Source organism: Anopheles coustani, chromosome 3 (genome assembly GCF_943734705.1).
Source record: "Anopheles coustani chromosome 3, idAnoCousDA_361_x.2, whole genome shotgun sequence".
Classification (NCBI taxonomy): domain Eukaryota; kingdom Metazoa; phylum Arthropoda; class Insecta; order Diptera; family Culicidae; genus Anopheles; species Anopheles coustani.
In genome coordinates, this window is record NC_071288.1 from 58,441,924 (window position 1) to 58,578,347 (window position 136,424).

The 136,424-nt window shown below is 39.4% G+C and overlaps 4 protein-coding genes across 4 annotated transcripts in view; 2 read left to right on the top strand and 2 right to left on the bottom strand.

Moving 5' to 3' along the window:
* The first annotated feature begins 59,708 nt into the window (after positions 1-59,708).
* LOC131263704 (uncharacterized) lies at positions 59,709-112,310 on the top strand. The gene is made up of 7 exons (XM_058265953.1): positions 59,709-60,264; positions 63,985-64,540; positions 73,982-74,084; positions 74,832-75,051; positions 103,280-103,457; positions 105,781-105,917; positions 112,183-112,310. Exons 1-7 carry the CDS (start codon positions 59,709-59,711, stop codon positions 112,308-112,310), a joined length of 1,878 nt encoding a protein of 625 aa, XP_058121936.1.
* On the bottom strand, positions 89,350-90,102 carry LOC131259182 (uncharacterized). Its single transcript, XM_058260620.1, has one exon. It carries the CDS (start codon positions 90,100-90,102, stop codon positions 89,350-89,352), a length of 753 nt encoding a protein of 250 aa, XP_058116603.1.
* Positions 112,311-120,216: 7,906 nt separating the features above from the next.
* LOC131263712 (uncharacterized) lies at positions 120,217-121,644 on the bottom strand. Its single transcript, XM_058265966.1, has 4 exons — positions 121,514-121,644; positions 121,006-121,397; positions 120,591-120,930; positions 120,217-120,304 (listed from the first exon to the last, which is right to left on the bottom strand). The coding sequence occupies exons 1-4, from the start codon at positions 121,642-121,644 to the stop codon at positions 120,217-120,219; spliced, it is 951 nt and encodes a 316-aa protein (XP_058121949.1).
* A 14,693-nt stretch (positions 121,645-136,337) lies between these two features.
* The window catches only part of LOC131258913 (serine/threonine-protein kinase meng-po), a 2,248-nt gene continuing 2,161 nt past the window's right edge, over positions 136,338-136,424 (top strand). Inside the window, exon 1 of the mRNA XM_058260308.1 lies at positions 136,338-136,424. This exon is cut by the window's right edge and continues 238 nt beyond it. Within this exon, the coding sequence (XP_058116291.1) occupies positions 136,338-136,424 (87 nt within the window).

Below are 136,424 nucleotides of genomic sequence, written 5' to 3' on the forward strand. Positions count from 1 at the left end.
CGTTGATACATGGTCCCCATTTCAGAACAATGACCATTCAACCATGATAACGGGCACTCAATCTACGACAAATATTGTCTGACGAAAATAGCCTCCAATAGCCGACAGCAGGCCTTTGCCACTGAGATGGTGTTGGTTGATCAAAGATTTATCGGCCTCACTATATCAATATCAACTATGGCGTGAAATATGACGATTTCCCATCGATTGAGAACTCGAGCACCCCGAAAGGGACGGGTAGTTCCCGGGTAACTGTTGTCGATTTTCCTTTCGATCGGGCATCCGGCTGGTCCGTTTTGGGCATTGCCGCTGTGAATTATCAGAAATTGAAAAGGTGTCATGTCCCGCGGTGGGGAAAATCGATTGATTCCCCGTTGCGGCCGTATTAGCGGGTAGCCTCTTTGAAAGCCATTAGTTTTTGTCTGTCAAATTTCGATGAAATTCGGGTCCCAGTTCTGCCGCGGCACAAATGAGAAAGAACATTAAAAACGATTTTTCAGTGATTTCCTGCAGCCGGATGCTGCATGTTTGGTCTACATTATGCAGCAGCACGTGGCGTGCCGATCGAGTTCGATTCGCTTTCGGTTTTTACTTTTTTCAGTGCGTTGTGAATAGCTTTGGAGTACTGCAATAGCCAGCACGGCTATTTAACGATATTATATATAGTTCAAATTCGGTTATTATTTTAGAGCTTCACTAACAATACTAACATCGCATGGTTGGATGTTAACTTGCAGGTTGTGGTCGCACCTCCTAATATATTTATTTATTTATTTTATTTATTTATATCGCATCAAGCTAAATTTACCAGGTCGATCAATACCATTTGGATGAATGGTGGCTATTTTTCTATGGATAAGTTTTTTTAAACTTCGTCTGTTGATACCTTCCCACCTCCCTACCACAGCCGACAAGATTTTCACAAAAATTGGTATACATATCATTTTCATAGGGACTAGCGTGGATTAAAATTTAATTTATCTAGGGTAAGGGAAAAGCGGGGCTCTCACTTTAAACCATTCCTCAAAAATGATAAAAATGTAATATAGGTATCAATTTCGCACACACTTAATGTTCAATCATAGCCCAATCTTCCTCTACCCTTCTCCTTTACAGCAAAGCAACCGCAATGCTCAGAACGAAATCGTTGATTCTTATCCTATGTATGCAACAGTTTTACGCAAAATCTAAGCCTAAGCCCTAATTTTCCAAGTGTGACAGTTTCGAGCTTCTTCTTATCACTCATCTCTCATCTCTCATCTCTGTATCCTTTCCGAATATCAACCCCTTCAAAAACGGAAGAAAATATAACTCAACAATAACGGATTAACTTTTCATTAGAATTGATACACATACTAGTATAATAAGTGCATATCATTTGGTAAACTTCTGTTTTCTTAGGGCAAGGGTTAAATGTTTTCCGTGTTACCATCTTCCGGAACCATGGAAATAAAAAAAAAAAAAAATGCTGCAAAATGCTCTTACACCGTTTTCGAGCCCAGGTAAGCATCGTTCAACTGCTTCTGTATCACTGTTCAACCGTAAGTTAACATTTGACGTCCAAGTAAAATACTGTTGCCTATCTGTGCATGGTCCAAACGTAAATGAATAAAGTTCAATCGCAACGAAACATTTGATGCATCCAAGCGGATACGTTTACATGGTAAAGGTTTAACTTCGTTTTGTTGATTTCATTTGCAAAGACCATTAGAATAAAAATAATTATAATTTACAATGTATAATTCAGTCATATTAAAATTTTATGATAATCTGCATTCGGCGTAAACAATTCTTGATTTTAGTAAGAAGTCGTTTTACAGTTGTTGTAAGTTTTCGTGGATTTCGGGATGGTATTTCTTCATTATTTTCGTCTGTATGTTCGTCAATAACTCACTTGAACGATTAAAACAGCTCTTTGTGCTCCGCAGCTAATAATTTACCATAAGTTTCCCCACTCACTGATTGTTTTCCAACGATTGTAAAAAGCGATAATAGAACAAAAAACAAATCCGGGCAAAATAAACTTACATTGACATCGGAAGCATCAAATGTTTCGTTGCGATTGAACTTTATTCATTTACGTTTGGATCATGCACAGATAGGCAACAGTATTTTACTTGGACGTCAAATGTTAACTTACGGTTGAACAGTGATACAGAAGCAGTTGAACGATGCTTACCTGGGCTCGAAAACGGTGTAATGTACATACACTGGGCCCAAAGTTAATCCGGACGCTCAAAAAATGAGCATGCTTCCGACTTTGTGGTCGATTTTAGAGTACTTAGAATTGATAACAATGATTTTTGTTCACTGCATCTTCTTGGTGCACCTTCCTACGAAGTACGTGCAAGAAGAACGGTGAAAAAAATCGTTCCCAAGCGGCGCAATAAACAATGGAGTGGAAAAAGTCAGAATTTTGACGGCCAATCGCAAAGTCGGACAGTTATATTTCATCGTATTTTTGTTAGCTAAAGTGGTGTGTAAGTTAGTTTCGACACATGATATTTGTTATTATCGATGCAGACGACTCTTGGGCATCGTTAGAAGCACTCGGATGATTCGGTTTATTATATTATTGAAGTTTTTATTGAAATATGCGTCACACTACTTTGTTGGAGCGAAACGTCATCATTTATCCATCATAACGATGGAAAAAGATTTCAAAACATATGAAATTAGACTTACATTAGCAAACTAACACATTCAGACATCATTAAAAAGTATAACACTTCAAAAAGTATCGTAAAATCACCAAAGAACAGCTCTTTGCAGCACAACCAATGCACAACCAACCAATAAGACAACCTTGGTTTCTGTGGTTTTCAATGAATATGTTGGAAAACTAGCTCGCAAATACAAATACAATTATATAAGTGAAGCAAATTGTATTTAAAATTGATATGCTGTCGAATTAAGGTAATGCAGAAAAATTGTAATTCGTTGATTTCAATAATGGAAAGTTTTAAGAGATTTTGTATGTTACAGATAGTAAGCACACAAGAAACCGAATGGTTACACTCGAGATAGTGAATGACAATACTCTTTACTAAATACTCGAATTAAACTGAACATGATTTCTCCCAGGATGAAATCGGATAGGTCAGCTAGTTACCTATGTCAGCTAGTAATGTTTAACAAAAATGTTAGTTGTTTGATATTTTCCATTTCATTCACAGCATCGAAAATATATATTATAAAATGTATAGCTTCAGCTGGAAAGATCAACCTTACTTAAGAGATATTTCTTCCTTAGTTGACAAACCTACTTGCAGGGGAATGGAGTAACCATCAATAGCTGAAAGTACGAGAACCGAGCGATGGGAGTTGAACCGGAACCAGGACAAGTTTGACAAGTCGTCCATGGAGAAATGCTGTCCATTTTTGGAACATCACAATGAAGCGAAACGGAGCGCGGCGATGCTGAACATCCACGAAGGCGTCACTGCTACTCGCCCCCGGGAGGGATGGTTCAATAACCGTAATTTCTGCGCGTGTGATAACAACCGGTTATCGAGGCCAGGTGAGAGCACGGGCGAAAAATGGTGTCATGTTTTTAGGAAGTAAATGTATCTTTCAAGATTACAGGAGGACAACAAAGATAAAAGCGCCGTAGTTTTCCTACACATAGTCGTTAGTAGGTCACCGACCTGTACGATGAGCTCGAAAAGATAATGTCTCCATGCAGGAGGATGGCTTAGAAAAAACAATACAACAAAACAACAAAAATAACCATGACAATCAACGACCAAGAGCATCTCAAATATGAAAATAAAAAAAAACCCAAAAGTATCTATCCCAGAATTTTTAGCCAAAACTTTTATGAACATTTCAAATAAACGAAAATAAAACCTTAATTTATTACGTGTATATTTAAATGTTTAAGACCGGTTCTTTTCTGTTGAGAAAGGCGTTAGAAGAGAAAAGAGTTCCTTATGGTGTTGGTCTAAATTCAGAAATCATTTCTGTTGCCATTTTATTTGAAGAAACAAACGCAAGTTTGTCAGCAAGGTTGCTTCGTGCAAAATCAAACATTCACTATCTCCAATCGACATAATAATCAAAATAGTCATTCAAGATAGGTAGTCCACTCTACAGGTGGTGTATATTTAGCAGGTACGTCTGCAGTTGGAATCAGGCTTTTTCCCAGCATTAAAACGTGACGACAAAAATGTTGTTCTTGGTGGTGCGAAGGTTCGGCGAATATGTAAGCTTTGGTAAAATAAACCTTTTCCCTTTGTCTTTGGCTGCGTCTACCTGCTTTGTTTTGAATCGGTCCCTTCTGCATCGCAACTGATGCTGAAGACGATGGGTTTGGTCCGAAGCACTGAGCAGATCGCTCTGTGGAAACGAACTCGACCCTGAGCCTCCATAAATTATGTCAAAAAGGATGGCGCACTTTGTTATTACAAGCTGGGCTTAGTTCACACATCCTTAAGGAATTGGCCGGACGTACATTAGCAACGGGCACGAATACGAACAAGATAAAATAAAAGAAACGCGAAAGAACTTGAGAAACAGGTACACGTTTGATTTGCGAAGTGAAATTTGTGTCGGAAGTGGAAAGCTTCCATACAAGCAGAGGTAAAATCGCCTATGAACGCTTGTTTAAAGAGAATGACAGAATCTCATTTGAGTACCTACGTCTCTGAAATTGTATCTCTCGTATAGACAATCGAAAGGCAGTGCACTTCCGCGAAAATAAAAATAAAGAAATACGTGGACAGCAAACATCCCAGCAAATTGCACAGTTGAAGAAACAAAAACACATACACATATGATGCATTAATGGGATGCACGGAATTTTTACAATCCAACCACAACACAGATTTACACACTCATCCTCTTGACAGCATGTATTTCGGAAAGCCGGTAAGTCCTGAAGCCAACGTCCTCGCTAAAAAGCAAAAGCAAGCATCCAACATTTACAGCGTCACGGGATTGATCGCATGAGGCCCACATTCCATGCCATTGGATTGAGTAAATTTATTGAAGCCCTCCGGGAGATGGTTTGCAGGCGGATAGAAAGGATTCAGTCCATCTCTGAAAAAAAAACACCGATCCGTCCTCGATGTATATGGCGGTGCAATAAAGTTCAACCGAGCCCGGCGAGAATAGGGTTTGGTGCGGTAGAGAAGCACACGTTTTCCGTATTTAAAGTATGGTGTTCGTTTCACAGATTTATAAAGAATCATATTGATTAAGGCCGATATTGGAAACGATATAAACCGGATTACAACTTGTTTTTAGTATCATTTTTTTAAACTCACAAGTCACAAGTAGATAAACAAAAAACAATGGTTAAAACCGTTCTTTTGAGAAATTTAGTAATTTTCCACATGCTATATCATAAACTAAGTGTCGCATTTTAAATTATAATCATATAAACCATTCACATCGCCTTCTACCTACTTTATCACCCGAAGATGAATATATGGATGTGTTGGTTTGATGCCAGGAACGATGGGATGCCAAAAGGAGAAACACGATCCAGCAAAATAATGCAAATGCACTTAAGTGCATTCGGGAAGCTAAACTATGCAAAAGGCATCTCCCATAGTTTGCATCCTCCTCCTGGCTGCAGGCTGAGCTGCGAGGTATGCCAAATCCCATACTTTAGCTGACGTGTGATGAGTATCCGCGCCACTTGAAGGAGTCGATCGAAGGTCTCACCAAGGACCAACCGCAAGCATAACAAGCAAGCACGGGAATAGTTTCCAGCGGAAAATGTAAAAGATAAAAAAAATACCCTTTCGTAGCACTTATCGAACGATGCATACTTGCACGGAAAGCTATGCTGGTATTGATCTGCCGAAACGCCAACATTTTTCCGGAGAGCTTGAAGGGTTTGAGCTCATTTCGCCACGCTTACCACTTCTGATGTCTATAATAAATTATTCAATTTAGCACTGCAGGATTGCGAGTAGCTTTCTCATGGCGCAAGTTCTTCTTGGTACCCGGCAATATACTGTTGAATGTTGTGTTTAGAAAAGCATGAAAATAATAAAATCATTTAAAAAGCGTTTCTCAGTTTGTTATCTTGGAAATTATCAAGCTTGCCCTAACCCAAACACAGTCTTTATACTCTATACATAACTGTCTTTACTTTCGACCGAACTGAAGAAGTTTCAAAGTCTAGTTGACTGCTTGTTATTTCACAAAAAGCCATCGTTTTCGTGAGAAAGAGTCAAACACCCCTTGGTTTGTGGGATTTTTTTCTACGACAACGACAACGATAATTGTGAATGAAACGAAATTGCAGTGGGAAGGTTCGCTACTGGATACGGAGGAAATATGATGGTTTGCAGGTTTACCCGCTCAGGTTGCCCATGTTGTCGTTGCATTTCCGTTCCACATGATGCTCTCAACCCACTTTCAACTGAAACCGGATAGAATGGCATTTAATGACAATATTCGTCGCACGACCCAACATATTTTTTAAGTAGAGTTTTACTGCTATTGTCGTCGATTATAAACCATTCTTACACCGCGCAGAGTAAATCGAGGTTACGCTGCAAAGGTTGAAAACTTATTGATGATGTTTCAGTACGCTTGTGTATCTCACGCAATTATGCTGTCTGCACGACAAAAAAAAAGTAACAAAAAAAGATGTGGGCCTCCATGCTCATGAATCAACTGTTTCTTATTGTAGCCTCGGGTTAGTTTATTTTTCACCTGGGCGTTGCAATACGTGCGTGGGAACAAGATTCCATTCGTACGAATCCTCCTATATCTGCCATCCGATATTTCTGCTGTTTCACGTGGGAGGATGACTTTCACGACTGGTTCAATCGTATATGTGAGTGTTAAACGAACGACGGTCCACAGCACCAAAGCACTCGGAATATGCATTACATGTTTTAGTCGAATTTAATTTTACTCGGTTTAATGTTGCACATAATATTTTCGTTAACTTATCAAACTTGTTCATGTTTTGAGAGCTACGGATTTTGATTAACTCGAAATCATACAGTCGAAGTACAATAGTCCGAAAACTAAAATTTAACGCTCTACAGTTCATTTTTATGACCTAGCTGCATTCGATAACAGGGAATTAAGTTTGTATGTAAAACGATACAAATTAAGTAAGCAAGTTTAACCTCAGATTATTGGACGCAAATGTAACATCTGGTTTACGCCCCATTACTTATGATCTTTCAGACGAGTCACCAACCAGTGGAGAAGTCGGTCTCGGTGGAGGTTCAATCAGTACGGAAATGAGCCACTTAGCCATACTTTGAATATTTGTTATTCGAACAGTAGCTAAAATGTTATAATTTTAATGGATACTGAATATAAAGTGTTAATACTGCAATATAAATAATGCAGTAAAAATAATAATAATAATAATAATACTGTATTAGATGTTCTTAGAATAGAGTCATACAAAGTATTTTATTTACTGTTTGCTTACCTCGAATTGAGAAAATTACAGAATAAGCTGGTTGTAACCAAAATTTCCGCTTTTCGAACAAAATATTTTCGTATTCTCAGGCAATTGATTTTCGCGTACTCAAAATTAAATGAAATACTAACACACGATTCTGTGAATAAAAAACGATAGGACACTCTTTGGTGATTATCTTTTTACTGGAAGTAGCAAACATCCTCATTGTGGATTCGAAATTTGTATTTTCACCTTTGCGAATCGATAGTTATGCATAAATAAATACCACAATCTGCACATTTTTATGCTGCTTTGCAATTATTTTCACTTCTTGTCACTGCATTTCACAAATGCATTCACTGCTATTATTTTCTGACTCAATGGATGTTAATATATTACATACGATTGCAATTAAATGAGCCATCGTCTCATTGGTGAAAGGGTTCACAATTTGCTTTGATCAATCCTATCAACGGTGAATCAACTTTAATTATAACCAATAGTCAAATTTGCAATTAAATCTTTTTTTCACTTTTTTTAGACAGATTTTTAAACAGAACAGTTTTTAAATTTTTATTGGTTTTAACATGTTATAAACGAGGATAGTTTTTAATCGATTTTGTGGCAAACGTGGTCTTGGCAGAACTTTTCCTGTTTTCTTCACTTCTTGACACAGTTAATGAATTTAGATTTCATTTCTAATTTCACACGAACTCAAAATTTTAGAATCAAAAATACTCCAAACTCTTAATCTTGATTTTAACATCCGAAAAAAATGCACACAATAATTGAAAACTACTAAACATGCTCAGAAGCAACCATCTTGATAAGAAATCCCCTCAAATGACAACCCTCAGTCAAAAGACAATCCCATTTCAGCAGTTACCAAGTTGAAAAGTTTTACGGTACTATTCATTAGTTCGATTTCACAAGAAAAAAAAACAAGTTTTAGACAAGATAACCCTAACAAATGAAGATCATCTTTGACTTGGCCTTAGCTTTACATTACTAATCTTGAATCGTAATCTAATGAATAACAAAATAGAATCTAACATCATGAGGGTGCAGGGTTCATAACATTCCAGTTTTTTAAAAGTAATATTATGTTTTTCATTAGCATGGTTTGGATATCTGTATGATAAGTAATAAGAGTTTAGATAAGATAATAACAAAACATTAGGATTTTTGTCTTGGCCTTGACTACAGATTACTATTCTTGAATCAAAAGAAAACGACAAACAACCATAAATTAAATATTTATTATTCAAAATTGTTGAACGTAAACCACTTCAATTCCATCGATTTATACATCGCAACTGTTAGACAGCCGCTATGCAGTTATTTCATTTGTTACGACGGAAAAAACACATGACGCCATCTCCAACAAAATACAGGTTACCGGTAAGATCTTGAACGGTGGGGTTGAACAAAAAAAAAATCTCCCCATTCAGGGTATATTCCATTTACACACACGCACACAACGACCCTCATTCTGGCGCCCGCGACTGGTGATAATGAATCGGCGCAGAGATGGACGTTTCATATATTTTTGCTGTTTTCTTTCTGCGTTCTCGTTTCCTTGTGGCACACACCTTTATATCATCTTTACATAGACACTGTCAAACTAACACTTGTCGATCACGGATCCTACGGCAACAGTTGGTATTGTCGTCAAGGTAAACTTCGAATACCGCACCAAACAGCCTGCCCAAAATAAAAACACCAATAACATCTACGTTTTCGATGGAACCTACGTCTGTAAACAACTTCGTCGATCGACGATCGTGGATCACGCACCACCTTTCCCGACCTCTGTTCATTTACGACTGACTTCTTTTTGTTCACAGCACCTCTCTCAGAGAGAAAATCTCGAATCGGGAAAACTTAACATTGAATGCCCCTGGAATTATATGAAAATGTTTTTTTGAATGTCAAATTTGGCCCTCGAAACGGTAGTTGCTGTATTACTCTCTTGCTCTTCTAAACATTTTCTCTCAAGATCGATTTGCAAGCAATTTTTGAGCATTTTATGCAAGTTACAGGAACGCAATTTAATTGCATGCAACTGTTGAATGATCCAAGTTGATCGCCATTGAAAGCAAATCGAGCAATGCAACACTTTGAGCTTTTTTATGAAGCTTAATAGAGTCGACCCGGAATAGAGCGAAGGGGGGCAAAATTTTCAAAACACAAAAAAAGGCTACAACCGCGGTCTAGCAATTTTGACTTTTCTTTCATTGGAAGGAAATTAATCATAACGATATTTAGTTTTGAATGAGAAACAAAAATTTCTGTTTGTCACGAAAGGAAACAAGGTAGGGTTGACACTGCTGACATTCGTCAACATGCCGGCGCAAACTACGGTGTAGTTACGCCAATTACACCGATTAAGGATTACGCCGACCCAAGGTTGCAGTATAAAAGCGAGAGAATTGTAAAGGAAGGGCACCATTCAAGTTGTAAATCGATTGAATAAAGTTACTAAATTTGTGGCGCATCCACAAGCGACCAAAATTAACTCTTTTTCTTGAAACGAGTTGCAACACTGTTCATTGCATTTAATTTTGTCATTTCTTCTGTAGATGAGCTAGCACTAGGATAGAAACGGCAAAAAAAACAATGACAAAACTTAAAAAATTGTCGTTAAAATTCACCTAAGGGCTAGGACTTTTTCTCTTTGTGTACGTGGATAGTCAGTCAATCCCCTCTCGTACAGAGGAGGTCCCGGACTCGGTTGGGATTCAAACCCACACCGTCGACGTGGTGAGCCCCAACGTTCATGGGCAGATTTTCTAACCGGCGTAGTAGTAGTGCTAATAAATAATCTGTGTCGCATCTTAAATAGAAGAACAGAAAATTTATTATTTAATCACATAAGGCACATAAATTTGTGAATGTTTTATGGCAGAAGATGGATTTTTTTTACAGTTTACTTTGTTCGTCAGGAGCTTAAATTAATTCATTTTTTTTAATTTGAACTCGAGAGAATAGGTTTATAGACATCACTTGTAACATAACTCATGGGTTTGTTTTTTTTCTAAAAAAAGTTACTAGACCTAGAGGAATTAATAAAAAAGTGAATCTTGGAAATATGTTCGGTCTACTCATATGGCAAATGCCGTAACGCATTGTGCGTATTCCGTAGTGCACTTTAATCGCCACTTAAAACGTTAAAAGAACCGACAGCAAAGTACCAAAATGACACTTTAAGAACAAACCGTTTTTCATGCTCACGCAGCATGGTGCCAAAATACGAAGCTCGAGGCAGCAGAAGGAAAACTTTTCAGATTAATGGCAAAACTTTCACTCACCGTAGAAGGTGTAGAGGTTTTCTGCCCTGGTAGAAACCTTATTGAAGTCGGTATCTTGGTCTATTTGACTTTCGCGAAAACTGCCTCACCACTTACGACGCCTTTGGCAATTTTAACAGGACATTGAAAAGTTAAGAGGCTGTGTTATCGATTCGTTTACCATCCTTCCCTTTAGACACATCATTCAAACACACATGAGGTTGCGGTAGAGCATAGGGAAGGGGGTAGCTAGCATGAGAAGCTAGCCTTATTTATTCTATCGCAAAAGTGTTCAAGTGGACCACAGCTTTCACTTGTCCCCTTCCTATAAATCGGAATAGTCCCAGAAGCTTAAAACATGCTGTTTCTCCTGTTCTGAGAATGTGAGCAGCGAAGTGTGAACAAAAAACGGGCGAATGAATAAGATTTAAGAATTTGCGAAAAAGGGGATAACTCAACGCCTGTTTAGGTGTGAACATTACTGCATCATTGAATTTATGTTGTAGACGAAATTTTATCTTTTGACCAGACTAGGGATTTTCTTTAGAAAGATAAACGTGTTGGGTTTAAAAATTGTAAAATGAAGTTTCATATCACTGGGTTTGAAGGTTTGTGATTGCCTATTTTATTGATAATGTTGTACTTGGTTCGTGGTACAGTAATAAGACGTATATATGATGACTCAGTAAAGCAGTCATAAGCTATTAAAACTGTAATTGTTTGGTTTACATATTTAAAAACTTAAGAATAATTCAAATCCAATATAATGCTTGTTGCTTATAAAGCAGTTAACAATTTTCACAATACATACCAAGTAAAATAAGCAACAATGGTTGTAGGAGAAGCTCGACATTTCAATGTCGGTAGTTACAAAAATTAAATTAAAATTTAAAATGATAATTTGGGACTTGAGACTATAATCAAAATTCGACTTTAATCATGGAAGGAAATTACACAATAATTCTGTTACATCACAACTCTTTAACGGCACGACTTTAAAGACCTAGTCAAGTATATTAAGTTGGACAGTCCTTGCCAGCAAATAACACAAATTAATAAACGCTATAAGATCAACACACAGAGTGGTGGCTTTTCCACCATTTGGTTTTAGAGCATTAGCTCAAGACCAAATATGTTTTTAATCAAAACAGTGGTACGCAACGTCATAATTTGTGCTCATTTGATTTGTATGAGCGGAGTAGAGTTGAAAATGGATCCTTATTTTGGGTTTGTTTCCACATCGAGGTTTTTCGGGTTTTTCTTCATGTTCCATGAGTCGAGTCATGCACTTCGCTTGCAGCGTTGTTTCCGAGTTTCTCTTTTCCTATGGTGCACTGTTTAATCTTGAACAAGAACGCCATCACGCAGAAAATTCACGGTGAGAAATTAATGTATTGCACAGAAGGCTGCTTGAGAAGTTGGGCAGATAATGTAACACATTTATGTTATGATGATCAGTGGCGTCTCGTGAGAAAATGAGATGGTTGTGCACCTTCAAAAAAAGTCATACCTTCTAAGGTAACCATATAACGTGGTTTATTAGAACCAGTACGACACAACACACGAGGAAGAATTTGGTCAGGATGTTCAGTGATCAGGATGTTCTGCAATCTTTAATTGCTACTAATTGAATCTACCTGAAAAACGAGTTGCTGATGAAACGAGAGAGATGAAACAGCTCATCTACGATGTCCTGCTCAATGTTTATGTATACATTGACTGGTAATTTCACGCTAAATAGAACAATTGCATGAAAAATCTTTCGATTGAAATTGTGTGCACCAGCAGTATTGCCCAGTACAGCATGCCTGCTTAGACATTTTTCAATTAGCTTTAAATTGTTGGCTATATTTGCGTGTTTGTTTCTTCGATTTTATTCCAAAGTTTTATTTTCTTCCAAATTTACTTCACGAACGTCAATATCTACTCGATAAATATATCCGCGGTTAGGCAATGTCTGTGAAGAAAATTCTTATTTGGCAAGTCACACTCACCTCGGGTCCGGCCTGGGTACAATCTAATGTGCACAGGAAAGGTACCTATTCATTGACAATTTCACATGGACGCATTCAACACATGCACGAGAGAACTAATGTGTACATATACGATTGGCTAGTGCACTGGCAGAAGTGCCCACCCGTAAACAAAACTGATCGACTTTCCAACTGGATTTGTCTCTTGCTAATAAGAAAACTAGCGCTTCTTCACCGTTCGTAATGAGAATGGAATTATGAGACTGTGGTTAAGAGAACTGCTCTTATTTGATTAAAGATGCTCGTTTGTAGCAGCGGTGCACCAGCAGAAGTGCCCAGCGCAGCGTTGTAAAGCGTTAAGTAGATATTGAACGCAACTATTGCGGGTGGAAATTACAATACCATAACTAAACAAATAATTTTGTGATTCTTTTTATAAATTCATGACTGTGCAGTGCACAGGTTGCTCAGGTGGACGATACGCCACTGATGATGATAGATTGTCAACTAGACAAGGCTGGATTTCAAAATTTTGTGAATTTTTGATAAAAGCAGAATAAAAAAGTGAATTTTTGATCGAATAAGCTCGAAATATAAAAAACACATTCTTGAAGATATTCAAAAAATTATTGTTTATTTTTATGTTTGGTTCGTTAGCTTTCAAAATATTTTTAATACACGCTTACATTGTACAGTGTTTCTGCATTTAATATTCCTACCTGATGTGGAAATGAAGGTTTTCATTTATGTGATTACAAAGGATAGTTTGAACTATTCAAGAACACAGGGTAAATATTTACCGGTTGATTTGCAATGAAGTCAAAACATATTTCTTCATTGACGTTATACACATTGCACTCCTAGTAAAGCATGTTTATCTTAGCCGTATCAATCTGTTGACTCAGGCACTACATGGACTTAGATAATTCACAGCAACGACGAATAATGTCAAAACTGATGACTTATCAACAGTCTATGGAATAGTTAAGTTTTACGACATGCCTTCATTGCAATATTACAACAAACTGGACAGTGCCCCAACATCATTTTATGGATGTATACTTTAAGAACACATCGATTGATCGATTGGGTTCAACCATGTATGTGAATCCGATGCAGTGCCTCTGGCAATAATGTTGACAAGCAGTAAAATCATAATAACCAAAGCTAAGGGATTTGTCAGACCATTCGTTGATCTCAACGCAATTTTGGATTTTCTTGGACGCACCAAACATTTGCTTCGTCAGATTAGTTTACAACCTCGAGAGGTGAGACAACTCTAGTGTGGTAAGAATTTCTTATTTCGTACAAAGTGGTTTGTAACTTTATTGACAATCTGTAACGTTTATCAAGATATGTATATTACCATTACAGGCTATGATGATTACCATCGTATCTAAATAGCTACAGAAAAAAAGATTCATCTGTGATACGCTTCTTATACCATTAGGCAAGAAACTGTCATAAAACCATTTATAGCTGAGTCGATGTATTCGAAGCAGGGATTAAGCATCGTAGAACATCTCTTCAATGGAGACTCTTAAAACATTTGAATAAGATATTTTATGTTCTCTGTATAACGTTTTGTTCATTAATTATTCTGTATTGCGTTTCATTTTATAAAGCAAAATATAAAACATAAATATTATATCGTTCAATTTATGTAGATACAATGGAAATTATTTGATTTCGTATTTAACGCAAATGGTAGTTATTGTTATACCATCTGGTAAAAAAAACCATGTTTTTTTTTTCGTTCAAAATCAATACCAAATAAACACATTCAGCCTTAAAGGCTTTATTGTGATGACAAAAGTCCTGTTTCAAAGTAGAGGAGTTAGACAATATCTCCCATATATTTTTTATGCACGTCGTTATCGTAAAAAGATCCGAGATTCTTAACTTTACCATGTACTGTATTAGATGTGGTTGAGACTAGAAGATTGAAACTGGTTCGTATTGAAATAACATCAAGACATTGACTGGTTTTGGAAACAAATAAGTTACAAAATCGATTACTTGTTCAAAAAAACACTTCTTTAACTTTGTTTTGAACAGAATCGTTCGAACAAAATTTTCAGCTAACTTCTTTAAATGTTTACTTAGTAAACTGGTTTTCAAAGCGCAGAACAGTATTGACGGACCAAGAATTATCTAACAGGGTCGAATGTTACATAAATCTGTAAATCCTTGTGACTGAACATGGTAATATTTCTCGCATACGTCTTTCTCGTCTGCCGAACAGAAAACGAAATTTAACATGTTAAAAAGATTCAGCTCTTGGAGCCTTTTTTCAATTTTGACTCCTGCAGAACCTCTGCAATTTTACGACATGTCGTCATTTTGTGAAGTATCTCCTCGTGTACACAGTCAGTCGCAAACGGTAACAAACGCCAATCCCTCGTTGCTATTTAGTACCTTGAAAATGGGTTCCTGCGTTTTGAAGGGGGCTTGACGGTTTTACGCACTTACTTCACTTTTCTTTTGGGAAGTTTTCCAAAGTCTCGAGAAAGACTCTCGAGGATAACATTGTCGGAGGAATGGTTGTAAGTAAAATTCCTACGGTACCCTGCTAGAGGTAGTGCTGTGTATGGGACCTTCCCCTTCACCGTATAGCGTAGTGTATTTTTCCTTCCCTGGCCAATCGTTAACCTTTTCCTTGCCAGTTTTACGGTTACTATATAATTTATGATTTTCTCCATTTCCTGGCGAGTTGAAATTTTTTTATGTGTTTGGTAGCAATTTCAGCAGCGTAGAATTATGTGGGCATAAATGAACATGTTAAACTTACTAATAAGCCAAATTTCTCTCCTGAGGCGTGAATAATTAGCTTCGTTCGATGGCAATCGTATTGCTAGGGTATATTTAAAAAAAGTGCTGTAGCGAGAAAAACTATGGTTTGTAGCGAACGGACAATGATTTTGTATCAAAATTAAACTTTCGCTATCATAATACTTAGTATACTTCCTTAATAATACTTAAAAAAATGTCCTACAGTATTTTTCAAATTAAAATGAGTGTGTTATTAATTGTGAATAATTAGAAGCAAGTTCTTTTTTCATTGCAAACTTTTTGTTAATGAGTTGTTGATGGAATAAATCAGACCTGTAACTAGTAAATCAATAACAGTTTAAACTAATTCAGCCATGCCAAGTAAAGTATTTTGGTTTCAAGATGCCAACTTCTGAATAAATCGGTTGAATTACATCCTGCGAACATGCACTTTTGACTCATGTTGCAAAAGCCGATAAACATCCAACTAACCCTCTACCGAAGCACTTTTATTTACATTGCTCGAGTGTTCACATTTGATCATGGGTATGAAGACGCTCGCTTGTTTTATATTTGCTTATGCCGTGCAAATGCTTGTCTCGTGTTTGGAATGATAACATGAAGTGGCGCAAAGCCAACTCCTACTCAGCTAAGCCATTCTAACGGGATTGGAGCCAACTTGTTCGCAGAAGCAGTCTCCCTGCACTCTCTTGAGTTATGGATTGAAAATCTTCCCGGAATCTATTTCAGTTGCATTTAACTTTCATGGCAGAGTTCCAATTCAGCGAGCTTTCCATAACAATTGGTTACGTATTGCAGTTTTTTTTGCTTTCTCGAATGACAATGCGCAAGTGTAACAAGGTCAACGTACAACTGTACGAAAGTGTTCATGTAATTATGTGGCAGCGAAAAAATTTCAGTTCCCACTAATCATTAGGATTGAAGCATTAATCATATCTTATGTTTCCGTCAAGAACAACATAAACGTAGATTTTTCTTTGTAAATCGTTCTGTAACCGTAACGATTCATCTTCGAAAACCAGTATGTCATATAATGTTTGACAGTTTTGACAAACTTATAATATTTGAAGAAGAAATACAAATATGTTCAAAAACGGGGAAATAAGGAAGGCGATTGGAAACCATTGTATGTTTTAAGATAAGAACAGTTATTGTAGAATAATGGTATACCCAAAAAACTTCTTTGCTTCACGAAGCGAACAAATACTAGCGGCTATTTGTTTGTTGGCCCTGTTCATCAATCAAGACACAATCCGCTGGTTTTGTCGACTATGTTTAGCGTACCCGAGGAATCTCGTGATTTATACATGGATTAAGGGCTGCGCTGAATAAATCGGTCGAAGCCAACATATTATTCTTCACTCTCCAGTATCCAGGCATAAAAACAATGTTTGCATTAAAAGTGTAGATCATTTCTTGGTAGGAACATTTTATTTTCAGTTGACTAGATTATTTCAGTAAAATGCTCCATTCAAACCAAAATAGAGAGTATGTATGTTGGTCTGCCCATACAAATAACACTTAAGCATTTTCAATTTTAAGCTTTTTTCACATTTCCACAGATATACTTAGTAGCCATTTGGTTAGAACAGTAATTATTTCAAATAGTGCAAATCAAGTTGTACATTGAAGTGCCATGCATATTAATTTGTTATGCAATTTATACTGTAGGACATCAATGAGAGAAAAATTTACTTGGTTTGGTATCGGTAAATACATTCTCCTATCTACTTTCGGCACAAAAAAAGCTGATCTTGAAAACTCTTCATGTCTTCATCATGATCAATGTAAAGAAAAAAAACACCGCAAAGCACAATCGACGGTACGACTGTAGTAAAGTATTTTCATTTTACAGTTTTTATTTGTTTTGCTTGCAATGCTGCTCCACGTGCTCCATCTGAGAAACTCTCTCCCAATGATTGGAAACAATTTACCGGTTTACAACAAATCTGATTTATATTCAGCGCAACATCTCTTCGTGCGATGAGGGTCGCCTTAACCATTTGCTAGGAAAAGCCTGCTTGCAGTATCCAAGGGTGACCCGGTAAGCAGTCTTTGGTATGTTTATTTTACTCCCTATGAATACTGCCTACGCACCACCTACTAGGAAAAATGATAAGTAGACTCAAACAGTTAGAAATTCATCTTTTACGTTAAATACTCCATGGGTTTCGGTGGGTTGTGCATCACCCCTGTGTAGTCTTCGCCCTAAAAGCCCATCACATTTCCTGAGCAATCTTTTGAAGTTTGGCACTTTGCTTGCTACTCGTTTTAGCGTTGTTAGACGGTGATGATTTATGAGCCCAAAAGTGAAAGGGCTCCTACATTGTTAGCTACTACCTCCATAGCATGATTGTTGTCGCAAAAATCCTGTGTATTTTCATCCGCATTAGGAAAACATAATTAATAGCAGTCGATGTTCGGCTCAGCTGCTGGGATGCGAAAAGCGCCTTTCTAGAGAGGGCAAACTGCCAAAGCTTTGCGTTTGTACACCGACAAGGAGTGGTCGGTTTCGGCCTCCGTCGTAAAACGAGCGACATGTTTTGAATCAAACCTTTTCCCACGTTGGAACTAAAGCGTGTTGATGCTTTGGTTGCGCTTTTGACGACTGTGTTGCTTTGCGCCAGGAGCGGTAATTTATTCGAACAAGTAAGCAACACAAAAGAAAGCTAAAGGGAGCTCGGTCGAAAACGGGGTGCCCTGAGGGTTCGAAGGTAGGTCAGCGGACGAAGTTTTTCCGTTAATCATTATCGTCGGCCTACGCTTGGCTGAGTTTTTATAAGAAGAGCTGGATGGACCTCATTTACATTTTCACTTTTTCGTCCGTGTCTCACCTTGGAACGTAAAAATTTGTGGTAGCCAAAGGAACGACTGAAGGAATAGAGTTATAGTGAAGCTATCACAATACTCACTTGAAGATAGAATTAGTTTTAGCTTTTACTAGTATGAACTTAATCAACCTTTTTTATCAAATGTCCTCACAATCATTGGAGACGTTGAACATGTACTGATTGACAGCCAATCATACCATGTTGGAGTAAAGTAAAGTTATGTAAACAGACACACTTTGTTTTGGTTTCCACGCGTTTGTATTGAAAATTTTAAATTTTAATCATTTCTTGCGTTTATTCACTACATTAGATAAGTATCATAAGTGGGGTTTGTTATCTAGGTCGCTAACGGGAAAGGAAATATACTATGAAAAAACAGCACGCTATTTGACTGCACAAAAGATGCAGTAGGAGATCGATGTAAAAATTGGGAATAGCTTGAACGACAAGGTGTAAAGGCATCACTGTTTATCAGATAAAAAATATGGGATAGAAGGGAGAAACAATAGGTTAGCAGTAATATTCATTTGAATTTGTCATAAAATTTATAAACTATTTCTATTTTGTTTGTTTTCTGAAAAGTAATAAGTTGTGGTTATGAAGGATACATTATTACCATACATATGTTAGGGTAAGTGCACCCGTAGTGGAGCTAGTACCAATAGTGGTTATAGTGGAATAAAATCCTAGCTCTACGCCGATATATATACAATGAAGTTATTTGTTCTTCTATGAAATGTTCTTTGATCTTCTGTGATCTTTTAACACTCAAAAGATGAACCATCTCATTCCGTAATATATAAGCTCCGAAATTCATATTTTCTAAACAGGTTGTCCCAACATGCTGCATTCCTTAAGAATCTATAACGGATATCATGATTTTCTTAAGGCTAGAAATCACTACAAAATCATTAAAACCATATGATTTCCCTATTTACATACTCCAATATAATTGATTTATACGAAATTAGTGCATTTTAGCATAATTTTATTATATTTTTATAGTTTTAACTATAGTGCCACTATAGGCACAAAAACGCAAGTTGTTCCTATAGTAGCCATGGATTTTTTCACAAGTATATTTTAGTTTTATTCCGATTTTGATCAATATAATCAGGAAAATTTAGTGATTTTATTCTGTTTCTACAAAATAAACAAAGCGGAACTGGAGAGAAGGCTCAGCAGAAGAAGCAGAGGAAAGGAAAAAGAAAGCGGGCGAAGGATACGCTATAAAGCATATACTATAGTTTTAGCTGTAATATTCAGAGCATTTTTTATGAACTAAAATTGGACATATTTCGGTAAAACAATACAGTCTTTTCAATAACAACGCATTGGTCAAGGAGTATTTTACCGTTTTGTTTGAAATATACTTCAAAAATAAGTTATAGTCCAAATATATTCAAGTTTTTCGTACTACCACCACTATAGGAACACGATACCACAACTATATTTGTTTATTTGTTTATTTGTTACGGTGAAAATAGATGTTTTTCAGAAGAAAAGTCATGTTTCGATCATAATTGACTCAAATATGTAGAATATTGTGTTCTTAACACTCATAAATTACACCTATTTGGTATTTACAGTACTAAGTGCACCACTATTGGTACAGTTACCCTACATTGGGCAACATTATGACCAATTTAGTAGGATTATGCGCTGTTATTAACGAGTAAGTAAGTTTTTGTTTGAATTAACTGAAAATTTTGTTCCGGTTTTTATAATTGGATACAATGATTTTACATTTTATATGGTATATTATTTGTATTATTGTTAACTATAGCAAACATCAACTTTTCAAATAAGAAATAAACATATAATACTCGAATTATTACGGTCCACACCAAACAACTGAAACTAGCTTCGTACCTTTTGAGGATTGCATGTACCTTTTGCATTCTGCCGACACCATCCAACATTACTGGTCCAAAATCACGGAGCAGGAAAAACGGATCACGTATTTCACACACTTCTACACCTTCAAAGCACTCTCTGGTGTTAACCAACCTCGTAAGTGAAGATTTTTGGTCCCTAGTTCTCAATCAATGTCTGTTATACAAACGTTCATGGAACGCTAGGTGCTGGTGCACGATGCATGTCATGTTTACCTCGAGATGATCTAATTTATCAAAATCAACTTTACGAAACTAGCTGCTATTTTCACGCTGTAATATGGCTGTATATTTTTATTATGATATACGAAAAAGCAACGATGCCGTGGCCCTTAAAGCTTCTAGCTCAAGTGTGTTATTGTGTCGACCGCATTTTGTGTGCCATGTGTCGTATTTGAGCAATCTAAGCGAAGAAATTCTCCTTCGCCAAATTTAATTTGTTTGCCAGTATAACTGCATTTGTTAGTCATGATGCAGGCTGTTTGTAGTAAAAACATAATGTAATGTTGTATTGCGAAATGCTTTTACGACTGTAGAAAAAAGTTGCGATAATAAATCATAAATTATAAAAAGTTCTAAGAACAGTTGTAACGTTTGTAACTTTTCTTAGAGAATAACTTATTTTTTGCTGATTATTGTATTAAAAGCATTTTATTGTAAGATATAAAAGAATCGAAATAAAGTAAAGACTTTTATATGAAACTATTTGAGATTTACATCTTGTCAGGATATCAAAATAAAAAAAATGTACTGATTGTAATAATGAAAAAAGGCGCACTATTTTTCAGTTCTTAAGATTATTTATGGTTATGAATTTGATATTACTCGAACGAAAGCCTCTCCTTCTAAACAGTCAACTATTCCATGGCATGTATTTTGTGAATATTATACTCAAGTGAATAAATCTGAATTTTTGGGCATAAAACGTTGGATTTTTATAATCGAAAGTTACAACTGAACAACAAAAATAGCCTCGTTCCAGTTAAATCCCTAAAAAATACACAGAGAAAAAGTAAAGCTTTTTAAAGGTTTAAAGAAAACGAAATTTTAATCAAGTCAATTCATAGAGTGCGGAGCTGATTAGGCTGTGCCTCGTTTCTGTTTCGAAAATCGATTAAAGTATTCGTTGTTTGTAGCAAAGCCATCATATTAGATCGCTCAAACTCAATATCCACTCCTAGCAAAATATTTGAACTTGATTGCCTAAGCTCTTCTGAAGGTCTGATCTTCAGAAATGAAAAGTTAACATTTGCATTGCAAGCTAAGTAAGACCGCCTGAGAAATTATTTGTTTTGCTAACCAAAACGTATTAGTTTGTAAATTTTGTAATTTGGTATGCCAAAAGAAGTTTAACAAAGCAAATGTATTCAAATCAATAGGACAGCTTTTTTATAACATTTGTTTACTACTGATAATTTAATAGATAAACTTTAAGCTAATTTCCTGTTTGGGATATAGATTCCTTTCTACGAACGAAAGAAGCGATGCAAAGCAGTATTTTATGTGCATAAGAGATATAAGCTATCGATGATATCATGGCATTGCCATTTCTTTCAGTATGGGGATGAAATTCTTCGCCTCGATCCATCCCTTAGCAGTACTGATATCATCAGAAAATAGGGTGCGAGGGAAATTGCTTTATTTTCTAAAACCTATCAGAAAATGCAGATCAACACTTCTAGACGATTTTGAGCTTATTATCTTCTCCTAAATACACAAATACAAATACTAAATGATGATGTTACTAGTAGTTTAAAAGACAATAATGAGGAATTTCTAAAAGTAAACGCAATTTTACTTTTATCAAAACTATTTCTCAGAGGCCAGAAAAGGGGTGTACTAGTTGTTGGCGACACTTTATTGCCATGTTGTTAAGCTATTGTGCCAACAAATCATCGTTACAAACCACTCGCTCAGTTGTTACTTCTTTTGGTTCATCATGTATGTTGAACTATGTACCTTAACGCTTAGATATACATATAATTTACAATTTTTACATCGCTCAACTGCTGCAGGTTTTGCTCTGTTCAATCCGCAAGTTCCAGTTTTTTTTATTCGTGCTATCTTTCTTTTCCCATTCATCAAATTGGTCGATTAAGCCCACTTATGATACTTACATAATGTACTGATAAAACACAACAATTCATAAAAATGTGATCCTAGCGATAAGAACGTGTTGCAGCTAAAATAAACTGTGTATGTTCCCATCCATTATATAGCTGTCATCATTCCAAAATGGTGCGGTCGTCTGGAATTCGATACGGGTTTGGTGGACTTAAAAATTTTAAGAAACAGGGAAGAATGAACATTATGTCGGAAACGAGTTATTCAAAACTGATCAACCTTTAATGTGTCCCTATGAAAAAGGTGGGAAACCGAATATGAGCCTTGGTCATTTGAGCTTAGCTTGGCTTAGGGCATCTAAATCATTCCTCTTTGTTTCTTAATGTGGTTCATAGATTTTTCAAATCTGGTAATAATCTGGACGCCCTTTGGCGTATATATTCATATTCACGAAGTGAACAATTTTTAAGAACATGTTTAGGAATATTATCAAGAAGTTATTTTTGGCTCAAGAACTAAATCAATGGCATTTTAATATTGTCTGCTAATCGCAAATTCTTTAGGCGAAATTATTTTCCAGACGAAATTCAAAACTCAAAATTACCCGATACGAATATTATGTTCATAAACATCAAACAAACCGTTCATATCGCTGGCAATATGCAAACAATGCGCGTCAAACTCTTTGTGTCGCGCCAGATTTACAAACTCTAGTCATTTAATTAATCAATCATTGGCATATTGCAGAAGCCACGATGCAGCGGAGCTGAAATGAATATTCATGAGCGAAAAGTGCATTATGAGACGATTGCCATTTTCGATCACCCTGCAATAGTAGAAACAGAAAGCGAAGGAAAACTATCCGCAGGGTACGGTTAATTGGTGGGGCTACTTTATGAAGCGGTTCTGAACACAATTTCTACATAAAATTTCCTTCGAGTTTGCTAATTAGTAATATCAATCGTAAACCAAGCTTATTTTCCCATCATTCGCCTGCATCTCCACGAACTAATTAAATTACGAAGCACGTGATATAAAACTGGACTTCTTGAATTTACGTAAGTGTCCATCGATTACTCTCACTGCGCGTGAAGAACGGATTTAGGTGAAGGCAAGCTAAATGTTAGGAACAGTCACGTATAAACCGTTTGTCAAAATTTATGCATAATCGTCTCCAACAAGCACACCGAAATGTTCGGTATATTTTTGTATCTGGTCACTTCTCTTTCAGAACCAGTCGTGATGAAGTTTTAATTAGCTTAAAACCCTTGTGCTTTTGCAAGTTCTTATTAAGGTGACAGAAAGCATCTTCTTTTGCGTTGAACGTTTTTTGCATCCGAACTATTCTGGATTTTGAGACTTTGCTATGCCGTTTACTTGCTGAAGGAGTTTGCCACAAATCTCGAGCAAACGCTTTGTGAAGTAGATTAGATCTGAAATCTATTTACAGAGATAAGAACGAAGCTTGTGGATGAACAATGCACGTTGTTAATAAGATTAAGTTTAAGTAAATTCAATTTGATTTATCTCACCATGTTACGGTTTCATGCCTGAATCTACGAATGATTTTGAAATGTTGAATAAATTCAACATATTTGAAAGTTGTAGAAATAAAAAATGTAATCTCTGAGATTGTGAACAGTGCTATGTCAACTTAACTAGTGCACTATTTTTCTTCGTTCAATTCCTCTCTTATTAGCTCAAGATGAAGATTCAAAGGCAGTCGTAGGCAACCATTCGCACAACGTTTGGTTTTTGCGTGCAGATAACCATACGGATCCATAAAGAATAACATAAGTAGCGCATGAAAAAACCATGTTGGCACTACCAGTAATCAATAAGCAATACTTTTGTCTTCCAGGGAAGGATACTGTTGTAGTGATGAGAAGGAAGGAAGGTAATGGAAGATATAAACTCTCTGGCAGTGTCTGCTGTGCGTCAGTGCTGCATGAACTGGTTCTGTGTTATGCTGCTCGAGATGGCGCACCCACATGATAATGTACAGTAACCGTTAAGAACAATCTTTTATCAACCCAAAAATCCCACAGTACTCGACCGGTATTGCCCTCTGAATTAATCCGCCTACCTGTTACGTGTCTTGTGGAAATTCTGGGGAACAACAAAAACACAATCTTGCTTCTGGCTTTTTTTTATAAACCATGCCACTGTTTGCTCACTCACCGACGATTGTATTCCTGCTTTACGTCTGCAACCAACGGTTTCTTATTATAACGGAGTTCGGGAGTCCTCGTTCCGCCGTACGGTTGTGTCTGTTTTGCTTCCGTTTTGGAGGAATTTGAGCAGCGAGCATGTTTTGCTGACGAAACAAATAATGCAGATCATCATTATGTTCTTCCACGATTTCTACAACCAACGCATCACATGCTGTCTATCTGCGAAAGGACGTATTCCGAAAACATCCCAAATTCGCTTCCGTAATGCCAACACTACGATTACTTGTAGAAGACAGCCCAGTACTTATTTCTAACCATTAGCACTAAAATTCAAACAATGGTAGCTATTTTTTCATTTATTCTTCAATACTACAGTTCAGCTGAGTCTACTTGTGTCTGTCTGCCTCTCTTTCTCTCTCTTGATTTTCTTAACGGCCACTCAAGTATGTTTCGCTGTCGCATAAGCCTGACTGAAGACTTAATATAGTGTAACGGGTTACATCCACGCACATTCCGACGTTTCCAGTTGGTGTAGACGAAGCCACCTGCCATGCTAGTGCGGAAAACATCAGGCGTAAATTGAAGGCAGGAGGCTCATCCATATTTGATATTACTTCGCACTAATTAAAACTCGCGAAATGACTTCTGAGTTGTTGTTTCGGTGGCCTCACGCGCGGTGGGAGTTGTGTTTATTGTTCCGTCGAGCGCTTACAGACTACGCTTCCCGCACAGCGCTACGCCGCCGTCGTTTTTGTAGTTCCAGGCATTTCGCAGCCCTGTGTGTCCTTTGACAGATCGACCAAAACCCGTTCTGGTGATAGTCTTGGCATCGTCGCGCTAGAACGATGGGCAGGAAATTTTCTCTTTTCATCTGGCTCAGACCGTATTTCCGTGCGATGATGGATGTAAAATTACGCTGGTGCGACGCGGGCATCGTGACGTCCATCGACACTCTGCCGGGCCGGCAGTGATGCTAAAAACATAATCCTGTGATACGATCTCCCACGGGGACCAAATGTGGTAGCAAAATAAAGCGTCTAGATGGTGGTAAAAGAGGAAAAAACCTGTACTTCAAGACGAGCAAGATAACTCTGTAGTCGAACGCGGTAAGATGAGGTGTTCAAGAGGCACTACTCACCAACATCCAGTACGCAATCGGTTAAAACGGAAGTATTTATATTCTACCTTTGTTCCCAAGTTTCTGTTATACATATGGCATGGTGTGTGGTACTCTTAAAAACAAAAAAAAATTAAATGCATTTTCAATTTTTTTAACAAGACTATTTTAAGTGAATTGATACAATATAAAGTTACGCCTATTTATTAGAAAAAAAAAATGCTTTCTTTCTTGGGTTTCAAGTCAAGCTAAGTCAAGTCAGTACTCGAGTATCACAAAAAGTTCGCTAAATCTGATTTTAATTTACCAAAATCAGTTTAGCATGAATTTCAAAGTTGTAAGTTTTGATATTATATCACATAACATGGAAGTTTGTTACGAAGATAAAATAATTATGTTGTTATTCTAGAATGATTACTAGCATTGACCAGTAAAAAAATGGTAGTTTTCTAAAATTATAAATTGGCAAGGGGCTTGACCAATGTTGAAAATGATTCACAAAAATTAGGAAGAAAAATCCCAAAACATGTTGCAAAACGTACCAAAATCTTCCAGTTTAATTGAAACTGATTCCAAGAGCAAACACCCCAACGTCGATTCGAAATTCTTGTGAGTCCTTGTAAGTGGGGCGGAATTGTGCATGAAGGCCAATGTGTGTTACAAAATTTCGAACTTCGAAAATTTACCCCGAAGATAAGTGCATGCGCAGTTGTAGCCTACGATGAACAGTATGCGAATTATTTGAGCAGATGAACGCCGACGCGGTGGCTTTATGGATAGCTTGAATTGTGTCCATATAAGAATTTATATGCCGACTAGTACGATTGTACTTTCTCTCCGAACTTTGACAGCCGCACGTTTGTTAGCTTCTCTATTGACCGTCAACCGGGGTTCATGAGTGAATGGTACCGGCGTTTGCAATCCATTCGTGCGTTAACATCGGGCCAAATGGTCTTTATGCTTCTCAGTGGGTTGTTGGGAACCGCTCTCCACAATTTTTCGAGGGCAAAATACGCCAGTTCCGCGATAGCAGCTGATCGAGTTGCACTGTAGATCTCGAGTGCGTGTGTAGTCTATGGTAAAGTTCTTGTGATATGGTTGACGGTCAATTGAAGCATCTCCGTGATATTTGCAAATTGTGCATCATACTTGTTCAACGAGCGATATAGCGTGTTCCTCTGTGACAAGTAGCATCCATTTTGTGAAGTTACAATTTACAATCGTTTTGAAAATTATTCACCATATCATCGCTCGTGTAGTGCGGGGATGTCTTGAATGTTTATTCATCAAATATGGTATAATGATGAATAAAATTGCAAATAACCATGGATCGCAATTTCACCTTCGTCTGCTTACATATACATTAGCACGAGTTTAATGACTAGTTACACGACACGTCACGCACCAGCACCAACTTATTACCATGTCGAAACTGACCCAGACCTCAGAAGAATCGAGCTCATAAATTATTCAGCCTCTTTCGCTAACGACAAGAAGTGTCCACTGATCCATTTCATCGTCTTTGTGCCGTAAACTGAGGCAATCCTTAAAGTGTTCCCTTTTTTCGGAGAAGTGGAAAGGAAAAAGAACCCCTGCTTGTAAAAGGGTGAGCGCTTCTTACAATTCTTGCGCTGGAGATTTTCTCCATCGGCTTTAAGTGGCGCGTGAAGTTTGGTACACGAGGAGCCTGCAGTTATTCGGGTAGTGAAAGGCAGCAAAATGTGATTGAATGAAGATACTTCGTGAAGTACGGAAAAAGTGGAGTCCACGTTGGGACGAATTTCGTTTTAATTAAAAAGTTTTGCAAATACTAGAATTATTCAACGAACGTAACAGCTGCCAGCAGCAGAGAATTGCTAATGCATTCGAAAGGGCATTAAAATCTATACCACCAGCAACAGTTACTATCCAAAGATACAAGAAACTTTTTTTGTCTTGAAATACTCACTCAAACTTAATTTTTCCAGTGTGTCGGATGAATATCGAACCGTTTTGATTGGGCATGGCATTGATACTCGTGTCGGAGGAATAAATAAATAAAGAAATATAAAAGGCCAAACCAAAGGATGATTGAAATTGAAGTATCCGTGTTCAGCGGTTTTCTGTTTCGACCCAACAAAGGTCCCTGTTACCGTTGCGGAACGCCGGAGGGATGAGCGTCTTCCGATTCCTTCTTACCAGCTGAGAAGGCACTCAATGTGAAGTGTTTACTAGTTAACGTGTCCGCTGGTAAAGTTTCGGTTCTCTTTCTCAACAACTTCCTTGGCAAGCTACATTGCCGATACGTTGCCGAACCGTGTTGGTGTACGGGTATGTTAGTGTACGGAACAGTGAAGAAAATGAATACTCGAAAATTTCTACGGAAGGGAAGTGCGATTGGAACCCATCCTATTGTATTGTGTCAATAAAATGTTTCGAACGTATCATGCTAGCGGGTGCTGATACATTTCCACCTCGGGCTGTGTTAATCTAAGAAGAATCATAATAAAATAAAAATATAAAGGAGACCACCTGATCCTGTCGTGGTACTTGCGTCGAGAGAGTATTCATACGACAGAAAAGTGGCGGAGTAAGAAGATTCTGTTACGTTGTTTGTTTTTGTGGCATATCCTCAGTTTTTACAATTTGTCAGTGGGTGGTGCTTGTTGTTATTACATTGTTTAGTCGGGAAGTGATCGGAAGCATGGAGACGCCTGGTGGCTTGTAACCGGATGGCAGAGAAAGACGATTCGTTGTGCGACCCTTTGCTTCGGTGGGCGTGTGTTTATACGTGTTGACGTGTGTTCTTAAGTGCGCCCGGTGATGTTTAGAAAGTTAATGGATGGGAAGCCATTAGGCTTCGATGTCGTAATTGTAGCGGAATCAATGCCACGGTACCAACGGTTTATTACACTCATGGTGAAATGTGGTGCAGCTCTGGAAAGTGCTCAGTTCGTCTAAACGCTGGCTTCGGCTACACAAATATAATATGAAACATACGATCCAACGGCATTAGGTAAAGCCCCATGTGTCAACTGGTTGGTGACTAAGATAAATTAGCATTATAATACGCAACACACGCCGTCATTCGGATTTCGTTGGATTGGACCTTTGCTTTTCACGAATGATGGTCCTTTTTTCGGAACAGCCGACAAACTAAGGATCAAATATTGGAGCGTGTGGAGGCATCAGACTAACCCCAGGATGTTCTAGTAAAACATGTGTGTGATTCCGTGGAACCAAATTTATCAACGAATGGATTTAGATAATGAAAAAGTGAACTAATAAAAAAATAACTAACATTTTTAGGTAAGTTAAATGAAATCTCTAAAATGTGTATCTCATTTTGCAATATCCTCTTTTTCTAAACACATGCATTTATTTACATTAAATAAGTTTTACTCATTGAAGATGTACATACTTTAGTTTAACAAAATGTAAAATTTGAATAAAATGGCATCGTATTGGATTTGTTTGCTGAAACTCTCATTAGGCTTAAACATGTAAACACTATAACGTGGACCCATTTTCCCAATTTCGCTAGGCATCGCCTCCAACATACATTTAAGGTTATACTTAAGTGTTAAATTAGATGTTATAAACTGTGTTCTATGCATGAACAGTATTTTTGTTTCTCATTTATGACATTGCGTTGTAGTACAAATGTATTCAAAAGTATTTCCTTGCAAATCATCAGCACTCTTATTGGTCGTATGGAAGCGGATTATGGTAGCGAGCATTAGCGGATTTATACTCATAGGGGTCCTAAGCTTTAAAACGAATGGGCAATACACAATACCGTAAAAAAACTATACATTTTCGTCATGTTTATATTTTTTTCAACAAAACCAATGATTCGTATTACTTTTACCCAACAATCCATCAGATTTCAGACGAACTCCTCTTAGTTGGGTTTTGTCAATATTATCTAACAATTTTTATACAATAAATAGAGTAGCAAAATTATATATATCTACTTATCTACTTCCCCCATTAACACTAAAATCCGTCATTTTACTGGTCCGGTACTTTTTCAATCACATTGATTTTTTAAGGTTAAACAATTCTACCAAATGTTAATGCATGGGTTGCACACATCCAATGGAATGTTAATTTTTATGTATTCAAAAACAAAATTTTTCTTTTTAATATTGAACATAAATCGCGGTAAAGTTTCGCGGTAGTTCTAGTGTTAAGATCCGTACAAATATTCGTTTGAAGGTGTTTAAGACAGAATGACTCGTTTTAGACGGATTGTCGATTTTTAATCAAAATGGTTTGGATCTTTTTAAATGTATTGCATCAGGATATGTCAAACACGCAATGATCATTATCAGTAAGATGTAACTGCTTAAGTTTTTCAACGCATTATATTAGTCCTATGCTTGATATATTCCATAATCATGTTCTTTTGATGCAAGTACTTCGAAACTGTAAAACATTTTTCTTCTGTTACTCTCCAACTCTGATTATATACCGAACCATCCTTTCATTATTTCGTTTTGGTTCGTAGCATACATTTTTAAAGGATACAGTAAAATTTTCCATTATTGTTCAGTTCCAATTTATTACTTGTCTATCATTAAAGAAAATTTATTAATTCTTTATAATATTTGTTTAATCTTACGAACTTGGCCCTTGAAGGTTCGGGACCCATTGGGAACTCGCCCCCCCCCCCCCTCCCCCCTACAGTCAGCGTACGGTTAAATATGCCACTGATAACGACCAACTCAATTCTCGTTACTTATCTCCGCGCCTCAATATAACCTTGTTATTTAGCTACTAAATCCATAACCATTTTCAGTAAGAGCTTCACTTATAGCTCTTAAAATATTTTTGGTGTTGATTAGTTGTTGCGTAACAAAAACTACTAACAGGGAACTTATTACAAACATGTTGTTCTAAATATGGTATCCATTTCGGTAACATTTATAAGCAACTGTTTAACTGTAGCTTAACCATTATATTTTAACGCATTTGAGCTGCTCATTCTTCATCATTGGTCATTGAAAACGATTTCAACATTTGATTGTTGTACATAAACTCTACAGTTGTGGGATTGTGACGACAAAAGTACACATGGTTTGACACCATAGCAAAGAACTAAATTTTCAAGGAACGTTTCCACTCTTTGAAAGACGAATCGCGAAAAAAAACTTTAAACGAACCAAGAGAAGTCCCACTAGCAGTATATCATCAACTAGACAAAGAAACACGGATTCCTTTTTAGCAAAATTGGAATCCGTATGCAATTGTTTGTTCAAGGTGCAGTGAATCTACCGGTCGTTTCAACCTAGATAATCTGAGTGCATCAATGTGACGAATAACGAAAAGTAAAACCTAGTGTTTAACTATCAAAACAAAAAACGAACCAGATGTACGTTTCAAGTTTGGCAACCAGATGTTCCATCGTAAGTTGGATATGGCTGGAAGTAATAAGCAAAAATGTAAGTTTTTTTTATACAACAGTCCAGTCAATCCCGCAATATCGCATTGTTAAAAACACGGCTTCAAGCGCATTTTCCTCTTTGTTTCATGGATTATATGACAGCTGGTTTGTTTTTAAAGTTACATTAAAGATTTCTTGAAGTTTTATTCTGTTTCTGCGAATCAGAAGGCTTCCCTTTGTAATTGCGCAATTGATTGATACTGCAAATATAGTCCCAACACAGTTTTCCGGGATGTGGTGGCCAATAGAACACTACTGGTTGAATTGGTATGAATGAATGAAATGGTTTGTAGAAAAAATACTATTACTTATGTAGAATTTTATTAACAAAGAATGAAATGAAATCGGTCTTATACTCTACACTAGACCCTTCTGAGAAAACGACTTATTATTATCATTTATCACTAAAAAACACTTATGTTAAATGCGTCTGCTAATTTAAATGTATCAAACATGTTTAATTATGCAATCCCTCTTGGTGAATAAACTTAAAATGATAATTATTCCCGGACAGTTGAGAAAATTTTGGCTATCTTTTTCTAATAGTATTTCAAATCCACCTTACAAATGTGTAAATTCTTTTGTAATACAATAATCAATTGCACGTGACTTTGTAATACATTAATTAAAATTATTTTGTAATACATTGCAAAATATCAATAGTACTTTTTCTGTTGATTTTCAAATAAAATTTCCATATTAATTTTTTTGAATTTTTGTATTGTTTTCAAAATGCATAGGCTAAGCCGGAAATTGTCTAAAAAGTAACTGTGAATTTCAACATTCTCTCTCAATGATTTACGCCTGTTTTCGCGAAACGAAAAATTAGATCGTGGGTTGTCACAATACAACAATACATTTGCCAAAATGTCACAATTGACAACCAACAATAAATGAAATACTATTTGCGTGAATTGAGGATAGTTTTATCTTCATTTTGAAAGATAAGTGGAATATTTCGAGAAATTGAACATGTATTTTGTGTGTTAGAGTTTTTGGAGAGATAGTGATACGATAGCATTAATTTAAAACATATAATACTGCTGTATATAGCTATATTTAAAGTGCCATGCATTTCTAATTTTAAAATCATTAGTTACAATTTATTCTTGCTTGGTTACGATGGATTAATAAACAGCAATATGTAGTCTTGTGCGAGAAAAAAATAATGAAAAAACTTAACCATCTGTATCGAATTAAAGACTGAGTTGGTGTGTGAAATAAATTAATTAAAATTAATTTGACTATTCAATCTCAATCCTTGCTTAAGTAACGTCAGCAGCATAAAGATACCACTTAAAGCCTATAAATAAAGATGTTCAACGAGGGTTTTCTTCGCGCTGCAGCCAGCGAGGCGCGAAGGACACGAAGCAGTGTAGGGCTCCTATCAGAGGTTAACAGAGCTTATCAGTGGCAGTCTGGCTGCCAACCGCTCAACCGTAACCTCACAATATCTTCCATATCCTGGAAAACTCATTAGAAGTCGACATAACAGCACCGATGTAGTAAAGCTCGACAACCCTACGAGGCACGCAGATTGTCGAAACTTGGCACCGGCGGTGATTCACCCTCTATAAAATCGCACACTTGCATGCATGTATTTGCTCCACGTATGTACCCAGCAGTTGGTTGCGTGTGCGGCTGGCTAGCCGAAGAAGTGTTGCCTGCGGCCCTTCTGTGTGCGAGTAGAATGGATATTTGTCCAAGAAGATGGAAGATGTTTCGAAGAGCAGAAAGGCCGGGAGCAAGTTGTGGCCGAGGAAAAGCGATAAATTGTGTTATCTAATTTGAAATTGCTGCTACATCTCGGTGAGGCGCAAACGTATTCGAACGCAACTGCGTACGTGCGCTTGTACTGTGACTACGTGTGAAGGCGGTTGCTTTTGCGTACCCGAACTGGGGAAAGTTTTATTCGTTTTTCCCGGATTCTACGGCCCCCGCCCCGGAGCGGTTAGGGAAAGGTTGACACAACCATAAGGTGTTGTGAACGTGTCGAACGTGTCGCGAAGGAGGCCCCTCTGGAAGAGTTTCTTTTTTCGTGCTCGTGTGGAAAGGTCGGCTGCAGCGGTTACTGGTGTTTACCGTGGTGAATCGGGGTAATCGAAAAAGCTTTTGTATTCACAACATCCACGCTCCTAGACTCCTAGCGGCTGTGTTCCTTGATCGGTGAAAAAAAGAGCTTCTTTCTACTTTAATCGGTGTTACACTCGATGGTGCTTCAGCGATATGTAGCAAAACCTAGATATCTGCGTACACATTTTTGTCGTTATATCTCTTGACGCACCGAAAACGGAAGGGACCCCGAAGCTACCGTACCTGTTGGTGGCTTTGCGCTTATCGTACGGCATCAAAAACCCCTCCTAAACCGCAAATCCCTGCTCGTGTTGGCACTGATAGAAACTGTGGCATTCGGCTGGTTTCCAGGAGCGGACTCCACGATACTCCCAAATGTGTAATCTAAAGATCCATTTTCTTGGGCACACGAAGATGTGCCGCTTTTTATGTTCTTACCAATATTGAAAAATCTATACGAGGTTCGTGGATGTATGCTGTCCTTGTTGACGGTACCGTATGGGTGTAACGAGGAGCGAAATGTTTGTAGGACAATTTTACTTGCTAGAGTGCGTCCCAAGTAAAGACATAAGGACATGGATACTAATCCTAGTTCAACGGTAACGAATCATGTTTATAATCTCCATACATTCCTTTTTCTAAGTATCTGTGAAAAATTCACGCTTAGATGAATATGCTTGCCGTTCGCAACGCATCTTTTGTTCTCAGCTCCCCTAGAAACGTGATGAAAATTACGCTTACCTGAAACTTGCATTGCAGCAAAAACAAAACTTCGTCTAGCTCCATTACGTTTATAAAATAAAATAAACGAAAACAAAATTTAAATGCAAGAATAGATAAACAAGACAACACATCTTGAGGTAGAACTGCACTGAAACGTAGATACAAAAGCTATACCGCGATCTTTGGGTTTTTTGAACATTTTTTTAAATTTCGCTTCGTTACCTGAAAGCAGATCCAACCCATTGATAAATCGTTTTCAGTTGGATGATTTTGGATTTTACCCTTTTTTCGGTTCAACAAACGCACACGACGGGTTACATGCGTGCAGTCACGTGTCTCCAAATCACTACCTCGTGTGTGATTGTTGGGACATATGTGAAGAAGCTTGTGCGCTGTTTTGGCGACAATGCCGCTGCCTTCCACCGTGGGGAGGTAGACATTTCAACACCTTTCCGGGCCACAGATTGTTGGAATTTTTTCCAATACGTAGCGTACGGTTTGTACGGTTGATTTGCCTTTGGATCCTACAAGGGTTTTTTAACCTCGCATGTAAGACGGTTAGGACTATTATCAGTGCATCGTTCTTGTAAGCGTCCTTTTTTATGCTTTATGTAAGGTGCTTAAATATGTAGGGACAGTAGTCGCAACACCCTCGAACATGTTCAAAATGTTTCTAGATATAACATATATGTGTGATCATTATTCAGGATGACCAAGCACACTTAACTCCGAATATCGTGCTGTTATCACACCATTTGGGTGTCAACCGTTTTACGGCACACTTCAGTAGTTAACAATGCCAGTTGGTAGCTGGCATTTTGAAAAGGAAATAATCTTATATCTTTGCATTGCTAAACAGTCTGAGCAACCCAAGAAATAAATGGTATTTCCAACAACATGTTGGAGTGGATCCATAAATATGGAAACAACAGTGATTTCATTGATGCGATCAAGACGTATAAATCAAATAAGAAACTCGTTCGATAGTAAATTCCAAACTAATCCTCTTATTTTAGACATAATTTAATCATTCGATTTAGATATCGAAATATGCAAAAACAATTTTTTTAGAATAATAAACACTACAGTATGGTTGTCGTTAGAACTATTAATGCATTATGTTCCTTTGAAGAAACTTCCGATGTCCTAGATAATTCAAGAGATATTGACCACTTACTGATGGTTTTGCACTATGGAAACTTGAATGATGTTCTTTTATACTTTGTTCGACTTATTCTTGACAAATTGTGCAAAGTTCTTGTATCTGTTAATCCTACCGTGTATAGAATATACGGAAATAAGCTATGTTTTGAATGGACGATACAAAATATGCCCACAAAAGATGTCCACACGCATAGGGTTCCATGCTTTAAAGGTGGATGAATGATAATGAATGAAACACGCAGAACACGCAGGTTTACTTCCGCGTACTACTTTCTTAACCCAAACGAACAATTGTTAAAGCTGGCGCTTTCTTGTGGGATCTGTTATGGATGTTTTGATTACAAAGCCCAAAAACCCCACAATTTGGATGCTGTCAAAACATGAAATTATATTCCCCTTCTCTTCGCGTTCTACACACGTACACACACAAACGGTTACCTCGGGTGTTTTGCCATTTTGCGCGTCGCTGCAGATGGAGCGTAGATTTGTGTCGGGAAAAATTTTGGATATCCACGGTACTTCCTGTGTACTGAAGCTTAGCAATAGTATAGCGCAGCAGCTAGGCGTGCCGTGACGTTTTACGCGAGTTTCTTTGATTTTCCTTGTAAGTTAGTTAGATGACGGGCACAGTTGCCAAAATACGCGGGTAAGAGACTTACCTCATCCCACATAAAATACGCAAAGAGCACATTGTATCACGTTTTGAATTTGTTTATTTATAATTCTGTTATATTATCAAGAAAGCTAAACATAATGTACATAACAAAATCAGTCATCGGACGCCATATTGTAACAGTTGATCTGGTGGCCGGATAATTATTGCATTTTAAATTGTGATATTTCATACTGCATGAATCCAAGATTGTAGCAAATAATAATCATAGTTGGTTTGATTTATCAGGCACAAATGCCATCCACGTGTTTTGCAATTGAATAGTAAACTCTGTATCAGTATATCAAGTGAACGTTTTGAAAGTTCTTGTTTTTTGGATCAAAATTACTACGTTGCTTGTTATTAGTTTAGAAATATTACACCTTCGTGCGGCTAATTTGTGGTTGTACAGATCTTTGAAATAAGACTATATATAGCTTTGAATAAACATCGGAAGATTTTATTCCAATAGTCATTCTGTCATCCACTTGAAATCTTATGTGTCCGGGTAGGGTTGCAAAGTGTATCTCAAACAATTGGGCTAGTTATTTATACAAACTTCGCACGATAAAGATTAAAATAAAATCTGATAGAAGTAACATAATTTTGAAATACAAAAAGTAACGTTTCGCCATAAACGTTGCTTTACTGTGCAATTCAAGATACATTACTATGTGAGGTTTTCAATAACTGATTTTTTTTGGGAAAAATTAGGACGTGGCTTCAGTCCGCCCATTTCCAAGAACAAATTGTGCGAGCATTGCCGGAAGCCATCGTTTGCAAGAGTAGGCAACGCGCAAAGTTGGTAGAGTGTTGCGATGGGTAATGCCAAGGTAAGGAAAAGGTTTTAATCTTCCTTCGTGGCATAACGGGGTTGAACAGTGCCTCGAGACGAAAACGCTGGCCATTAAAAAGCAGCACGATTTAATTCACCATCAGTCGTTACCAGATTCGCTCATTTTATTCGTGGTAGGTTATCTGTCCAGCGAATGGACGGCCATAAATTTCTCGCAAATGACCGTTATCTCCTCTGGCCGCGGGCAACACAGGCATTATGTGGTTCTTTCGATGCTTATACAAATTGGATCCAACTGTTTTGTTCTTAATATTTTCGATGAATATGATATAGATTTTCTGATCATTTTAAGTGCAGCATCTATTTGATTGCAGAAAAGCTGAGAGGTAGGAAAATGGATATGCAAAATGTGTGTGTATTACCAGGTATATGAATCGCCACTAGGGACACAACCGTCGTTCTAGTTGCCGTGATGTAGACAGTCATGTCACATCCGACACGTCCATCGCGACACGGTGGACAACGTATTATTTGTCACTTCTGGCTTCATGCCGGCATATTAACGGTGCCGCGTAACAACGACTACGATGGTCATGTTCCAGCATGTTAATGGGCAGTCGAGGGTAAACGCCATGAACAAGGTTAATGGAACGAATAATAAGAAGTGCTGTCAACTTTATTACTCTAAGGAATGGGAATGCCAGAGGAGCTTAATTAGCTACTGCCAGCGCAGACAAGTGTGGTCAGATGGCGGTGATAGGTCAGTGTGAAATTTGTCATCCTGAAGGGTGTTATGGTGTCATGCCCTAGGCTGATTATGTCACATGAGGAACCCTTGAAAGTACGCTTCAAAGTGTTTGATTTATAATCGGATAGCAGAAAAATAAGTAATTCCATATTTTGGTGTTTTTGATAAAACTAACACTGGCGTTTATCTTGCTTCAACAATAAATACATGAATTCAAGAATACACATAAAAAAAACTATGAAGTGAACCAGCTCTATTCGATAGAAAAACTCTGATGCTAAAACCATTAGCAACTCCTTTTTCTTGCGTCGATTTTTATTCAATCACATGGTCATTTGTATTCTGGAATACCGAGAATACAAAAGTACCACGCCTACCAACAACACACGTGGTGACGCTAAGAATGTTACCTCATCAATCTTGAGATCCATCGATGAATAATATATTCTCATAATTCAATCTCTTCTCAATGTGGCATTTCCGGTTTTTCTTCAGACTGTGATGGCCATTATCATTTTTGTTTTTCTCATCTTTGAGATCCATTTTTCATGCTTCGAGTCGCTAAAAGTGTTTGCTAGTCTCAGGTGGAAATGGATAAAAGTTTTTCTGTTTTGGGATGAAATTTGCTGGTCTTTCTTCAATCATGTGGCTGGTAAGTGCTTGGTTTGAACATCCTCTCATCAAAGGATAACGAAATATGTTGAAAAGCTTGATTTTTGACACACCTTGCGCGTAAGTATGCTTAAGAGACTCTACTCAACCGGTCCGTAGAAACGTTTTGTTGGGCCTGTAGTAGATTAAAGAACCAACATCTACCTGGAAAAGCAATAAACACAATTTACACCCTTCTTTTGCGAAGGCTTTCAAATTTACATTCCAGCACCTTACGAGAATTCAGCTCGTGAAAGCAAACCATTTACAACCGGTTGGCTGATGATGCATGATTTATTGGAAATATTTAAATTGCATTACCAACAATTTTCCATTTTTACCCCATTACCGTACCTGTGTACGTGCCAGTCCCTGGTAAAAGGTCTTTCATCGTTATGGGGATGTAGAAAATATTGAACAAAAAATTATGACCGGATATTTTATGCCTAGAAATAACAATAGGTTGTGGCAAATCGGTAAAAACCGGATCGGAAATCGGTGTAAAAAATCACCTTGAACCGATTTACGCATATACATCCCAAATGCAACTTTTTAAGCCGTTGATTTTTTCAGCCTTGGGCAGATCCTTCCAAACAATTTCGAAACAATATACTTCGCAAAATCCTTGTTACTAAAAATGTTGGATAAATGCAAATGAGGCATTTCAGGATATGTAGGGTCATGCTGAAGGTAAAGCTTTTCCGTTATACAACACATTTTTCGTACAAACAATTATACAAGTTTTTTGTGGATTTCGGTTTTGATTTTTCTTTAATGCAGTTAATGCAGTAATAATGTTTCAACATCGGTCAAAAGTCTTTGTCTCTAACGACGGTCCGTCGGCGGTTCACTTTGAGTTCGTGAGAAATTTTCAATCCGGTGAGACCAAACCAAACCCCATTGAAAGTTTTATCATCTTTGTGTTCGTACAAATTTTGCCCAAGGATTAAAATTTTCCTACTTAAAAGTTAAGTAAGTAAAAAGGTTCTCTACCAAAAATTATATTTTACACTTGGGCAACCAAAAAATACGAATAAAGCAAGCTTCAACGGATGCTTTACAGTAATTAGAGTGCTTCTTGTTTGACAAGGTATAGTTTATTCTGTCTTCTTATTTTAGTCATATGTATATTTTTTTAATTAACTTAGCGTTTCTATATTTTTCTAATTTCATTTCTGTACTTGTGGTAGAACTGTACTTATGGTTAGTTTTTATTTTTCTGGTACATTTGATAAAGCTATTTCTTGATTTTGTATAACGAAAGGGTGTGATAGATGGTGGAGGGCAATGGACTGAACAGTCCTGTCGTGGAATTTAAACGTTTCAAACTGTATCGCGCACATGAATTGCGGCTGAATGCTGAGCGGACAGCAAAGAAACACTTATGGTATATCCCGAATACACGGTAGGATATGTTGAGAAGCGTCGGGCCATACCTTGGGACTCCGACGTTCCGGGAGAAATTAATAAATTGACACGAAGTCATATCTCCGATGAACTGGCCCATTTGTCCAACTAACGGTTCTTTATTTATACAAACTTTTTGGACGATTTTAGACGGTTCGTGTTACTCAGAGGTGAACGGACGCAAAGCGCAGCCTATGCTATTTACAATCTTTTGTGTAAGTGTTTGAGACTGTTATGAAAAATAGTTGACGCGGCTAGTTGACGTCAACCTGTGTTCCAGCTGATGCCGGGTTGTATATAGCATAAGCTGCGTTTGGCGTCCGTTTACCTCTGACTAATCGGTTAACGCCTGTTGTTTACCCAAACAGTTGGGGTGATTTTATCACACCTCCCTTTCTAAAAGAATTTCGTAACGAGTATGGCTGTTTCCAGGTTATCGTTTAACATTATGCTTTCAGCAAATTAAGAAAAAAATACATGTACGATTTGAAGAAAACTCGGAATAGAAATGTTTAAGAAAATGTATATAGTAAAAGTCTCATATTTTCATTTTCTAAGGTGAACTACTTATCTCGGATGAAATGAGACCATTTAAAATATGAAAATGTTTTCCATTGATTTATAGTAAAGTTCTATCTCCAGTCTTTGATTTTAATCAAATATTCCATTAAAGCCAACGAAAGCCAATATTGAAAGTACTTTAGTGCTTTCATATTTCATAATGTCTTGCGGAAAGAGAAAAGTAAATTTTTTAAACATGTTCAACGGCGTGATGCTAAGCTAAATTTGATTGATGATAGCTCAGTGATTTTTATCGTACAATGGTTTCAATGTTTTCTGCGGTCGATCCAACAGAGTATGCTGATGATTGAGATGGTATTACAAAACCGGCATCAATTTGGGGACCGCCAAGTCGTGGAAGTTTTAGCCCATCAATGTTCTGTTCAACGAAACGTTCCGCTAGGACACGCTAGCACATCCCAAAAAGATTCTACCCTTGTCGACCGTTAATGTAGGAAATGATGCTTTTCAATCAAGATTTTGAGTGTTGAATGCTATCGGTGCTGGAATAAGTAGTAAATTACTTGAGAATTCATCATTGTCATTTGTTGTGCTTTATATGATGTTTGCAACCAATGTTTGAGGACTAAAAATTTGCGGAAATGTATTAAAACTAATAGGTACGTATGCAATACATTTTGATTGAATTTGTATCGTATGCTATAAATATTTTAAAGCAGCGATCACTTTCAATGACGGTAGATCAGTTCGAGAGTATCAAAAATCATATGGATCTTCAGCAGGATTCGCTTACCTTTATCGACGGTATGTGTTGATTTTTCAGAGAAAAGAAAAAAACTCATGTTCCAGAAAACTTCTGTTGTAAATAACTAATTTGAAGTGTTAAAGAGGGTTTTTGGAATGAATCTTTCTCAGGGTAAGTAAACGAAGTTACGACAAAGTTCCTCTCTTCGGCCGTGGTGAGGAGATTTATGGCAACATTTACGGCTTATTTAACAACAGTTGGTAGATGGTGAATGAAACAATTGAGATATTCAGTATATCATAGCCAATGTTTTCACATAACACGAAGGCTAGAAATCGGCCCTTCTTCACACAAAGAAGTTGTTCATTGTTTTATTTTAGATGCACACAAGGATACTGAATTTAACCTATCCTATCCAAGCGCTTGAAAGACTCATCCTTTTTCGGACCGGATCACTCCAGATGGTAAAGCGACTAACGAAGGACAGCGCTGTTGACGTATATTTACATTATTTACTTTTTATCCAGCAGATATGACTTCATTTTGTCCCACACATACGCCACTCCTTGCTGTGTATCCCACTTCACATATTTCACTACGCCCTTGTTCTAAATCACATTTGCGGTGATAGATGAATCTTCGTTATTTAAATTCAGAGAGGCGTTTTTATAAGCAGTGATGAAATATTTAGCCATATCGTCTAGGGCAGGGTTCGCAAACCCTTTTCGAAATCGACCTGCTAATATAAAAATATTGAACAACTGGGATGATGAGATTGAATATCTTCACAATATTGTAAAATTTTGAAACTAAAAAAAACTAATTGATGTGACAATCTGATTTAATGATCATGAGTATTCAATTATATTTTTAAACCTATCCAGATATTCCAAAATATATCCCACAGTCCTTGTTGTCGACCCCTTCCAAAAGGTTTCATCACCAGCTTGATATGCAGCAATGGTATAAACATTTCTAAGATTTCATTGCTTTTACTGGCAGGTAATAGCTGACAATATCAAAAAGTGACAGAAGTCAACTTCCAAACGATATATTTGTTTGAATTGCTTTCTTATTCATATTGTGCTGCTTAAAAATATCATAAATGTAGATAATAACTCATCTATTTCATCCTCTGTAAAGTATTTTATGATTAAAGATTTTCAATTTTTTTGTTATGTGGCATGACATCCCCTATTGGGACAAGGCAATCATAGATCGGTGGTCACCCGTTCGTAATACCAGGGGGTTGCCAGACTCGAGATTCGATCCCACACCTTGGGCGTGGTGTTTCCACGCAATACCGCTGTGCCATTGGCTTCCCCATTGATAACTAAAAAATATATAATAATTTGAAATGATTCAACGAAACGTTGCAATCGAAACAAAGCAATTTTTAAATTAAAAAATGTCATGGAATTATCTGGTGAAAACTAGATTTCATTGATCATTAGTATCGTATTTATTTATCAGTTTCTTTTTACACACTTGTTCTCAAAAGTAACTAGAATTTAAAAAAAGATCAGCCTAGTTTTAAAAGAACTTTGTCAAAAGGTATTCTGAACGAACTAGATTTAATCTGCACTAAACCAATAATTTTCGAACCAACTGTATAAAGCTAATATAATGAAAATTCTGACTAATAAATGTAACTGTACATTTAAAGTATATAAATACCACCACAGATTGGTACCACCTTCTCAAATAACTCACCTTGACGCATTTGGATTCTTTTTAAAAATGTATTCCTTTCTAGCGCAGGTACGTTACGTGTTTCGACGTTTATAGAAAAAGGATTAGCGGACATTACTTGCCAGATAAAAATGATTAGTCCTCTGGTTACAGTTTAATGATTTTTCTGTTTTCACATGCTGTATAAATGAGGCTTACCAAATGAGAAGACATTATGTCAAATTGTTATTAAGCAGCTGTTTATGACGATGGAGTAAGTAATAGAAATTTAGCAACGTAATTGTAAAGCCTACCGTTGCTGGCAGTATACCTATCAGAAACCGCTTCCCGTGGTTCGGAGACCTTTCACGCAGGATGAAAATTAGCAGCTCAAATTAGCTATCCAGCGCTAGCCGAAACCGACGAGCTGTCGCTGAATAGCAAGCTTCAAAGTCGCTAACTTTCACACACCCTCGGAGACGCCGAGTTTCTTAAGGGAAATCATAGCCAGCATAACATTCAACGACCCTTGTAGACACAAATGTAATCATCTAATTAATTTTCCGTTTAACAAGTTTTTTGTGTGTGGCCTATTTCTCGGCTCGTCTTTGATTACAACAGGCTTACACGATGAGGTACGGCAAGAAGCTAGGAGAAAAGTGTCCGAAGTATACCTAAGAGACACACTTCGAATACGGTAACAAGAGCTTTTTGCGGTTGACCCAAGTGACAGAAGGTGAGGCAGAGCAAGATGAACAACGAGGTTAAGATATTGTTTGTTGTTCTTCACTTCCGTCACAACATGTTGCCAAGGACAATAGCTTCACAAGAAGAGCGATTCTGCCTGCGGTGGGGCATGCCACTCGGGAGAGCTGTGGGACGACTGCGGTGATTTTGGCCAGATGGTACCCTCGTATACTGTGGTGACAATGATTTCATGCTACTTAGTTCTTTTTGCTACTTTTCTACTTTACCGGAGGCAAGACACCGGTACGGTCTTTTCTTAGCAACTCAGCTGGAGTACCAGAGTGGAATGGATAACAGAAATACTAGAACTCGAACGTCCTGTTAAATGCCCCACAAATAAATGTCGGACCAATGTGCGCAAGTTGGACCCCGCCATAAGACGTTACAAAAGCATGCACACACGGAAACCCCACTTCGGTCTAATTAAGTCCAAAAAGAGTTCGAATGAGAAATGGGAAATTGTTACACACAGCCGTCTGTGAAACCCCAGCTCTGGATTGTTTTGTGGTTGTGCCTGCGTAAGTGTGGGCCACGTCATATTTGAGTGTGTGGAAAAGCTCTCTAATTGTTATTATGTCACCTCTAACTCTATTGCAGGAATAACGCATAAGGTGACACATCAACATTTTTATGCAACCTTATCTTCCGGTTCTATCGACTTTGCGCCTTCCAACTGTTGTGTATAATATATTTGCGAGAAGTGTGTTACTTCTCGGAATTGCTAAGCTATCTTATATCGTACGGTCTACAGTACAACCGTTACTACCACTCTGCGGAAATCAAATCCCTAGATATTCCTTGCTAATGGGTAAATTAGGCCAGGAAGATCATTTTCACTGAGCAAATTTATTGTTCTTTGCCCCAGCCGTGACCTATCTAGTAAGGGAACAAATGGAGTGTATTGATTAAGAGTAATTTAACATGAAGCTTTTAATTTCGTTCATTGTACCTCCGTTCTTCTGACTTTCGTAATGGACGTATCTGGTGTTAGAAGAAAGTAGAACACCTGAAAAAAGGCTATAAATAAACCTTTTCGAAACGGGAGTTCTGTCCATGGTTACCGAACGCGTACGTCAGTCTTAGTACGGCCCATACATAAACGCCGCATACATGTGTGAGTTCGAATCTCAAGCTAAACTAATCTATTGATGTATGAAATTGCTGATCAAACTTACAATATTGGTTTACATTTAGAATTTAGATATGAAGCGGTGAAGTGAAATTATAGCATCGATAATTTAGCGAATAACAGTGAACATTTTACACAGTTATGCCTATAATATATTACGTGTGCTTAGTACAATGTTTATTATTCCATGAAGTTTTTGTTGACAAGTGCTTGTAAATTAAAGCAAATTGTGAAGAGTTTGAATATTATTTTTTTTCAATTGCATAGTTTTTTTGTTTTAACCCGAATAAATTTAAGAATAAAACAAATCAAAGGATAGTAATAATATCATGCTTATCTTTCAAGGGATTGTATTTACTTAACTCTAATAATAATAATAATAATAATAAGTCCATATTGCAATAAGAGCAACAGAACTCTCATAAGCAAGCCATCCCCTTTTTCCTCATTGAATGAACACATCCTTACCACCCTTTGAGCTGCTGCTCATCATAAGCGCATAAGTCAGCCCACTTTATGCGTTGTCACCATCTCACGTGAAGTCGTAGTAACGGCACTGTCATAAAATGGGAATATTTACTACGATCTTAGAATGCTGCCGCAAATTCAGCATTCTTATGCATAAAAAACACCGAATGACATCCAAAAAGTGCGAGTGTATTACGTGGGGTGAAGGCGTTGAAAGTACACCCCCTTATTTCCGGGGCAACCCCTCCTTGGTGGACATTTTTAAAAGCATTTAAGAGAAGAAGCGCTCGTGAACCGATGCATAACGGCAAAATATAAGTGTTTGGACAAAAAAGCATTGGATTGAAATAATGTTAACGAATATTTTATACAAAATGCACTTTTTCTATGTTCATTTTCTGTTATTCAAACATGGTATTCATTTACATGTAAGATATTTAAAATATTTAAATATAGAATATTATGTATTCCGTCACGACACGACTTTATCCCAGTGTGGTGATTGTTGCTTCTACCTGCTAGCATTTTTTCACCACTTGTCGCATCCGGGATTTTCACTATCCACGACTGTATAAAAAGATCCTACAGCAGCGGCGTTCAAAGAACATAGTTACCTTACAACTGGCTTCTTCCGTCGTTCAGTTTATCTTAAGTTTGTCATCTCCACCCTCACGTTTGCGATAAGAAGCGTAATCCAGGGGTAAGCAGCAGAACTCATTAGGATAATAAGCACCTTCTTAACTCTTGATTTTTGTATGATACTGAAAACGTTTCCGTCCAAACTTTACTTAGCTGGCTGCCTTGATGTGCCTTTTCATGGGAAAGCAAACTTTCCATTGTTGTTTGTTTTTTGCAGACTTGAACACCCTTCAAAATCCCCTGGATTGAAGAAAATAAAACCGTAAGGGGGGCATGGTTAGTTGCTTCCTAGACCAAAAGCGTCGGCATTGGGGGCCTTATGTTGTTTATGAGGGGGGCTTGAGTAGGGACACAAGGGTGAAAATTCTGTACTTCCGCTTCGGTGGTAAAATGAGGTCGTCATTTGGCTTTAACGTTCGTTGGGGAACAAACCATTGGAACAGAGACACAACCACGAGCACCAACTCTGCTGAATACAGTACACTAGGCGGAACTAAATTGGAGTTGAAGAGATTGCTTAAATTGAAATTCAATATTTGAAAGTGATTTCGAAATCGGGGTTTAATCAACGTTTGCCCTCAACGCTTTGCCTCTGTCTGTTCGTTTAGCTAGACATCTAAAAGCAAAGCTGATATGAACACATAAAAAACGAAAAAGCTCAAATCTTGATTTTCATTATGTTATTCCCGTGCACCGGTACAAGCGATGTTAATAAATATATCAACCAAATAAATATATACATGCTTAATAAGCTTTTAGGCACACGTAAAATACTAAAATCACTTACATTTTTGTAGTGTTCATTCTTATAATACTGGAAGCTAGAAAATGAACCTAGAATCGAGCAACATGTTTTTGGCTTGTGGTTGCTTTTAATAGGTTTGGCAATTACTACTGCCATTAAAATAGCGCAGAATTTTAACAGGCTTGTGATTCACTGGCATTTCAAACACATTGCTCACCCCCGTGTGTTGGGCGTGGGGCGAGCGACTTCGGCAGCGGGAAGTTGTTAAACTTTATTGACCATCGCCATTCAACATCATCATCAGCGCGACGCTGATAAAAAATCTTCGAAATAGCTGTGGCCAATTTTCATTCTAGAAACAATCATAAAACTTCCATTAATTTCCTGTTTCCGGTTTTTATCAACTTTCAACATCCGGCCCATCCTGCATCGGACACGGACGACCACGCAGTGTTAATGTGCGCAGGGCCATATTTTGGAATTTTCTTCCGGGCCACAAAAAGATGATTTTTCTCCTTACTTCAATGGCTCATTAAAATGGGAACGAACGAGCTAGGAAGAAAAAAACATGGGAAGAAATGCGACCAAAGTCCTTGCAACCAAGACTGGATTGTAGCCTAAAGTCTTGCGAGCAACATCGTTATTGTCCTTTTATGATAGAAAGAGATAAGGTTTATGTATCACATTCAATATTTTATTGCAATACAAACAAGCAAGACTTTGTACCCCTCTCATCCATTCATCATTCAAGTGATGACAGAACAAATCATTACTTTTCATTTTGTAATAAAAAGTTATCTTTTTTACATGACTATTCGAATTGACATATTTTGAATAGGATTTTCATGTATTATTCCATGCTCCTCTATTACTGGTTGTGCTAAGCGATCCATTTAGAGTATAGTTAAGGAATACCTGTTGAAAGGTATTCTTTCTTGGATAGACATTATTCGTATTACTTACCATAAACATCCACAAAATTCACTGATTCGCTCACATGCATAGATCAGCCGATTAAATCCACGGTCCTCGAAACCGGTGCTATGCAAATAAGTTTGTACCAGGATAGCTTCGTCTAGCCATCCATCAGAAGCTCGGAAAGTGTTGAACATCGCTAAGTTGGAGAAAATTGCACTTCATCTGATAGCTAGAAGGGTTCACAGATCCTGAGACTACGGAACTAGATGGGGAAGCTTATTACAGGATCGTTCTAGCACAGTTCTTTGACTTCTACTTATCTTTGCTCTTTTCTTTCAACAAAACCACGAGCTGACTTTCACGTGCGCAGCAGGTGCTTTGCATTTTACTAGCCCCGCATCATACGTTACATTCCAGCCGTAGGTTTCTTTCTTCCGATTTCAAATCACAACTGTCTTAACCACACGATTCGAGGGAAAAAGCAGAAGATGGATGGACGGTTATGGTGCGTGTTTGATTTATTTAGTTTTCGAGGGTCATGCCACGGTGTGCAACAACGTGTTCCGTTGTCGCTTTTAGGTAAGTGGGGGAGCGGGAGCAAAAGGCAAAATGACACGCTGATAGCATTCCAGAGTGAAGTCAGGCGAACGACCATCGGAAACGTCATCGGGGTGCCATTTTGAAGGCGAACGAAAGTGAAACAAAAATAAAAACTCCAGACGTGCCTCAAAGCACATTTCATTCCTACCACGTCAAGGAAACCAAACGCGACGCAGTGACGATTCTACAGCTGTCACTCTGAAGTTCGGATTTCGATTCCGACCAGAGCATGGGACCCCTTGCAGATTCATCATACGCAGATTGAGCTGAATATTCTAGCTACGCTCGTGTTGTAACGCTGATTACTTGCTGTCACACGTAGCAGATGATTCCACTGTTTGTTGGTTGTCAGACGTGCCATATATTTCTGCACACTCTGACAAACATGGCGAAATACCTGGAAAAATAAATCAACCAACCGAGCTGACTCACCGAAATGCTAGTAACATCTTTCAGGATACTTGCTAATCCTTGGCAGCGGATTTGTAAGATTCTTTCCGCAAGATGGATACGTCATCGGTCACCTGGCTCGATGGAAACATGGCCGCGCATGGGCCGCGTTCGGTAAGAGCATTGGCGTAATGCACTAAGCTCTCCAATCAGTGCTTTCCAAACGGCACCCGGTGCATCGAGCAGAACCGCTGTGAAAGCAAGAGCGGTCGACATGTGCCCAGCAGTGATTCGTGATCAATCACGTCCAGGCGCAATTTTCCCAGAACCCTTGAAAGTTGAGACGACCCCTCGGAGGGTTTGCCCACCGGTGACTTCATTCGGTGGTCTGTTAATCTCACATGATAGATGACGCAGAAAAGTCAATGGATGGCATTTCCTTGATTGACCGCAACGGTCGCTGCTAGCATAGACGCAGACTCGTGTGTGTGTGTGAAGCGGTCACTCAGCCAATTACGGCCAGTGTACGGGCAACTTACCGCACGGTACGCATAATGAATATAAATGAAAAATATCGACCATCAAGAAAGGTGCAAGATTAAGTGCCACAAACGAACCCTTTAGCCTCGTTGACCTCGTGTTTGGTAGCTCCTAATGGTTCGCATGGCATGGGCCATACGCGCAGTCTTTATAAACCAATATAGCACAAGGTGAATAAGAATGGTGGGGTCAAACAAACGCAAAATCTAATTAAATCAATTCTCACCCATTGCCCACGGCTTTAGTGAACCTGCTGGGAGCCAGGGAGTATACGTCCTTAACCGTTACTGCAATACCGCCGCAACCGTTCCTTGCTCGAACGATATACCGAAGCCTTTGAGACGGTATCAACAAACCCGAGGGCTACTCGTAGGAATGGTCCTTTCGATCGGACCTCCAGCGTGGACGGTTTGGTAAATTAATTAGTAAAGTTGGTCCGTGCCCCTAAGGGCGAAGTTGCTGAAATAAAGCTCCCAGTATGTTGTGTTTCCCCTCGCGTGCCCCGACATAAAATCTCTCAGCGATAGAAGTTTTGTGGAAGTTTTCAATCCTTCACCAAACCTGCGAAATGAACCAATCAATATGGATTTATTTTAAGATTTGGCTCGGGAGGCGAGCTTAAAGAATTTGATGTTCAGCGCTTTATAAAAGAGAAATTTGCAACTTGCTCCCTCACAACATCCGTTTATCTTTCCAAACTATGTAAAAATTGAATAATTCACCATCAATTTGAAATCAACTAATTGTTTCCTATGCTATATATACAAAGCTGCTTGCAATTTGGTTAATTCTTTAAACCAAACAAATACTCCTCCAAGTGATGACAGTAAAACATACTAATGCAACGCAGATACATATTCACGGGACAAAAAGTACTTGCGAAGATCATGATATGATTTCAGGATTAGCTGCGACATACATTTCGTTTTACGCCGCTCAATTGCTGTTGAAGCCAACAATCCTAACCACGAAAACCCATCTCTTCACCCTAACAGGAACTGTTTCGTGCAATAAGTACTCGAAAGTTTCGCTTATGTGGCGCAAAATTGTCATCAAATTTTATTTCACATACTTTTCCACCTCGCTTCTGGCTAACCTAAGTGACAGCATAACTCTACATCTCTGCTTCAGCTCGATGGTCTCGCTCGTGTCTGTACTTTCGGTGATGGAGATAGACGGGCGGAGAAACTCGTAATTGTCATCTTCAAGAGCAACAGCTACAAATCCGTAGAGCAATCCGTGGAGTCTATGATTTGGTAGGAAAAAGTTTTCGTGCCATCAAAACATGCGTTTCCGGTTTATTTGCCAAACCTATACAAGCGTGGAATAGAAGCACTTCACGGCACATGAATGAATAAATAGTTGGCGCTCTAAAAGGCTACCAAGCTCAAATGCGCATCATTGAAATTCATTGTATTTTATCTTTTAAACGAAGTATACACGAAACGTGTTCAAACTACTTTAAATGTAGAATAGTTTTATTCGATATAGCAAACGCCAAATTGATTCCATTTTATCGAAGTTTTTCCTTTGCACGCAAACCACTTCACAATGATAATTACTTATCTGTTTAAAAGGGTGTAACTATAAATACAACAATTTAGGAGGGTGTAAAAAGTCTAGTAAAAGGAATGATATGCCAGAGCAAACTAAGGAATAAAGATGTAACTGGTGACAGCTTAAATGGTTCTCCTGTGTTATGTGTTACATTGCATAATATTTATAACTGAACAAATATTGTAATGGCTTAAAAACATAGATATGGAAATAATAGATATGGAAAAATGAATCAATAATCGTACAAGTTTGGAGATAATACTTGCCATGTGCTGCAAGCTTCAAAGAAATCGGCCGTATTAACATGCTCCAAGATATCAACAATATAAGCCTGTCGGAATGAGGTTTTTTTTGCATGAGTAAAGTGCACAGTAATCTGTGTAAGTCATTATAATGACCTCGAAGTGCAGACCGACCAGTAAATACATATTTTCTATTGGATTAAAAACTAGAACGAACCATGGAACGCACGACGTTTACTTTTACTCATAAATCATTGTTTCACCGTAGCTTATAGTTTGATGATTAAAATATATTTAATCATATGCAAAATACACCGATTATAACCATCTTATTCACTTTATGTGTTACCATTGAATGCAGCATGACTAACCACTAACCAACATGAACTCTGGACAGATGGTTCTAAATGTATATATTTGTGTGTACGCATATATTTTTTTAAGCTTTGGATGCTGAAAACGGAAAAATGAAAACCAATAGTAATTCGTCAAATCGATCATGTTTGATGAAGATTGATTGAGAAAAGGTTGAATGAATCAGTCAATCATTGTCAATTGTACAAGAGGGATGTCCTGGTGACGTCGGATAGAAACGATGGAGATAGCACAAACCATTTGTAAATATTGAAACTAACACATATACTTTAGAAAGTGAAATGTCATATTGCTGCTAACGTTATGCTTTCAAAAAGCGATACAAAACTGCTAACTATAAAAAAACAAAAAAACAAAATGCTCTCTATTAAATAAATAAGTCATGCAATATTTTCAAATTAAAATAATTTATCGTTGTAAATGCATTACGGTCCTTTCAATTAACATTTAGCACTAACTATGATCATTTTTCATACAACCAGCCCGTTGAAATCTCTTTTCGAGCGTATGATAGCTCAATTTCAATCCTACTCATGAGGAAACGTATTATGGATCAGCGTGAATGGTGCAGTAAATTCCACGACGAATAATTTCAACCATTTTACATAGCGGCGTATTATTCTCTCTTTTCATATCATCCAAAATGTGTCGAGGAGTTTAAATGGATCTGTTCAGTGTGTTTTATTTTGGTCAAATCCTCGGTAGTAAAGTGAGGGCATTCTTCTTTTCCCTCAGTTTCAACCGTCGAAGCAGGACGTGATGGAACGCCGGAGCGATGTATTTCGAGACCATCAAACATTCCATAAATTATGTTAATAAATCTCTCCTGCCATTCTTCACCACCGTCTGCAATCAAAGGACAAAATGTGGACCAACATAACTTCATCAGTTGGTGGTGTTTGGATTCAAGGACAAAAAAATACACCGGACACCGAGCGGAAAGAGTGTCCTATCCGGCCCGGACCCACGGCGCACAGTTGCTTCTCGGCCTTACCGAAGGTCAATTTTTTGTGCAACTTCGTTTTTCCGCACTTGCCGACGTAACAGATTTGGGGAATACATGTCATGGGAAAGCACACAAAATCCGCAATGAAAACCATACCCATCCGCTAACTTTCCTTCCGCATACAATTCCCTCCCACAGCCCTGGCTTCAGTATTCAGCACCCACTCAAGGCACCGCGTTTGCTGGAATCTGTCTCTATTTCTCGCTTTCCGGAATATTTTAGCCAAACACTAAAACTTGCCCCATTTCAGCCACCTTCTCCTTCTCCGGTTCGCTAGAGTGAAGCTTTTACCCTTATTCGCTGTCCAATGCGCAACACACACCCTGGGGGCAGACGGCATAAATGACGTCGATAAAAGTGTGAAAATGTTTGCTCCCATGAATATTATAGCCATTCAGCTCCGGGTGGTCTTCTATAATTCGCCTGCAGAGGAAATAGCCAATGGCTTTTGTCGTGCTGCTGAAATATACAGATTCTGCATGAAGTTTAAGCCATAGAGCAAAACAGTTACTGGTTCCGTTTGAAATAGCAAAAACATTAAAAAAATATATTTAAACTAAACGAATAGAGAAACGATTCAAACTTACTTTTCATGATGCAACAAAGAAAAATGGTTGAAAATACAAAAGTACTACAGCATGTAAATACTATTTATTCGTTTGAACCTTCAATGTTTTCCTTTGTAATTTACTCATGACTATCCACTAAATAAATTTGATTTTGCTGGGACAAAGCATCATAGAGAATATTCAATCAATGGTTCTTCACTTCATTGGGGGATCAGCAACAGCCGAGCGGTAGCGCCGGTTAGAAAAACAGCCGCCAGGAGCGCCGAGGTTCCCCGTCTTGACGGCGTGGGTTCAAATACCGGCGTGGGAGAGAACTGCCTATCCACGTACAAAAGGGGAAAAAATCAATTTTCAAGCCCTTAATAGACAGGCATGATCAAGATGGCCGTTAAGTCAAGAAGAACACTTGTCGCTTCAGTTTTATTAAAAACCATCCAAATGCACTGCACACAATAAACGATGCATTCCAGTATTCAGCATTTGAAGGTGGTATGTGCAATGGTTCACCAATGTTAGGATGTGAGGATAACTTCTATTCGTTTGTTAAACTATGGAAGTAGAGCTGACATACCAATATTGGTAACGATGGCTTCGGATGACAAACAGAACTGTTTGTTTCGACTCAATTGTTATGTTGCCATGCAGAATATTGAATTATAAAAAGTTCTATATTTATTTTATTGGGCTTTAAGCATAGCGATTACGATTAATGTGAACAATTACCTGTCAATCTTTTCTGCAGAGTTGTATTATTATATCAAAACAAGTTGGTAAAGTACATATTTATATTTGATTTTGGTATCTACTACTCTATTACTCATCCAATCAATCTGTTTTTAATTTTAATAATAAAAGGCACCAGATAATTTTGATGGTTTGAAATTTGCTTTATTAAATATTCGTGGAAAATAGTCAAGTTAAATTCTGAGATTTAAAATAATAATATCAATAATAAAGGAATTTGAAATAATAATAATACAATGATTTGAAATCATAATATTAATAATACCGATTTTCTTCTACATATTTACAAATCAAGAGGTGTCGTTCCGCCCAAGCTATCTGGGTATCCGTTTATCATCATCAGTCAAGAGCACGGAATATCTTTTCATTGAACAACCGCTCTATGAAATACACCTAATTGTTTGCTTCTTTACTGTTGGCATGAGTTTGCGTTCTAGTTTCATAGACCAGAATGATGGGGCGTTATTAATCACAACTCAAGTAAAGCTGTCAGAGCTCATGTGATGAATGAAGAATTTCACTGTGCCATCTAGAGTTGTCCATTGTACTTGCTTGGTGTATGACAGGACATTTTCAATCGATCTGTGCCAACAGCTGACCAGTTACGCTATTGTTACTTTCTTGATTAATGAATGATGATACAATCGTTGTAGCACAGTACGATCGTTGCTGTCTCATGAAAATAGATTAAATGTATTGACATATTAGCATTCATTGCATCGTTTTGAGCAAGATGCGATTTGTTGCAGCCTTTGCGTGATTTACGTGCACCGAAAGTCATAACTAAGGCAATGAAGGGTTTAGCTTCTGGATACACGCTAAGACAGTATCCCTAATCCAAATTAACAATTCATATTCTCTACATGCACATGAATTAATAATTTTAACGTGTTCCATAAAAGATTGTTTTCGCAAAATGCCAAACACTGCTCGCGAAACTGAAATAATAAAAAAACGTTTTTGTATATTTATTGTGAGATTGAAATTTCTTGAAAATTTTACAAAGTAACCCGAAATTGGGATTTGAAAGAATCGAAGTATAGCCACGAAACTTTCAACGTACACGCTTTTCAGGGTTGTTTTTTATTTTACGTGAAACGTGGTAATAAGCCACGTTTCTTTGCCTCGACAGTTAGCAAAAAAACCTATTCTCCAGAAATCTTGTTGTTATAACGAAATGGGCAACAGGGCGCTCCGTTATACCCTTTTCCTGCCCATTCAGCGGAAATAAAGAGCTTGGGGTAGCACCCCAAAGATAGAGCTAATTGTTGGTCATTAGAGATGGACATGGCTGCGAGGTTTGTGAAGATTTCAATGAAAAAAAAAAACCAACAGCAGCAACAGATCTACTCCAACGCCTTACTTTGTAGAGAAAGAAATGGATTCCTTGTGACTCTTTCTAAGAACAACTCAAACCCTTATTGCCCGAAAATGTTGTTTTTTGTATTATTGTTAAACTAGAAGAGTTTGTTTTACCGCAGGAAACACAACTTTACCTTCTGATATCCACAGTTTTGGGCAAATACAGCCAACGATGAAAAAGAACTTGTTCTTATATTGGGGTTTTCGAATATTTACAACCCATTTTCCGCAACACCTTTTTTTGTGCGATGAAGGCTGATAGTCTGCTTTAAATGATGGGACCATTGTTCCTTAACTGAAACGGGTGATTCTGTATTTCTCGCTCACTCTATAGCCCGCAGCATATATTTTCGTGCCGAGACCCACGAGAAGGGTTCAACATAAAATCCTTCCGTTGTTTTCTTTTCTTTAACAAAACCTACAAAAAAAAACGTTTCTTAGCCTCGGTAGCTATTTTATTGATTTACTTTACCCTCACGAACTTTCTTGTTTTAGGGAAATATAATATAAACACTTGCTTTAGTGACCATTCATTATTTATTTGCACAGTAAAGGAACATAGCAAAGATACAATTAAACTTCAGATCACATTTTGTTTGTTAATTAAGATAACGACTTGGACATACATATTATATCTTGCTCAATAACTTCTATAATCTTTATGTTATTGAATGAAAAATACTGTGATGTTCCGGTGTTTAAAAATACATAAAATGCGATGTTCGTGTTTCCCAGGACACCATCATTATCATTTTAATCACATTTAAACTACTTTCATCTTTCCGTCAGCATCCCTATACGAGTATTCCAATGCGAGTAAATGACGTTTATCTTATTCTTCTCTTAGGGCTCGTAACACGAACTTCCAATCTCTTCCGAACTACGGTCTCATTTATCGAGCTATCTATTAGGTTGCCCAGCCACTAAGCATTGGCAAGGCAGCCATCATTGAAACGGCGAACTAAAATAAAGAGATCTTTAAGAGCCTTTTACCTGACCCTTGCACTGTAAGCAACGCGTTTCCACCATCATGGCTCGTAACTTATACAGATTGGGACCGGAGATGTTGTTATTTCCAATGATACTCCCTCCAGCAACGCTGCCGACGAAGGATGGTCACTGTGGAAAAGAACAGGTCCCCGTTTCAAATTTACATAAAACGTTCCGACGCCCATTTGCATAACGCTATTGGAAATCACAACCGACCGGCTTTGCAATTCTACTTTGCAAGCACTAGCCAAAATTTCGCCTGTGTCATGATGGAACCTCCTGCTTGGTTATATTTAGTGAGCGATTTGGGAGCCATTTGGTGGAAAGACCTCAAGCTCCCTGCTGTTGATGATCTTGAATGTTTTCGACCATTTGCGAAACACGATCTTTGCTTTACTTTTCGATGAAAATATTAACTGTAAATAAGTTTTAGCATACTTGCACGGTTGATGTATTGTTTATTACGATGAAATAAAAATAACATTAAAAAATTTCTTCGATATAAATAAGAAACAATAAGTACCAAATTTACATAATACCTGATTTCATATCCGACAGAGGAATTAGTGAAAAGACATGAACCATATGTTGATTAAGTTTTATAATCAGTTCGCAATGAAATAAATGCTGGTATTGTAGTCATCGAATATTGTAATTAGATGACGACTTCTTTGATACAACGTAAGTGCCTACCACGGTCTGTTTACTGAAATGATTAATAAGTACAAACGTTCTCTTCTGCTACAGGAAATGACCGATAATACTAAATGTCCCTTAATTACTCTTTCACTTTACTCGATTTTTGTTCAGCGAAAGTATACAAAAGTATGCATCATTTATCTTTCTATTTTTTATTTGTGTGAAAAGTTTTTCCTATTTGAAATTTCGTAAACATTCCTATTGGAAATAGCGTGGTTCAGGTTTGGTTGCTTGTTTGTTTAGGTAGGATCCTATGTTTTACCTCTTCTAGTAAATATAGCTCTGATAAATGCTACCTTACACAATTGACACAGCACAATATCCATACTTACGAAATTTCATTTGGATTGACATACCTATAAACGAGGTAAAACTAACCTCTCCCGTCAAAAATAGTAAAAGTCCATCGAAACGTGGTGTGTTACATTTTTGTTTCATTTCATTTTTCATACATATCTATCTGCCATTGAGTAACCGTTCGATGTCAGAGCAGTAAAAACATGTTGTTATCGATTTTAGTTTGTGTAATATTTATGTGTAAAATCGAACAGATGCCCTAAAACACAGCTGAGTCACCTTGCACGATTTTTTATCATGACATTATATGAAAAATTTGACTGATCGACAGGCAATCCACGATGACAACGTAGTTTTTCGGAGGGTTAGTTCTATTCAGAACACATGCAAAGGAGCTTTTTCAAGTTGATTATTTGGGGATGAGCTATCAGACTATGCATTGTTACTGTCATGTGCATGCGTATATTCTTACAATGTAATATGTTGTCATTATTTCCTAAGGAATGATCGATCGACCAACAACATGTTTTGATTTGAAAATGTTTGTATGAAATTAAATAAAACAGCACTATAATAAAGCGCTGATCTGGATTTAGATTATTTGATAGCACATAATTAATACAATCGTATCGTTAAAAAGGTATTCCGTTTATGATCACTAAGTCACATCCCGAAATTTATTCAATTTGTTTTTTTTTTTATGGAAATGTGCTTTTATTATTCTGCTGAAATTGATGTGTGAATGTTTTGTTTAATTTTGGGAAACCGTTACTTATATATCTGGAAAACTAAACTCATGGCCTCTAAGAAGTTGTTTACTACACGACGTTTCATTTGATAGTTTTCTTCGAAAATTCATATTTTTAATACAAGTTTAAAACATAGAGCTTAGTATACATAATTTATTAGCTTACCCTTTCACCAATACTGTTTAAGTTGAGCCAAAACATATTCCATTGTGTGCAAACATCCAACATGTTTGTTATTTCATAAGGAAAACACGAACTGAGGTATTACTATAACTTTAAAAATCAATAACTACGAAAATTTTCTACTCTACTCGAGGATATGAGTGAAATGACAAAAATTTAACGACTGTAAACGTGTGTTGGAAATGAAATGTAAAAGTTCATAGTTGCTGTTAGGAAACGAGCATGAAACATGATTTTTCAGAATCCGTAATGAATGGAGTATACTTTTTCAAGAAATTAGTATACCCGGAACAAACGAAACGGCCAAACGAACCTTATCAAACTAAATATTTCGTCTCAGATTATTGTTACTTTATACAACTATTTTTACTTTGAGTACATAAAGCCATTCAAAATTTATCCCTTTTATGTTTAAATTATCGAAACCACAGATAACGTGCACGGCTGTGAATAGATCTTCGTTTGAAAAAGATCGCTCAGCATTTGTCGCGCCATGCACGGAAGTAAGGATATTATCCAACTCCTCATCCAATCAGCCGTAGTGCCCTGCAAGATGAAAGTGAAAGTTTCTTCAACAACTTTGACGAAACTGGTATAGGACAACTGGTTCTGTACATCAATGAGCATGGTCAAAAGTTTTCTTTGTTTGATACTGATTCTTACTTGCCTTACAGACAAGGGACTCTGAGGCAAAATAAAATGACTTGGCAGGGCACTAGCTTTCTACTTCATACGTCGCTATAAGGTTTAGTAAGTACCCTGTAAGTTGGCGTTTGTTTGTAATGCATATTGATGCTTGAAGATTTCACTAAATTTAACATGACCTCCAGTTTTTCTTCTGCCTTTGCACAGTGTGTAACAAGCTGCATAAACATAACATAAAATATCCTTCTATTATCGAAAATATTGTCTTGTAGTCGTGAGAGCAAATAATGGAATGATAAATTCATGTTTCGATACTCTACGTGAAAAGCCTACTCCCGATGTTTCGAAACAACCTACATAAACCTGGAAGGAGATAAAGAATGATTATCATGATTCACTACTGGTTTATCCAATCAGTGTAAGAGCTTTTCTGTGAGCACGGTTTTTACATAAAAAATATCATCAAAATTTTCATTCTGTGGAAAACTGCACCACGAGCAGAGGTTCGAACCACACTATTTTGCTGAGCTACTGCCTATTACATTTTCGCTTGTTTTGAGGAAAGTGTTGATTGGCTGCTACTTTGACAAGCTGAAACAAAAACTCATAACCAACAAACAGCCTGTAGGTCTCATCGATTAGAAAGGAATCGATAGAGGATAAGATGAAAAAACGAAACCAATATCACAGCCAATTTTGTGGTAAAAGTTTTCTCCACACCAACAGAGCTAACAGTGCACTTTTTTTTATTTTAAAGGCCTGGAAGGATTCCGACCGATCATTCAACTATCGTAGCAGTGCGAATGCCTCAGCATCAGTGAACAGCGAACGATGAAAGGCGCAAACAAAGTAAAATTCATTCAACCAAAAACATGCACCACAAACCACATGTGACGAGTCTGATACCGTCTCACAGTCGTTTTTGAAACAGAAAAAGGCTACACAAAAAACAGAGGAAGCAAGTAACGAGCTACGCCATGGGTATGCCATGTTTTCTCCTGCCTTTTCTTTTTTTTTCCTCTGAAACAAGAAATGGTCCATGAATGGGTTCCCCCAAACAGTGCTGTCCAACAACTAACAGGGATGGATGTGTAGGAATTCAGTTTTCGCGAACATTGCCATGGAATGGAAGTTTCTATATGTAGAAGGAACGCCTTTTTGGATTTAGGACGCTAAATGACACAACATGTTCCGGTTCAGTTAGTTTCCCCTCATTATTTCAACGACCCAAAAATAATATTGCTAGAAAAGGAAACTAATATAACCCTAGCCTCAACCGTGTTATGGGATAGCATGTAGTTATGGGGAAGAAAAGAGGGAAGCTTTAAAACAAAAAAAAAGTTTAAAATACTTTTCTTCCTTAAATTAGCAGATGTATGTCATCACCTCAACTTTTCCTCAATCTTACATGCTACGGGATGGCATTAACTGATAAAATCTTGTCATAAGGTAGTCTTTAAAATGCGGCTACACCAGTTTGCACATGACCGGTAGCGCGTTTCCAAACCTGACCTCTTGCCGTGAACGTAAACTAAAGTAGTCCTATATCTAGAAAGCATGATCTGTCATATATACTCGATGTATTTTTTCTTATTGCAATTGAAAACAATCTGTTTAATAAAGACGTTTTGGATAGTTGGTAAAACATTGAAATATATGAAGCTTTATGATTTTAGTTGCTTTCTCAATATTTCGGTTGCTCTAATAATTCTGATTCATCAGTTTTTTTTCAATAATTTAATGCTAAATAATAATTTCGTCATTTATTTATTCCTCGTAGATGCACTACAGCTCTTTCCGCTACAAATTAAGCATCAGTCAAGATATGTCTCCCAGTTATATAAGAACAATTTGGCGTTTATCAGCCCTCCTGGATAGATCGAAACGAAAATCACAGTTACATTGATCCTGACTGTTCGGAGTCATCAGCGTACCGCAGAAACGCCCCCATCGTCATCATTCCGTGATCGTCGGCAGTCGTAGCGTGAATGTGGCGCATTTTAGCAAGCCGTCATGATGTATCAATGTTGTTTAATTGCACTAATGATAGCGCACTGTGTATCATCACCGGATCAGACGGAGCGGAGGGATCCCCAGCACAGGCGGCCAGCGTTTGCCGATGACATCCAGAACGGGAGCCAGATTGAACCGTTCTCAGGGCACAGAACGGGCACAAAACAAGGCCATTTGTCTGTTGGAGAACAGCGAGCCATTGTTGGTGCGTCCGACATACAACCGCTCATCGAACAGGACGTGTACGACGGTGACGAAGAGGAGCCGGAGGGTGACGAGGGCGAGGTAGATGACAGGCGAGCGGTGACGGTCGACGACAGTGGGTACGAAGAAGGGTACGACAACGCAAATGTCATTATTCATGATGACCCCGTACGGTTACCGACTCATCAGAGCAGTGTGAGGCTTAGATCTACATCCGATCCCGCCGGCGGGTTGAAGGAGCTCAATGGCCTGGAGGCAATCGAAAACTCGTTCAGTTCAACCAGTGCAAATCAGCACCTCCTACACCAACGCCCGAGGGCTTCCCAACAGCAGCAGCAGCACAGCTCAGCAGGTAATTCTATTTTCACTAATAATCCGACTAGTCCTTCGCACGTTCTCGGCAGCTCTGTGAAGACTTCAGACGTGTCAACGGGCGCTAGAGAAATTGAATAAAATTCACGTAATAATCAACATCCAGCAGGCATTTCACTATAACGTGACTCAAGCAAGGTTTTGAAGACGTAAATCAAGCATCTGCCGGCGTACCTACAGTTGTTGTTTCAAGAAGGCGCAGACAGCTGCTGAACTAATAGAACCACGCCAGAGGCCTCACCAAACCACACTTTCTGTTACTAAGGAGCCTGTCTCAAGCCCATGTTCCTCTAGTTGATCAATGTTAGCTTTTACATTGTATTACTCGAGCACTATTAATTTATTAATACAATGGTAATTTTTAAAGCTCAATTTCGAACCGATCCAACCTAAGTCTCTCTGTCAGCATTTTCTTCACGTGAAGAAGCACCTTCATAAGACTGAAATAGATTAACTTATTATCAGGTCGTGAGAAAAGACAAACCAATCTAAATCGGCAACATATCTCGATTATCTCCGGCCACTATGAAGGCTTACGTTTGAACTATCTCAAAACACCATCACAAACCCTTTGGCAAGATACTGAGCAAACAAAATTCGAGCTGACGACATAAAGTGTACTATTGATTTGGATCAATTCCAATGGTAGCAGGAATTCGCAATCGCCTTACCTTCCGATTCTCTCGTTCGCTGCAATACGCAAGATGTTTGGAGCGGTGCGGTGGAAGCAACATGGCAAGCAAGCAATCGAACATGCAACCTTCCTTTGTGTGCAAAATGTTCCCTTCTCCTGTTCACACACAGACAGAGTTCGATAGAACAGCGTGAATGAACAAACCTTTAGTCAAACGATCTCGATTGGCAACTGAACAAACAAACAATTTTAACTTGCCACAGGTTAGTGTCTCGTTTGATGAAGTTCGAGGATACACGAAAATGCAATCTTATTTTTATTTTGTTTGTTTTTTATAAGTTAAAATGTGTTACGTTATATATTGTTTATAGCACTCATTTGAAAAGTTTTTATCGTAGAAGATATAATTTATTTAATGTTGTGCAGCGAAAGGAAAAAAGCTACGCACTGTTTAATATTTCATCAAAAACCTTGGGCTCTCCTCAACAATGCTCTATTCCGCGCCAAATCACAAGTAAGCAGGCAGAATAAGTTTTTGGGTTCTTGGTTGTTTTCCTAATGGCCATATATCTAACCTCACAGTAAACTGTGCAAAACTCTTTAAAAGAAAAGTGAATCTGAACTTTTCCCGTTGCCCAACTAAACATCACCCTCCCCCCCCTTTCCCAACGAAAGTTCATGGAAGATTGGACCTGGCTTTGATTTACGTTTACTAATTTTGTATAACTAGTCGAACCTTCCCCACATAACGTGTCAGCGCTACATTTCGCTTGAAAGAAAATATAAATTGATTTTCGAGATGAGGAGCAGCCTTGAAAGTTTTTCTCTCAAGAAAAGTTACTCCCAACATCATCTAGATGAATTGGCAAACGATTCGACACTTTTGCATTCCATTTGGTACATTTTGAGGAATCTCTTGAAGCTATTTATGGAGTTGCTATTATTTAAATGACTGTTTTGTGTATGGTTTTCAAGTACTTTTTTCAAAATACCTGAAGCATTTCAAATCATTGAAGCAAAGCAGCTAGGTACAAATAAAATTAGCAATGCGCTTTAGCGACAAAACGGCATTGCATCAAACCCAATAAAATCAAAAACCTTCATCAATGTCTCTACCGTCTAAATGACGGGCTGCAGTGACCAGCGGGCAAACATATTATTGGAGTTTATCACTGCTTCAATAATGATTTTGAAATGCCTGGAGCTGTAAAGCTGATTAATATCTACCTAAGGTACTCTGTGGAGTGTTTGATTAGTTTTCTTTACAAGATCAAAAGCCTTTTAATCTAACATATGTTATGCAAAGGAGATGCTGGTATGTTGTCAACTCCTACTGACAATCTAGTGAGCACAAACTCAATCTAAGACTTAATAAAATAAAATTTGTTTTCATTTCATCATTTTGTGTTTTATTTTGTACATTTGAAATTTTTGAAACCCAAGATGCAAAATAACGAGAGTTGCCTACAGTAATATTTGTACCTTTTAGCATTCATCATGCCCTTCAGCAAAATAATCAGTCTGGTACCACATTAGATCATTTTATTCCGTAGTCACAAATTTTCTGTTTGATCTCTTCTGGGTGTTTGAGCTCACGCCACGCAATTTCGAAACGGTAATGGCATCTGTAACGAATTCTCCAGCTCTAGAAACGATCCTTTGCGGAATCGACTTTTGGTTCGCGCTGACTAACAACAACTCGACCCCCAGGCGCTTGTACGTGTATCGGTCCTTATACGTCACACTTTCACACAACTCCTGACACCCTTATTTCTTTTCATTTCCCGGTACAACGGAGAGAAAGTACTTCGATGTGAAAAAATGAACTGTGACAATACCGGTTTCATACGTTTCGGGGCACAATTCAGCTGTTCCTATCATTCACATACACTGCAGGGATAATGGTATACCGCGACCATGGTGGTTAACCTATGGCACGTTCATGTTGAACACACTCCTTCAGTGTCTCTGTCTACGAGAGGCAAATTTTGATTGGATTACTCCCATCTTGTTGCCGTGCGCTACATTTTGGAGCTGTCGAATTTATATTCCGCTTACAACATTTCTTCGATTGAATTTTCCTTACCGAAATGTGAAAACGTTGAAGTCTACCATGTAAGGTCTCGAACGGGGTCACAGTATGACAACTGACGTCCTGATGAAGTAACAAAAGGTTCAAGTTCACACGAGCGTGTCAACAAAAGCAGATATTTTAAAATTTTCCTCAATATCGTAAAACGATCAACGTCAAATCCTACGTTCAGCTGAAATTAAAACATTTGTATTTTCATTTGAAAGTTCAGCATTACGAATTTTGCTATTGACTATTTGTTGCTTATGATATAACTAGCTTGACGCCCCGGCGTTGCGCGGTGAAGAAGGAATTGAGAAAAGAATTATGGTTTTAACTAATACTTGAAAGATATGTTTGAATTTAATAGTTACAATAACGACATATTTAAAATTTTTGATAATTCATCAATTTCCCCGCGATGTATAAACCTTAGTGTAACTATGGTAGATACACCTTGACATTTGTTTACATGCTTGTTTTGTTTGTGTTAGTAAAACTGAGTTTAAATTGTAAAATTTAGATGATTTTATCAAAAAATAGTGATCAAACAAACCTTCAACAACATCTGCAGTACTTAAACTTAATGTGTGAAAAGTTTCAGAAGCGACGGTTCAATATTGGTCGAGTTTTAGGTGTACATAGAAATCCATACATAAAAAAAAGCTAAAATATGTAGTAGATCAATGGCTAATTCAGTTGTAGCATTAACGCAGCATAGCTGAAATGATGCAAAGCTTTAATAAATTTTTAGTTTTACTATTTCCAGCCAGTGAACTAAATGAAATTTTCGATGTTATAAATAGCAACAATACAAGATTAACCGTATTTTGAAAGTTTACATTGCCAAAAGCCGAATTTGGTATTGTTTTTCTGTTAACAGTGGCATTTTAAAAATTCTGGTACACTTTTCTAGTTCCTTGTATCAGTTAAAGCTACAAAAAAGTATCTTTTGATCATGTTTCTTTTCTTTATTTCATTTGAATCCGTTTCAGACGATATCATCCAACCACCGTCGCCTTTGCTGATTCTGTCTACTGACGCTGACGGTGCTAATTCCTTGTCTACGACGGATTTAGCAGGGCTAACAGTATCCACAGCAATGGAAGTGGATGCAGCGCTCGGGGCGGTAAGCCTCAACGAATCTCTCTCGAACCAGCGAGCTACGCGTAGGCCAACAAATGCACAAGCCGCTGCAATGGTTCAAAATATGGCCTACGTCAGCACGCCCGTGCACATGGCGGCAGCTATTCCGCACAACGAAGCTTCTAAGCTTCCACAAAATCTTCCACAAGTACAACTTCCAACTACTGGCGGACCTGGTTCCGATGTATATCCCGACATGGCCAGCGGTACGCTAGCGCCATTTTCAACGGTCGCCTCACAACGACATAGAACGATCAATTCGATGAACCTTAATCCGACCACTCCGGCGATGGTCGTAAAACCAGTCGGTGAACATCGAAAGTTGCTAAAGAGCACCGGTCCCATCCTCAACTACGTGTTCGACCATCATCCTCCGTACTACAAGTCGAACTACTATAACGCGAGGTAAGTTTTCCGCAGGAACCTCTGTGAATTCTGCAAATTGATAATGGAGGTCATCATGATTTTTCCGTCAGGATCTGTCACTTTTCTCGACGTTGTCCCATACAAAAGGTAAACAACACTTTGAGTTTCGTTGAAACTCTGCACGAAAACGAAACGACGCGGCTAGCTTATTTTTTCGTTTTTTTTTAAAGTATTGTTTACCTTTTGGGACAGCGTCGAGAAAACTGACACATCATGACGAAAATATCATATTGACCTTAAATACTTGTAATAGAAGAAATCCTTTACAATCATTTATTTTACTGTGCTATATGGCAAACTTTGGAAAATCCTACATTGCTCAGAGGATTTTAAGGCAATTCTAAAACACAATTCATGAATTGTTTGTCATCTTCTAATCCTACAAAGATGTTACATATGAGTTGTTGTATATAAATCATAGTTTTTTCGACTGACTAACAACTTCGTTCATGAATAAGAGCTTTTCATGTACTCCGTAAATTGAGATAAAAATCAAAACTATTATTTTAACTACAGCTGAGAGAAAGTTGGAAGTTTTCAAACCAAATTCGGGAACAATATCTAGCTACACATATCTTTTCCAATTTAAAAATATCATAGTCTAAGTACGGGGGTAAAAGAAAGATTGAGATAGAGAAAATTGAAGAAATAGAGTACTCCGTTTACCCAATCGACTCAAACCACCTCAGATATCCGATTGGAGTAGGTCAGAAGTAAGGAAATAAAAGAAATCATTCCAAAATTAAGACAACAAGCACGTATCGAAACCGTCAAATAATTTCATCAAGCATTCTGCCTGCGCACCAGAATCAGATGAACACAAAACGATCCGCCAGCAGCGAATGAACTAACTTGGCTTTGAAGAGAGAAGCGTGATTCGGACTTGTATTTTTCTGTTCCTCAAACACCGGGGGACCAATTTTCCTCTGGAAATCTTGCGCCTCGTAGGCAAGGGTGTGCGTGAGTGGCGAAAAGGAACACCTGAACTACGTTGAAAATCTGTTTCCTGACTTCTGGTGCATAACACCGTTTAACCTGCAGCGAACCTCCACAATAGACGGACCGAGAACCGTTCAGGACGAAACAAGAAACTACGGTAGAACTTTGTCTGAAAATGGGAACTACGTGACATCATTACCAGGCTGGAATATTAGAACTCATTCCTGCTGAACGCCGTTAGCGCTAGTGGGTGTTTCAATGCAGTCTTACGACGATGGTGCTTTGCAAAACAATTGTGTACGATACAACCCTTCATTACACATTACACAGCGTTTCCGAAGACATTCAGTCCTATTTAATAATTTCCGCATGTATTTTCTTCTGCGGCATTTGCTCGATAGAACCACTTGCACATCTAACGCCTATTTTCGGCTTCGATCGTAAACGACCAGAGACATTCGACGCTTGATGTAATTGAGCACATGTGAGCGTTGAAAAACTTTTTTTGTTGAAGAAGTTTGAAAATATAACTAAAGTATGGTTTGGTTATGCAACCATTATCGAAATATACAATTTCTAACGGGTTTGACACATGTACTTTTTGGATAAAATAATTCGAAAACTCAAAAAGAAATCCAAGCTCTAGAGTGTAGTTCATAATCATTCCTTTTCAATTAGTTTTTCAGCTTTGACATCACAAATTGCTATTCGATTACTAAAACCAAACAACTTCTTTCATCTTGAAACGCAATTAGAAGCGGGAGCCATTCGACACCATCCGCAAATGATGGTTTTTCCCTTTCAGTCTAAAGCATGCACAAACGGTTTACCCTTTCACGAATCGATATCGTCCGCCCGAGAAGCGGAAAAGATTCGTTAAGCTGTATGCTTACTTTTGCTGCTGGTTTTTTTCTGTCATTTCCCGAGGAGCTTAATATTTCCCCCATGTGTTCTTCGTTTTCGTTTATTCTTGAAACATATCGGCTCCAAAATGTGTGCTTCAACGGTTTGTCAACACAAGTCTCACAGATACTAAATCAATTCGATTTTTCAACACCTCTGGCATTTTTCCAATGAGTTCACCAAAGCTGCATGCTACTGTTAACTACATCTTGCTTTAATTTGTTTTTTTCTGGTGCAATCTTTTAAAAGTGTGTTTTTGCTGCTGGCAAGTGCATTGGTGAATGTAAAAGTTATGCTCTCGTCTTCTCCCCGACCAATTCAATCACCGTAACAGATAGATGGGTGGTAAAAACTCTCTATTGGTTTAGTCTTTTTTATTTAACCTTTTGATTCCATCTAATATCCACCATGTCATTTCCGAACGCATGGATGAACGACATGCTGATCGGATGACATTGATAAATGGTTGGTGCAAGCGTGACACTACAGACTACGCTGTTCTTCGTTCTTGTACGTATTTCAGAACTGTAAGAGTACCCGGAATGAAACGGTTCAAAAAGCACTCACGTCTAGTAACGCTAGCATAGATGAACAATGCCTTAGGGCTAGATTGTGGAGCAAGTGCCTCCACTAGTACCTCCCCTAGTACTTCCCATTCACGCTTCGATACGGTTTGACCCTTTAATGGAATCATGCACATTTGTCACCTAACGCGCCCTAGTGAAGAGCATATTCATGCATCGTTTTTTTTACTGCACCACACTTGTGGAAGTGATGCATCATGTCACCATGCATCGTCATCATGCATCATTTCGCTCTTGCATCCATGAGCTTCGCTTTGGGCCCGATTGAAAACGCAAGGATTGATGTCTCATAGTTGTCCACAATTTGCTCTCCGGGCGAAAAGATACTTTTTTCTAGGATCTGAAGTGCGACAAAAAGATACGAGGTCAGCATAGTGGAACCGATTTGACTGATTTGATCGATTGATGTAGACTAGCCGAGGATCGGTGATTTCGGTTTGTTGATGCAGCTGAACTTCAGGAGGAACCTTCAGCTGTGAGCATTACCGTTCAATGAAGTACTTTAAATATTCACAGAAACCGTATTCTCTCAAAACATCTGACTTTCTGATCGAATTTAAAACATGTCGGTATGTGGACACTAAATAACTCAACATAGCACACATGTTTGCCAACAACTGATGAATGTGTTTATGGAAGGGTGTAATCTCTTTTGTACAACCAATTCCACAAAAGCTGTTTTAACGCTCCCTTCGAGAGTGGCCCACATCAGAACCTTTATGCTTCTCTCGATGCTCGGTCCGACAAATGGTTTTGACATGGACAGAAAAACGTCCACAAAACGATGGCTTCCTGATCTGATCGGGGTGAAGAAATCAGACTGCAAAAACCGTCCTGTCAGGGTGTCAATTGCGTTATGTCAACTCTTCACTTTTTATGTTTACTGCTCCCTATAGAATTTTGAATCGTCGGTCTGGGAACACCTTTCCCGATCAAACGCGCCATGGCTGTAGCGCTACCGGTTGATGCTTTCGATACCATAGCACCATGCTGCGTACCATGACATGCAAAACCAATTTTGCTGTGTAAAAATTAAATGAATAAATTAAATTTTGCATACCTTCCGTGTCGTAATATTGCACTTGCAGCGAATGGTGCAATCTACTGGGTAGAAACACAATGGGTGCAACGCATCAACATGCACTGGAGGAATCACACCATTCTTTTGCTGAACGAAGCCGACCTGTTACCAAATTGCTTTTTATTTATTTTCTCGCTGCCTGCAGCTGACAATCAGTTCGGTTCTGCTTCGAGCCGCAAAAGATAATTCCCTTCGATACATAAACATTTACACAGGCGATGTTATTTGTGAATAATTGTATCGAGCTGAACATAGTACAGGAGCTAAAAAAGGCAGAAGCTAAAAAAAGCATGCAACTTTGGTTTTTAACTTTCCTCTCGATAACCCCTCGGGGCACTTTTCGGTACTGTGTTTCACTTTTAATGCACATTCCAACCACAGAGCACGATGAGCAAAACCAACTAATAAGAATAACCAAATTAACTGTTTCGTATGAAGTAACATTTATTTTCACAGTTATCGGGTTCCAATGAGTTATCACTCAGCAACAGCCCTTTGAGAACAAATTTCATTTATGTTTTTCAGCTGGAAGTAATTGGGTTCAAAAGGCATAGATGCCGTATCGAGTATAGGCACATTGGCCAAGCCAGCACGACCGAGGAATAAAAATTCAATAGACAACCCGGAACGAACGACTACAAGTGATGGGAATAATTGGTTTTCCAAATTTTGGGTGTACCATCGCCGAAAAAACCACCCTTGAAAAACGTGATTGGAATGATAAAAGTTCAATTAGTCATATTTACGCGAGCGAGCAACAGGGGATGCGAAAATTGAGCTCATTTTCCGTTCGATATTTTAATTTTGTTGAGCAACAACGTCTTCGTCGGTGCCTGGTACGCACAAAAGAAATGCGAAAAAACCTCGGCATGCCTTTGTAAAGCAGTGAGGTGGGATTATGTTAAGATGTTTCGCCGGAATTCGCATCACTTGACAGCATCAAATCGAATCGATTAAGGAAAATTGCAGCTTAATTGAAAACAGTCCCTTATGGCCTCTGTTCTCAATTGGCTATTATGTTTGATAGCCGTCGGTGCAAAATAACCTATATTATATCAATGGCAGCATGAAGAGCCTAAGCAGCGATGAACAATAATCAGACCATCCGAAATCCATTCAATAAAGAAACCGAGTGAACACTTCAAGGATATTTGATATTTCAAGGATATGTGCTCTATTGTAGCCTATTTGATAAACCGCGAGTAAATTGAAATTTAATTCACGGCATCTTTTGGCATCTTGAACTCATAAAATAGACTATACAATAATTAAAAGAGAGAAAAAAAACATAGTTAAAGGAGCTCCAAAGGAAAGCACGATAAAAAGTATTGTTAACTCTCTCCTTTAATTGATATTGTCATTTTTCACATAAGAAGCTTGTTTTTATCGTATATTTAAGAAGTCATGTTGATTGTATAGTAAAACAGCTTGTAACAGATGTCCATTAAAGCGATCCAACATTTCCCACGACATTCATGTTATGTTTTAATACCCTGCTTAAGATGCTTATTCTGTCCAGATAAATAAAGGTAAAACCGCATATTTTTGAAAAAAGTTATCGAGATTATGTACACCATTTAGTTTGTCTCAATGATCAAAATTTATTATACTTGCTATTTTTGAGCATTATTTTACTTCGCTAAAATGTTGCAGCCATTGGTACTGTTAAGACGTGTAGCCAATTGAGTTTGTGAGTAAAAGAGTAGGAAATATAATTTATATTTCAAACAATGAGATTAAATTTTTATCCAAACCCTCACCCCTTCCAAAGACAGCAGAAACCATCCATGGAATATTAAATCAACTGCTAGCGCACCATACCGGCATACCTGTACTTTCTCGTTTTGTATTTTTTTTTCTCTCTCTACCCCGCGAACGAAGCCAAACACAAATATTTTGCGTACTTTGTACTAAACAAACAAAATCAGACCATCCCGCCAAGTAAACAGTCGAAGAGAGCAGCGACCTGTACCAAAAGTGAACAGCGTCTAATTTTGCTGACGATCTGTTTAGGATCGCTGTCGGTTTCCTGCGTTCTTTTTTTTTGCGAACCATGTTTCGTTTTTCATTCAATGGTGTCTCTTTCCCTTCTGGGAAATGTTTTCACCCAAAAACGAAAGACTTTCAACAAAGTAATTCTGAAAATAACAACATCCACCAACAAACCACGAGATAAGCAAGTGTATTAGTGGCCGGCAGTACTGTTTGCGCACACGGTGAAACCAGTTTCGGAAAATCCATCCAACGTTAGGTAACACTTCCGGTTGTTAGCGGCGTTATCTGCCCGAAAACAACAACACCATTAGCTTACGGATGATGGCTTTGTCGGCCACGGAGCGCAAATCACAAAAACCGAAGTTGTGGAAGCGCGTGCAGGATGATGTGATGGATAAAAAAGAAACAGGTTGATCAGCAAATAAGTATTCTGTTAATGTTTACCTACCCTTCATCGGCGCAATGTTTAGATTTGTGATTAGTTATTTAGCTACCATTTTTCGTTAGACTTCAAAACCTCTCATTATGCGATCTTTAGCATTTTTTGTTCGCGTTTTGTTTTGTTTGGTTCAAATTAACCTTTTTTTTTTAGATTTTTTACAACACGTTTAGGGTTGATTTATTAGAGTTTTATTTTGTTTTTTAATTTTCGAAAACCAGTGAACGTCAGCAAATAAAAAATTGCTTCAAAATGTCTATTCAGCACTTATGGATGCGATATTCACTTCGATGAATTAGTATCAAAATAAAATTTGGCTGTGCTTCTTCATAAAATAGTTCTTAATTTAATTAGTCCATTTGTTAAGCTCATTTGCTTAAATATTTAAGCTGTTTTTTGTACAGTAACTAAAATATCTAGGATCCCACATATTTGAAAGATTTCTCAACTATAAAGAGGTATAATTTGTACATATAGTTCAAACACTACGTGTAGGCCGATAGAAGAGGAAGCATTTTCCGTTCCGTCCTAGATACTGGAACAATAATTCACGTGATAGTGTTTGTTAAGCCACCCAGCAGAAAGCGATATCATTATTCTTTCATAAATCGCTACCTTAACAGCACTGAAGATGCATATTCAGCAGCAATGTATTTCATTTGCTTTTCCCACCATATGCCACACCGCAATACAACACTCTTAACGCCGGTAGGCACCAACAACCGACCCGAAAGAACTACACTGCTTCGGTTGGGCCACACATGCCACACTTCAATTCGCACACACCCACCAGTTATCGTACAAAGGAGTTGGTTTACCTACCTCTAACCCACGCAACAATGCGCCTTGCGGTAAAAACGGGGCTCACAAGTGCCAGAAAATAATAAATAGCATTACACCGTTCCGAGCCTATCGTTAGGCGGCGGACCACTTGGAAAACTATTTGCCATTTGAAATTATAATTTCAGGACCCAGCGATCTCGTTACGCTAACGCGATATGCTCGCGCAAAGCTGAACGATCACAATGTCGCCTGGTGCCTTTGGGCACAAGAACGGCGGCCATGTTTACACTAACAACCAACTTCATCAGAGTGGCGTCGTGCAGGCTCGAGCGCCATTGGAAAATTGTAACCGAAAGTATATCAACATTCTCAACCAACAAGGCTTGCGGCGGTAGTTTGCGAAGTGTCATACAACTGCGGCATAGAATCGGGTGAATAGAAGGGCACCGAAGCGCATCACAAGAGATGTTACTTAAATTGTCCTGCCCGGAGTAGCTCCCTCGGGAGAGCACTACATAAAGTGGTAGTGTAGCTTTTGCCTGTGGAACAAAACTTTTATTCCACAGCTATACATACGTTTTCCATCCTGCGGTAGACTTCATCTACACTTTGCGTCCAAGACACTCTCATCCAGCACGCCACACACATACGACCCTTACCGATCTCCGAAACGCAACAGTCCAGCACACAGTAGTTGGTTCCATCTAAAACAAAACTAAATAACCGAAGGACCGAATCTAGTGGCACGACGGTTTCCCCGCGTGGCCCGATTAAGCCCCGGTAAATAGGCATTACATTTATTTTATGACTTTTGATAAAACCAAGCCTCCGGTGCCAGTCGACCAGCGCCCTTTTCCCCTGCAACCGCAAACTATGAACCGGATGACCTTTTAAGTACTTTCCTGCAGCCCAAAGTGGGCGCTTTTTAATCGTGATCCATAGACCAGCGACGAGCATGGCTGAGAAAGCGCTCCTACTTAGGGATAGAGAGAGCCCATGGGCAAGTAAAATTTGTATATATTATTTATCCCGCGCTACAAACACAAGTAGAACTGCTGGCCCCCACGTTTCATCTTTTTGCGAAAAAGTTTTGCCATGCACGCCAGAGGCTAACGGAGTTTAGGAACGTAACGAGAAACATATTGCACCCCATTTCTTAACATTTACGCCATTCCTTTTTTACGAAATTGAGCTAATCTGGTAAACAAAACTAATTAAAAATATGGAAAAAACTGTTTGATACTTTAACAATTAACAAACTGTAACAATTAAGTTCAACCCTTGGGGTCTGAAAAGTTTCACTAAATACTTTTCCTATCGATATGATCTTTTATTTAATGGAGCTTTAGTCCTGTTAGTATAGCTTTAATGGAAATAAAATGCATATTAACGCATCGCACATAACATAACGAAACGCTCGAGTACGGAATAATAGAGCAAAGCAAAAAAAACATAGAAAAAAGAAAACTAGAAAATCCACTACATTAAGTTCCATCTTTGCCCTTGTTTGTAATATCATTTTAGGTTTTGAAAAAATAAAAGTTGAAAGATATTCAAACTTCGTTCAATTCGATCTTTCTTGTTTACATCAAGATAGTGGAATGATTAAGAGGTGTATCAAAAAATGAAAAACCCCAAAAGATAGCCAAAAACTATACTAAAAAGTAATCGTTTACGAATTAGAACGTTACCAAAGCAATGTAGTATTCTGGCATTAAAATTGAAATATTTAAAAAAGACAGAAATGTTCAGATTTTATCTAGCAAAACCAAATTTTTCAACGATTGAAGAAAAGTTTTTTCTAAAGCAAGCTATTAACAACTGCCGGGATAAGGCTTAGTTGTAGGGAGGAAATGCCCTAAGAACAAAAAAGTTAATTAGAGCATTTTGGCTCTAACAATACGGTATCGTCTGTCATACCTTAATAAATATAAACGACTGCAACGGGTGGTTTCAATTTATTCACACAATTTAATCCAAAAATATATCAAAGTTCAATTAAAAAAGTATTAGAATAGACGAAGAGAAGGTACAAATGTGTTAGCTGAATTGTTCAAAATCTACCTGTACGTTCTTTAGGACCACCAACGATGTCGAAGCTACACAATCTGCTAATAAAATAACGGTCATTATTTGCTCAGATGTTGAGACAATCTATGAAAATGTGATGGTTCTTTTCAGCTCTCTTTATTGATATTAACAGTATAAAACAGCAGAGATTAATCTTGCACATAATAACTAAACGAAACAATACAATTATAAATGTCGAGTCGATAGTACTGATTATTTTACTATCCAAAGGACTAGCATAAATCAAAATAAAGAAGAAATCTACTGCTACAAACTGTCAAAAGTGATGCTACCGTATATGATCATTCCGTTACAAAGCTAGCTAATGCTATGTTGACTTTGATAAGCCATCACTGTGCAACATTATCCGAATTTCGCAAATATTTACACATGTCAAAGAAACTTTATACATCAAAATCTGAAATAAACGGAAACACACAATTGCTACGATACATACTGCCATAAGATAAAGGATCATAGTCAATTTACCACACCTGAATTTCTATGAGCAACAATTCCTCAATAAAATCGTAAACTTTTTCCTTTCGCCTGCATTGAGACCCGGAACTAGTTTGCGGTACTGAACCTTTTTATCTTGTCTTTCTCTATTCCCTCATCAAACAAAGGTATGGACCGCACTTCGAAACCGATAACGTCACCAATATCACTGTACAGAACGGTGACACACTCTTCCTGAGCTGCAGAATAAGTTTACTTCAAGATAAAACGGTAAGTTGTGCAGCTGGTAAACTGAGGCTGCTAGTTAGTTTTTTGACTTATCGGCTTAATTTTGACCGTTTCTGGAATAACAAATAGAATAGGCAGTGTATTATGTCATTTTATTAATTCATATTTTGATGTTTTTGTAGCGCAACCATTCGGTTACATCTCATCAGACGTAATATACGATATTTTCATGCATTTCACAAATTTCATGTTTGTACATACACTTTTCGATATTTTATGAAATCTCATACATTGTTTAAACAGAGGTTATTTCATTTAAATTTACTTATTTGTTGAGCATGGTGTACATGCACTACCGAGGAACCTTTTAGACTGAGTGCCATGAATAAAATCTCATCCACATGGAGTCTCAAGAAAAAATCTCTCCTATTCTTCGATCCTGCTATAGTAGTTTCGCGTTTCCATTGCGAATGAACAAGCAAAGTGAATACTTCCAAAGCAACATAGTTGGTCGTTTGAAAGTTTCACAATAAGTCAAACTTATACCTACCTTACAGAAGCCGTTGCATGGAGGATGCAAGAACAAACATCGCAAACGCTTCGGGTGATGTTCTGAAAGAGAACGAGCAGAAAATTTATATCCTCCTGCGGAACAGTTGTCCCAAGTCTCCACAGCGGGTTAAATTCAATTTGTGAACAAGACCCCTTTGGAATAGTTTTTCTTCTTTTTTCTTTATTCCTTACTCTTTTACAAGACCCTGTGTAACCAGCATCGTTTCTTCTTGTTAGGTATCGTGGGTACGGCGAAAAAGTGGCGAAACGGCCCTACAGCTTCTCACTGTTGGAAAGCAGACCTACTCGGGAGACTCTCGATATCAGATCGAGTTTCAGTACCCCAACAACTGGCGACTCAAGATATCGCAGGCCAACAAGAATGATGAGGGAGTGTACGAGTGCCAGATATCGACGCATCCGCCAAAAGTTATTATTTACTACCTGCACGTTAATGGTGAGTACTAAACCAAGTATTTGAATTAGTGGTCTTTAAGATTTCGAATGCTGAAACTGCAAGTTGTTTAACTTGATTAATAAATTCTCCAGCTGGAAGCAAACTGAGCTTTTTCTTCAAAATTTCAATAGCAAATTCACAATTAAGCTTTAAGTAAAACTAATTATGTTGCAACCAACTCTTTGCAACGAAAACTGCAATGTTACGATTATTGGTATATATGTGGTACATCAAAGAGGCTTCAATGATGCAACTGAAATCACGTAAATATTTGATGAAATTGATCCTATTGACTTGATTTGATCAAGTCGATATTCACTTAAACAATTCGTTTTGAAGTTGTTTCCAGCCAATTATTCATTAATACTTGGGAAATCTCGTTTGATTGACTTTGAAGTAACGATAGTTATATTGGTTTGAGCATGAAAATTGCCTCAATTCACTTAGGAGTTATTAATGATTAATGTTAATTTCATCGATACAATCAAACTGACAAATAGGAACTAATTATGGTTAATTAACTGAATTATTTATTAATGCATGTAAAACAAAATCTTCTACACCTGTTATCCTCGGAGCGAATTGGAAACCATTGACTTGTTTCTCGATGGCATGTTTTTATCAAAGTTTCCTCATGGTTTCTATGTTTTATCATGGTATGTTTTCTATGTTTTATCAGAAACATATGTACGCTGTATGGTTCTGCTCTGCTCTGATGCATGCGATACAAATTGGTAACCGAAAGATGCTTGGAAATAATTACTGTTGCAAACGCAACGTGGTGTGAAATGAAGGAATTCTTTGAGAGTTTCTTTTGTGGGAAAAACTAAAAAATTAGTCCTTTATTGGGCTATTTTTTCACACTGAGTGTGCCACATCTGTGGCCCCCCTTTATATCCTTTTGCCCGTGAGCACCACGGGCAAAATAATCCGTTGGTACTCAGCCCGTTACGTTAAGCTGCTATCGTTACAGGGTTTCTACAAACCATTTGTAACAATTACAGAAATTGAACATCTTGAAAACTGTGATGTTAAAACTTATTGTTGAGACATACTAGCGTATTATATGACTTCCAAACATTTCATAACAATCAAACACGAGTGTAAAACATGAAAATTCTTTCATATGTGGGCTGTACAAGTTGTATGACGGAATCCATCATCCGTGTCATGTCCGTTTCCTCCTCAGCTCCTCAGCCGTGAATGCTTTTAATCTGACGCCGTTGATAGATGCAATGAATGCACGGAAAGCTATTTCCGAATGAAATAACCACCCAAGCATCGGACATTGTTTCTTCAAACCTGCATTATACATATGTTTCCACGTAACCTAAACTTCTCGTACCTCTGGGGCTAATGAAAATTCATCTTTGATGTTGTTAGAATATTTGATAATGCATGCATGAAATGCTTTCTACCTGGAACTTACTTTCGTACGTTTCCTTACATCATTTAATCCTTACACTAATTAGTTGCGTAATGAAACTCAATAAAAAAACTGAGCGTAGATCCATCACTTAAACATTGAAAATTATGTGCACTACTGTCTGAAAAAATTTTAGCTATTCAAAGAAGATCAATAGACCAAATAAAATATACAAAAAAGGGTAAACATTTTCCATTGTACAACAATATCATGTTTTCGTGTCCTCTTGTTCACACTATATTGCACACTTCAGGTGGGGGTTATTGGGATTATAGGCAAGCTTTTACCACAAGCTTCGCACACATACGAAACGTGCACAATAGAAGCAAAATTACCTACCCCAACAAATAACACTCCTCACACCATCTGTGTACGGAAAGTTAATCAACACAATTTGCCACTTCTTTGTCACTACGACCTCCTTCCAAAGGTATTGTTATCCCTCGGTTCTAGCAATCGCGTAATTGTGCACTTTGTTCATTCAATCGAATCCTGAACTATCCTGGTGGGTACATACATTCCCGGTAAAAAAAACAGTCAACGGTTCACTGTGATCTATGGCAACGATTCAATATAGCAAAAATGGGTCCAGCATTAAATCTTGTAGCAACGAATGATTGTTATGGCACCGCACTCGATGCGTGGAATCGCGAGAAGTTGCAGATACATTTTGTTTATTCATGAGACACATCATGCAAGGGAAGGTAGCCGATGGTTTATGGCTTATACCTACTTATATTTCCATGTGTACATAAATAAGGTGTATTACTGCAACACAGAAAGAATAGAGGCCTATCAAACCACACGGCATAACATCTATCGAAAACTATTTATATCTTCCTACCGTTCGTATCCTCTCAACAATAGGTTTGGAGAAGACTTCCTTCAAGTTAGAAAAAATACAATTTACACAATTAAGTTTTTAATCATGAAAAATTACTGATGCATTTTTTGATGATCGTAAACGCGCCGTATAAATGTACCGTATAATTTCAAATGTCATTTGTGTAATTTAATAAAAGTGTGGTCACCAAACAATTCCGCATAGGAAGCGATATTTCTAACAATTTCCGAGAGCTTTTCAAACCTACCCCACAAAATAATCATTTTTTACTTAAAGATTGAACACGCTAACAAAAGCTGCCATTTTACGGGGCCGAATATCAATTAGCTAACATCCGGCACACTGCGCATAACGCATAATTTGCCATCGCATGAGTTCCGGTGGCAGCGAACCTGTGCTTGGCTCTGTACGTCTCTAAGCGGTCTCCTCACCATCATTTCGTTCTTTCGCCGACCCAAAACACATGAGTCAAACCTGAGCGCCTCCAATCACTAACCCCGACCAGGGCGATCCGTGCTGTAACCCGGCCGAACGGTCATCCGGCTAAGCCCGCCGGCCCGAACTGGCAACGACACCAACGGAAGCGGCCTCCTTTCGTCAAGGAACATAAACTTGCACAAAATATGACCGTGCGCTGGTACGTTCGTTATGATCGGGATCGTATTATAAATTTTCCGCCCCAACTGTGCCCCTAGACGACAGCGATAGACAGCCAATTGGCCACCGCTGCCGACGACAATGACTGCGAGGACAGCCGAAGGACACTAAGTCGCGACATTATGCGACTGCGACTTCATGCAAAATATCGAAGCAGCTTTTTTTTTCGTTTTATTTGCTTCTCTTCTTATTGCTCGCCTCTGTTCTACATCTATTTCTTCCAGCGTCAGCCAAACCGTTCAGTTTTGTGAACGACGAGAAATAGAATTGAAAAACAAAGTCGATTTTGCCCTTTTTTCGTTCTTATGTTTATGCACACTCGCTTCGGTGAGTTGGATGGAGCTGAAACAAGAAAATTTAGTAAAATTTTCTGCCATTTATCTTTCCACCATACACCTTTCCGCCATCTCATTTAGAAAAGTGGGCAACTCGTAGGACAATGTTTGAGGACATTATTGTATAACACAGTGAGTTTAAATGCATTGAATACAAGATATAACATAACTGACAATATTAATTTCCTTTACGGGAAAGATGTCAACCCTTGGGCCTGGTGTTGATGTATTTTAAAACAGTTTGGTATAAATTGACTTAAAACCGGAAACGAATTCATAAAAGCAGAAAAGCACATATTGTAACCAAGGTTATTAAGAATAATCAACGAGTCACTTGTCATTCAACTGCAACCGAAAATCTAATCTTACGCCTTCCATGTCAAATACGTCCACAAAAGCAACGCCATTTCGAGCATGATACCCACAAAATGTGAGCGGAAAAACAATCCTCGGATGAATAAAAAATGAACGTGACAAAAATGCAAAGCCCTTTTCCTATTGGCGAAGCAGCATGCCGCAGACAATGCGAATGCGACCAAAACTTCCTTGCCTTTCGACGAAAGATGCATCCGGAACGGCCACCAGCTGGCAGGTGGCAGTTCGTAAAGTTCGAGAAATTTTCCCATTCTATTTTCTGCATTTCCGTGGCAATTTTTTCGCCCACCCCCCGTCAGCGTTAGTAGTTTGCAAATAGTTGGAATTCCGGTGGCTTACCACTAGCAATTGACTGCTAGATGTGCATTTCGTGTCATCTTTTATCACCACCAGCGAGCGTCGCTTTATAATTGAGAACATTTGGCTTTCGCGCACGGTGTGTGGGTTTGTGACCGTATTTTCATTGCTTTGAACTTCGTGGAAATTTTCACTCGTACCCACACACACATACACACAAACACACAGGCGCACATATGTGCTTGGCTAGCATGGTTTTAGACTAGCATGGGCCAAAAGGAAACGGAAACGTCAGCAAAGCTCTCGAATGTAGGACAGAAAGATTGGGCGTTGGTCCAGAAATGGGCAAAAATATTTGTTCCTACAAACCTAGGTCTTGTGTGCTTGTTTTTGCGGCTAATGGGCCAAAATGTTATCGTCCACTGCTTGAATTCCTCGAAACGTTGCCAAAATAACTTTAACACATTATTGCGAACGCCCATCCTAGCCATAGCAGGCATTTGTAACATGCAGCCGTCATCCGAGGCAAACAATATTTTCAATTCGTTTTTGCTTGCAGAGGGGTTGAGTGCGGGTACGAGTGCCACACCCAAAACGAACAGAATGGAAGTGCAATCATAAAACAGGATCTGCCAATGGATGGCCGTAGTTTACATTGCTAACTGTGATGGCTTGCTACTAATGCTAGAACTAATCCGTCATTACAGACTCAATCCTACTGCTAAAGTTACGTTTTATGCACACAGACAAGCGCGAATACCCGAACATTTAGGTCAACACCACTATCCGTTTTAAAACTTTTCAATGGCAACATTTGCCATTGACGTTCGGACAGCTGGGCAGCGCTGGGCCGGAGTGCTGGGGCAGCTCTGGAAATACCACTAACCATTGCTGGCTCGGTGGCCTTGATGCTGGAAGAAACTCATGCTCTCGCAACTTCTCAACTGCTTCGACCATTCAGCCCAAATGGATGGCCCACTTCGGACGATTATGAGAAGCTGTTTGGCAAAGACGTTTTCCCTTTTCTCTTCTTTGAGCCTCTTTTTTAGTTTTGTCTGTTTTTCCTCCGTCGCTGTCGAACTATTAGCAATTTGGCGAAACTCTGAAAAGCTATCTAGTGAACCTACCCGGTGGCAGCACAACCCAGTTCGAGAAGCTACGTCCAAATCGGTCCGAAGGAGTCGACCATATCGGATGGTCGTCGATTTATTTTTCGATTTGCTACTTCACTTAATTGCAATTTTTACACATGTTTTGAGCTACATGTGTTCGTATCCAGAAGACTACTTCAACACCACGAAGCGTGGACAATATTTTGTAGAACTTAATCCTAATGTTTAAAATCAATCGAACTGTTCATTGCAACATAACATTCTGGGTAATATGTACCGGAGGTACACAGTACACATAATTTCCTAATGCTTTTCTAATTGGTTGCACAAATTTGCTTTTTTAAGAGCCACCATCGTAGCCAGTAAACGGTATCAAAAACTATCCCACACACTCTTATAACACTTTCATACTAACTAAACATTAAGGGAACAGTTGCCCTGTTATAGACTCAGGTTCCACCTGTCAGCCGTCGACTTAACACTATCCACTTATGCGTAGTTGCTCTGCTTTGCATATCAAGACGGATCAGAAATTCAGCTCGTGTGATAAGTTACGACCACTTAATGCCATAATCATCAGCAAAGTAGCTACTTCACAGCGAGTTGTTGCACTCGCAAATCTTGGCGCTCGCAAATGCTGAAATGGATCAGCCCGTTCCGTCCACAGCGCAGCACCCAAAACAGAACCGAAAAGGGGCACAGCTACGGAGTAGAAAATGGAAATCCACCGAAAAGTGCCACCCAAGTATGTCTGATACCAAATCTTTCGAAAACTTTATGATTATTGACACTTTATACCCACTCCACGATCATACTCCATTTGGCTTCAACGCTTTCACTCCCGGTAGATTGTTTTGCGCTCGAATTCATTCGTTACACTTGCTCCATTACAAACCGGCACCCTGCATCACCACCAGCACCACCACCACACACCGCTATTGGGTTCCTCACGTTTCCACGCTTCAGGCGTTGTGCGAAGTTTCGATTCCATTTTAATACGGTGCAGCCAAGCTCGCTTTCGTCAAACACCCAGCAACAATCTGCTCGCTTCGAATGTCACCGAAGACGATTTCACGGGGCAATGGGGAAGGATTCGTCTGACCTTTCCCTTGCGAACGAGAAGGATCATTCTCTATATCCCTCTCGCTTCGGTGCGTGGGAACGTTCCACCGTCGCCATCGACCACTTTTCTATTTATTCGCAAAGTATAAATTTGAATAAATGTGTTATAAATCAAAGATAAAAGCAAATGTAGTCGAACGGCAGCGTGGAAGTTGCGGCAACTGTTTCTTTTGACTTTCATTTTTCTTTTAAGTCTTCCGATTGGAGGAAACTTGCTTTCGAAGGAAGGAAAAAGGGTAGCAGTTTCATGTATCCGTAAATGCTTGTACGTGCTGCTACATTCTGCCAGCTTGTAGAATTGCTGCATCTGAGTGTACTTGTCCGCCGTGGAGCCGCCTGGTGAACGGTATAGAGCAGGGGTCGGCAAAGTCCGGCCCGCGGGCCAAATCCGGCCCGCCAGCTGATTTCATCCGGCCCGCGTGAAAATTTTGGTAACAATCAAAACCAACATCAATTGTGTTGTTTCTGTTTTTTGAACGAATGAACCAAATATTTTGATAACTTTACCGTTAGCCAAACGATTACCGATGCGCGGTGCTCGAACTTGGTAGAAGGTGACCAAAAGAATTCCCAAAAGACAGGCTACTCAACAAGAATCATTCAATACATGTTGAGCGAGAAACAAATATAAAAAGTGGGGCATAGCACTGGCGGGTTATTTCGGTTGGTAGAGTGAAATGGGATATGCTGTTCGCAAGTGGCGATCGGCGAAGTTGCTCAAAGCAAACTTCGACTCGTCCCCACATTCTCCATTTCTAGTGTTTAAGCCGCACACATCACGCTGTCTCTACATATCTCTCGCGTTCTACCAAGCTTTCGCTTTCTTCATTGCTTTTCACATTGTTTCGTGCATTTCGTGCTCGTTTTCGATAGCGATATCAGTCTGCGGTAGGTGCACTAACCGTGAAGGACATACCGTTTTACTCGCTGACTAGTTTGCTTGTACATTCCCGTTGTCGTGATCAAGTTGATAATTGACATACTATTCAAATTCACCAGCCTAACCATGTCCACGACACAGAAGAGAAGAAAAATTGATTTAGAAAATCGTGTTTTTAATCCAACATGGAATGTGCAGTATTTCGTGTCAGAATTCAACGGTAAAATAACGTGTTTGCTTTGCAACGACGTAATTGCAATATGCAAGGAATACAATATTCGACGCCATTACCAGACTAAACACGAATCAAAATATTCAAATCTCTCCGAAACTGAACGGGTGCAAAAATTTGAAGCTATGAATCGGGGTGTATCTGCACAACGTAATTTATTCGTTAATATCAAAAGTGAAAACGAATCAATAACTAAAACCAGCCTTAGAATAGCTCATTTAATAGCAAAACATGGCAAGCCCTTCACGGATAGCGAATTGATCAAATCATGTTTGGTAATGGCAGCAGAGGAATTATGCCCAGAGAAGAAAAAATTGTTTGAAACTATTCCACTTTCTGCTCGAACAACCGTCAGAAGAATAGAAGAAATAAGTAAAGATATCGGGGTACAATTAAAAGAAAAAGTGTCGAAATTTCATTGGTTTTCGTTGACTATCGACGAATCCACAGACGTTACTGATACTGCACAACTACTCATTTTTATTAGAGGAGTTGATAGTGAGTTTGAAATTACTGAAGAATTACTGTCTATGCAAAGTATCCATGATAGGACTACTGGTGAAAACATATTCAAGGAGGTTGAAATTTCTTTGAAAAATTTTAATTTGCAATGGGATAAGCTGAAGGCGGTAACAACGGACGGTGCTAAAAACATGTGTGGAACAGGGAAAGGCTTAATGGGACATATTTTTAACGCTTGTAAAGAGCTAAATTGTCCAAATCCTATAGCAATACACTGCATTATCCACCAGCAAGTTCTTTGTTCCAAAATTGCAAATGTCGTAAGTGTAGTTGAAGTAGTGTCTCCTATGGTGAACTTTATCCGTTCTCGGGGATTAAACCATCGCCAGTTTCGAGAATTCTTACGAGAAATTCAATCCGACTATACGGATATCCCATACCACACTGCTGTACGATGGCTTAGTAACGGAGAAGTTCTGCTTAGGTTTTTCAAATTAAGACAAGAAATAGCAGCTTTTTTAAAAGAAAAAAACTATCCACAACAAGCAGTACTATCAAATGAGGAATGGCTTTGGAAATTAGCGTTTGTCACCGATATCGTAGGTTATCTTAATAAGTTTAATTTGAAATTGCAAGGTGAAACAAAATTAATTTGTGAAATGTATTCGTTGGTAAAATCTTATAGGCAAAAATTTGAATTGTTCAAAATCCAAGTCGCATCAAATAATTTTGACCATTTCACCTGTTGCAAAACACTACAGGCTTCGTTAACTGCGCCTTTCCCTAATAATTTTGCCTCTGAAATTTTGATAGATCTTAGGGAACAATTACAACAGCGCTTTGCAGACGTGGATTCGAATTCAAAAAATCTTTTATGTTTTCAAAACCCCTTTAATTGTGTAGTGAACGAGGTTCCATCCGAATTACAATTAGAAATAATAGAATTACAAAACGATGAAACGCTCAAAAATAAGTTCAATAATATGGATCTTGTCAGTTTTTATAAAATGCAATAGTTCCTCTCCGAGACTCGTTGCGATCGGACGCACTTTTACCAAAACAGAGTGTTAAAAAAAAAAAGTGCAAAAGCAAGCCACATCATGGCTGCTTCGAGAAGCACCCTGCGGGTGGATTTCTCGAAGCTCCCCAAAAGGCCGTCCTTGATGGAGGCCACAACCCTCGCCATGACCAAGCTGGGTCTAAGCAGCTCTTCAATCGTTTCAATCCGGACGAAGCCGGCATCCCACTTCCTTCACATCCGAGTGAAAGACCAGAGCCTTGCTCTAAGAACCGTCGAGGAGAACGACGGCAAGCATTCTCTCGAATGCGACGGGAAGAAATTCCCGATCCCGATCGTAATGGTCGACAATTCCGTGGTCATCAAAATCCACGACCTGTCCGAGGACATCACGGACAGATGCATCACGGATTTCTTTGCTCGCTACGGAGAAGTCCGGTCAATCCGAGCCGGAGTATGGGCGAAGCCATACCCGTGTGCCGGAATCCCTGACGGATACCGCTACGTCACAGCGGTCTTGTCTAAGCCGGTGCCGTCATACGTCTCGATTGGAGGGGAAGAGACGCTGGTAACATACCGGGGACAGCAGCAAACGTGTCGAACATGCCGTCTTGCTGCACACCATGGGATGACCTGCACCCAAGGCAGGAAACTGGTGGCTCAGAAGACGAGCGTCAACGAGAGGCTGTCGTATGCCTCAGCGGTGCAGAATGGCACCGAAAACCCTGCTCCAGCAACAGTCCCCCGGGCGAGCACACAAACCGTCCGTGCACCGACCGACCCGGTGAGCACACCGACCGTTCCGGCAATCACAATGCTCATCCCATCGAGCACACCGATCATCCCGGCGCCCGCATCGACCGTCCCGGAGAGCGCACCGGCCGTCCGCGCACCGACAGTCCCGACGAGCACATCGACCGTCGCGGCGAGCACATCGACCGTCGCGGCGAGCGCACCGGCCGGTGCTTCGAGCCTGACAATAGGCGCACCAGCAACGATCATCCCGATGCAGGCCACTAGCGTTGCGGCTAGTACACGGACCGTCCCGGCAGTAGCATCTTTCATCCGGGCAAGTGCGTTGACCGTACCGGCAGCATCGACCAGCACCAAGATGGACAACGCCGGACTTCAGGTGGACGCCGATGCCTCATCGACGTTCAAAGCCCCTCGTGTCCCTTCACCTTCCGCTACACCTTCATCCCTTTCCTGGCAAACAGTGGCAGGTAAGAGAAAGACGGACGAACAGACGGACAGCGACGTGTCGTGCAAGTCTGGGGAGGAACCGATCAAGCGTAAGCCAGGTCGTCCTCCCAAAAAGACCAATGCCACGGCAGCGAAACCGACTGGGGTAATGGAAGTGGACGCACAGTAGTTTGGTGGAAATGGATGAGTTGATGACATCAGTGACGATCGCATCGATAAACATCAATGCGATATCCAATTCCACCAAACTAGATGCACTACGAACTTTCATACGCACTCTTGACACAGACATAATCTTCCTACAAGAAGTTTCTGTCAAAGACTTAGTGCTCCCTGGGTACAATGTTGTAACAAACATTGACCACACAAGGAGAGGTACAGCGATCGCCTTGCGGGTGAACCTAAAATTTTCTCACGTCGAGCGTAGCTTGGACTCACGTCTAATCTGCGTCCGGCTTGAGAATTCTTCCACGCTATGCAACATTTACGCTCCTTCGGGAAGTCAAAACAGAGCTGAGCGGGAACTCTTTTTCAACCGCTCGTTGGTGTACTACCTGCGGAATGCACCGGGACCGGTCATCCTTGCAGGGGATTTCAACTGCGTGCTGAAGTCCAAGGACGCCACGGGTATGGGGAATACGAGTCTCACTTTGCAAAACTTTGTTGACAGTATGCAGTTGTGTGACAGCTGGGAGGCTCTCAAAGGAAACTTTGTAGAGTTCTCTCACATCACACGTGGTTCGGGCTCTCGCATCGATCGCTGCTACGTCTCTAAGGACATGAAGGATCAACTGCGTGCAACAGACATGCACGTATTGTCCTTCTCGGACCATAAGGCGCTCACGGTGCGCATCTGCCTTCCAAACATACCTCGCATGCGGCAAAATGGATACTGGCAACTTCGGCCACATATCTTGACAGCCGAAAACATGGAGGAGTTTAGATGTAAGTGGAACTATTGGACAAAACAGCGAAGGAGCTTTGGCTCCTGGATGGAATGGTGGATTCATTTCGCCAAACCAAAAATAAAATCGTTCTTCCGATGGAAAACGAATGAAAAATACTCCATGTTCCGCTTGCAGCATAACATTCTCTATGCGAAGTTAGAGTCCTCATACGGTCGGTATCTTTCCAATCCGATCGAGTTGGTCAATATCAACCGTATAAAAGGAGAAATGCTACTCCTTCAGAGGCGTTTCTCCGAGGACTTTACAAGGATTAACGAAACAAGGGTGTGTGGGGAAAACCTCTCCACCTTTCAGCTTGAGAAACGAAGGCGGGAGCGCACCGTGATCACCAGACTTACGTGTGACAACAACGTTGTTTTGGACTCTCCAAAACAACTGGCAGACTATATACATACGTACTACAGGGAGTTATACACCGACGAGACAACAAACGTTGACGATACTTTTGCCTGTCATCGTGTAATCCCCGAAGATTGCGAAATCAACAACGATTGCATGGATGAGATCACCTACGGTGATGTCCTTCATGCAATTGAAAAATCGAAACCTCGAAAGTCTCCTGGGCCGGATGGAATTCCGATTGAATTTTATCAGCGAACGTTTGGGATAATTTGGAGAGAAATCATATTGATTCTCAACGATGCTCTCAACGGTCGTTTCCCGGCGGCCTTTGTCGATGGGGTCATAGTGCTTGCGAGGAAAAGGGGAGATGGGTGCACACTATCTTCGTACCGTCCGATCTCTCTGCTTAACACTGACTACAAGCTGCTTTCCAGAATTCTGAAGCAGCGGCTCGAGAGGATTATTGCTAGGTGGCAAATCATTTCACCGTCGCAGAAGTGTAGCAATAAACCCTGCAATATCTTCCAAGCTGTGCTCTCTGTTAAGGAGAGAATATTCGAACTCAAACGGAAGAAGAAGTGTGCAAAACTCGTCTCTTTCGATCTCTCGCAGGCGTTTGACCGTGTTGACAGGGGCTTCCTGTTTGGAACGATGGATTCATTAGGGTTTAATCCCGCACTAGTGCGGCTTTTGAGGAAAATTGGTGAGCAGTCTTCGTCCCGTGTCATTGTAAATGGATCCCTATCACCTGCCTTTCCCATCCAACGTTCCGTGCGACAAGGAGATCCCTTGTCAATGCACCTGTTCATCCTCTACCTTCACCCCCTCATCAAGAGACTCGAAGATATATGCTGCGATCAGGACGACCTGATCAACGCGTATGCTGACGACGTCTCCGTGGTGAGTACTTCCCCTTCCACAATCGAGCGGGTGAGAGCAGCAATTGAGGCCTTTGGAGTCACTTCTGGAGCGAGGTTAAACGTCCTTAAAACCACGGCTCTGGACATCGGAATGGTGACAACCGAGAACAGAATCAACCTGCCATGGCTGCACACCGTAGAACGGCTCCGTTTACTTGGAATTCTGTTCTCTAACAGTATCCGGGAAACAGCGGGCCACAATTGGGATACTGTTATCAATCACTTTCGTCAGTTGGTATGGCTGCACAGGGTGAGAGATCTAAACCTGGTGCAAAAGGTAACGCTGCTCAACTCATTCTTGCTCCCTAAGCTATGGTTTGTTGCGTCAGTCTGTGGCCCTCGCGCAATGGACATAGCCAAGGTGACAAGTTTGATCGGGTCTCTCCTCTGGAACGGATCTGGGGGTATACGTGTCTCGCTCCAGCAGCTGGCCCTGCCACGAGACCGTGGTGGCTTAAACCTACACATCCCAGCCGTGATGACAGCAGCCCTACTCACAAACCGCTATGTTGCAGAACATCAGAGCCTCTCATTTGGAGCCCAACACATCTTGTGTGCGGGAAACCCCCCAGATATTACATTGATACCGTCTACGTATCCGTGCCTTCGCAGTGTTGTCCAGCAACTGGCGTACACTCCATGTACGGTAAAAACACAGCTATCCACCAAGGCCCTCCGCAGGTTGCAAGTGAACAGACTACCCCCAGCCAAGATTCAGTCCCATCCGAAGGCAACCTGGAAAAAGGTGTGGAACAACATCCACCGAAGCAAACTAACAGCGGAGCAAAGATCCACCTTATATTTGCTTGCGAATGGCAAGATCCCGCACGGAGAGCTGCTTATGCGTATGGGACGCACGTCTTCGGCTTCCTGCATGTTCTGTGTTGAGTGTGACACCCTGGAACACATGTTCACCTCCTGCACTCGCGTTATTGCCGCCTGGGACCTGCTGCAGCAGTGCATCAGGAATGAAGCTCCAGGGTGTCAGTCGTCCTTCGAGTGTCTCCGATTCCCAGTGCTTGGGAATATAAGCATTGCGCAGCGGAAGGTTGTCCTTCGTTTGTTTGCAAACTACATCATCCACATCATTGGAAACAATGATGCTGCGATCGATGTAAATGTCCTTAAGTGTGCACTGTATTTGTGATTATAGAGTATAAGAAAGTTTTGTTTGTACACCTTATCTATTTATAAAATAAATAGTTTATATTTTACAAAAAAAAAAAAATGCTTCCGGAAGCGGAATATAGTAACCTCAAATCATTTGGAAGATCTTTCATATCTATTTTTGGTAGTACATATTTATGTGAAAAAACTTTTTCAAAAATGAACTATGTAAAATCACATTACAGATCATCACTAACCGACGATCATTTACAATCCGTTTTAATTGCAGGATGTACGCAATTAGACCCTCGTTTTGATAGAATAATTTCAGGTCAGAAATAAAAACCTATGAACTTCTGAAATATCTTCATTGTTTATTGTTTTATTTTAAGATTCGCTTGCAAAAATGTATAAGTATGACTTTATTCGCTACATCACCTTATTTAAGATATTTGTTTGGTGAATATGGCCCGCAGAGTCAGGCTTATTTTTCTTGTCTGGCCCTTTTAGTTAAAACTGTGCCGACCCCTGGTATAGAGCAAGGGTCGAACATGCTTCTCTTATGATGCTAATATTTGCCCCCAGCTAGATTCACAGGCAATTGTCAAATTGGTCGATTTTCAAGCTGACACTATACTTATGTTCGTTATGAAGGTTATGCTTCATCATTTATTCCAACACTTGAGAAAAAGTGTTGACATTATGTTGCATAATTTGATTGATTATACAATTATGACACAAGTGGCTATCAACTACAATACGAAATACTGTAAATAAATGTAAATGTTAGCACCTTTAATTTTAATTATGCTTGCTATATGACTACTCACTGAAACCAAAATTTTACTCATAAAAACGGGCATGAACGCCTTTTGAATGTTTGATATGTCGCTTATAGCACTCGAATTTTATCTCACATGGCTACGACCTCCGTATAGCATGATTCGGTAGGAATTGAAATTTCAACAGACATTTGCCTGCAATGGCAACAGATACCATCACAAAAAGAATTTGTGTCGACAGTTCCTCGTCGGCGTGCAGCGGCTATGATTATGAATATTCTCTCGTTGTATAACCCCGCCAAGCCGGCCCACCCGATCGCGATATTCCGTCTTGTTGGGGGCACTTTTTTCCCAGTCCATCTCCGGCCAGTGTCCGGAGGAAATGTAGCTTTTGGGAATGTTTGATATGGAATACACGCACCCATACGTTGGCGGTCGTTTCTGGTTCGAACTTGAAGCCTGTTCCTGGGGACAAAGTTGACAAGAACATGGACCACCATCTGCGATAGGTTTCCCGCTGCATGGCGGTACACCGTTGCATTCTCGCTGAAAATATTTCCAATCTGGCCAGCGGGGAGATTCTGACACGCCGCTCGCTGGACAGGATGGCTGTTCTGGTAAACGATCGAAGGCCAGCTGATAGCTCGATATCAGCGGTGAACCGCCGGCACGTTCCTGCCACGGACGCTCCGCGTCAATTTCCGCGTACAGTTCTGGGTGAGTTTTGGCGAGATTTTTGCGGAAACGATTCGTGCACCATTGTGGAAAATCTTTTCGTTTGACTTCCGACTCTATGTCGATGTTTTTCTTTCCATCTACCCCCGTTCCAACTGCAACCGTACATGGTATAGGAGGTGAAAAACAGCTTTCCGGAAGATTAGCATCCATCTTGTGCAGCAAGGCCAAGCGCCTGTTATCCAAACGGTTTTTGTAGTCCTGGCTGTACGTGGTTTCAAATGCACAATCCATTTGAGCCCAGACACGGTGCACAGAAAATTTGAAATCCAATTCCTAATGGCCGCACGCACTCGACAAAACCTTTTCAATGTATCTGTCAACGAAATGTTCCACACGAAAAGACTCAATCACAGAGCAATGGGTTCTTTGATATCGCTTTGTCTTCATTATAAACCAGTTTATTGTTTTTTGACGCACTTTCCATTTGGAAACCGTTTGGAGTTTGAATACTTTTTTGGATCAAACTATACCACCTAATGTGAACCGCATTTGCTTTAAATCGATTAGTGTCGATAAAGTGGAGTGACCCATCGTTTTTTGCAGCTGCGCGATTTGGCACCACAATAAATTAATTTAAAAAAATACGTATCAAAATTTTCCCAACTGTAAGGCTTGTAAATGGAAGCCTAATGCTCATTTAACGTTAATTTATTTTGAAATTTATATTAAACAAACAACAGTCAACTTTAACTAATATGTGAAATGCTAAAAGAAAATATAGTCCATTTAAGAAGTTGTACAGCAGTCAGCTACAACATTTTTACTATTTAATAATAGTATTGAGAATTATTTATCGTGCATCAAACCCATACCTTGGGCAACTCTGCCTATATAAATTTAGCCTTTTTTATGTGTTAGGTCTGGCTGCCGTATCCCAAATATGTTTTTCAAAAACTTCCACAAGTAGGTACTCGAATCAATGGTTTTACTTTCAACCTATTATTTTTTCCCAGAATTATTACCAGTTACATGTTGTTGTTTTGGAGAATGTAATGTTATGTTCAATGGAATTAGTTATCGTGCCTCACTCTCGTGGAGAATGTAATGTAATGTTGAATGGTCTTCGGAAAGACGATAATTTCATACTCTCCATTATTTGAACGTTTACACATTGGAAGCGAATAGCGTCATTCACAGCAAAGCTATTTAACAATCGAATCGTTTTCACCATTCTATATCTCTCGAGCTCCAGCAGAGGGTGTTGCTGCTACTCAATTTCAAAAGATCCCCAAATACAACAGCATAATTTTCCTCTCGATTGCATTCATTTCTACAGCCTAAACCCCTCGCAGGACGACCTACATTTCACTGGTGACGAGAAAGTAATAAAAGGTCTTTGGCTAAAATACGGCTGATGGGTTGAAACGTTCTTCTATTCCGTACCGAAATGTGGCCCCTTCTTCAGCTAAAGCTTGGTCGATTTATGCAGGAAGCAAAAACACTGTTTTGTTTCCTCTTCCGTCCCCGGCATCAGGCAAAAACCAACGTCACTTCCCGTACCACTGTGTCATTCGCTTCACTATGAAAGCATTTCCACGCTTCTGGATTTCCCGCATTTGACGGTGGTTGTGGTTGGCATGATTATTTCCGACACAAGCAACCATTCCGCGGCGTGAAAAGTAACATTCTGGCCATGCTTCCGGTTTGGCGTTTCCGTTTTCCGTTTCGCCTTAATGTAACAAAACACGGGTCGCATGCATTGATGGGGACTTTGTTTGATAGTAATACCGAGCGATTTTGAACAGTTTTCGTCCTCCACTCCCGTCCCGTTCTGTTGAAGCATAATTTATTTTTATCCATTTGCATTACATTGGTTGTTGTTCTGGGAAATGACATGTTCGTCGTTGGTTATTTAAATTCATTACACTTCCGGTTGCCTGACTAATAGAATGAAATCACAAGCAGATCAATATTTTGCTCTCACAATTTCCATTGAAATCCATATCAAAATAATATTTTGCTCGCGAGGTTTCATAAGAAAAAAACATTAATGTTGACCTACTCTTTACTACTCAAAATTTATGAAGTTACCGTAGAAGCACCATTCTTGGCGCGGGTCCAAACTTGGCGCACTTTCTAATATTTTCTTCGATATTAGACTATTTCCAAAACATTTCAGCCTAAAATATGTAGTCAAATATTTGTTTATGTTTGTACAACACATCCGCCACAAAACATGTTATTGGTTTTTGGTTATTGAATGTATATTTAATTAAAAGAAAAATTCCATTCCACAAGTGCGCCATTTATTACCCGCGTTAGCAACGCTGCTAAGGAGATGGTGAAACTGTTTCCAATCATTTATCCGCAAAGGAAAAATTATTAGGGATTTTTTTTTATCAGAAACTGTTAAAACGTAAGTATTTCCAATGAATCGTGGTTAGATTCGGCGCTTTTTGAGATTTTATACCAATTTTGAAGCGAAAATATTTTGCGCCAAGTTTGGCTCACAGTGTTCCTAATTATTCACCTTGGAGAATATGACTGTTCACACTGATAGATATTTTTGAATCATAGAAGGCTTTGATGAATGAGATTATAAAAGTTTGCGATGAGATAGTTTTATTTTCACGAGAGAAGCCAAAGTCCGCGGCAAAAAAAGCTAAATTGTTTTTTAAATGGATGTTGAAAAGTGTTTCTTTTGTTTTAAGTTGAATTTTGAATAAAGCTGTTGAATTCAATGAACTACATCCATTTTGTTTTAAGTGCGCCAAATTAGGAACACATCGCGCCAAGTAAGGAACATTGCAAAAACCATGCGCCAAGTTAGGAACATAATGTGCCACACCAAGGGCTTCTGAATCTTGAAGAAATATTAATTTAAGAGTTTCTCACTTATTTTACTTGTATTCTATGGTAGTTAGGCTAGCACTGTGCAAAACGTAGTATGATTTGACCGAACATTGATTTGGTTATTCAACTTTTTATGCAAAATTTCCTTAACTGCGCCAAATATGGTACATCTACGGTACTTAAATTTACGCAGCTACCCACGAAACTACTAGCCTTATTCAAAATACGTAACGCAACTGTATTAATACTCATTGTTTTTATATTGTTAGTTATCAAAGTACGAAATCAACTTGTTAAAACCTTTGAGGTTATACTGTTAGGATAAGAAAATTATACTTATATAGTGGGTTCAGATATATGTTACCATTCAGTTAAAACAAAGCATGACCTTGAGAAACGTAAAAGGAGGAACCAAGCAAAGCCCTAACCTTTCCTGTTGACATTTAATTGAAAATTATCTCCCTCACAAATCTTCGGCAATTAATTCAACAAAGTTCAGTCTTCATTAGGCACCTGGTGTATACAGGCTGGCTTTTCAATTTCCATTTCGAGCCGGTTTGGAAAGCCCGGTTTCACACTTCAGGCAATGTCCTGAACTGGGTCTCGCTGGGACGAAGCGCTACCCATCGAGTGAAAGGGTCCGCAAGCCCGCACCTTATGGTTCAAGTACTGCAGCCATTTCTCAAGTAAGTGTTTCGGTGAACGATTGTCAAAAATTACTAGGCTTGCCCATGGTATCATTCCTACTTTTGGACAACAGGTGAATCAACATTAGGGCGTGTGGACGGTGGCACAAATGCGCGGTCAACAGTGAGGAAAGGTAGTACCGTTGTCATTTGCAAACGACGCTACCCCTCGCCAGGCCAGCTTCTATCTTTTGATCCCTCGCAGTTCCATGAACCGTAAGCAAGGACGCCCGAGCCGGCAAGCTGAAGGTGATGATTTACGGCCGAAAACAACAAAAAATGAAGACCCCTTAGACCCGGTAAAACTGTCACCCCGGAATGATTCACAACCACTTTCCGGCCCGGGTTCGTTTCCAGACATAATGAGGCAAATTAAGATAACTGCGAAACGCAGCGGTTGACTACATCGTTCCATCTGTCAAAGAGGCAAAGCCCATCGCTCCGAGTCGGGTTGGAAGGAAACGAACTTTCGTGTTTCTTTCCCTACCGTCCAGTGAATGGGTGGACACCTGAAATGATAGCTAAATGAGGGCGTTGGCAACTTACTTGTAACCACGGTGCTGCCGAGTGTCTGGTGAATTAATGGCCAACGCCGTAGTACATAGCGGTCCACTATCCGGGGGAAATAACTGATAACAAAATCTTACATCCTGAGCACTCCGGATTCATTTGCTCGGTTTTTGGATCCTCTTGCTTGTTCTGTTCCGTCTTTTTATTACGTCTTCGAAACTGCGTGGAGGGCTGTGGGGGACTTTTTTCCAGTAGCCGTGTACATTCATTTACGATTTTTGCGGGAAATACTTAAAGTAGTTCGTTTATTCATCGCTCTTGATATCATTCTGCGTTTCCGCTCTCGCAGCCACGAGCGGGAAAGTGGACTCGAAAACACCAACGCCAACCATGAAATTCATTCCAGTTTGGTCGAAGAAACGGTAACTTTATGATTGTGCCCGGATATAAATTATAATAATTTCTTGCTAGTTAGCTTTCGGGATTGCGATTTTATTTCTTTTTGCACTGGCGTGGCGTCCATGCCAGGGAGAGATTTCGAGCACTTTTGCGAGACGAAGTGTTGCTCCTGTTAGAGCTTCAATTTTCCAAGAATCCACTACTCCTCCGAAGACCAGCTGTTATCATGATGTTTTTTACCTTGGCTTGACTGTGTTCTTTTTTCAGTACAAAAACTGTTTTGAGAATGAACAGATTGGAAAAGCTTTTAAGCTGTCTCAGAGACGCAATAAATTTCTTGACTCAGTGCCCTTCAGTTTTCTTTGAACTAAACTTTATTTTATTTACATCTCTTGAATGTAGTGCATACCTCGTCACTTAAACTATGATTTTAAAGAGCGCAGCACGTTGATCGTACTTGTTCAAAGCAGGGTATGATATAGATGAAAATATCGTCATTTAGTTTAATGATGACGATATGATACTTCATGTTCGTGTTATTCAGCACCTAAAATCGAAATTAATTTAGTATATTTAAGCAGTCTCAAACAAACCAAGCAACGACCACTGAGCTGTTTGACCCTCTGAACAATCAACCTATACAGTTTGGGTTTGTTCATCAATTTGGACAAGTTAGCATATCTTGACTTAACGCACCGAAGAAAATTTGATTCACGTTAATCCAGCAGGTTTGACTCGATGCCTGCCAGAAAGCTCCCAATACGGGCCATAAATTTTGTCATTACAATGGCTTCTTTATCGACACGTTTGGCTTCCAGGATTAAACATATTTTTAGGCATCCCTCTATTAAGCATACCTGATTAGAATGTACCACGATTTTCTTCCAATATTCTACACAGTCACCGTTTTTTTAACTATCACAGATATTATACTCACAAAATGTACAATAAAAACGAGCGAATAATCAAGACTTTCGAAAATGTTCAATTAAAATCAATCTTCTCATCGTTTGATTCACTCTTGTGTGCTTTGCAAGAAAGTATGCTAAACCTCAAACTCTAACCTTTGTTGTAACCTTGAATTTTAATCATATTCAGTTCTCTCCCACAGCGTGTATTGAGATATTAGCTTACTTTGGAACTAACATGTCTATCATCTATCATCAAAAATCAATCAAATCTATCTATCAACAAAAATCACTCTCTTTGGACCACCCTGACCAAACTCTTTGCTTTATAGCTAAATAATTCTTTTCAGTTTATGAAAATAATGAATGAATTACTTTCAACTGCCTCCTTTTTCTATTTATTCGATGCATAGAGTGTTGCGAAGCCTGAAAACTTACTCAAAATCACTGTATTTTAGCAGAAAGAAAAATTTCAATTGACAGTTGAAGTAAAGAAATTAATTTCACTTCATCTCGGCTACATGAAACATAAAGCCCAACAAATTGCACTTCTTTCTACACAAGTTCTGTATGGACCAGTAAAATTCATCACCGATCTTCAATAAGGCGAGTTTGAAGCACCGGCACTGCGAGACCAGAGAAATGAAAAGCCATAAATACGAGTCGTTTTTTTTCATAATGTAGAACAAACCTGGTAAAATATCATTACTTTAGAAAACACATAAAATATGATTTTATGACTGCAATTGAATTTTGATAACCATAGTCAGCGTTTTTACGACCGCTCGCCGTCACTCAATGGCACGCCTGGAAATGTGATGGAAAACCTTGCACACCGTAGTCTGCATTTGGGCTTAGTTCTCTTGTTCTGGTGATTGCCGGCACAACACACTTCTCCCTGCCTAGCTCACTTAGCATCCTCCGCTGTGATCTGTCATTATTTTTTCTCTTCCGTTGATTTTTTCATGGATTTCCGAAATATTCCACATTTTATTGCAGTTCTCCGGCGTCCGAGGAGCGATTAACACCTCACCGATCGAATTGATTCAATGCTTGGTGGCGTGATGACAAAAAACGAACCACTCAAACGTGCCTTTGAACTTTCTATGCCTTCCGTCGTAAAAAAGGAAATCCTTGAGCTATTTGTTATTTTTTATCAAACCGAAGGTCACTTCCAAGGAAAACACGAGTAGAAATAAATCCAATCGGAAGCAATCAATTGGAAAATTGGTCATAAAAAAAGCAAAACAGACCTATGTTTTCATCCCTATTTTGAATGTTGGTGTCTGGATAGGGTTTCAACAAAGAGAGCAAGAATAAATAAATAAATGGTCAAATTAGCGCCCCGATGAAGAAGCAATATTTTTTATTGCTTTCTACATTTTTCCTTTGGTAGAACCGTTAAAATGGAGACGTGTACTATGAATTGCGGACTGTGATTAAAATACACCCGTACGAAATGCTTCCATGTTTAATGATAAATACCAAAACACAGGGTGATTTCTGGAAGTATGAAAACGATAAAAGAAAATGCTCAAGTTACATTCAAACATTGCTATTAAAATTGTACAATTTTCAATAAAACCTCATCCCAACCCTCTTTCTGAAAAATAAATAAACCCTCATGTAGTTCACGTACCTCATCCTATGTATACTGAAGTAAAATCCGCAATGCGTTGCTAAGAATTCAGAATTCCAAAGAGTTCACTACATTGCCCACAGAAAAAACAATGGGTGCAAGCTGTTGGTATAGTCTCCTACTATTTTCCAGTCTGTACAGTGAACAGAAGCGAAAACACATTCCCAAGGAATCGAGAATGGTTGTAATAAAATTGTAGTAATTTACTAAGCTGTAAACATTCCAATCGTTGCTTGATGTTACGTAATTGAAAACCAATGTAAAGACCAGGATTATGGAGTTCAAACCAACATTACTCTCACTTGTCAGTAGGTCATGTTATCCTTTGCATTTCATCACAATCCTTATTGCTTGTGCATTTGATTCCACCTAACAATCCCTCTTATCAATGTTTCTCTAGTTTTACACGAACACAATCTCTATCAACCCCCGATGTTGCCAATCTGACGTTCGTTCCCATCTTCCGATCGCCCTCCGTCAACGGGCTTAGGCTTGGCTTCCCATACGATTCTCGTACACTTCGGATGTAATATTTCAACGAATAACAAGAAAAACCCATCCTCTGCCGGGAACTCTAAGACGATCACGATTGACCACACTGACGTCCAACATAACTACATGCCGTCTCCCGTGAACCCTACAAATCCGCCCATATATTACCTTACTTTCCATGCACCGGCCGAATTTCTCCCTCCCGTCGATTGCCGGCCCATTTGCTGATCATAAAACCTTCCGTCTCACCGAGTGTCGTGTGGAAATGTCTTCCCATCCCTGCGTTCGAACTTTTAAATCTCTTATAAGACCTCTCAACTCCCCCACGAAACTATTCCTAAGCCGGCATCGGAAAAGGCACACCGTGGCGGTGGCGTAGAGGGATGGAGTGCACTATTTCTGCCAGATGGATACCTATCCAAGTAATGGCCGGCCTGCTAAGCTTCTTTCATCCATCGATTGTCCTAGTTGCTGGAGTCTGGCGACGCTGTCAACGCATTGCATGCCGATGTCCTAGAGCCATGCCCCGGGGGTGGCATGGGACGTTTCTTATTCCGGGTATCCTTTTCCTTTTGCATCGTGCGGAAAGCAAAAGGACAAACGGAAGGAAGCTATCAATGATGGCAGCTACCGCTTTGCCGTCTGCTAACGACCCAGAAAATGGATCTCAAGACAGAAGATGTAGGAACGCCCTGTAGAAGCGGCAAAGGGTGAAGTCGGGCAGTGGGGAATAGGAGCAGAAAAAATACCAACAAATCAAGGCAAAGTAAAGTCTCCCCTACTGCCCTTCCCACCGAATGGCTGCCCAGCAAGACGCTGTCGAGGAAATCCGAAAGGATTCGAAACTTGATAACTTACCGAGGATTCCAACTAAACTGGACCCGTGTTGGACGGCGATGCTCCTGATGCTGCTGCTGCAAAAACCGATCCACCAACACGACACGAAACACGATATACCATCGATCCACCGATTTCGATCGAGACGAGAGAGAGAGTAAACTTGATTTGTGGAATGCTAGTACACTTTGTAAATCAAATTTATTGCATGCCATTTATTTGCTCCCACCGAAACCACTCCGATTCGGCCTTGGCGAACCACTCAGCTCGTACCCGGTGAGGATCCCACAAACATTTGCTGCCATTTTCGGTACGGGCACCCCTGCATCGGCCACACATATCGGCTTCGACCGTATCTGGTCCGTAAAACCATTTCGGAAGTGACAGGGAAGTAAATCGGTTCTTTTCCTCCTAATTTTAGACCCTCGCCGGTAATAGTTTACCGAACTATTTATTCCGGCTACTTCGCTAGGCCCGAAACAAGTGTGTGTAAACAAGCGAAACTTGAAACCGGGGCCCGCACTCGTCGCGTAAGCCAACGCTAGAACGTGGAGTCACGCTGCTTCGGCCGGCACACTAGATGGCGTATGTAGAGCAAGCTCATTCATCTTGGCACTCTCGGAAGCGCCAGCCGAGAATCCACTTATCGGCGCATGTTTGCGCACAGGGATATCGCTCGGCAAGGCCCCGTGACTATTGCGCGCTGGCCGGGCGAGAAGTTGTTTGTCCTGCCGCTTGGAAAGCACTACAAGATGCGAGAGCCATTACAGCTGAATGATGAAAGTTTTGTTCATTGATCACATTAATAATTACCGCCCGATGGGTGCGAATCGACCGTATAAGCGTGCGAAGTCCTTCCCACGCACGAGCAGCATCGTGCGGAGTTTGGTGGAATCAATCCTACGGATGGGTTTCCGTGCCTTGTTTCTCCGGATGTTCTTCCGTTATTACAGCTTATTTCTCGCTCGTCGGCCTTACGCAGCACGAATGTTAATCAAATTAATCATAGCGAGCAAAGTTGGGCTTATTTAGCACGAATAAAGTATTTTCTTGGTGGCGAAGCTTCGACAAGTGAGATGATAAAAGAAGCCTTGCACACTAGCGGATGCTCCTACAAATTAAGTTCATCAAAGGACGACCAACTTTTCTAAACAAATTGTACATTTTGTCAACCCCGACAGCGTTGGAAACACGAGACCCTTACGAGACTTTTTGAAGAAAAATTTGTTCCAAACGATCGTAAATCAAACCTTTTGATACACAATTTCTGCAAGACGTTGCCGGTGTAATAGTGCAATAGACGAACTTTTCCTCATGGGAAGAGCAATTTCTAGGACATGTAATCGCGCGAAACGATTCATTTAGAGAGAGTTCCACGACCACCGGCGAATAGCATTCAATGAACTGCAGCTCTAAAGACAACGCGAGCACACTCCAAACTTTTACCCCGCTTTCCAGCCCTCTGACTGAAGTGCATCCGAGTGCCGCTTAAGTGGCGTGCGGGTGTGTGTGTGTGTGTGTGTGTATGTGACCAGACGCCAGGGAGTCCTGTTGTGCTTTGTTCTTCACGGGAACTAATCAGCGTAGAACAATTTCACAAATCCCAGCCCATACCATACGCATTTGGTAAAAGTTGCATAATTACATTGCAAACTTGCGACAACAACAAACACACACACTCAACCACGCTATTTTGTCGGCCACGAAGAAAGTTTCCTTCAAGGAGCATATTCGGCGGCAGGGTACAAACAACTACAACCCCTTTCACGTCTTTTGCCATTTTTGGGAAGCGCTCGAAATAAAAACAAAAACAACCCCTACGGTAAGCTGCGAAAGTTCGAACGGTTGCCTTTTCCGCGCGACGAACACACTTGGGCTTAGGGCCACTCCACATCGCGCCAGTGACGACCACCGACATGCCTCTTCGTTCTGATTACGGAACCCGCTCGTAAACACGACGATGATGAGCTCGATAACAGTGTGCGACCAATTTTGTTCACGCGCGCGAGCATGATTATTAAACTTTTCATTATGAGCTCATTTTTATGCACTCATCATCTCACTTCCGTACATTTCACATCCTTTGCCAAGACGGTGCGCAGGATTCGGCAAGGATACGGGGTTCCGGGCTGGGAGCTGTTCAAAATGGTAGTTTTACCTCTCGTGTGCTATCCATAAATAACAAGCCAGCCCGACGAGGATGCAATTTTTTCGCCCGGGTTCACTTGCTCCTTTCGTCATCGACGCAGGAGACCCTCGAACACTGTGGCGTCCCCGGTCGGTGTACGGTGGAAGCATAAATTTACATACTAATCCCCCGCGGAGAGCAAACTTCGCCCGCTTTTTGCTGCACGGATTGTCAATCGAGCGAGTTTCCATGCGACCGCTCCATGCTTTCCGATTGCTGCATCGCCTCGCGCATGGGACCGACTTCCGGTGCGCCCTTCGCAAGTGAGCCAGCGTCAGAAGTTCGAAGCCTAGTTCTTTGTCGGTTTACCGTTGCCACACGGCGCATTCTTAAGCATGTGGTTGCGAGGTGCCGACATCGCCTTGACGCTTTACCTAGCACACAAACGCACACACACACACGCCCTCGTATTAACCTGCAAAGGCGAGGTACAGCGTATAATAGCTCTAGGCGCTGCATCCTGAAACCAATTAACGGCATTTTTTTTTCTCGCACAAATGCGTCGAGCCTGAACGTGTAATTAAATACTAGAGATGCTTGCCCGGTGAAGAATGCATACATGCACGAGTGTTACGGTGCGGGAGTAAAACGAGTGTCATTAGTGATTTTAAAGATTTGTTCCATTGTCCGTTCAATAGGATTGCGCACTCCTGTCTTTAATAGCCGTTCAATGGAGGCGCATGGTCTTTCAATGGAAAGAAAAAATTCAGTTATTAACAGCAAGTTATGGCCCACCTTCACAACAGAAAACACGTTATACATTCCTAATGCACAGAATTTCTGGGCAATGTTGAAAAATGAAATTCTTTTCTCTCGAAATTTAGCTGGCTTGGAATCCTTATTTTATCCTTTGAATAATGGGGATAATTCTTGGTAACAATTTTAATTCAAATACATAGATTACCTCAAAGGCTGTACATTAAAGAACTTACTAAACTCACTCTCTCATTGAAGAACTAAAGGGCATTGAAGAACGATGATGATCGAAGACGCAGATCATTCTGATCATAACGTGTCCGACGAGTAGGACAATAGTTATACTTGGGAGTTGTACTCAAATATAAAATTGATAAATATAAACAAACAAAGCTGTTTAGAACACTTTGCTTCTAACGCCACCTATCAATTCGGCTACGAACAGACAACCCGATGGAAAATGATAAGACAAAAGGGAACTTCATCGATCACCTGACGGGTCGACTGAAATCCTTGGCGTCGGTTTCGCTACTGGAAGGCTTGAAATAGGGCTAGTTTGCGCAATGACAGCGTTGTGCAAAAAGTAACGTGTGAATTAAGATTAATTATTTGGTTCTGCATGACGTAGCGGTTCCTAATTAATTTCGTTTTTCTTTGTCTTTTGCACATGTTAAAACGGAAACAAAAGCAATTTTTTTAATTTAAAAATTGTAATCAATTCAAACATATGTGTTGCGAAGCTCACTGTCCTCCGTATCACATGGTCAAGAAATAGTAAACATTTAGTATAAACACACTTCGAGTAGCCACGCGTTAATTAGTAAACAAAACCAGACATGAGTGACAAGAAAGGTTCACAAAACTAAGGTGGTCAGTACTTAACGAATAGATCGACAGAAATAAATTACCTTGATTGGGGGGAAATTTCGACTGTGTAATGTTTGGAATTAGCATTAAATTTAAAATTGTTGTAAATACATGTGGTAATTAAAAGATAGAAGAAAGAGTCTTATTTTAAGATACTTTTGCAAGTATGATAAGAATAGTATTTAATAAACATGATGTTTTCATTGTTTGACTTCAAACGAACTAGCGTAATATTTATCATTGAGAATAGTCATTCCTGAGAACCAATTTAAACTGTACAATAGAATATTTGCTTATGATTAATGAACCGGTTATCCCCTTGTGCGTCTTGTTCACGCTAAGGCAGCCGGTAACCCGGTACTTTCACGATAATTGTTTATTTTTACTTAATCGTATTTTCACGAAACGTATGATTCTCAATAAGGGCAATCGTAGATAACACCCTGTTTAGCACCCAGTAGAACTAATAGGAGATCCACCATACGTCAAGTAGGGTTCTGGATCAGTGTTGATAAATGCAGATGTTTGCAGATGCAAGGAACATTCAAATTTTAAAAATATAGAAACAATTTGTCCAATTTATGTGGGTTTGTATGACAAAGCATGATTGTTCGCGAGAAACCTTCATGAATAAAACGTGCTCGACAAGATCGAAGGCATTTCGTCAACCAAAAACAACCCACAACAGCGTTGCTCTCAAATCCATGCCACTTGCTATAACGTTAGGATGGCTCACAGATATTTATGACCCACCCCCGATTGCATAATCTGGTCACATTTCAAGGTGATTTCATTCACCGCATACCAGGAGCATTAATGAAAAGAAGACAAATCATGAGTTTCACTTACAGCCTACCGGCCGAAATGAGATGAGTAATGCACCCAAAAGCCCCGATCGGCAGAATCGGTGCTCGGACGGTGAAATATGCTTGAGAATGATTTCGTAATCGAAGCCCCTGGCCATGGACTGCCAGCAACCCAGCGTGTGAGCACAAGTTCGTTCCGTTCACCCGCGTTTGTCGATGGTTTCTCGACCTACAGCCTTCGCCACTGCCCAGTGCCAGGTCTGTTGGGATTGTAAACCGTTTATGGTGCCATTTCCATGCCGATTTCACCTTAAGCTCTCCTTGCGGCATCAGACCACGGACACGTTTTGCACGAGGCACGCCCACTCGCAAGCGCAAACGTGAACAGAGCCCTTCACGTCTTGCGTTGGCCGCGGCCGACAAACAGAGGAGTTCTTCTGAAACCTTGCCACGCGTTCAGGTCCCGAGCGGGCCGTTCCACCATTTCTCCAGCGAATACAACTTACTAAGAAACAACGGAAGCACGATATATTTATAACTTCTCTTCGTTTACTTTTCCTCCACATGCACCACCCGACCCGACGCAGCCCCTGAGGTGCTCATCGTGGACGAGGAAGGTGGGCCACTATACGATAAGTACTACGAGGTTGGCTCAACGATAAAGCTGATGTGCAAAATCCGGCACATCTCGATGCTCCGGTCGGTCGTTTATTGGATACACAACGAAAACATCCTCAACCACGACACGACACGGGGCGGCATCAGGTAAGTGTACTCGCTAGCGCTATCTTCCCAGGGAAAGCTCGTTCTTCAGTGTGGTCCACCCTAGGTACCTGACTGCATAACTGTAAGTGCCAGTCATCTGACCGTCACGTCGATTGTTTACGATCCGTGGATCAGATTTCGGCCACAATTCCTACACCCGCGAAATGGTTCATTTATGGCTTGCTGCTTTGGCTAAATGGCCTCCAGACCGGGATGCCTCTTGGAAGATAGGACGTTAGTAAGGCAGTCGGAGGGGTAGCTCAATAATTTTGAGTCATGTTTTACCTGCTCTCACTTAATGGGTCAATTATGGGACTCATCTGGAGATCGTTTACAAAGCAATTGAAATAGTAATGCGTAGGAGAATAAAGCTAAGTAATCAACCAGAACTTGGTAGTGTGATAGCAAATGCCACAAAGTTGTAATGATAGTCACATTGTACCGACAACGCCGCCTTATGTTTATTACAATATGTTACTATGCCTTACTGTTGATTTCTTAATGCCGCATCGCTATTAAATTGCAGTGATTTTTGTTGCTACGTTCTTACTGATGTTATGAATTATTCGTGAAACCATCAAATTGATCATAATACATTTCTACACTGTGCAGGGGCGGATTAAGAGGTCTAGGTACCCCTAGTCGCAGTAAAATGAAGGCCCTCAAATTTTTACTCAACGATTACGTAACTATTTCAACATTAAAGTTGTATTTAAATTATTGAAATCTCGATTGACATTGAAATCATTCTTCATGACCACATTTAATTTAAATTACAAATCTTAAATTCATTCCATAAGGCAATTTTTTCGCCCTTAAGTCAGCATCAAATTTCCTAGAGAATCTATGATATAATTTTCTATTTATTAAATTGACAAGTAATTTTTTTTTCTTGCGGAAATTACTTTTCAACTGTTTGAATTGAAAAAAAAGAAGAAATATTTTCTTGTCTATAACATGTTTGCAAAAGTAAAAGTTTTTGATAAATTTTCATTATTATATCTCTCATGGGAAAAGTATTGGACATTTTGTGTTTTGCTAATCCACAAATTACCATTAACGGCAAACTATTCTGGAAAAGTTCCTCTTCGTAAATTATCAAAACAGAACTTTTGAATATACTATAGTACATTGATTTTTTAATCTTCTTGAAATAAAATACGACAAGGTGACGTTTGGAAACATTTTCTTCAGTAAAACGCAATTCTGATGGCTCTATTGAATCGCTCTTACTTTTTCAATTCAGTTAGTTGATTTTATTCAAATAGAAAAGCATAAACTCATCTCGCATTTGATGGAACACGAAATGTTGAAGCTAATTAATGGATAGAATTCTAGCATTAAAATATGAAAAATATAGGCAAAAGGAATGGGTCCTTGAAAGCTCGAGGCTTCAGGTAGCTACTTAGTCTATGATATGATACGCCTCGGTCCCTATGATTAAGTAAAAGGTAGGTTTTTGTTTGTTATGTTGGCAGATAACATTTCACTTGATTGTTTATGATTTGATAGAAAAATAAAATTACTTGTTTTGGATATCATTTCCATGTATGTCAAGTACAAATCAGTTCTTTAAGTGACTTCAACATTTTCCTTCATTTCTATTTACATTCACATTCCATCCTGCTAGATTCATCTGAGAACGTCGTCTTGATAACGAGAGCTTTCTGTGACTGCCAGTTTAATCGATTTCAAAAGAAATTCATTTCGTTATCTCATCTTCCTTTTTTTGTCGAATGTCTTATTTCACTCAACGCTGAGCAGTATCATCAATAAAACAGGTTTCCTAGCACATGCTTTTGAGCACGTCTAGTAGGACTGTTGGTACTTCAAAAGGCAATTGCTATGTGCAAAGAGCCGTGAAAATGTCATGACTGGAACGCCAGCCCTACAACGCTGTACGCCTTTTCGTTATTGCCTTTGTCGAAAAAAAAACACCGGATGCGTCCCAGCAGAAATCAGTTAAGCTCGCTTTTATACTCCGGTTCAACGCAGTATCTACTCCTTATTTGTTAACCCGGCATGCGTCCGCATTTCTCAAAGTTATCTCCGACGAAATGATCTGAAGATTAGCTTAAGCTGGACCAAGATACTGCTTCAAAAGATTTTGGAAAACCCTTAACTTTTCCATGAAACCATTCATTGACCTTGTACTTGTCTAGTTATACAAATGATTTTAATTCTCCCGACAAACAATTTCTCTTCCATCATGTTGCCTTTTCTACGTATAAAATAATTTTTTTAACAACATTCAAACGAATTCCTCATTAGTCCCGCAATGTATAGAGTTATTTACATTTTTACTTCATTCTTCTTCTTTCAGTGTAAAAACGAATTTAACCAGCGTCGGAGCCAATTCGACACTTTTTGTAGCGAAGGTCAACCGGCAGGATTCCGGTAGTTATACGTGTTCCATCGGACCAAACCAACACTACTCCATCTCCGTACATGTGCTCAACGGTGAGTGTGTATAGCGAAACCCCACCAAAAGGGGACCCCGGGGAGGCCAAAGTCAATTTACATTTGGCGCCCACGACGGGTGGTAATGCAAACCATTCGATCGATCGAAACCCCTAAAGCCCCTTCGCATCCTAAACCAATAAGCAGCAACAGTCAGGCAGTCAGCAACACATCGCCCGGCCCGGACGGTCCGATTCGGCTAGACTTTTTTTCTCTATCCTTTCTTCCTGCTCACCATGATTACTAGCCACATCCGTTTCCCCTTGGCGGAAACGGCCAATAAAGCTTAATTTACCAACGGATTTGGCATTCGACCGGATTTCATATCATTATCGATTTGCACGGTATGGTCATGGAATCGGGCTTCGGTCGGCAAATGGCCATCATCAGTGGTGTGCTAAATAGTAGAACTCATAATGTGTATGCGTGTGCGTGGCAAATAGCATCCAGAGCCTTTTACAGCCAGAATGCTAATTTTATGAGCCATGGTACTGCAGATAGGCGACTGGTGGGATAAACGAGGTCAATTGATAAAGTCCTTGGCGCGTCCAACAGGATGTGCACAAATTGCACTTATACTTTGTGCTTGATAGTGTGGAGAATGGTATGCTAGTCGGCTCACGTTGTAGTAGTTTCAATTTAGTACCTTCATGATTTATCACAAGCCATGTTGACAGATAACATTTTATTTTGATAAAAGACGAATACTTGGCTTCACAAACTTGAACTAAACATGTAAAATTGTTTTTAAAATCGATTTCATACACACTGTCAAAAATAGTAGCAAAAACTAATTGTCTGACTTTTAGTCAATTGTGAGCAATTAGCATCGACAATCAGACTTATTTATCACATATTCGTTGTACACCTTCCTACAAAATATGTGCTAAATAATTGCCTAAAAATCGGTCACCAAGTGGCAAAATTTTTCAAAAGTCATAATTGTACAAGACAATATTAAAGTTGGACGCTTGCTATTCAGGTGTAGTATGATAGTTTGCAAAAGTTTTTACCATCTGTTTTACACACCACGCTCATATTGTCTTCCTGTTACCTTCCTATTATTATTTTTGTTACTGGTTATTTCTATCAAATGTTTGTAACATTGCATACTCGTTTTATGGTTTTGTTCGAATTGACCATTGAATTTAGACATGAGTCTACATTTTGTGTGTTTTTACATATTTTCCAAAGAATGGTTTCATTAATTCAAATCTAAGAATTCTAAAACTAACTTTTTTAAGAGTTTTGCATTTGAGTGATAATTGCAGATTGGCGAGGCGATATCCTTTCGTGTTTTATTTGTCATAGTTGTTCGAAGTGCCACTTACAATTGTTTTGAAGTCACTTATTTAGCTTTTTACAACTTTAGCTAAATGTTTTTAGCAACCCATTCAGATCTTTTAACCATTCGATTATTTACATCTATTGGATTAAATTCGTGGCATGTCATTCAGATCCGGTGCGACAGGGAGAGTAAACACTTTTTTGTTGGAAAAAATATCCTTCGAAGGGCCACCTTACACCTATCGCGCCATCTATCTTTCGCACCGACACATTTCATCCGGTGCCAGCGGCAGTGGCGTTGACTTTAACCAACGCTGTCAAATGCGCATGTGTTTGCGTGGTACTACCTGGATTAACCGCTTTTCTCTTCTATATATCATTCCCACGGATAACACGTTTATGTTGATTCCGATAATGGTGACGGTGTTATCGTTATGACTCCCGTTGTGGGTACCCTTGCGATTTTTTGTCGGAGGTTGTACATTATTGTTTGTTGGCAACCATTTTTTCTTCTCCGCGTGGCATCGTCGCTAGGACTGGGACGGATTTGATCGCTCGCAAGATATCTACATCATGATGTTGCGACCACCGTTAACCCAACGATGAGTTACGATTGGCCGTTATCCATTTGTTAGTGGGTTGTCCCTTTTATCTGCCTTTTGTTGAGCCGGGATCGTCGAGCCGTTTCTGCCAGTCTGCATTGTGTATTCCCTTTTTTTCAATGAAAACCATTTCTCTTCCCGGTGATACATACCGAAAGGATCGAAACATCAATTGTGGTGGCAAAGTCAACTTCGCTTACTGTCGGCCAAAAAGTCATGTTGTTTTTTTTTCCTACTTCCTTTTCCCAACCGACATCGATAAATTGCAACATCGCCTTGGGACGTTGGGGCCGGCGAGAAAATGTGTTATGCGGTTTGCACTGATTTCCACCGGGACCATTCACCCAGCGGTAAACCGAATGCCTCTAGCCTAAACCATGTCGTTTCCCAAGCGTACAGCACCCGGAAGCTTCGAAGTTGCCGTATCCGTCGATTGGTGCGTCGAAGGTCCAATCTGGTCTCATTGCGCCGCCCTTAATTTGGAACACATTTTCCCTTCCAACGTGCCGAGGGTGATCCATACACTTCGGGCCCTTTTTAACGGAGCTTGGCTTGAATTCTTTCGGCTGACGGTAGGCCTCCTCAGTAGTCGAGAGAGGCAAATGTTCGATCGCCAAGCCAGCAGTGCCGATAAAAAAGGGGATAATCCTAAAAGCAGCCCATTTTTTATGCGCTTAGCCCAACCCGGGCAGTTACGAGCCAAAGCAAGGATCGTTATAATCCCTTTTATTAAAAAGTTATTTAATTTGCAACAGGAGTACGGTCCATCGTGCCAGGACGAATGTGGAGGTGGAGAGTGAAAAGAGGCCTACCATTTAGCAAACGGAACAAGCAATGTACCGAACGTTGGTGGTAATGTTTAATCTTTCCATTCGAAGGATTTTGGATGATGCAATTAGAAACTTTCATTCATGTCGTATTACAAATCACACTGAACGCATCTCACTTCGTGACGATTCACATTCGAAACAAAATGTGTGACTTCAGAATAAGACTAACCATTTAAGCTGATAAATTACAACTAGCTATCATACCGAAGCGTGGGCATGAATATTCAGCATTGGAATCCATCCATTTTAATATGGATCCTCAATAAATTCTTTTCCCTTTCCTGTCCCGTCCCGCGTGCATCGATACTCGTGCGCGATGTATTGGTGCTTAAAACCAAACACACGCATACATTCACGCATCGTCGAGCTCCCCATAAGCTCCGGTAGAGCACGTGTCGGACTGTCTATCTTTGATCTACGTACCTACTGGAGTGAATCGAAGCATAATGAATTAGTCTCATCCGGGGCGGTAGTGCGTATACGCCCCACCACTTAAATCACCATACTTTGTGTGGCTGCCGGTGCCTCTTCGGCCAACTAAATAAACCAACCCGATGATTCCGGTGCCGTTTCTTCTATTGGGTTATGAATACACTTCTAGGCACGGTGTTTGGATTAGATTAGCTATCGCACACTTGACAATCCAATCATTGCCGATCCTGCGGGGGTTTTCAGCTAATGCAGTCTGTTTTACTATAATTTAATATGTTTTGAAAATCAGACACTCCGTTATTTTAGTTCATACCGAAGTGAACCTGGCAATTCGAATCGACTGTGTGGGTAACTCAAAATAAATACATACAGCTACTCCCAACAGTGAGGGTACATTGTGAATTTGCACGGTTGACCCCAAATATCTAGTTCTATTCTAGGTTCATTAGCTAAAAAATCACCATATTCAAAAGGCATAAACTCTTTTACACTAATAGAACCCATCAGTCAAAGTGTAAACTGTAGCTGTAGAAGCTGGTGTTTTTAATAAATAATATATCAAAACGTATGTTATACTTAATTCATCAAAAACACCTACGTGGGTTTATGAGTTATTGCGAATTGATTGTTTTGAGAACTTATGCAACTTTGTTAAATCATATCATTCTTGTCCAAAGAAAATTTATGCATGCATTATTTTACTCAAGATGTGATGTCTTTATCTGAAATTATACCTTTTATTGATACAGAACCAGTAACTAAAGCAAAACAAGAATGAATGCGTCAGTTTCTCAATTCACCACCAGATACAGAACACCGTCACTGCTAGCACAAAATTCGATCGGATTATTCGTTTGAAGATTGCTCATAAGCACAATGTGGAATTTAAACTCTTCCTTCACTTTTGGGATATGTTTGCTCTACTTATATGTTTTGAGAATTTAAAACAAATTATATTCTGCTCCGGATGTTGTTTTCAGTAGTTGATTACTATAATAAAAAAAAGAGTCTACATAAAATAAAATCGAACCATAGTCTAACAAATGAAGCACCGCAAAACAGAAGGCTATAATTCGATTGCTTTCAAACCCATATTTCTAGAAATGAAAGTATCTCATCCAAATGGAGAGCGATTCTGTTGAACGACACAATTTCAAAGGACAAGTATGTTTTATGATAACTACAGTAATTCAATGAAACATATAACAACGATGATTATAAAAGTTTTTCAAGCATCACCTCAAAGACTATCACCGTCCGATAAAACTCGTTGCCACACACACACACCTACGCCTGAGGGCCATCACTTAGCATGAGATGATGGATGCGTACTTCAGACAACGGTGCGTCCCATCGGGACCGAACACCTAGCCCATCCAAGCTTTCATCGCCTGGGGGAAATGCGAAAGAAAATGTGATAAAAGTTGATGATGATGTTTGATGTTCAGCAGGGAAACATTCGTACGCGTGCGGAGATGGCGATAGATAAATACAAGCAACGTAGATTTACCCCCGCCGATAGCACAGCTCTAGCGATCGCCGATGCCCCCAAAAACAGTAACACTTACGACGGAATACATTCTGCTTGCCAGATCCAAATTGATAATGGGACAAGGGGCCCCACATGGATTTCATGTACCGCCGCGGGGAGGTGTGCCGGCAAATGATTGCGAAAATTTGTTCAATTTTTCGGAACATCTCACACATTTATGGATTCATTGAAAAGGCTCGGAAAAGTTAATCGTAATGAACAGTGCTAAAGGTTACACTGCAGAGAGTAGCGTACCAGGGACGTCTGGCGTTGGCGGGACGAAAAATATTGCCCCACTGGGAACTACGCGTCACGTTGATTTTCCGTCGTTACGAGGCGAAATGAATCAGTTAATTGAATGATGTGGCAGTTTTATGAGTCTGTATGTTTTTTCGGCCATGATTTCGGTCCTCTCCGTGTGACTATTGGTGTGATTAATTACGTAATTTTCACAAAAGCTTTTATGAGAATTTATGAGAGCATATCCGCGAGGATGCGCTTCGTTCCGAAATCGCTAATCAACGATCGAACCGTGAATCGGTGGAATGACGTTCGATTGGCCCAACCGCGAACGCCGCCAAGTTTTGCTATTCGCCGTAATGTGGACGGCAAAAACAATCCCACGCGAAAAGCAAACAGTTTTCAAGGCTAATTAAAATCAAATTAGATATCGATTTAATCCCCATATTGTGTTGATAAAATGAGCCTTAAAAATTTAAACGGACAAACTGCTCTTCATTTAAAGAATTTCAAATGACAGTCACAGTTTTGATTGATTTCTGATTTAAATAAGCTATATCTCTTTATACAGAACATTATTATCAAGTTGTCATACATGTTCTTCTATATAAGAATGTATTTACCTAAAATGCATGGTAATTAAAGTGAACTATACAATATTAAATCGAGTATTTTTCCAAGATTTTGAAAAGCTTATTACCGAACGGAATGAAGATATGCATTGAAACAGTATTTTAACACATGAGAGAACGCCGAAAATATGACGGTCCTGGGAAAATAAACTTTTATTTGTCATTCTCAATATTATTAGTAATACATTTTACTTCTACCACAAGCTACAACACTTGAAATACTCCAGTCTAAGAATTACGTACCATAACAATGGATTTGAAAACCTCACTTTCAGCTGGTCACTTACTTGATTCACTTTCGCCACATAAATAATAGTAAATGATAAAGTATACTAAAGCGCTGAGCAACTCGTATAGTAAATCGTCTTCAATTGGGGGTATGATTCTCTTTGCAGTTTATCTAGAAGGCCAGAAACTGACAAAAACTTTAAATAGAATTCATCTTTGCAGTTGACTCAAACGTCCCCCATTATCACCACTGTTTTATTGCTAGCTTTTCTACCCCAATTTAAACCTTCTTACAAATTTGGACATAATAACTATCAATAAAACTCCTAAAACTTGAAAGTCCGACATTTTGTCAGGCAGATAGATAAACCTTAAATTAATGGTATATTCATAAGCGATGCATTGGACTTCCAGTTCATTCCAACGATACTACGGATGGTCTTTTTCGATACTAAACCGATGTTCCTCTATGGTTCTTTCCAGGTACCGCAAACCCGTACGGAATCTATCAGCGATCGTGTGCCTTCTCCATGATACTGCAAGCCGTGGATCTGTGGCTTGTCGTCAGGAGCTTTCTCGTTCTATTGTTGAAGTTTTCCGTAAACAGATAGTAGTCGGTTCTAACGTAGAAGCCCCCGGTAGGAATATCAACCGGAAGCCACTAGGGTCGCTCAAACTCTTTATCCTTTCTTGTGTAAATGTGAATGTCGTGCACTTTAGAGCATCCTTAGAGCAGTACACAAAGCAGGTACTAGTAAATCATACCGACCGAGAAAATGTAAATGGAACGAAATGTTAATGATAAAGTATAAATTCTTGCGGAGAAACAAACGGATAGCCGAACACAGCAACGAAAATCTATTAGTACACGACATACGATGGGTATTGTATCTTTATTTCTAGTTTGACAATACCACGACTAGGCGTACAGCAGTTCTTAAACAATAGTAAAATGATGATAAAGCATAAATCACTCTTTGATCATGTAGTAAAAATTTCAGAAATGAAATAAATCGCGATTCGTTTCTATGTTTATAAAACATGGAGAACTTACAAACTATTTCCAAAACTTATGTTTGTTGTTTGGTTTTGTCTCAAAGTACATGCGTGATGGTTCTATTTTTTGTTGTTTCTTACAACAAACCAAACATTCAAACTGCTTAATCTGTATTAAAAGGCGGTAGATTGGACATGTTGACAGAATTTTAAATTACTATTATCTACCACAAAACGGCAGAAAGCATCATCAAACCATGGAAGAATAACTGTGAACAAAATATTTGTAATAAAAAAGGACATCGGTAAATTCTCGTCGTATCCTAACAAAGTAGCATTGCTACAATACCATTAGACCGGGAATAGTTGTAAAATCTTTGGATCAAATAAAAGTAACAGCAAATAAAGTTGATAGAAAAATTAAGGTAAAAGGAAGAAACCAGGATCAAAATAAAGACGGATTTACCGGTTTTATAGTGAAAGCAAGTAAATCGTAACAAAATTAGATAATATCGAAATAAATTAATATCGCTCGCCATACTATCTGTGAATTGACGCCGAATAGTAACAAGAAGGCTCAAAATGTTTAACTGTTACGATGTTTTGTGTTTTGCGGCAACGAGAGCATTTTTATGGATTGTTTTTTTTAAAGAACACTACATACAATAATGAATGATGTTCAATCGTTATGCAAAATTCGAATTGCATACAGCCATGTTGAAATAGATCGCATCCAGTGTTCCCATTTAAACGCAAATAAAATACTACAACTCCCAATAATTGACCATGTATATACTCCTCGCTAAACCATTGAAACCTGCTTCGTAAAATCTCGAAGAACTAAAATTTGTAAGGAACTTGCAAAACGGTAATTTGAGTGTTCCGGAATAAAGAAAATTGACAAAAGCTAATAAAGGACAGATTCTCAACGTGTATAAACGAAAGAATACTTTAAAAACGAGAGTACGGTAGTAATTTCAACTTATGCTGCAGGAGTGGCAAAAAACATAACTTAATCCTGAAACAAATCTAATCGTGTAATATAAATCCTACCCGCAAGCTAACCAAATCACATCAGACAAAGAAATCACAAAAAAGAAAAGGAAATACTAAGTATTTTGATTACAAACATATGAAACGAATTGTATAGAGGCAGGTGCAACTAATTCACAGTCAAGAAAATAAAGAAAACAAGTATGCAAATGTATAAAAAGATAGTACTTTAAGAGTTTCCCCTTGCAATCTGTTTGTTTTATTCTGTTTTAAAGCGAGAAACGATACTGCAAAAAAACGTGGAAAACGTAAGGTGAGAGAAAACGGCAGAATATGTTAATATCTTCCTTCATCCATTATGCCAAGCAACAAATCTTGTTGCTGTGCTTTTTCCTCAAATCACAAACTTCCTTTGCAAACTCTTGGTTCACATTCATTGTGCTATTCGTCGCCCCAGCTTCCGCTATCTCGCATCCATTTGTCTTCCAAGTTGTGCTTTTGCTTCTGCTTTTGCTTCACTAATTGAGTATAATTTTTCATTTCAACTACGAACGGATTAGCCAGATTAAACAACGGATCGGTTTTCTAGCCGTTGGTATCTTTCTTGTCATTCGGAATTTCGTACTTCTTATAGCGTCTCCGCTTCCCAAGGGAAGCATAATTATACTCTCACATACCTTTCTGCACTGGAATGAATTGGAAATCTGTAGAGAAAAAAAATCGAAAACAGACTCAGGGAAGCATTGGTAATAGTGGGAATGTTACAGGCGTAGCATTAATCCGATTGGTTGCTAAAGGCAATGACGAGAAGCAGCAGCGGAATCGATGGTGTACTCATTTTTTATTTCACTCTCGCGGTTGGTTGCTTTATCGTAATCTGCAAGTATAATTCAGACCCTATTTGTCCATCATTTGGCTTATCTTCTTCGAGGGATTATTTTGTGTGTCGCGAATTTGATGTTCTAACATGAAGATGAGCTAATCCTGTCAACATCAATTCAGTATGTTTTTTGGCTTTGAAATATCTCCTGTTCTTGCTTAGTAGGTAGAATGTGTTCGAAGAAAATGTCTTTTTTAGGTAAAACTCTCGTAGTAAGGAATAAAAACAAAATTTAAAACAATGCTCTTCTTTACACACGTGTATTTGATTTGATGTAATAAAATAGCTTAGCATTGTCGTGTGTTGTCGGATTGTATTTATTTTTTAACATCAGAAATTGGTTAATAAGCAGTGTTAATGTGAACGCTACTTTCGCCTGCCTTAGATTTTTTTTAAAAAGAAAACACAAAAGATTTTAATCGAGAAAATCTACTCATAAGCATTTGTTTTAGAATTCAAGTCTTCTATGTTCTCACCTGTTACATATTTTATTGTGAGCTTCTTTTTAGTTCCACGATTTGTTTAAAAGACAACTCCTACATATGATGTTTGGTCTTACGTGTGAGGTATTCTAAGAATCGATAAATATATGAACAAACTAGACGCAAACTAAACGTTCGCTGGATAAATGCAGCTCAATCTTGCCACAACTGACTGCAAAATACTAAGATTTGTTGCTTTATGGTCAATTCGATACAATAATTGCAATATGTATTGCAAAGTTTTCGTCAGAAAGTTGCATTAACGTGGCGAATTCCCATTATCTCTGTTTGTATTAATGAACCTAAGATACCATACGTAAAGATACTGTCCTTGTTTCGCTATGTTTTAGCTACACAACAATTTTTCAAATTTTAACGGTCCGTCTTACATTATATGACTCACTCGGGTAGGATCGGATCCCACTGTCCGTTTTATTATTCCAATAGGAATACTTTTCTTATGAACGTGTGAATGTGTTGAAAATTGTTCGCCACCTAGAAAGCTATCTTGGCTACTGTCTCGATGACAACGCCTCTCCGTAGACGTCGATACAAGAAGAGTCCAATGAATGAACTCGTGTTTCTAAATGTGCTATTGATAAATAAATAACCATGATACTTGTTTCACACTTTTCACATATGTGCCACAAACGAGACTCTACATAGATGCCACATGGGAAAACGAACATATTCACCTTAGCTACTCTCCATGTCGGCCCTCACTCCCTTACTTACCTGTCAAAGATGCACTTTAAAGCCATCGAAGCTTGCGACCGAATGTACCTTTGTTGCGCTATCCATCGTTTTTTGGGAAACACAACGACACCATTGTGCCATTGCTTAGACAATTATCTTTTATTCGTTATCTGTTTGTCCAGTGCTTCCATTGGAGGAGAACAGGTCAATATCTAAAGAACACATCTTATTGCTCTATCGTAAATAATTGATTTAATTTTTACATAAACTCAAATAAGCATACTCGTTCAGTAGTTCGCAAACCACTAGTTCTATTGATTACCAACAATTGCCCAAATTGTGGTTCTATCATTCCATTCCTTAATACGCCTAAATAAAAATCATTTTAAATTAGAATGAATATGAGTTTTGTTTTCAGAACATGCTTTTACATTCGACATAAATTGTTAAACTCTATACTAAAACGAATTTTCAAAGTATGGGCAGGATCCGTTTTTTGTAGAGTTTGATGTTTGATAACACGCTTTTCTAAATCTATGATATTTTATGTTGATGCAAACTATTGAATGTACAATTATATGCACTGAAAGTAACTTTTTGTTTCTATAAAATAAAGGAGATGCATAGTGCCCCATCTTGCCTTTATACTACGCCATGCTGATTATAGTCTTGTGTAACGTGTTCATGGTCCGATGGTCTGTTGAGGCAATCCACCGAACAACTGGCACAATTGCATTTGTCCCAAAGACGTCCGTGTATTCTCAGCAAATAGAACATGTTTGAATTAGCACTGCACACTATAAAATGCAACAATACACCTGAAACTATGTGCTGTATCAATCTACATTAGCTGCATTCACGTGGGATAAAGGAATAACTTCCTCCAAATTCTCACAGAGAATTGGTAACGATTGTGATACCACTCAACTTGCTAGAATTTGGAATATGTTGCTCCAACCTGTTGTTCATCACCAACCAACCATGTGAGCTTAGCTTTATATTCCGTTCATAGACTGAGATTTATATTTGTTGGTATTGTTTGATAGGATTATGCTTTCATTGAAGTTTTACTAACAAGGAAACAGAAAGTTTTCAACTTATCATAAAGTACTAATATTAACCACTTAGTCTTGCTTGATTTAGATGCCATCAAACTCTAAATTTAGTTGCCAAGAAAACTATTTTAAGAAGCTTTTGAAGCCAACAGAACATGCTAATCCATAACGTTGGAGACTATTTTACTCAATCTATAATGGTTACTTACTTAAAACACTCGTCATTATGTCTAACATAAGCTCAACTCTTAATCTAAATGACCAAAACATCCCACTCGTTAAGCAATTAACATAATTATTCAAATTTCAACAGTGTTCCTAACTTTCTGGAAGGTTATTCCGAAACCTAGCGTTGAATGTTGGCTCCCTTCCCGCTGGCAGGAAACTCTCTCGAAAAATCTGCTGCCAGTCTGCTTGAAGCGTTGAAGAATGTGACTGAGAAGGGCTGAAACAACGCCATCATATCCGTTAGCCGCAGGCTTCACCACTTATCCAGTGGTTTCAACACCACCGGAATGTCTTTAATCGCTGCTCGATGGCAACAAGGTGTTATGGTACAAATACCTTCTTTTCCATTCAGCAACATCGGGAAACATCAACACTCAACGCGACGGCCGGGCACCCGGGCCGAGCCGGAGAGCAATGCTTAAGGCTAGCTTTTCCGTTCCATTTCAGCTTCACGGGAGCGAGCGATGAGATCATAATAGAGCTACATAAATGTTCTCCTCCAAACTATTAGCAAAACTTCTTAGCACCCTTTCCGCAGCAGCGGCCACCTCTTTGTGCCAGTCGATTTCCCGAACAACTTATTCCACCGTCGCCATCGAAGTTTGCCTTGAAAAGTAAGCCCTCATAACTATTCCTCACACCTAAGCGCCCCATGCTTTGCCGACAGCCTTAGGATGGAACGCTTGAGGCGAGTATCTAGGAGAGGCTTAAAGTCGATTGCCATCGACAGAGGGGTAGCCTGAGGCAAACGAAGAAATTTAAGCTCTAAAACCTCAGACGAACAATAATTAAACTTGATAGTTGTTCACCCGCAACTTGGGACAATTTGGATATACTCTTCGGAAAGTCGTACAACCTGCAGGCATATATATTCCCACTCCAAAGTAATAGTCTTTAATTGAAATGAATTTTATAGACGCACGAAGAAAGAATTATTATCGCACAACGTGTATCGTACGCGAAATCGCGTCGACCATCGACCGGAAATGGTATACGCTGTTTGCCTATCGCTGTTGCCCCGTGTGTGGCTCCACAATCCGATCGGCCGATAATTTGCAATTCCTTCCTCTAGAACGATCGGCAACACGCCTCCAGAGCAGCAGGTTTTCGCCTTTTTCGCAGCACAAATCCGACCGCAGATTGGGTGTGAGAAGAGCGCTCGTTTTCCGCCACATCTTGCCGGTGAGCTGCTGCTCCTGCACTCCTCTTCGGAGCTCGCAACCGCAAGCATTGTACGTGCTGTCGGAAACAGTAAATAGTTAGCGAGGTTGGCTAGCATGCTCTATTATTTCCGGGACGATCTACCCGCTCGGTACGTTTAGCGACTGAGGCGCAGGCACTCGGCAAGCGAAAGGAATGCATTTCCACCGGTACTGGTTGAGCCGTTTCAATCTGCGGCTTTTCCCTCCCTTTTCCCCTTCGATGTCTCCCATCGCGTTCCGCATCAGCTTGACTTACGTTCTGTTTAATACCGCATGCCGACCTTTAAAGTTTCATCGAATGGAAACTACAATTTAAACACACGCCGACCGACTTTCCGCAATCAGTGTGTACCATTTTCTTCTCGCCCAGGCCGAGTGTAAATTGGATTAAAATCCAATCGAACCGTACCGCATGCTTGACCGAAGACGGTTGGCAAGGAAAACAACGACTCAATAACGGGATGGTGCGAAACTGGATTGCCAGGAAGGAAAGGGAAAGGAAAGGATACAAGAATGGGGCATCGTAATAAAGTTTTATGAAAACTAAATTCTAACTAAATTAAACTTTTCACCCATACTGGCTTCTGTGACATTCCTATCGTTGTCTCATACTACGGCCAAGGCCGAAAAAGCAAATGAATTCTGTCACTAAGGATAGATCATATGATTAAGTTATAGTATTCAGGAACTTTGAAGTCGAATTCGAAACGATACGTTCGGCTTCGTTTCATTCATTTAATTATTGTAATTGTAAATTTTAATGAAAAATCCGATTTGTTTTATTCAATTGACTTTCGATGATAAAAATAGTTTATTAATAAGTTTGTAAATAGAAATAGTATGAAATTTTTTTCATTTATATATTTTTTAAATTATCATAATTCTTTCTAATGTTTTATTCAACAAGTTGTATTGAAGCTATTAGATCTAGATAAATTTACATTACAACGTTATTAATCTTCACCCAAAATTGAAAAACTTCAAACTTTGTTTGATCATAACTCTTAAGCGGAAGCGAAGTCAATTAAATTATGGCATGATGGAAGAATTATGGCATTTCACAGCTTTTAGTAAACCTATCCAACCTAATACTGCGATCACTGAAGCTTTTTAGATAACGCGAACTGACGCTTTTAAGACGATAGGGGAGCGTTTAGCGCGAAGGCCGCACTTAAAAAATTTTAATTTTATTTAATTATTTTCAATTTTTTATTTTAAATTTTATAAATTTTCATTCGCCCCAAACCCATCAAATTCCAGATTACTCAGTTGCAGCAGTCTCTACTTTTTCAAATTCATTCGAATGTAAATCCAAAAAGACATCAAGTATTTGGTGAGACAAGTAAGCTCGGTGCTAAAACCAGTTGCTTAGTTTGCTTGACCTATGGTACGCCTCTGTGAAGATAGCAATTTCTGTGTAGCTCTACTTTGTCAAGAACAGCCGATGATTGACCCATCAGATCACTTTGTATTCCTTTTATTATGAGAAGGAAAAATTATATTTTTTTCATCATTTGTGATACAATTATTTATCCTCCGGTGGTATCTTTTCTAAAGGTAATTTTGAAAAGGTAATATAAGAGTATCCCTACGCTTTGGGAGCGTCGGGTAAAGCCCAATTAATTAACGCCGTCCACTGGAAATGTATTTTTTCCGCACCCTGTACAAATTAAGAAATCCAGGAAACCATGTTATAAGTATCATTTTACTTTTTTCATTTTATTTCTGTATCGCCTACCCATCGAACAATGCCTACAATCAAACATCCGATGATGAAAAGAAATCCGGTTTTTAGAAAAGGTTAGATCCAATAAAGATCCATCGGTACTACCCAGAACACGAAAAACCAGATAACAGCACGGCCCTACAACAGAAGTTTGCTGTGCGCTTGTAGTCGTGTTAATTGTAAAAAAGGGGTTTCAGTTCGGGCTCCGTTTCGGGTACGTCTAAATCAGCGTGCAATCCGGTGTCCATCCGCAAACTAATTAAACTTCATTGACTTCGTTAGCGAAGGTATTATCGAAGTACGGGTACTCCCTCGAGGTGGCCGCGAAAAGATCACCAATCACGTCGCTGTGCAGAAAAACGGTACGATCAAAAGAAGGAATCAAGAGAGAAAAGGTAGTTTAACAAATATCCATCACAACGAATATCCTTGCACGCGTCAAAGGAAACTTGGGGGATTCTTGGGTGCTGACGAACAAAGCAAAAAAAGGCAATCGAAAAAGGTCTACGCAGAAGGAGAAAACGTACCTACGGGTGAACCTTAGGGTAATGGGCGGGGGAGAGGTGAGTTTGTAATAAAAAGAGGCCATTTTGATTGGATTACAATCCCGTGTCGCGTCGGATTTTGGCTCACCTTTTACGATCGGTAAAGTAGCCCATCCGGAAGCCCTTCGGCCATGCCGGTGCAAGCCGCTTCGTTTCGCAGTTCTGCTTGTTCGGCATCGCTAGGAAGTCATGTTTGAACGCGCTGTTGTAGATGTACGGGCAGAGGCCGTGCGATCCCTTCGGGTACGGTCCGGCCGCATCCTGCGACTTGCCACACCGTCCCAGGTTCCAGTTCTGATGACACTTACGCTCGTGCGTACCATAGTTGTCACTCGTGTGGATGCACTGCACATTCTTGGCCGCTTGCATGGGATCCTTCTCGCGGTAGCTCTGCTCCCCGTCGAACCCTGGGCCGGCCGGTTCACAGACTGGAATTTTTTATGGAAAGTTGCAACATCCAATATCCCTTCATAAAGAGAGATTGTACATCGGTTTTCACCTACCGTCCAGCACGCCCAGCTTTCCTGGGCTGAACTTTCTCAGCGAATCCAGTGCCAGGTGGGCCCCGTAGCTGAAGCCGAACATGTAGCCCCGGTCAAAGTCGTAGCCAAAGTCGTCCAGCTGTTGCAACTTTGTCACAAGCACATCCGATATCGGCACGAACTGACGCACCAGACCGAAGTAGTCGTCATGGCGGGAGAAGTTGTTGTAGTTCATACAATAAATACACCCAGACCGCACGCTCGTCAGGTTGGAAACCATATCCACCAACCATTCGGTCTGGCAGCTCTCCTTCCACCCGTGCACTATCACCGCAAACGGATCCGAACTGTTGCAGCCGAGCGCTCCGAAATCCTTAAAGTCCGACGTTACGTTTGCGGTCACGTTTTGGTCGCTGCCGAAGGCCCCGCCGCACACCGAAACGGATGGAAAAGACCAGAGATCAGACCAGACACTTGCTTGTTGTGCGGTTGTTTTATGTCAACCCACCGTGGACGTCCCTTACCCTACCTGTTGTAAATCCCAAACGTGATTAAGTTTGCGTAAAAATTTGCGTCAAATGCCAGGGTCTGCGCCACTAAGCCTGTGGCTACAATGGCGATCACAAACATTCGCAACGAATCTCCTTTATCGGTACGCATTTTCCTTTCCCTTGTTCTACCAAGCTCACTTTCCGGAACCACAAAAACCTCCCGAAACGTTCACTGTCCTCTTCAAGAGTGCAATGATCGCCACTCTGCCCGATCGTTTATATCGGCATCAGTGGATCCTAATAGCATGACCCATTTTGCTGTTTGGTCACCATCTTGCCGACCCCTCGTAAAACAGTCCTCCCACAAAGGCGTCCCGGAGAGACTCTTTCCCAACTTAAAATAATATAAAACTACACAGACACACACAAAAACACTATCAACAAGTACCCATTGTGAGAGTGAAAATAGTGTCACCATCATCGCATCAGAGCATATCATTCACAACGGTTCGATTGTGTACCACTCCAGAGAAACGAAAAGTTGTTGACCAACTTCTGTGGTACCCATTTCCCCATACTTTATCATCACGGATGCTGTTGGCGGTGAGGTTTTATTTATTTATTTTATTTTTTTTTTTTTCTTGGTAAAACACTTTGTTCGAAATTAATCAAACGGAGGAACTATCAGTACTTCCCTCCCGCTCTAGGTGGAAAGTAAAAAGAGGTCAGGAACACGGTTTCCTTTCAATCGAAAATATTTTATAATCACAAATTTCATCCAATAGGGTTGTCCTAAATTTAAAAGTAAACAAAAACTAGCAAACCTGTTCCGACGTTCTGTGCCTGATGTATCGTTCGCTTCAAAGAGCCGGTTCCGAATCCGACAGATGGGTCATAATAATAATCGACACATTTGATTTCACTTTTATTTGTCAACCGGTAGATGCGACACGAATTAGCAATGCTGGTTTTCGATAGATTTGAAAATAAAAAAAAATCGGTGAAAATAGCACTACGTTGAAAAAAAAGTTACTGTAGGTCACAATAGACAGCAGGAATTCTGATGAGACGCAGATTCACTCCAAAAAATTTAAACAAACCGTGTATGGGGTGAGTATGGATTAAAAATTCATTCGAAAATCCGAGTTGAAAGCGTTGATTTAAGGATAACGAATATTAGAAGCAAATTAAAAGGGAAAATATGCCAGCATTGATCTGCATTAGAAGATAATTACGCAATACACATATGCATAAGTATAGTATTTTTAAAGCAAGCTAAATAATCAAGCAATTATCAGACTGTATCTAAAAAGCAGGCAGTTATTAGCCTTTGTCGAAAAATAGCTCGTTTGAAATCTTTCAATCGTTCTGTTTTTATGGTTATAAACATAAACCCTTATTGACAGTCTCGTAACACGAGAGAACTGCAACAACATTTCTAAATCCAATTTAGTGCTTCTCGGAAGCACTCATTTGAGTTAGATTACCAGCCATTGATGGTGTCAATTTCACAGGCACTCGTTAGAAGCACTGCCCCTTCATGCAGCGTCCGTTTCTTTTTCTACGACCCTAATCATCAATGACCGATGGAAGGCGTTCCTCACCGTAATTTGGACCAACCAAAACTGTCCATATCAGCAGCGAAATGTAACGAAAGTGCACATCTATCAGAATTAAATTACGTTTTCTCATTTTATTTGGCTAATTTTACTCTTTTTCCTCACTCTATCTATTTCCATTTCCAGTGGCACCAATTTACTTCCGCCTGCTGCTCACGTGCTTCGTAGTGCAAAGCAAATAAATTCCACCCCGTTCAACCCTATAATTCACGGTTGACATTTTTACCTTGATACGGACCTTAAATCCGACACCGTTTTATAACGTATCATTGAAGTGCATGATGGTAATTTGGTGTTGGGTCGTTCCATGCGTAATTGTATTAATTCGCCACAACCAAAAGTGCTTATCCAAAAGTGCTCATTTGTGGTAAATCATGCAGAGCATAGCAAAACATCCAATCGAGATTTAAATAAAGAGGTAGTATAGGAAGTGAAATCAAAAAATGTGTTTCTATCTTTTCCTCCAAAAATACAATGATAGTCTATAGCAAATTTTTACTTTTAATAACACACACTTGCTACAGACGATAAAGAGCGGATTTTTTATCGTATTCGAAAATAATATCGTTTAGAAAAGAACAGTGCAAAAAACATGATGTATTGTATAAAAAAAAAGATAGATTTAATTTATCAAGGACGGATTTTGAAGAGCTTTGCATACGTAAACAAAGTTATTTGTGAATCTTTTCCTGGGAAATTTCTGTATGGACTAGAAACTTTTTGACCTACATTCGTTCTTATCTGAAATGGTTATTCACTTTGGCGTATCGCCGCACATTGACTACGATAACATGAGAAATATAAATATTATTCTATCTACTAACTACATTTGTCTACTTTTCATATCTCTATTGTTGGCCGCTAGACATTTCTAACGGTTTCTCTGAAAATCCCCTCAATGTTCCGCAACAAAAAACTCCTCATCCAAGTTCCCGTTTTGAAATGGGAAAGACGTAGTTCCGACACGAGGAATTGGTCCGGGCGGACTGTTCGGCACGAACATCAAATATGTCGAAAAGCATACACGTTCGGACCAACCGTTTCCCGATTCGGCCATTTTCGAACGAAATCCAAAGCTCTGAATTTCGAACAAACTTTCGAAAAGCTTAAAGAAAAACTTTCAAGCGAAGCTTGCAAAAAAAAAAACTTTCGAGTGAAGCTTGCAAAAAAAGGAGAAAAAATTATCTTTTTTCTACCTCCCCCGCACACGCTTTTTTTATTGCGTGGAGGCGGTGGAGGCAGATGTTACTTGTTGTCGTATTTATCCACAATCGTCCATTATCATTATCACTTACACTACTAACTAGTAGTCCACATTTTTCTGCAGCGTCGATTGGTGTTGTCTGTCTTCTGATGGTGTGTAGTACAAAGTTATTCAATTCTTGTGTTTGTCGTCCATCGCTCGGGTCGGTCGCTCGGGCTCGTTCGTTTGCTCCACCACACAGTTTTGCTGCAACCAGTTACCCACCAACCAAGTGCTGAAAGTTTTTATACATATTAAATTATTAGAGGATATTTATATTTGATCAGTCGCGAACCACGATCGTTGGTGTTCACACGCAGCATCCAAGACCGGTACGCCACCCTCGCAGTCGTCCTAGACCTATTTACAATCCGGTTTTAATTTAACAGAAAAATGAACTTCAACGAAAGGATGCGTCAATCGAAAGAAGAAAACCAGCAGCAAAAGAATTTGATGCCTGCAGCATCTAGTAAGTAAACCAGTGGTAATAAGTGTGATACGTGAAATAATCCGATGTGTTATGTGCGATATTTTATATCGAACGATATGCAGGACGTTTATTATCCGTAGTGTTCGGGACCGAGTGGTGGTCGATCCGTTGTGTTAAGCCCGGTCCAGACGCTCCGTTTTGCACGCCGTTTTAAGCTTGTGCAGGTTTAAGACGGAATGAAAACGTTGCTTTTTGTGCGACATTATGAACGAAATGCGACTCAGGATAATCAACTTCCGTCGTATTTTCATTGCGTTGGGTTTTGGTTGGTTATGCTAAACCTTTTTTGAGACACAATCAGTTTTAAATTAATTATGTTTTCTTTTTCAGCCTCTTCGTACAAGGCCCCTTCCCCGCGACGCAAGGTTATTTCACCCTATCCTTCCCATAAACCTTCCCCTTCCTCATCATCTAGTTCTTCTTCATCTATTCTGTTGTCTCTATTGGCGCACAAATCAGCAAGTGGCTCTGGTAAGAAACCGTACAAAATTAAATATATCATCTTATTTATTCATTTTACTTTCGTTTAATCTTTTTCAGCATCCTTCAACCACAGGATCGGAGCCGTCACTATTGTCCCACGTCCTTCGATGGTTAGCTCATGTAAGAAAATTATTATTTCACTACGTTACTCGAAAAATCTAACACTATTCTTTACATTTCCTCAGCAACTCCAATCACACGAACTTATTCCGGCCAGCGCGCGGTATCAACAACAGCTAGCTCGTGTAAGAAATTTATTATTTTAATACGCGCAACTCGAAAAAGCTAACACTATTCTTTACATTTCCTCAGCAACACCAATCACACGAACTTATTCCGGTCAGCGCCCGGTATCAACAACAGCTAGCTCGTGTAAGAAATTTATTATTTTAATTCGCGCAACTTGAAAAAGCTAACACTATTCTTTACATTTCCTCAGCAACTCCAATCACACGAACTTATTCCGGCCAGCGCCCGGTATCAACAACAGCTAGCTCGTGTAAGAAATTTATTATTTTAATACGCGCAACTCGAAAAAGCTAACACTATTCTTTACATTTCCTCAGCAACTCCAATCACACGAACTTATTCCGGCCAGCGTCCGGTATCAACAACTGCTAGCTCGTGTACGAAAATTATTATTTCACTACGCTACTCGAAACATCTAACACTATTCTTCTAACTTTTTTAGCATGCTCCATTCCACGTTTCATCGCCTTCTCTACCAGCCCTCGAGCGGCTCCCTCGACGACCAGCTCTGGTAAGAGTCCTTTCCTTCGCTCGTAACTGTTGCTATCCGGCCGCCAGGATCATCATGCATTCTCGTTCTGTCTAATTGACAATTGTTTTCAACAAAACGAGAAAGCATGATGATTCTGCCGGTCGGGTATGGTCATTTTGCTAACTTGTAACTATTGTAGGTACCAGCAATGCAGTGGTAGCAGACTTGACTCCAGGCCAGGAAGCAAATGTTCTGCCGAGCTCGTGTGAGTTTCAGTTGTTGATATATCTTAATATATATACTTTGCATATATATTGCAAAAACAAAAAATTATGTGCAAATCGGTAAGTGGGAAACTTGAAAAGGGAGTAAGTTCTTTTTTCAAGTGTCCCACTTACTTACCTTATCTGAACACTGTATACAAATATTTATGTTAATTTATTTGCATTATATAATATTTTCCCGAGAGTCTTGTAACACTTAGCTCAATTGATAATTAAAAAGTTATTATACTATTTTAGTTCCATTTGATTTTAAATTTAAATTCATTATTTTCCCATTTTAGCTGTTTCAGACCAACTTGCGGCGTCTGTTGAAGCCCTGACGATAGAGATGAAGCGCATTGCTGGTGCAGTCGAGAAAGAACATAGAGAGAACACGGAGCATCGGGAAAGGGTAGAGAAGGCGATTAGCCAAATCCGTAGGGACGTGATGCATGGCCGTACCGAGCTAGAGGTGTTAGTTGCAGCAAGCCGTCCGCGGGAGGGCATCGTGCCAGCCAACTTTAGTTTTAGGACTTTAGATAGTAAGGATGAATTAGACAAGTTAGAATTAAGATTGGGTAATGATTTAGAATTTAAGGATAGTTTAGTTTCACACTTAAGTATTCAAATAAGTAAGGTAGGAGTAAATAGTCGGTTACACGAGGCGATAGATCTAGTTTTTAATAAGATTTTTTTTGTATATATTAATTGGCTAGGTAGGAATAGTAAGATAGGTTTAAGTAAATATAGTAATATTTTGGATTTATTATGTAGGTTAGGTGGTAATAAGCATGTGAGTGTTCAAGAAAGTTATTTAAAATATTTTCTTAGAAATAAGTTTAGGCATGCTAAGGAACGTGTTCACATACCCGAAGGAACTACAACTTCTTGGCACGAAAAATAAAAAGAAAAAAGTTGAACTTGTACCATAATTCTGCTATTTGTTTTATTCATTTTTTATTGACTATTCCACGACTGTGTGGAATAAAGGCACGAATAAATTACCTTCGTCCTCCATCTTTATGCTAACAAACTTACATCTAATTTCATTAAACGATAAAGTAAGTGTAGAGCTATTACTGGTGTTGCAATAGCCTTTATAAATATAAATGTATCTCGAATCAAAAGGTTCTGTAAAAAACTCTTCTGTTCGGTCAAGTTTTTGGCCAGTAATTTTAAGTCCACTTTGGTCCACGATGGCTGATATAAATTTAATAATTTCGCCGTGTTTTGATAGAAACCAGCAATTCTTTGGGTCATTTTTTAAAACCAAACCTGGCCTTACGCAGGCTGTGACCCGGCTACCACTTATCTTTAGTTTAGGTTTTTTAATTTCGAACGCCCTGGAATTTTCTTGTCGAAACTTCTCTAATTCCGATAACCTATTGATAGCTTGCTCCAAGGTTTTATGCCCGCTTCATATCAAGCGCCTCAGGTGGTATAATTTGTTTTCAAATGGGTACGTCGAAAACGTTGACAGTGGTCCGAAACGTTCACATTCCTCCAGGAGGTGTGGAAGGTTGTGAACATTACTAGTCATCATCTGTTGGCCGTAGACGCTAGGGAACTCTTGAATGAATCGTTCAAGCAGCTCCCCAGCGATGGGCCAGTATGCTCTAAACGCCGATGAGGACAACAAAGATACAGCACAAAAATATTTCATAAAATGATTGTACTGATGTACGTCAATGTTGTCCCTCAACACAACAATGCTGGCGTAATGGAGGAATGACGCGTACTCCGATCCTTTTCAGAACTGGGAGTAGTTCACGGATCGCAGCTTTCGGTGAATTTCTACTGGCAGATTGATGCGGGCTAGGTCCTCCGTTATATTCCTTCTCTGATCCTGGGACCACTGCCGACTGATGGTACCCTTCTTCCATCCTTCCAGTAAGCGCTTTGTAACTCCCAAGTCGATCAAATGAAGGCGATCGCCAACAACGACATCCTTAATAATATCGAAATTTCGAATTTGCAACAGCGATGTCTGCTGTTTGCAATGCTCGGGGTACGCGTTGTTTCGGAACCCTTCGTCGGTCCGTTTTTCTGCCCCCACGCCGGTAAACACCACCTTGTGATGTTGGGCCACATAGCGCCCTTTTATGGTGCATTTCTGGCAGCTGGAGTAGCCGTTATGGCCAACTACACCTGAGAACAAGATGTAAAATCCTTTATAAAACACCGAGATTTACCCTTTATAAAACACCGAGCTACAGTATTGGCAATGATAGCGCGCAGCCTCACCACAACCCGCTTTCCATCGATGCTTAATCCGTGCTCGAGAAGCTTGTTGATTTCGTCGCACATGGGCCCCAAATACTCGTTCACGTTTAGTGGTCGGTCCGCAAAAAATAGCAGCCGTCATGACCGGTGCTTCTGGCATCTCGTGTATATTGAACAAAATTGGCCAAAATTGCATATTGCTGCTATTATGCAATGGCAGCCCATCGATAGAAAAATTCAGCGATATTTCGCTGAGACGAAGTTTCTTAGAGCTGCAACCATAAATCGTAAAATTTTTAGCATTCACCCAAAGTTTATACCTTTCAAATATGTTACTTACCGAAAATAGCTGTACAGCGATTTTCCGATTCCGTTGTACCAGAACCGCCCGCCGCTAATTTCAACTATCTCCGTCGATGGGCTGTCAGGGGTTCCGAGCAGCGTCTGGGCAGTTTTCGGAACTTTGGCGCCCGTTTTGAGGAAAAGCCTCAAAATCATGTTTACCGAATGGGTTGACTGGTTAGTGGACAATGCCCAATACCTCAGTCCCATTAACAAAGGCAAAACATCGATACAATCAAAGTTTTTCTCGTCTTCGTTCTCATTATCGTCATCGGAAAAAGGTTCGGAAAGTTGGACCTCGACGTCAAGCTCCGGACGAAGTTCCTCTTGTTCCGAAGATCCAGAATGCGCTTCTGGCTCGCTTGATGAAATGGCTGTAGAGCCAGAGGAACCCGCCCCAGCTTGCAGCAGCTTTTCCCGAGCCATAGACCGACGATACAGCGCACCAGTTGTCCGCAAACGTTTCAACTCTTGCGGCATTTTCTTCACGATTTTTTGTCTTGCACACTTTATCTCACAGGAAAGCACTTTGAAAAATTGATCACGCGTGACTTGCTGATCACACTTTCAACACGAGACTGAAGTCTGTATGGATGCAAATTATTGTGACGCTCGATCGTAATTGATCAATGGTAATTGATCAATGGCGCTCTCTGCCAAAGGTCAAAGCTCCTGTGTTTGTGAGATCCGTCGGAAGAAGATCAGCAGGTGCAAATCGAACGAGATACACGTGCTTATCAAAATCGTTCGATTGATAGTTTCTAAGTGTGCATGAGAATTATCGTTTCTAAAGGCTGATTCGCACGTCGGCAAGTGCAAGTGGCAAGTAAGCAGGCTAGTGGCAAGTAGCTGTTCGCACTGCAGGCAAGTACTTGCCGGTAACTTGCTCACTCACACAATAACAAATAAACTTTAATTTACCATTATTTCATCATCAATAAATGAGAAAATCGATCAACGATACGATCAAATAATATTTCTCGAACATTAGTCGAAAATTATCCTAAACAAATCACGAAAATGAAACAGTTTTTGTTTGACAACTTGTAATTACACGAGTTGTCAACCAATACATCCAGCTACTTGCCCGAAAAATAGACTCGGTTCTATTCCAGTGGCAAGTAGCTACTTGCCACTTGCCACTTGCTAGCTCCTGATTCGCACGGGGTAGGTACCCGGCAACTTGCCACTTGCACTTGCCACTTGCCGACGTGCGAATCAGCCTTAATGGTAAATGTGCCTTTCCCTTCTCCTGCAGAGGTCTCTGAACGAGATGATGGGATCTTTGCATACTAAATTACAAATGATGGAGACAGAATTGTTACTGATGAAGTCCAAAAGAAAATTTGGCACATGGTCATTGAAAAATGGCACCGAGGCTTCTCCGACTGCCTCGATCCCTATGACATAATGATTCCAGTGACATAATGACATAATGCATAATGACCCAGAGCGCTGAAAAAGTACAGCACCTTCCGCATAACATTTGCATAAAAAATAGACAAATTTTAATCGGTGATAAGAAAAACGTTAAACAATCTAATTGAATGAAGTAAATTTTATTGTAAATTTACATCTTTAATGCACTTTAGAAAAATATTCTGACGGCCAGTAAGCCGGCCTTACGGTCGTTGGCCGAAACTTTAGCTGTAGTTGACAAAACCAATCGTGTAAAGATGTTTTTCAGTTGTTGTGAGCCATTCATGACTAAATGCTACTCCGGTTGGACTTTAAAATGTTATAATGGGTCCTACGATGCTTTTTGCGTATGATTTACTGTGGCCAGGTAAGTAAAAACAACAGAATTGCACTCTTTATGATGTTTTCTGTACGGAATAAGTTGCTTAATTCGTGATAGGAAGAACAGCGGCTTTGGGCAAATTTTTCTCCCTGGTTTTCAGCAATGGTATGGCGTTCTATGGGAGTAAAGGGACAATATTTTAAATATACTGTAACAAGCTTCAAAAGCAACAAGTACCAGATTTTTTTACCACTTGTCGCCGTCTGGCTTTAAATATTCTTTGGTCACGTGGTCCGCGATAAAGGTAGATGTTTTAACACACAATCAAACGTAGCGGGTTTAATGTTTTGGCTACGGTGGCTTCAATTCAAATGATGAAGTTATCAAACTTGTCCTAAATTTAAAGAAATGCTACTCTTTATTTTGCTTTTAACGGAAAGTTGCTAGCGTTTTCCGTTTTTGCATAAAAGTCGTCAAAATTTGTCTATTTTTTTAAATGCAAACATTAGTTACATTGCACTTCAACCCTCCACAAATTATGTGTATTACTACCGAGAAAGCCCAGGATGAGACCTAACAGTAGGGCGGAAATGCCTTGAGAATCAAATTTTCGCGTGCGTGATACCACAATAATGAATAAAATAAATGCGTTTATTTGGTTACCTATTTTTGGCTAAATTAAAAAATTTGCGATTTCTAAGGATATTCTTGGTTTAAAAAACTTTTGGTAAGAGGTATCCGCTTGAAATAATGTTGTCGTTAATTTCTAATGATAAACAAAGTTTTTAAATGTTTTGAAAAAAGTTTTAGCTCGGATGGCACCAAGGGGAATCAACACGGCGCTAAGAGGCGCCAGGAGGCGCCAACGGTCGAGAGAAATGTGCGACGAGATGGAAAGTAATAAGCAATACTTAACGATTTATTCAAAAATAAAATCGGAGATTTCTGAGCCAATTCTTGGTTTAAAAAGCTTTTGGTAAGTAATTTCTAATGATAAAAAAGTTTTGAATTTTTTTGTAAAAATCGTTTGCTCTGGTGGCGTCAACGGGATTCGATTCGGCGCCGGCAGGGGTAAATGGTCGAGGAGGTGTGCGACGAGTTGGGGAGGTGAGCGAGCGCAGGTGCGAAACAAAACGGTATATGAAGTTGATGGACTCGAGACGCATGAAGGTTTGTGTCGCGGGGTGCGGAACGAGCGAGAAATCGAATCGGGATTTCGAACTCCTGTACATCCAATCTGGGGGAAAGAGAAAAAGCATATTCGAACAGTCCGAAAGCGCCAAAACTTGGACTTGGGTGGTTGTCTTGGGTTCTTCGAAAAAACCGGAAAAACTAGATGAAAGTAATCTGTCGCTGATTAGTTGTGCGGGACGATATCACCAGGTATTTTCTATTTGCCATATCTTTAGCATCTATCGCATGAAAATGACTGTTGCGACAGCCCATTGAAATAAGTTAGATATTGAATGTGGCTTTGTAGAGCGGCCATGCCACAGTTGTCGTGCTGTTGTCGTTATGAAGCGCAAACTATTACCAGAAATACGGCGCATGTTAGTTTCTTGATGCACTCTTGGAATTATAAGGTGGAAAATACTGTAATTCACAGAGATCACACAAAATTTCCTCACCACAATAGCGGCTGATAAGCATCGAGAGCTTTACGATTTTTCCCTAATTGTAGTGAACTTTTAAAGAACGCAGAAAGATGATTCGCGTTCGAAATGGCCGAAACACGAAAATCGTTTCATACTAGACATTGATCATACAATTGATTCCATTGCATTTTCTATTACCGTCGCAAGATCCATTGAAACTCTGATGTACTGTTTACTGTGTTCTTTCATTATAAATGAAGTAGAAATAGAATACTCACACCTGTTTGTCAAATGAAAACAATTTATCTCAATATTATGCTGTGCTTGACCAATTCGCTCATGGAAGTTTGAATTTTGTTTTCATAAAAACCGGGAGAATGTTTTGGCATACGCTATGTACGTAATGATTTGGTTTTCTCGCATATAATCCCCTGTCTACTACATTTTTCTTTAGGTATTCAGAATAGATGTTGTCTAAGCCAACGCATGGTCAGGTGTCTTCTGACAAGCAATGTTCAGAGCAAGAAATCAATGAACTCGTTATATGCTACATCGCTGTGCCTTTTCATTCACGATACTGCTATGATCTGGAATACAAAATCTTGGGCGGAAATTAGACGCTACACCCAAATTTCAAAAATAGCATCACTAGAGCGCAAGAGCAGAGAGTGAAAAGAGTATGCATGCACATTTCAAAACATTCACCCTAGCTCCGTCACAAGTGAAACTGAAAAGTTTGCCCGCAATGATGTTCACGATCACATCTGCTCTCTACACCACGCTCAGTTGGATCTATACCTCGCTCGCGATCTGATGTTTCCACATAGTGTTCGCCTATCGCCTCAGATTAAACCCATATCCGGTACGGTAGTGAATTGTGAGAAACCAGGCAGCGTTCCGATCCAGGTGTCTTTAATTTGTGCTAAAACTGAAGCCGGTGTATCACCGGAAATGTAGTTCTGCGACAATTGTCTTTGATTTTCGAGACGATCGTCTGAACGGGCCGCGCGTAGCTGCGTTCGATGTGTCGTACCAACTACGTTGTGTAAAATTCGAGTGATTTATAAATTTAGAATATCATCAGCTCGGTGCGGCCACCGGAGCTACTAACGCGATCGCATCCGCAGCCGCAGCACAGCAGGCGTCATTTTCCGCCTCGTAAAAACAGGGCCTCTCGGCGAGATGGTTAAATGTGAAAGCGATACCAACCTCCTGAACACGACGACGGTGACGACGGCATACCATGAGGAAAAATCGATCGTGTGCAACGGAGATGAAAAGGCTAGTCACGGGGAATTCTCGACGGCGTGACTGAACCAACCACACCCGGAAAATCCTACTCTCAGAGAAAATTTTCGCAACATGGAAGTGCAACGCCGCTGTTAAGTGTATGTTCGTGCCACTTATGCCTGACCCTCAAATTGGCACGGGTTTCCATTGCACAGCAAACGCTCTGCAAAGGTATTCCCTACTAAAACTGCACAACAGTCGCCACTCGAATATATTTGTGTACACATTGTGTATATAGTGCCTTCGATACTATCTTGAGCAAGTGATCAGTTCAACACTAACGAAACTGTTTTATTGTTTTTTTCTTTTCAACCTGTAATGCAAATCGCATGTTAATTTGCAACTTTTATGTATGACTATGTATGTCAGTGTAATTTCGCAAAAAACTGACAATATTAAGTTGTGTGTTACAATTCAAAGAAAGTCAAAGTTGTGTATTGCAATCCACAGAAAGTGAATCAATCTTCCATAGAAGTAGTTAAACTGATCTCAACTCAACTCGACTACGGGGTCGGCGAAAAAATTTTCACTCCCAAAATTACATTCGTTGCTAAATCAACACAACTCAAGTGAGTATAATCTTATTGCATTAAATATTATTTCAGATAAGTATAATCTAACACGAATTTGTTTTCAATTCATTGAAATATTGAGGAAAAAAATGAAATATTGAGGAAACTACATAAACCGAAACTCTAATCCATTGTACCATCAGGTAGAATGAAGCAGTATACATCCCTTAAAACGTTTAGTTTCGTAGTTATAAACCATTCAAGAAATTTAGGTGAAATTTTCATAGTTTGCGCTATAACTTCAGTTCTATCACAAAAAATTACACTTACATTTTTTTAATTAAAATTTAAGTGTGACTAAGTCAAGGATAACATGAACAACCGCCGCGTAAATAATTATTTAATCAGTGCTTAAAATCTGTGACTGTGTAAGGTTTATTTAAAGCCATAAAATTAACGTTAGATTTATTGAACATATTTTATACAATTATGCATTTTTTTATTACAAAAATCGGTAAAAGATAATGATCGTTTGCTTTACTACTACCTTCATTATTATCGTGGGATTGAATCTGTATGGTACCCATTACGAATATGCTGACGTTACATACACCAAATAAGTCCAGTAAGCCTTAGGACGAAGAAATAACAAATGAAGGAGAAATTAATCATATTTATCAGGTAAATATTATAACATTGTTTGGAAATCAGCATTTTAAGGTTTTATAGGTTTAGCAAAACGATTATTTTAATTACAACCGTATTTTAACAAATGTGTTATTTGGATATGATTAAACAATGTAGGTGTAGGATCTACGTATGGTGTAACAATAACAAACCCATCTACCCCATAAAAGACACCAAAAACCCTGGTTGAGGGATTAAAGACCGCTCTTTCGTCACACAGCCCACAATCACATAAATAAATCTAACCCGTTCATGCTGTCGCAAGACGCAGTTCCCGGAGTGAGAAAACACTGGGGGATTGCCTAGCAAATAGCGGTTACTCGGTGTGGTTTTTTTTTCGGCGTGTTCTTATCGCCAAAATGCCAATCACAGTGACGCGTTACGTTATCCAAAGCGAAGGCTTAACGCCGAACATACCAAACAAAGTGCGCAAGAGTGCGCTCTCCCTCAAGGTCCGCTGACAAGCGTGTCAGTATGGCATTATTGGATGTGGTAATGCTCTTTGGGTGGATAAACTCATTTGATGTGAGCATTTTGAAGCAAATTTGCATTTTCGAAGCAAATTTTAAGATCAACAAGTTCTCAATCATTTCATTTTGTATCGCCATCATATTTTACTGTACAATTTGGGAGAAAAATTGCTAGATCTGTCTTTTTCCGGAACAATGTCTACCCAAAGGCATTCTACATCAAAAACCGAGCGGGTCAGTATCTAGAGGTATTCCATTTGTGTCCCCACGGGCATACCACCAATCGCGGAAAATTACCATCGAAGAAATCAAAGATGGGGTTACATGTGCCGTACAGCTATAAATAGTGCCTTTGCTATTCTACCAGAACGAAAGCATCCAACACGAAACACGATCACCTGTTGGCTTGCTTTGGCTGGTACGCTGATGGTATGTTAATTGCTTTTTTTTGGCAATTTTGGACATTAGTCCACACGGCTAAAGTATATCTAGTGAAGGGTCGAGAGAAATGGGAAATGCTTGAACTTCTTGCTCGATCCACGAAACTGGATCCACGGGAACAGGAATACGGGCATCACCAGTGAACCATGCGTTTATCAGACCAGTAAATGTCAAAATAGTGTACTCAACTCGCTTCAACTCAAAAACAGCGACAAACCATCAATCAAGCTTTTTCCCTGCTCTGTAAAACTGTTTCATGGTAAGAAGGGCGACAAGACGGAAGCCTAGATATGTCTGGCAGGAATAACCCCGCCCAGAGTAAAAGAAATGAACGCATATGAGCATTATAAACTGTTTTAAATTTATTCAAACGACATCAACCCAGACAGGTTCAGCGTCTCGTTTAGAATCTGGGAAGTCGCGTCGTTGTCTGATTGTTGGGTTTCTCTCGCTATGCGTGCGTTTATTTTGGTACCGATTCGCGTGCAACGCAATGAAATTTGTCCTTCAAATAAATACCGCTCTTCATAACACGACCGTGTTGTTAATTCTTATCTGATGGTTGGTTTGATCTTGCTGTCTCTCACAGATACGAAATCACACGGCCTGCACTACAATGCTGTCGCAAGGTCGGTTCCTCCGTAGTGAATGCAGAAGATCGTCGTGCAGAGAATAAGTGAATCACACTCATCGCATCATTGTCAATAAAGAACGAACCACCGAGCAAACGGGCAAAGCAACAATGGCGTCGACTAAAAAATCTAGCGGAAACATTCACAAAATCCGTGAGTTTGAGCTGGATAAGGTGGTCCTCTCGGATGAGTTCGAT

Coding starts and splice junctions, on each gene's coding strand:
- LOC131263712 (XM_058265966.1), bottom strand. CDS start 121,644: ATGCGTACCGATAAAGGAGATTCGTTGCGAATGTTTGTGATCGCCATT. Junction 121,398..121,513: donor ACGTTTGGGATTTACAACAG/GTAGGGTAAGGG, acceptor GGCCTTCGGCAG/CGACCAAAACGTGACCGCAA. Junction 120,931..121,005: donor AAAGCTGGGCGTGCTGGACG/GTAGGTGAAAAC, acceptor AAAAAATTCCAG/TCTGTGAACCGGCCGGCCCA.
- LOC131259182 (XM_058260620.1), bottom strand. CDS start 90,102: ATGGATTGTGCATTTGAAACCACGTACAGCCAGGACTACAAAAACCGT.
- LOC131263704 (XM_058265953.1), top strand. CDS start 59,709: ATGATGTATCAATGTTGTTTAATTGCACTAATGATAGCGCACTGTGTA. Junction 60,265..63,984: donor GCAGCAGCACAGCTCAGCAG/GTAATTCTATTT, acceptor AATCCGTTTCAG/ACGATATCATCCAACCACCG. Junction 75,052..103,279: donor TTACTACCTGCACGTTAATG/GTGAGTACTAAA, acceptor GACCCGACGCAG/CCCCTGAGGTGCTCATCGTG.